The 112,456-nt window shown below is 52.8% G+C and overlaps 6 protein-coding genes across 17 annotated transcripts; 4 read left to right on the forward strand and 2 right to left on the reverse strand.

The window, feature by feature from the left end:
• The first annotated feature begins 212 nt into the window (after positions 1 to 212).
• On the forward strand, positions 213 to 9,577 carry HEXA (hexosaminidase subunit alpha). The gene is made up of 14 exons (XM_054272710.1): positions 213 to 480; positions 3,274 to 3,372; positions 3,667 to 3,732; positions 3,886 to 3,932; positions 4,244 to 4,354; positions 4,836 to 4,937; positions 5,019 to 5,151; positions 5,784 to 5,964; positions 6,280 to 6,366; positions 6,700 to 6,772; positions 7,161 to 7,341; positions 7,432 to 7,522; positions 7,984 to 8,088; positions 8,564 to 9,577. Exons 1-14 carry the CDS (start codon positions 213 to 215, stop codon positions 8,625 to 8,627), a joined length of 1,608 nt encoding a protein of 535 aa, XP_054128685.1. The 3' UTR covers positions 8,628 to 9,577.
• Positions 9,578 to 12,695: 3,118 nt separating this feature from the next.
• On the forward strand, positions 12,696 to 30,774 carry CELF6 (CUGBP Elav-like family member 6). 7 transcript variants are annotated; one of them, XM_054272414.1, is made up of 13 exons: positions 12,696 to 12,939; positions 16,857 to 16,939; positions 23,573 to 23,621; positions 25,075 to 25,203; positions 25,288 to 25,367; positions 25,827 to 25,970; positions 26,310 to 26,454; positions 26,536 to 26,685; positions 26,971 to 27,033; positions 27,827 to 27,907; positions 28,013 to 28,156; positions 29,223 to 29,372; positions 29,563 to 30,774. In XM_054272414.1, exons 1-12 carry the CDS (start codon positions 12,696 to 12,698, stop codon positions 29,348 to 29,350), a joined length of 1,440 nt encoding a protein of 479 aa, XP_054128389.1. In that variant the 3' UTR covers positions 29,351 to 29,372; positions 29,563 to 30,774. The 7 variants fall into 7 exon arrangements, with proteins under 7 accessions (XP_054128389.1, XP_054128390.1, XP_054128391.1 ...); XM_054272415.1 differs by having other exon boundaries at positions 12,720 to 12,939; positions 27,830 to 27,907; XM_054272416.1 differs by having other exon boundaries at positions 12,720 to 12,939; positions 25,078 to 25,203.
• A 1,412-nt stretch (positions 30,775 to 32,186) lies between these two features.
• PARP6 (poly(ADP-ribose) polymerase family member 6) lies at positions 32,187 to 39,945 on the reverse strand. Of its 3 annotated transcripts, none has more exons than XM_054272578.1 (22): positions 39,869 to 39,945; positions 39,021 to 39,098; positions 38,822 to 38,916; positions 37,795 to 37,855; positions 37,575 to 37,665; positions 37,415 to 37,481; positions 37,035 to 37,184; positions 36,632 to 36,812; positions 36,034 to 36,087; positions 35,582 to 35,677; positions 35,404 to 35,496; positions 35,201 to 35,326; positions 35,039 to 35,104; positions 34,828 to 34,895; positions 34,560 to 34,608; positions 34,046 to 34,155; positions 33,879 to 33,951; positions 33,648 to 33,717; positions 33,198 to 33,277; positions 33,037 to 33,100; positions 32,825 to 32,909; positions 32,187 to 32,747 (listed from the first exon to the last, which is right to left on the reverse strand). In XM_054272578.1, exons 1-22 carry the CDS (start codon positions 39,869 to 39,871, stop codon positions 32,645 to 32,647), a joined length of 1,863 nt encoding a protein of 620 aa, XP_054128553.1. In that variant the 5' UTR covers positions 39,872 to 39,945; the 3' UTR covers positions 32,187 to 32,644. The 3 variants fall into 3 exon arrangements, with proteins under 3 accessions (XP_054128553.1, XP_054128552.1, XP_054128551.1); XM_054272577.1 differs by having other exon boundaries at positions 34,046 to 34,158; XM_054272576.1 differs by lacking the exon at positions 39,869 to 39,945 and having other exon boundaries at positions 34,046 to 34,158; positions 39,021 to 39,182.
• Positions 39,946 to 41,760: 1,815 nt separating this feature from the next.
• Positions 41,761 to 61,480, forward strand: PKM (pyruvate kinase M1/2). 3 transcript variants are annotated; one of them, XM_054272469.1, is made up of 11 exons: positions 41,761 to 41,847; positions 47,223 to 47,386; positions 47,755 to 47,846; positions 50,687 to 50,818; positions 50,999 to 51,185; positions 51,965 to 52,235; positions 52,496 to 52,646; positions 53,935 to 54,087; positions 57,183 to 57,349; positions 59,970 to 60,151; positions 60,686 to 61,480. In XM_054272469.1, exons 2-11 carry the CDS (start codon positions 47,242 to 47,244, stop codon positions 60,790 to 60,792), a joined length of 1,587 nt encoding a protein of 528 aa, XP_054128444.1. In that variant the 5' UTR covers positions 41,761 to 41,847; positions 47,223 to 47,241; the 3' UTR covers positions 60,793 to 61,480. The 3 variants fall into 3 exon arrangements, with proteins under 3 accessions (XP_054128444.1, XP_054128442.1, XP_054128443.1); XM_054272467.1 differs by lacking the exon at positions 41,761 to 41,847 and adding an exon at positions 46,954 to 47,009; XM_054272468.1 differs by lacking the exons at positions 41,761 to 41,847; positions 57,183 to 57,349 and adding exons at positions 46,954 to 47,009; positions 57,785 to 57,951.
• A 1,547-nt stretch (positions 61,481 to 63,027) lies between these two features.
• On the forward strand, positions 63,028 to 72,364 carry GRAMD2A (GRAM domain containing 2A). Its single transcript, XM_054272802.1, has 11 exons — positions 63,028 to 63,259; positions 65,601 to 65,714; positions 66,434 to 66,491; positions 67,770 to 67,842; positions 67,924 to 68,027; positions 68,599 to 68,697; positions 69,620 to 69,691; positions 70,527 to 70,589; positions 71,679 to 71,835; positions 72,061 to 72,160; positions 72,253 to 72,364. Exons 2-11 carry the CDS (start codon positions 65,611 to 65,613, stop codon positions 72,362 to 72,364), a joined length of 942 nt encoding a protein of 313 aa, XP_054128777.1. The 5' UTR covers positions 63,028 to 63,259; positions 65,601 to 65,610.
• Positions 72,365 to 75,861: 3,497 nt separating this feature from the next.
• Positions 75,862 to 82,446, reverse strand: SENP8 (SUMO peptidase family member, NEDD8 specific). 2 transcript variants are annotated; one of them, XM_054272800.1, is made up of 3 exons: positions 82,273 to 82,446; positions 81,313 to 81,390; positions 75,862 to 77,429 (listed from the first exon to the last, which is right to left on the reverse strand). In XM_054272800.1, exon 3 carries the CDS (start codon positions 77,399 to 77,401, stop codon positions 76,763 to 76,765), a length of 639 nt encoding a protein of 212 aa, XP_054128775.1. In that variant the 5' UTR covers positions 77,402 to 77,429; positions 81,313 to 81,390; positions 82,273 to 82,446; the 3' UTR covers positions 75,862 to 76,762. The 2 variants fall into 2 exon arrangements, with proteins under 2 accessions (XP_054128775.1, XP_054128776.1); XM_054272801.1 differs by lacking the exon at positions 82,273 to 82,446 and adding an exon at positions 81,926 to 81,950.
• Positions 82,447 to 112,456: the final 30,010 nt, after the last annotated feature.

Genomic DNA, 112,456 nt, shown 5'->3' on the forward strand with positions numbered 1-112,456 from the left:
AAGGCTGGGACAGAAATTATTTTCAGTGGGGAGCTGCAGGGGTTTCCGAACTTTATTACAAGAGAACGAGGGAAGGGTGGACTGATGGGGGAGACTGTGGGGCTGAGGGGACAGAGGAGGGGAGGCCGTGAGGGCGGGCCCGAGCTGCCATTTCGCGGCCGCCCGGCCCCCCGCTGTCGGGCGGTGCCGCCTCCCTCAGGCTCGGGCGCGACATGGCGGCGGCGCGGGCGCTGCAGCTGTCGCTGCTCCGGCTGCTGCTGCTCCTGCCGCTGCTGCTGCTGCCGCTGCTGCCGGGCCCGGCGGGGGCCGTGTGGCCGCAGCCCCAGGCCCAGAGCTTCCCGCCCGGAGGCGGCCGCTGCCCGGTGCCGGCCCGCCGGTTCCGCTTCGCCGTGGCGGACGGCTCGGCCGTGGGGCCAGGCTGCGCCGTGCTGGACGCCGCCTTCCAGCGGTACTGGCCGCTGCTCTTCGGCCGTGCCACCGGTGAGGGCCGCGGCGGGCGCTGACCCTTTTTCTCCGTGGCTTTGAGCTTAAACTACCCCGCACACCCTCGCTAATTTTGGGATCAGACCGCGGGGTTTGGTGGCCGTGTGCCTCCCCCTCAGTTCTACGGCGGCAGGTGGGGTGGGAGTTGTGGTTTGGATGGAGTCTGGTGGCAAGGGCAGCGATGGGTTGAGATTTGGAGAGCAATGCCTATGGCACGTGTGGGAGGAATCTAATCGAGTTTGGCACGGCACTAGTTGTCCTTCTGCCAGGATTTCAGCTCTCGCTATCAAGAGTTTTCTCTATTTCATTTTTTGCTTCCTCCAGGTAGTGTTAATCTCTCATTTCACTTCCTTCTCTTGTGGCTGCAGGGAGAGCTGCTCCCAGTCTTGCAGCCATTCCTGCTTCAGGGTTACTGCTCAGTCTTGGCTGTTCTCATTTGTAGCAGCTCTCGGTGGCCTGTGTGAGGTCTCACCTTGAGGAAAGACTTGCTGCTTTGTGTGTGTTCTTCCAAGTACATACTTGTGCCGCGGGACACCTTTGCCAAAGTGGAGCTGTTGAAAGTCCTGAGGCAGCATGGCTTTTCTGCCAGGGAGGAATTAGCTCCTGGATTCATCCTGAAATTGTAGGGTAAGATGAGGAAAGGCTAAAGATTTGAGACTCTGGATTTGCTATGGGACAGGCTCTGAAGGTTTCTTGAACTCAGACTTCTTCATGACAGCACCCATTGCTTGCCTGGGATGGGCTGCAGGAAATCTCTTGGCTGTGGAGCCGACGTGCAGGGACGCTCAGTAGCTGCGTGGGTCTGCTGCAGCCTGAAGTGCTATATGCAGGGAGTATGAAGCACTTCATTCATCAAAAAGAGCTAGTAACTCTGCTCCTGAGTGTTTTAAATGTCAGTGTGAACTCTGTCGCCGCTGATCAAAGCAGAGAAGGGTGGCAGTGTTGGAAGCCACTTGGCTTTGTCTTGAGTACATCATACTTTGAAAAAAGCAGGTTTGAAACAGAGAACCCTTTGGCTTATTTTATTTCTTCAACTCTTGTGAGTAGAAGTAGAAATAAATTTTGATTTGAGAGCCAGAAAGACTCCTCTTGGTTCTCTTTTGCTGCTAGGAACTAAAAACAGCTGATCTAATTATTCACGCTCTCCTGTTCCACTCAGAGGGGAAATGTGACCATCAAATCACTTGGAGCAACACTGCGATCACAAGATCCAGCTCACACTCATCACTTTCCATATGCCCTGCTTTCTGATGTTCAAGCTACACAAATTATTTTAAGGCCTTTTTTCCCCTCTTTTCCTTCAGGTTTTTTTTTTTTTGGTCGTTTTTTTCCGCATGGGTGGTTAGTAAGAACAGGCAGTGGAAACCTTGGATGAAAGGAAATAATTTGTATTAATAGAGGAAATAAATGGCAGAAAGCATTTTCTGGCTGTGCTGCGTTGCAGGTGTGGTTGGTGGTGGTTCCTGTCTGCACCTTGGCTTTGGGGGCCGTGTTTGGGTTGGGAAGCACCTCACCAGCAGGTTCAAACACAGTGTGTGATGGTGGGACCAATTCTGTGGAAGCTCCTCAGCAGAATGAATGCTGCCAGGCCTGAGAGCGGCTGTTCCCGGTGAGCTGCTGCCTTCCCGAGCGGAGGGAGCAGGTCTTGCTGTGCTGCTTGCACATCTGTGAGGTTGCCTTGGCTACCAGCTTGTCTGCAGCCAAGAGGAAAGCTCAAAACAGGGCTGGCTTCAAGCTGTTTTCCTTCTCTCCGCAGAGGTTTCGTCATCCCTTCATGGAGAAATGGGGATTTCTGTGAGCTCCTGTGAGCTGTGGAGCAGGGGCTCTCTGCATTTCTCTGAAATGCTGGCAGTGCCACAGTCTCTCTGGAAACTTCTTGGTGCTCTTGGCTCGTTCAAAGCCAAGCTCCTTATTTTCAGTGACCACATTGAGCTTTGGCTGTTTTGGGAATGCTGTGGGGTGTAGGTACAGACCTTGGCTGGGATGAGCAGGGTCCCACCCTGCCACCCCATGTTCCTTCTGGCAACTGACTGCTCTAAGTCCATTGTATCCCAATGAAGGTTGAGTATCCCTTTGGAATGGGGGAGTGACTCAAGTGGGAATTCAGGCTTGTGCATCCTTGGAAGTGCTCTTCAGTTAGGGAAGTGTGCCCAGAGCTCCTGCCTGAGGTCTAAATGTGACTGGGTTCGTTTCTCTGGCTGCTACACCTGGGACCTGCTCTGCAGAAGGTGAAGTCAGTTGGGAGCTTTCTGAGCTGGGTGAGACCTTTTGATTGCCTCTAACTCAGCCCAGTTTAGCAGCTTCATTTTCCACCCTTTTTAAAAGGAAGGTGGAAACATTCACGTTTTCTTTGCCCTTTTCCAAGAAGTTTGAGTGGAGCAGAGCTCTTGGGCTTGTAGTTTTTTGCAGTGCTGGGAGATCTTGGAAACAAGAAGCTCTTCACCCTCCTAGAGGAGCTTTCACTAGCCATGGCTGTAGTGTAAGAGCCAGGGCTGGTGTCCAGGAAACTTCAGGGGCTGCTGCTAGTCTGTATTCTGATGTTTCTCCTCTCTTGTGTGCTCCTTTAAGCTTCCTTGTGGGCTTCCTCATAGGTTGGGATCAGCTCATGTTCTCCTGGTTGGCTGTGTTGAAATTAACCCCTGCTGAGCACCGTGGTGTCTGTTTTGGGGTGCAGGAAGGGGTGCCTGTGTCTGCCTCCATCCCTAGCTGGGCTGGGAGGATGGCGGTGGGCTTGGAAGCAGGGAAAAGAGCTGGGATGGGGTTGATGTGCATGGTCTGTGTCCTTTGCAGAGAACGAGCCGTCCTGGGAAACACCCTGCGACAATCTTCTGGTCTATGTTTCCACTCCAGGCTGCGATGGGTTTCCCAGCCTGGACTCCAGCGAGAGCTGTAAGTGACAGGGTTGGGAGTGAGAGGGAATGTGGCTGTTTCTGTGCCTGTCACTGGGAAGTAGCACTGTGCAGTTACCCTTGGATTTGGGGAGGGCACCAATTCCCTGCTGTTGAGACACTGGGGTAGGGCAGGAGGGACCTGAGGGTGCTGATAAAGCAGTGGAGAGAGGATTAAAACAGCAAGAGAGGGCCAAAATTCAGTTCTTTCGGGTCTGGGGGTGCAGTTCTGTACCTGAGCCCTGCCCAGTGCTGTTGTGGCAGCGTGGGACATCCCCCTGATGCTGTTTTTCAGATAAGCTGTCTGTCTCCAAAGGCTCCATGCTGCTTGCAGCAGAGACCATCTGGGGAGCTCTCCGAGGTGAGCTGTGCTTCCCACAGGGCATTCCCACTCTCCCTGCCTCGGGCCTGTGGGGATGTCTCCAGTGCCTCTCTCTTCCATAGACTTTGTTAATTGAGCTCTGCTCCTTTGGGGGTGTCTGTGCTGACAAAGGGGCTGTGTGTTTTCCTGCAGGCCTGGAAACATTCAGCCAGCTTGTTGGGAGAGATGAAAATGGCATGGTGAGTCCTGGCCTTGTCTCCTGGGGGCAGGCAGCTCCCCATAGTGCCCCAGCCCCCATGGGGACAGGCTGAGGTTGCTGGGATGCTTGGGATGAGTGGGCACAGCCTTGCCAAGGGCCAAGTGGAAATTCATGGATCCAGCCTTCTGAGTGGTAAAGAAGTGCTGCAGCTTTTTCTGGACACTGCACTCTGGGCAGCGAGGACACCTCTGTCCTGCCAGCCCTGGGGACAATGGTGACCCTCAGTGTCTCTTGCTAATGGCCATTTGTCCAACATCCTGCTCACATCTTCCTCGTGTCTTCTGTGTGCAGTACTACATCAATGAGACAGAAATCGTGGACTTTCCCCGCTTCCCTCACCGGGGACTGTTGCTGGACACCTCTCGACACTACCTGCCTCTGAAAGCTATCCTGGAAACTCTGGTAGGACATCCATGCTGGGAGATGAGATGGCTTAATTGGGTGTCCCTTCCCCTGTGACAACTGAGCTCCGTTGTTTGGGTGATTTCTCAGCTGCCTTTGTTAAAAAGAACACCCTGAGGTGTTTTGGATCCCTGCAGCCCAGGTTACTCTTCAGGGCTGAGTTGTTTCTAGGGCAAGGGAAAACACTGGCAAAGGTGGGTGGTGGTTCTATGCTCATCCCAAGAAGAATTAAACTTCCAGATCTCCACCAGTGGCTCAGTTACAGGGAGAACTGGGATTTTACTAAGCAGAAGTATTCCTGGCCCTGTGCAGCTTTTGTGTTTAGAGGGAGGTGTCTGAATCCCTCCTGGATGCTGGGGAGCATTTAGGGACTCTGCCTTGCCCTTCTGGAGCTGGAGGACCTTGTTGTCTATCTGTGCCAAGCTGGGTGACCTTTCAGAAGGGATGGGGCATGTTTCATCTTTGTCCTGTTCCTTCCCAGGACGTCATGGCTTACAACAAGTTCAATGTGTTTCACTGGCACATTGTGGATGACCCATCTTTCCCCTATGAGAGTTCCACATTCCCAGAGCTCAGCAAGCAGGTAATGATCACCATGTAAAGCCCAGTTCAGATGAGCAGATCCCTGCTCCTGAGCAAGGCACTGAGCTTTCCTGTGTCCCAGGGAGCCTTCAATGCCATGACCCACGTGTACACAGCCAGCGACGTGCGCAGTGTCATCGAGTACGCGCGGCTGCGCGGCATCCGGGTCATCGCCGAGTTCGACACCCCCGGCCACACGCTCTCCTGGGGGCCAGGTGAGGAGCACACCCTGCCTGCTGCTGCCCTGAGGAGACTTGGAGCTGTCCCAGGGGCAGGGATGGGTGCTGGACCCTAAAAGCTGGGTGTGGGCAGCAGTGTCCCACAGGCTGCTTTGATGAGGAGCAAACCGTTATTTGGGGGATGTGGGACCCAGTGGTCCGACATCAAGAGCAGAATTCAAAGGGAAACATTTCCACATTTCCATCTTTTCTTGGGTCCAGACTGAGTGATTTTTTTGTGGGAGCATCTGCTCTGTCAAAACTAAGATCATGGCTTATTGCAAGGATCTTGTGTTTAACTGAGGGTACAGCTGGCCAAGCTTCCTTGCTCTGCTCAGCTGTGTCCCAGTCCTGACACACTGCTATCTACTCCAGGGACTGTGTCTCCTATGTGTAGAAGTGCAAGAAGCTTCAGGAAAACATTCCATTGTCTTTTTCTCTCCTTTTTCTGCCTCCAACTGCCAAGGCCCATGTTAAAATTCTCTGTGTGTGTGGTCACAGCTGGAACTGTGGCTGTCCCTCCATTCCTGTCCCCTGACAGGCCCTAAGTTGTGCATTGAGGGGCATTGTAGAGGATGATATGGCCACACTTTGCCCCTTCCTCACCATCCTGCATTTGTTACCATCAGGTGCTCCAGGCCTCCTGACTCCCTGCTATGTGAGCCAGGGTCCTTCTGGAGTCTACGGGCCCATCAACCCCATTGTTAACAGCACCTACCAGTTTGTGACCAGTTTGTTCCAAGAGGTCAGCGCTGTGTTCCCAGACTTCTATCTCCACCTTGGTGGTGATGAGGTAGATTTCACGTGCTGGTGAGTTTGAGATCAGTCTGGATGGGGGCTGGGGGTAAGTATTTGGGATTGGAGTCCCAGCCCGTGGCTTCTTGGTCATGAGCTTTGGTGTCCTGCTCTCCCAGGCCAGGGGTAGTGGTGGTGCTTGGGATTTTGGGGATTTCTGTGCTCATGGTGATGCTGAATGTAGGGAGCTGCTGGTTCTGGTGCTGGTCCAGCCACAGCTCTGGAGTACCTGGGCAAGCCTTGGGCTGTTGTGGGAGGGACTTGACTGTGCCTTGACCTTACTGCAGAGCTAAGGTTGCAATGGTTTTATTTCTTCTCTTTGGTGCACAGGAAATCCAATCCAGAAATCCGTGCTTTCATGGTTCAGATGGGCCTTGGTCAAGATTACAAAAAATTAGAGTCTTTCTACATCCAGAGGTAAGGACAGGACATCCAGGGCCTGCTGCTGCACTGTGTGACCAGCTCAAATGTCTCCTGTCCTGGGGACACCAGATGTCCTTTCCAGGAGCTTCCCTGTTGGTCATGTCTCCCTGACCCCAAAAGGGAACATTTTAGTGGGAGATTGACCACAAAAAACCCTGGGGCTGAGGAGAAAGAAGCCCCATAAGGGGCTGTGGTCTTTCTCTTCTCCTTCAGAAGCACCTCCACATCCTGCTGAGGGTGTTGGGAATATCTGTGCTGCTCCTTAGGCTGTATGTAACCACCAAAGAGGGAAATCTGTGAGATCACCCAAAACTTTTCCCACTCCAGGCTTCTGGACATCGTCTCTTCCCTTGGCAAAGGTTATATTGTGTGGCAGGAGGTGTTTGACAACGACGTGAAGGTGAGAGCTGCCTGTGCTGGGTGAGCAGTGCCAGCACCCCCCTGATACACTGTGTGCTCTGGGGGGGCTGTGCTGGGGCTGGTGGGTGTTACTCTGTAATGGGACTGTGGTCGATCTCAAGAGGGTGCTGCCAGTGAGCTGCCCTCATCTTAGCTTTGTCACACTGCTGCCAATGCTCTGCTTGCTCTAGGATGCAGGTTTTAACCCTTCCCAAGACACACTGCAAATGTTCCTGCAAACCAGATGGGAAGTGGCCCAAAAATGAAGCCCAAGTCTGCCTCAGCTTCCTTTTGGGGATGTGGAGGGGTCAGGGCACTCTGCTCAGGGGAGCAGGTGATGTTTCTGTCACTGCACTGATCCCTGCCCTGTGTTCACCTGTGCTCCTCAGCTGAGGCCTGACACCATCATCCACGTGTGGAAGGAGAACGACCTGCAGTACCTGAACGAGATCGCCAATGTCACCAGGTCTGGCTACAGGGCTCTGCTCTCTGCTCCCTGGTACCTCAACCGCATCTCCTACGGGCAGGACTGGATAAAAGCCTATAAGGTGGAGCCCTTGATGTTTGAAGGTGTGTTCCCTGTGTCCCCTTTCTGCATGGCAGCTGCCTTGGCACTCAGGTGTAGTGCCAGGAGTGGCTGCTTTGCTGTCCCCTCCACAGGCAGCCCTGAGCAGAAGGCCCTGGTGATCGGTGGTGAGGCCTGCATGTGGGGTGAATATGTGGATGTCACCAACCTGACCCCCAGGCTCTGGTAAGAGGGACCACAGGGAGGTCACTTGGGTTGTGTGGGGCTGGGCTTTCATCCCTTTTCTTTGCCATGGAGTGTCATGTGCTGAACTCATGGGTTTGGTCTGCACATGGTGCCTGTCCCTGTCCTCCCTGTGCTGGTAACAGCTTCACTGGGCCGAAATGGGAGTTTGCAAAGCTGTAACAACCTGCTGGTGCTGTGCTGGTAACAGCTTCACTGGGCCGAAATGGGAGTTTGCAAAGCTGTAACAACCTGCTGCTGCAGCCAGGTTGTGTTTAACACCCCTCTGTGCTGTCACCCTGGTCTGCTTCTGATGGGCCCATGTCCAGGAACGGATCTTGGGATACTCGGAAGCCTTTGTGCATGGAAGGATGCTGGTTAGAAAAGTGCTTGGGAGTTCAGGGCTTCAGGTAAGAATCTTCTGAGCTCCCCCCTGTCCTGACTGCCTGTCCCTTGTCTTCAAGGCCAAGAGCTGGAGCCGTAGCTGAGAGACTCTGGAGCAATGAGACTGTTGGGAATGTGCAGGACGCGTACGCCCGGCTGGCGGAGTTCCGCTGCACGCTGCTCGGGTAACCATCCTGGGGCAGCACCCTTGCCCTGCTGCTCTGGGCTCAACCCTGGGAGGGCAGGAGGGAGAGGGGCTTGCCCTGCTGCAAAATGACCCTTGTTCCTCTGGAAAGCCCTGGGTTTTGTGCTGCCTGTGCGTGGGCAGAGCTTGCTTTGTGCAGCGCTGGAGGAGCGCTCCTGCTGCTGGCGTGGGCTGGTGGCTCTGGCGAGGAGAGGGCTTTGTGCTCAGGAAGGAGGGGACTTGTCAGCTCTTGCCACTCCTCCTGCAGCACCAGCTTCCCCAGGAAACCTGTCCTCACCCTGTGCTCCCACACATGAGCAAAAAACTGTTTATAAGCACAGGATGAAAACCACTCCCTGCTTGTCACACCTGAAACGGGACACCCACAGCCATCCTGTGCCACTGGGCACCCTCAGACCTGGTGGTGTCTCTGCCTGTGCCCTCTCCCTGATGCCATCCTTCTGTTCTCTTCCCAGGCGTGGTGTCCAGGCACAGCCTCTCTACGTTGGATACTGTGAGCATGAATTTGGCGAGGTTTGAAGGAGAGCCCCACTGCCCTGTCTCTGTGCATGCAGCAGGCATGTTCCCCCCTCAGAAGGGCAGAGGGACCCCTCCCACCCCACCCTCTGCTCTGGCTTCATTAAAATGAACATTTCTTTTGCCTCGGCATGCACTTTTTACCTCTTTTTCTATTTTTATTTCTTTAAATCTATAAATAAATGACCCCAAAGAGGAAAAAGGTGCCTATTCCTGCTCATCTGGGGCTTGGGACACTGTGCAAGGGTTAGCAGGAGATGGGTAGGGCTTGCTCCAGAGATGCTATTGGAAAAGCATCATCCTGGCAGCTCTGGAGTTTGCAGGGTGCCTGCTCAGCTGGATGAACTGTGCTTAGTCTCTGCTGTTGTCCCAGGGTTTGCTTCTGCAGTCACATTGTGCTGTGGGGTCCTGTCCTTGTCCCTTCTGTCTCCTCTGATGGCCAGGCCTGCAAGCCACCACCTCTGCTGCCCTAAACCCTGGTTGCTGCCACCTCCTGTGACTTTTCCTCAGCAGATGACACCCTGGAGCCTCTCTGAGGAGCCCTTGCAAATCTGCTGAGTGGTGCATGGACACTACAAAATCTCTGCTCAGCTCTTCAGGCTGTCACCTCTGCCTGGGATTTGGCCAACTGACCCATCCTCCTCCTGCTCTGTTACTCTCAGGGTGGGGAGCTCAGCTCCAGATCTCCTCCATCCAGAGGGGTTGGTTTCAATGGTGTTTTTCTTGGAGAAGAAACCAGTGTTGCTGCTGTCCCACAGATCTGGGACAGGTGTGATTGTTGTCCTTCCATGGCTGGGATTGCCGTGCTGGAAACGGCATTCAGCTGAAAGCAGGGAATCTGTCAGGGAGAAATCCTGGCTGGCTGGGACTGTTGTATGTGTGTCTTGGTCTTAAGTGAGTGAGATGCGCTGTTATGGCTGGAAACCTTTCATGACTGAACTTGAAATTAAAAATAGTGAATTAACAGTTATTACTGCCTCCTATTTTTACAAGTCAGATTTTTTTTCCTTTTTTTTTTCCCCAGTGTGCTGTAACGTGGTACCTTGGCTGGGTGCTTTTGTCAGTGCAAGGAGCTGCTGCCAGCAGGGCTGGGGGAAGCAGGACCCTGGCTTTGGGATGGGTGCTCTGTTCAAAAGAATGTTGCTCTATTCCCACAGATGATGCTATCCCATTCCCTGCCCTCATTCCACCCTCCCTTCTGCCTTGCTGGGCTCCCTTTCCCCCATAACCAGGTGTGAGAGCCCCCAGGGCTTGGGATACCCACGGGAGACCCCCCAGTACTGAAGCCTGGTGTGATCCAGGTTAAACATCCCTCATGATCCCATTTCCCAGGGTGTCTGCACCAGCATTTTCCCAAACCCGCCCTCACTGAGGTAGCTCAGTGACGTTTCCAGCCCCGGACGGGCCGGGATCCCGGGAGCGCCCCGCTCTCCCTGCCGCGGCTTTGCCGGGTGGCCCGTTCCTTCCAGAACATCTATTTTGGTCGTGTAAAACTTGCCGGGGAGCAGGGAACAGGGAACAGGCAGCGTGTGAATCACTCGGGGCCAACGGGTTTAAAAATAAACCCAAGCGGCGGCGAGGAGCAGCCGCCAAGCCCCCGGATTCCGGCAGGATTGTGCTCCACTCGTCCCAAACCCACCCGTGGGCACCGGCACCAGCCAGGGGAGTTTATTGGGACACGCTTACAGCGGCGGCCACCTGTGTGCATGGCGTGTGTGAGTGCTTGTAAACACGTGTGTGCATCGGGTGTGTGCCTGCAAGCATGTGTGCAACTGTAAATACTTGGGGTGTGTTTTCTGTGTGCTTGTAAATACTTGGGGGGTGTTATGTGTGTGCTTGTAAACACGTGTGTGTGTCAGGTGTGTGCCTGCAAGCGTGTGTGCAATGTGTAAATACTCGGGGTGTGTTATATGTGCGCTTGTAAACACGGGTGCGGTGTGAGTATCCTGTGTGTGTGCTTGTAAACACATGTGTGTTGTGGGCATTGTGTCTGTTTGCCTATAAACATGTGTGTGCATCGGGTGTGTGCCTGCAAGCGTGTGTGCAGTGTGTAAATACTCGACGTGTGTTATGTCTGTGCTTGTAAACATGTGTGCACTGAGGGCATTGTGTGTGTGCTTGTAAACACGTGTGTGTGTCAGGTGTGTGCCTGCAAGCATGTGTGCAATGTGTAAATACTCGGGGTGTGTTATGTGTGTGCTTGTAAACACGTGTATGCTTATGAGGACACACTTGCACACACGTGGTTGTGGGTCCTCACATCCACTCATGCACACACATGCATTAAGGGCCCTTGCACGTGTGCATTCACACACATGCACAAATGCACTCGCTCACACGTGGGTCCTTGCACACATGCACTCGTGCACAAACTTGCACACACATGCATATAGGAGCTTGCCTGCATACACTTGTGTACATGCCTGCACACCTGTCCATATGGATCCTTGCACACTTGCACACACGTGCATGTGTATTCCTCATGCACATACTTGCACTCACGTCTACACACACACTTGCACTCATGAGCAAGGGAGTCCTTGCACATACATGTATATAGGCCATTGCACACATGTGTATGAGTCCTTGCAAGCCCATACATTCCTGTACACACTTGCACACACATGCATACCTGCACACACATGCAACTACCCCCACACATCATCGCCCAGACTCACACCTGCTGTGCATGCCCTTGCACGCACTTACACACTCGTGTGCACTCTTGCAGCACCTGTATGTTCTTGCACATGCTTGAACATGCATGCACATGTTTGTGCAGACTTGCACGTGCTTGCACACATGCTCACACACGCATGTACACAGTGGCACATGCTCACAGCCCTTCCCACACTCACAAGCCCCTGCACGCACGAGGCAGCGCGCTGGGGAAGCCAGGCTTCCCCCCACCTGGCTGCTGCTTTGGGACTAATTAATTAATTAACGACAACACCAGGTATTAAAGCTGCTCAGTCTAATTACAGATCTTTCGGGGTGACATGGGATGCAGGAGGGAAGTGCTCTCCTCCTCTCCCTTCTGGGGCAGCCCCAGGGGGGCAACAGAGGCAGGGTGGGGTCCATGGAGGCGAAAAACTCAACGAAGTGTTCAAATTTACCCTTTTTGAGCCTCTTGTGTGTGTTTAAACCCTGCTCTGAGGTGGGGAGCAGAGAGGGATAAGTCTGGATGCTACTAAAGGGCTGCAGGGGGGAAGGTGGGAGGCTGCTCTGCTCCTTGGACAACCCTGGCTGGGGGGATGATGGGGCAAAAGGGGGATGGAGGGGGGTGAGGAATGATGGGGGTGATGGGGAGATGGGGGAAAGGGAGGGACATAGGTGGTCATGGGGATGATGGGGGATGAGGGGAAAGGGGGTACATGGGGGGATATGAGGGGCATGGTGGGTGGCGGGACATTACAGGGGGTGATGGGGGTCAGAGGAAGTGATGGGAGGGATGGGGAGAGAGACCGGGGGGGTGATGGAGATGATGGGGGGTGATGAGAAGTGATGGGCATGATGGGGATGATGGGGGAGGGTGATGGGAGTGATGGGGGTAATGGGGATGCCGGGAGGTGATGGGGGATGATAAGGATTCTGGTGGGGGGGGTGCGGGGGGGTGTGTGATGGTAATGACGAGGGCTGATGGAGGATGACGAGGGCTGATGGAGGATGACGGGGGTGATGGGGGTGACGAGAGTGATAGGGGTGACGGGGGCCGAATGGGGAGACACGGGGGGCCATGGACGGGAGGGTGACGAGCGGGGGGGTCCGGCGTGAGCCCGGCAGGGCGCAGCAGTGGGCGGAGCCGGGGCGCGCCCCGCCCCTCTTTCCGCCTCGCTGTTCTGATTGGCCACCGCCCCCTCATTATGCTAATACAGCACCCCTGGGCGGGACCGTCCGGCTGACGTCACGGGCCCGCTGGCGGGCGCGGGCCGAGCCGAGCCGAGCCGAGAGGTGCCGAGCGGGGCGGTGCCGAGCGGTGCCGAGGCGAGCCGAGCGGTGCCGAGTGGTGCCGAGCGGTGCCGGGCGGTGCCGAGCGGTGCCGGTCGGGCGGGGCGGGGCGCGGAACGGGCCATGGCGGCGGCGGCGGCGGGCGAGGCGGCGGGGGCGGCGTTCAGCACCGCGAACAGCGGCCGGGTGAACGGGCTGAGCCGCCCGCCCGGCGCCATCGCCATGAAGGACCACGACGCCATCAAGCTGTTCGTGGGGCAGATTCCGCGCAACCTGGAGGAGAGCGACCTCAAGCCGCTCTTCGAGGAGTTCGGCCGCATCTACGAGCTCACCGTGCTCAAGGATCGCTTCACCGGCATGCACAAAGGTGCGGGGGCGGCAGGCCGGGGCACCCCCCGGGTGGGATGCCCTGATGTGGGACACCCTGAGGTGGGGGCTGTCCTGAGGCGAGGTGGGACAAGCTGGGGTGGGGGGAGCCCTCAGTGAGGCACCGCTCTGGTGGGATGTCGTGAGGTGGGGGGATGCTCAGTGAGATACTGCTGTGGTGGGACACCCTCAGTGAGGTACTGCTGTGGTGGGACACTCTGAGGTGGGGGGGATCCTCAGTGAGGTACTGTTCTAGTGGGATACCCTGAGGTGGGGGGGGATCCTCAGTGAGGTACTGCTGTAGTGGGACACTCTGAGGTGGGGAGCACCCTCAGTGAGGTACTGCTGTAATAGGACATCCTGAGTTGGGGGGGCACCCTCACTGAGGTACTGCTCTGGCGGGACACCCTGAGGTTGGGGGGACCCTCAGTGAGGTATCGTGCTCGTGGGATACCCTGAGGTGGGGGGGACCCTCAGTGAATTACCGCTCTGGCGGGACACCCTGAGGTGTGGGTGACACCCTCTGTGAGGTGCTGCTGTAATGGGACACCCTGAGATGGGGGGGCACCCTCAGTGAGGTACCGTGCTCATGGGACACCCTGAGGTGGAGTGTCCTGGGATGGGGGACCCCTCAGGTGGGACGTCACTGAAATGTGGCACCGAAATATGGGCCACCTGTGAGGCAGGACAAACTGAGGGGGAACATTTCAGGTGAGGGGTCCTGTCCCTCAGGTGGGATACCCCTGAGGTGAGGTACCCCTCAAGTGGGACAGCCGGAGATGGATCATCCTGGCAAAGGGATACCCCTCAGGTGGGATGCCCTGAGGTGGGATGCTCTGAGGGTGGGGACCCCTCAGTTGTGGTGCCCCTGTGGTGGGATAAACTGAGATGGAGCACCCTGGCATATAGGGGGACCCCTGGGGTGAAGACACCCCTGAAGTGGGACACCCTGAGGCAAAGGCACCCAATGTGAGGCACCCCTGATGTGGCACAGCCTGAGGTAGGATATCCCTAAGGCAAAGGCACCCCTGAAATGTGGTTTCCCCATCAGATGGGACAACCTGAGGTTTGGTACCTAAGTGTGGACCACCCCTGAGGTGGGATGCCCTGAGATGAGGGTACCCCTCATGTGGGACATCCTGAGATGGTGCATCCCAAGACAGGGATACCTCTAAAGTGGGACATGCCCGAGGTGGAGGCACCCATGAGGTGGGATAACCTGAGGTGGAGCACCCTGAGGTACAGCTGGGATGCTTTGAGAGGGGGCACCATGATCTGGAAGTATGCCTGAGGTCAGGGACACTGCTATGGGGCTCTTCTGAGATGGGGGTACCTGTGAGGTGATGTAGCCCTGAAATGGAGATGTCCCTAAGGTGGGGTACCCAAATATGGGGCACCCCTCAGCTGAGTTACACCTGAGGTGGAGATATCCTTCATGTGGAGGCTACACCCGTAAGTATGGAGCACCCTAAGGAGTGGAAACCTTTGGGGTGAAGGTGTTCCTAAGTTGGAGGAAACCTTGAGGTGGGAACGCCGCAGTATGGGATGTTTGGATATATGGCTCCTCCTAAGATTGGGGTACCCCTGAGGAAGATGGGAGCACCCACCAGGGGTCAGGGTGCTGCTGTCTGGCTTGGGGGCACCCCTGGGACCCGAGCATCACAGGGCAGGGAGCACTGCGACGGATTTTAGAACATCTGCCTGCCTTGGGGGCACCTGTCTGGCATCAGCACAGCCACGAGTTTGTGCACCCTGGAGCTGGAGCACCCCTGGGGTACAGGCACCCCTCTGTGGATGGGGACGTGCCATGTCTGCAGTGTGTCCCGGGTGCTGTGGCACTGTGGCACGGCATGAGGAGCAGTGACACACCCAGGGGGTGGCACAGGATGGGGACACAGTGCCATCTCTGCAGTGTGTCCCGGGTGCTGTGGCACTGTGGCACGGCATGAGGAGCAGTGACACACCCAAGGGGACGCACAGGCACCACTGAGGTCTCCACGGAACCCCCCACCCAAGAGCTGTGCTGTGCAGTGCCAGAGCAGGGTCAGCACACCCCAGGTGTCCCCAGACAGGAGCCACAAGCTGTCACCAAACCCCTGTGCCACAGCCAGCACCTGCTTGGCTGGGGCTGTCCTGGGAAGGCAAAACTTGGCGTTTGTCGTTGCCTTGTCGATGCCCTTCGACTGTGGGGCAGCCACTGGACTCTGTCACTTTTGGCACTTTTGGCCTCCAGCATTTCTCCAGGTGTCTCTGAAGCCGCTTCTATGCCTGGATCAATGGGATTTGCACCTTCCAGGCTCCCCCTGCGCTTCCTCCAGCGCGGGCTTCAACGCCTGCGGCCCAGCCGCATGATTTAATTGCGGACGCTCCTCTATTTTGAACGGCGAGCCTCCCGAGCAGAACCGCTCCTGCGCCAGCCCTCCCAACTTCTCCAGAATGCCCGGGCACCGTCTACATTGTCGCCTGCAGGAAAAACAAGGGGAAAAAAAAAAGAGAGAAAGAAGAGCGGAGAGCAGGAAGCCAACATGATTACAGATGGTAAACACTGGAAATGGCACCGGGACTGAGGCGAGCTGCTGTGCTGATCTCCCAGAGTGTTGATCCAGGGGGATCTCTCCTTGCTCTCTGTTGAGGGCAGATGTCCCCAGCACCCCAAGGCGGGCGAGGGACCCCATCCCGCAGCGTCCCCCGCCCTGCCGCCATGCTCCCTCTCCTCCCAGGCACGCTGATTGTACTTATTAAGAGTTATTAATACTTAATCAGCTGGCGGATTTAATTGTGCCAATATTAAAAATGCATCAATGTCAATTTTATTCATTAAATATTTACTTTGTTGAAGGGAAACTGTTTTGCTGCTGTTTTAATATCACTTTCAGATGCTTTTGGATGTGACCCCAGCAAATTGGGGGGGAGCCCTCAGGGAGGGAGCGGTGCAGCAGTGGCACAGGCACCAGGAATGCTCCAGGAAAGACGGAGCGGAGAGGACCGGACCCTGTCCCCAGGGCTCGCTCGTTGCTGCCAGCTCTGCGAGCGAGTGGCTCGGCAGCGTGAGTCAGCGTGGGAAAACCTCACCCCAGGCATATTCCCGATTTCCAAAGCGCCATGATGTCGAAGGAGCCCGAGTGCCTTCTCCGCACGAATCTCATCCCAAGGAAGATGCTTAGGCTGGGAGAACTGTGGTGGCAAGAGAGGGTGCACAGCCTCGATACCTGGAGATCTGCTTCCTGGAGGACTTGGGCTGTGGCTTTCCCCAGGGCTGGGGCCAGAGTGCCACTGCCCATGTGCTGCCTGCTCCTCCCTGGCTCCTTTCTTCATCCTGCTGTTCCACCTCCTACCCTGCTCTGGGGGTGAACTGTGACCTGTGACCCAGGATGCTGGATGCTGGATGCCATGGGGCCAGGGTGTCAGTGCAACGGGATGGTGGATGCCATGGTGCTGAGCTGCTGGATGCCATAGTGCCAGGGTGCTGGATGCCGTGGTGCCAGATCGTCAGGGTGCTTGTTGCTGGATGCCATGGTGCTGAGGTACCAACAATGCCAGGGTGCCAGATCCCAGGTTATAGACTGCCAGGGTGCCAGAATGTCAGGGTGCTGGGATGCTGGATGCCATGGTGCTGAGGTGCTGAATGCCACCATGCCAGGTTGCTGTGGTTCTGGATGCTGCTGTGCCAGGGTGCCAGAGTGCTGGGATGCTGGATGCCGCAGGGCCAGGATTCTGGATGCCAGGGTATCAAGTGCCATGGTGCTGGGATGCTGGATGTCACAGTCCCAGGGTGCTGGTGTGCTGGGTATCACTGTGCTGATGCCAGCATGCTGAGATACCACAGTGCCATATCAGCTGTGCCACCAGCTCCCTGTGTGCACAGGGCACTGTGGCAATACCAGGCCGGACACTGATGCTGTCTCTCTCTCTCCACAGGCTGTGCCTTTCTCACCTACTGCGCCCGCGACTCCGCGCTGAAGGCACAGAGTGCCCTGCACGAGCAGAAGACACTGCCAGGGGTAAGTGACACCGGGGTGGCGGGGTCAGCTGGGGTAGGGCCTGGTGACACCTCCAGGGGTAGGGCCTGGTGACACCTCCCTGGAGCACGGGAGAATTGAGTGACACTGAGGTGGTCCAGTTGAGCTGGAGCAGCACCTGGGGACACCTTCCCATGTCATGGAAGCCTTAAGTGACACCGAGGGATCGGGGTGAGCCAGGGCGGGGGCTGGTGACACCTCCCCGAGGCGCGGGAGCCACTTCCAGCAGCCGCAAACCGAGGCATCGATTTTCCAGCCGCCCGCGTGCTGTTGCGCTTTCTGTGGGCTCCGACCTCCCGAGCTTAACAAAGTGAAAATAAATATTTAATTATTCGCCTAAATAAAAATCAATAGGCCCGCGGGTTGGCTGGGGAAAGAGCCGGGGCCCATGAATATCAATCCCTGCTGTGAGTGTGTGGAGCGGACAGAGGAGGATGAGGTTTGCGGGGATGTGGCTTCCTGAGCCGTGCTCTCACCGGCGGGGCCACGCTTCAGTAGGTTCGAGAGTTACCAGCCCACCTTGGCAGCCTAAAGGAGGCCGGGGTCAGGCCCTGCCGGGGGATTCTCATCAGGCACATGCATGCGTGTATTGCTACTGCCATGGCCCCTCGCTCGGGGATTGGGGGTGAGTGTGTGAGCACGTGTGTGCACATGGATGTGCTGGTGCATGCCCCATAGGGGCTCACTGCTGTGCCTACCTCTCCGTGTGTGTGTGTGCACACAGCGGTGCAGGGGACTGTGTGCTTGTGCTCACACCCTGTGCCCATGTAAGTGCTCATGCCTGTGTGTGCTCACACCTGTGTGTGCTCACATGTCTGTGCCTGAGCATCCCTCCTGTTCTTGCACACACCCATGTGTATGCAGTGATGTACACTTGAGTACACACCTATGAGTGCCGGTGAACACACATCTCTGTCTGTGCACACCTCTCTGCTTGTGCACACAAGCACACCCATGTGCATTTATGTGCAACCCCTCTACCTGTGCTCACCCCCTGTACCTGCTCATACCCCTTGTACCTGTACTCACACACCTATACCGGTGCTCACATACCCTGTACCTGCTCATACCACCTGTACCTGTGCTCACTCCCTGTATCTACGCATCCCCTGTACGTGTATTCACACATCTATACCTGTGCTCACCCCCTGTACCTGTACTCACACACCTATCCCTGTGCTTACACCTGTCCCATGCTCAGACCCCTGTACCTGCTGACCCCATGTACCTGCACACCCTCTGTATCTGTGCTCACACCTGTACCTGCTGACCGCCTGTACCTGTTACTCCCTGTACCTGCACACCCCCTGTACCTGTGCTCACACTCCTGTACCTGTGCTCACACCTGTCCCTGCTCATACCCTGTACCTGCACATCCCCTGTACCTGTGCCCACACCCCTGTACCTGCACAGCCCCTGTACCTGTGCTCACACCCCTGTACCTGCTCACACACCTATACCTGTGCTCACACCTGTCCCTGCTCACACCCCTGTACCTGCACACCCCCTGTACCTGTGCTCTCACCTGTACCTGCTGACCCCTTGTACCTGCACACCCCCCGTGTTCCCACCCTCGCCCCCCGACCCCAGCCAGGCCCCGCCCCCGGCGTGTCGGGGGACCAGGGGCGTGTCCAGACGGCGGTGGGCGTGTCCCCGTGAGGCCCCGCCCCCCGGCTGGCCCGGCTCGGCGGGGCTGCGGCCGCCCCGCCCTGTGCCCCGCCCCCCGCGCGCCGCTGCGCGAGCCCAGCCGAATCGGGCCGAGCCGAACCGAACCCAGCCGAGCCCAGCCGAACCCAGCCCAGACGAGACCGGCGTTGCCGAGCCGAGCCGAGCTAAGCCGAACCCGGCCGAACCGTCTCGGGTGGAGCCGAGCGCAGCCGAGCTCAGCCGAACCGCCTCGGTGGAGCCGGCGGTCCGGCCGGTCCGGCCATGCAGCTGCCGCAGGTGCCGGCGCCGGGGCCGCGGCCGCCCGTGCTGTGGGTGCCCGCCGGGTCCAAGATCCTCTGCATCGAGGTAGGGCCCCGCCTTTGTCTGCCGCCGCCTCCGCCCGGCCCGGCACGGCCCGGCACCGCCCGGCAGCCTCCGCTCGAGCCGGGGTGGGGGGGCTGCACCGGAGGGGCTCTAGGAGGGATGTGGGTGATGGCGAGGGGGTGTATCTGCTCCCGGGGATGCTGTGCGGGAGCGGGGGTGATGGCGAGGGTGTGGATCCTTGCTCCTGGGGATGGGCACGGAGGGCTGTTCATGGTGAGCAGGGCGTATCTGCACACAGGGCTGGGGATGGAGGGGTGTTGGTGACGGGGTGCTCCCAGGGATGGGCTGGGGATGCAGCCGTGTTTGTGATCGGGGTGTAATTGCACACAGGGATGGTGGGTGTGAGAGGGGGTGAGGGTGATGGAGTGTATCTGAGCCCAGGGATGGGAATGAGGATGGAGCAGTGTTGGTGAGGGGGTGTATCTGCTCCCAGGCATAGGATGGGGATGGAGCAGTGCTGGTGATCAGGGTGTATTTGCACACAGAGATGGGGATGGAGGGGTGTTGATGAGCAGGGTGAATGTGCACATGGGGTTGGGGGCTGTGAGTGGGCGTGTTGCAGGGTGTATCTGCACACAGGGATGAGGCTAGAGGGGTGTTGGTGGGGAGGTGTATCTGCTCCCAGGGATGGGGTGGGCGCCTGTGGGTGTTGCAGGGTGTATGTGCACGCAGGGATGAGGATTGGGGGTGTTGGTGACAGGGTGTATCTGCTCCCAGGGATGGGTGTTGGGGATGGAGGAGTGTTGGTGAGGGGGGGTGTATTTGCACAGAAGAATGGGGTTGGAGGGGTGTTGGTGAGGGGCTGTATCTGCACCCACGGTGTGTGGGTGTGAGTGTTGCTGTGCAGGGTGTATCTGCACCCAGGGATGGGGTGCGTGTGTTGGTGATGAGGGTGTATTTGCACTCAGGGGTGGGGGCTCTGTGTGTGTGTGTGTCTGGGAGGGTGTATCTGCCCCCAGGGAAAGGGAGGGTGTCGGCAGAGGGGTGTTGGTGATGTCTCCGGACCCAGGGAGGCTGTGTGTGGTGAGGCTGTCGGTGAGGAGGGTGTTCTGGCACCCAGCAATGCTGGGGGGATGGTGTTTGCAGGCAGGGATGGAGGATGGTGGTGAGGAGGTGTATGTGCCCCCAGGGATGGGTTTGGTGTGTGTGCTGCCTGGAGGGTGTATTTTTCCACCGCAGCTCTGTGTGTGTGTGTGTGTGTGTGTGTGTGTGTGGTGCAGGTGTGCAAGGGGCAGTGCTCGGGGCTGTTGCAGGCGGTGCAGGGAGGGGTGTGTGCATTGGCAGGGGTGCAGCTCTGACCCCCGGGTGTGTGCAGGTGGGTGTGCAAGCACGTGGGTGTCTGTGTGTGTGGGAAGAGGAGCTTGGGGTGTCTTTGCCCCCAGTGATGGTGACAGGGTGTGGGTGCACATGGGCTGGGGGAGTGGCAGCAGCGGGGGTGTGTGGGCACACCGGGTGTGACAGAGAGTGCAGGTCTGTGCAGGTGGGCTCAGGTGTGCATGGTGGCCATGGGGATGGGATGTGGGTGTTGCTGGGGGTGCCGTGAGCCGACCCAAGCTGTCTGTGTGCCCACAGAGGGCTCCCAAGGGTCCCACTATGGGACCTGCTGCTACAATGGGGAAACTGAGGCAAGGGGCATTGTATCCCCGGTGCTGGCTGTGCATCCCAGGGTGTGTGCCCGTGGCTGTGTGTGGTCCATGGCAGCAGGCAGGGCTCTGTGGGATGCATGGCATGCAGCCTGGGGTTGTGCAGGTGCCCGTGGGGCTGTGTGCAGTGGGCACACGTGGGTGCTGGGACAGACGTGCGGTGTGCGCAGCGCTGCGTGGGCACACGTGTGCGGCTTCCGGGTGTGCGACTGTGCCAGGGGAATGGGGGTGGCTGTGCCAGGGGGTGCTGGGGTCTGTGGTTGTGTTCAGAGGTGTGTGGGTGTGTGCAGGGTATGTCAGGGTGGTCATACACGTGCAGGGTTGTGCAGTGCTGTGGCTGTCCCCAGGCTGGCTGCGTGGCCTGGCTGTGGGTTACCCTCAAGGCTCTGTCAAGGTATTCCAGTGACAAGTGACTGCCAGACCTCGGTTCCTGTCTCCCTGGGATGGCATGGACACCAGGCTCCCACAGGCACTCGCTGCTCCAGTGTCACCTGCCACCTCCATCTCATTTGGGTGCATGGTGGCCTGCTGGATCCTCTGGCTGTTGGTTCTGAGGACAAGGAGGAGGAGTGTGATGCCAAGGAAGGAACAAAGGCCAGAAGTGATCCACTGAGCACATCCCCTGGCGGTGATTCTATGGGCTGGCTCTCCCTGGTATCCAGGTTCTTGAGGGGCTCCAAATCTGGGTGGGTGACAGTGCCTGAGCAGTCAGGAGGTGGTTTGGCACCCACTGGTGATCCCCTGTGCGGTGGAACAGCAGTGGTTTGGCCATGGGGTAGCTGGGGCTTTGTGAACTGCTGATGATTGGTCCTGGAACACCCCAGTCAGGGTGTCACTATGTCCTTGGGGTGTGGGATGGATGGATGGATGGATGGATGGATGGATGGATGGATGGATGCTGTGGGAGTGGAAAGGTGGGTAGTGGCAAGATGGAAGACGGATGGGCAGATGGAAGGGTCGTACAGGGATGGATGGGTGTTGGGAATATGGATGGGTGTTGTGAGGATGGATGGGTGTTGGGGGATGGATGGAGGATGTTGGCAATATAAATAGATGCTATGGGAATGGATGGGTGTATGGGGATGGATGTTGGGGATGTGGATGGCTGCAGTGGGGATGGACAGGTATTCGGGGGTGGATGGATGGGTGTTGGTGATATAGATGGATGCTGTGGGAACAAATGGGTGTTATGAGGATGGGTGTTGGGGATATGGATGGGTTCTATGGGGAGGGATGGATGGATGCTATGGGAATGGGTGTTGGAGTATGGCTGGATGAATCCAGGGGGAAGATGGGTGTGTGGGTGATTGTGTGGGTGTCCCAGATGGATGGGTGTTGCAGGTGGGTGTCAGGAGCAGGGGGAAATGCCTGGGTGGCTGTTTAGTGTGGGAGCATGGATAGAGGGCTGTGTGGACATGGTGCAGGGGTGCTGTGGGGACAATCAGGAGCTCTGGGTGCCACATGGGGTCGTCCAGCACCCTGTGGTGGGCACATCATGATGTCTGGGGGTGTCTAGAGGCCAGGGCAATTTCTCCTTGGTGTGGTGTGGCAGCCCTGGGGTAGGTTAGCTGTTCCCTGAGGCCTGACATTTATAAACATCAGCCGCTCCCGGGGAATCAATACAGTTTAATAACTGGCGAGCGGAGACGGGAGACACATCAAAATGACACTCTGCGGCTCCGTAAATGTTATTCTAAATCATCCTCACTGCCTTTATTACATTAAGCATACAGCAGTGGGCATGGGAAATTTATTCCATCAAAGGCCATCACGCTGGTAAATGGGGCTGGCGGGTCAGTGGAGGGGGGCAGCCCCCCCAAAATGGGGTTCCCTCCTCCCAGCTGTGACAGGGATGTGAGGGACAGCGGGGTTCTGGGTTTAGGGTCTCGGTGCTGTCACAGCCTCTAGAGTTTGGCGTGAGCCAAATCCTGCCCCTACACAAGGTGGATGTTTGGGGGACTGGTGACATAATGGGTGACACTGTGAGGTGCCCCTCAATGCCACTCTGTGCCATCCCATGACTCCTGGGGACTCAATCCCTTCCCTGGACCATCCCCAGCTCTGCGCTGACATTTCTCTCCACGTTTCCCTGGAGACGAGGCGGTTGCTGTGGAAACCTCCCTCCTCTTCTCTCTTACCCATCCTCTTCCTCACCCTGATGTGGGGGGGACTGTCTCTGCCCCCACCCATCCCCAAAATTTAGGGACCCTACCAGGGGTGCAGCGGGGGGCACCTGGGATGGGGGTGCACACACACATGGGGGCGGCTGTGCCCGTGTGCGCTCGGGGCGTGTTCGTGTGCGCGCCCCCGCGCCGTCATGTGTGACATCTCGCTGTTGCCGTGGCGACCCCATCGAGCACATGGCTCGGGCTCCGCAGCATCGCGGGGGAAGCACGCTTGTTGCCATGGAAACGGCCATAATTGTAGCGTTTTTCGGCTAAAGGAGGGGAAAAAGGAGGGGGAGAGAGGAGGAGGAATGGCTCCATGGGGCAGCAGGCCAGGGATGTGCCTGCCAGCCCAGCGTGTCCTGCTGCACACGGGTGTCACGCTCGTGGGTGCACATGGCGGTGACGAGGAGGAGGCCAAATTTGGGTGAGGTTTGGGAAAAGGAGGGCAATGGTGCCAGAGGGGCTGGGGCTGGCGGGGTGCTACTGCTGCCTCTGCAGTCCTTTGCAGTCGAGGAAAGCAGGCAGGCGGCCAAGCCTGGCACTGGCAGCCCCGCGGGTGCCTGCAGCACTGGGTGCCCATAGCCAGGGCCGGAGCATTGCCCTTTGCACGTGGCATCCCCGGGTCTCTGTGGCCACAAGCCGCAGATCTGTTCATGCAGGTCCCTCCCCTTTTCCCCAGATCGCAGTGCCAGTCATTGGCCAAATCCTGCTGTTCCCCATGGAGAGGGTTCAGGGGCCCCCACACTGACCTCCCACTCTCGCTTGTGTTGCAGATGAACCGCCCCATCCAGGTGAAGCCGGCCGACAGCGAGGGCCGAGGAGGTAGGTCCTCAATTCTCCAGATGCCTGGCTTGGGCAGGGGGGCACAGGGTCGATTAGGGGGTGATGGGGGACATGGTGGCATCACGAGGGCTGTTGTGTGAAGGTTGGTTTGCAGAGAAATCCGGGAAAGGATCTGCCTTTGCTGGTGGCATCCAAACCTGGATGCAGAGCAAATGCCATCTTCTCTCTCCTTGTCTGGTCAGCTGGGGGGAGCATCCTGATATCATCCTGGGAACGTCCTGACATCATACCATGAGCATTCCAACATCCTGGGGGCAGAGCACCAGCCAGCCACTCTCCCTCACCATCTTAATTTACCAAAAAATACAATTCCCTCTCCCGAGCTGCCTGTGAGGACTCCAGGGCAGGAGTTGGCTGCATATGGCCTAAACCCCTCTCAAACTACCACCCCCCCAAATTCTTTGTGAGCATTTGCCACTCATTGGGCTGTGGCATTGCCAGGCTGAGGTGATTATTTGGGCAAAATGGCAGGAATTGGATCAAAATCCCACATCTGTTGTGTTGCTGGGCAGGTAGGTGCTATCAGACCTGCAGGATGCTCTCATGGGGCCGCCTGCACTTGGCAGGATGGCTGGGGTAGCTCCCCCCCATCCAAACCCTGTTATTAAACACACTGGGAGCTGGTCCCAGCATGTCCCAGAGGGACCTGGCAAATAAATTACCCACTTACCGAGCGTAATTGGTGAAGGATTAAAAATCGATGGGTGAGCTGGGGCTCCCGTCTGCAGCCCCCTCACCCAGGAGGAACACTGGGCTGCCCAGCCCACTCCCCCTGGGAGGTGCTTTATGTTTAACTAGACAACACATGAGCCCTATTCCCTTAACTAATTTTCTTGGTACCTTAACAGACTAAGCATTCATCGTCTCCTGCCATTATTTATTTATTTCCCCAGCAACGCTCTTGACAGGGCACCTTATTTCCTTTGTCAAATGCCATTAGCGTGCGGCGGGAGCGCGCGGCCGCACAAGACAGATGCTGGTAATAATCATGAAATTCTCATTATTTACTATCCCTTCTCTTGTGTTTGGGTTATTGATGTCCCCCGGGCACGGCTGGAGGCTGTGGGTTGTTCTGCGAGTCGATCACACGAGGGTGATCATCTCCAGTTTGTGGATTCTCTTTGTTCTACTGCATCCCACCCCAGTGCTGGGGGAGCCAGCCCCCCCATCTCTAGAAAAAGCCTCAGCTCCTCTCCCTAAAGCAATGGCTCTTCCAGGACTCGCCCCTCAGCAATTTCCCCACAGGAGAGGTTTTCCCATCCTGAGTGTTCTGTAGGATGGAGACGATAAGCCCAGCACCTTCTCCATGGGATCGGTGTTGCTCCCTCCCTCTGATGTCACTTGGCTCCTTCCCCTCCATACACCATTTTTGGTGAGGGGTTGGGATGGTGAGTGACCTCCTGCTCTCTGATGGGTTTGGTTTTGTTTTTAGAAGACAGGAAGCTCTTTGTGGGCATGCTGGGGAAGCAGCAGAGCGAGGACGACGTCCGCCGCCTCTTTGAGCCCTTCGGCCAGATTGAGGAATGCACCATCCTCCGAGGGCCTGATGGAGCCAGCAAAGGTGGGCTTTGGGGCACTGGGTGGGCACCCTATGGACCCACAGTGGCCAAATCCAACCTATCCCATGTTCCCTCTGTTCCCTTAGGTTGTGCCTTTGTGAAATACGGCAGCCACGCCGAGGCACAGGCTGCCATCAACAGCCTGCATGGCAGCCAAACTATGCCGGTAAGTGCCAGGCTCACACCCTGCCCTGGCTGACCCCACGCTGCCTGCTTAATCCAATCACCCACTAATTTGATCCTCAGTCTAATTGCATCAAAATCCTACAGACTAGCAATTTGTTGGCCACATAACCCCAGGTTCCTCCTTGCCAAGGTGCTGAGCCCTGGAGGTGGGAGCGTGTGGCTAATTCTCTCCATGCCAGAGAAAGGAGCAGTTTAATTAACGCTGAAGGTCAGAATTGTGGACAAGGAAAGGGAAAGGAAGCAGAGGTCAGGGAGCTGCCACTGGGGAGAAAAACTGGCTATAATTAAACCTCACATTGATCACTGGTTGCTGCTGCCGAGCTGGGCAGCGTCCCCAGGGCTGAGGCTGCTGCGGACGCTGCGAGCCACGCCCACGGCAGGTACACGGTTTGGGGCATTGCTGTGCTCCCACCATCAGCCCCATCTTCCCCCACCTCAGGGCGCCTCGTCCAGCCTGGTGGTGAAGTTTGCAGACACGGATAAGGAGAGGACCCTGCGGCGGATGCATCAGATGGCGGGGCAGCTGGGCATCTTCAACCCCATGACCATCCAGTTCGGTGCCTACGGGGCCTACACGCAAGCGGTAGGAGCTGGAGCAGCCCGGGGGCTTTGGGGGACCCCCGTGGGTAGGGGGGCTGGTTTGGCCCTGAAAGCACCAGTGCCAGGGCGTGTGGATGCCTGGGAGGGCTGGTGTATCCCTGTTTAGGGGCAGATGCAGGGCTTCCTGCCCACAGCTGAGGGCGGTTGTAGGGTTCAGTGGTCCCATATTTAGCATCACCAAGACTCCTGTCCCCGGGTCTGGCAGTGGGTGGCATTTATCCCTCTGAGCCCATCCAAAGCAGAGATGCTGATTTGCCCTCCCCTCTCTCTCTTTCTCTGTGCCTCTCGCTCTCTGTCCCCTTTCCCCCCTTGTTTCCCGAAGATCATGCAGCAGCAGGCAGCCCTGATGGCGGCCGCGCAGGGCACCTGCCTCAACCCCATGGCTGCCATCGCTGCCGCCCAGATGCAACAAATGGCCGCCTTCAATGTCAGCGGGCTGGTGGCTGCTCCCCTCACTCCCTCTTCAGGTAGGACCCTCGCATTTGCCACTTGACATCCTCGGGAGGCGCTCTCGGGGTGGTGCCGGCCCTGACGCCACGCTCCTGCAGGTACAAGCACCCCTCCGGGGATCAGCACGGCGCCGGTGCCCAGCATTGCCACGCCCATTGGGGTGAACGGCTTCAGCCCGCTGCCGCCCCAGACCAACGGGCAGCCCGCCTCCGAGACCATCTACACCAATGGCATCCACCCCTACCCAGGTACAGCTCTCCTGGGGCTCCGCCACGCCCCCGGGGCTGGGGGAGTGTGCTTGGCTCGTGTGGGGTGTTCACGGGGTGCTCCTCATCCCGGGAACATGCTGGATGAACCCGCGGTGTGCTCCCGTGGCATCACTGCAGGGAGGAGGGAATTCAGGCAGGGAGCAGCTCTGCCCCTCCATGGCGGCACTTGGTCAGGAGCCCTTTCCCGTGGGAGCTGTGCATGCATCCATCCCTGGCTTTCTCTGGCTTATTCTGTCTTCCTTCTCCTTTCTCTTCTCTTCCCAGCTCAAAGCCCCACGGTGGCAGACCCCCTCCAGCAGGCCTACGCCGGCATGCAGCACTATGCAGGTCTCAAACTTCGCTCCCCACTCCTTCCCTCTCTCCCCTCTTTGCTCCTCACTGTTATTTTTGGGAGGTGAACATCACCCTGGGGTTGAACATTGGACTGGGGCAGTGTATTTGGGCATGGATTCATGAGGGGAGCAGCAGGTGCTGAGCCCAGGCAAGAGCTCCATGGTGGCAATGCCGATGAAAGCATCATCCCCTCATCCCACTGGCTCCTGTTATGGCCCCCCGTGCAAATTTGGATAGTGCAAAGTGAATTTTAATACCCATGGGGCGGAGAGAACTCCATGGGCGAGCCCTGGCAGTGGTATTGAGAAGAGGGGGCAAGATTTGGGAGGTGACAGAGGGCTGCCTCCACACCAAGACACCAAGAGTCTGGATGTTCATCACGTGGCCAAGTCTGATGGCCAAGGACATGGGCTGTGGAGGGAAAAGAGTCAGGGCCTCCCATGGAAATATGTCAAGCCCAGCAGCCATTTTATTAGGAGCATTGACAGCAATGTCCAGATTTGCAACAGAAAATCAAGTTTTGGGCCCCAAATCTTTGGGGTTTTTCAGCCAAAAGTACCATCTTTCCTCAGCCTTGAGGCTATATTACTGCTGTCACCAGCGTTTCTCCTGGGAGAGCTGTTCCCACATCCCTGGTGTGTCGGGAGGGATGGGAAGGGCAGAGCCAGCAGCTGTGGGGCAGGAGAGGCCCCTCAATGGCAGGTGGCAGCAGGGGACCTGCCTGTCCCAGCCCTCTCTGTGGCTGGGGCAGGTGCCATGGCCTCAGCTTCTTGTTTCTCTCTTCCAGCAGCATATCCCACTGCCTACGCTCCCATCAGCCAAGCCTTTCCCCAGCAAGCGCCCCTCATCCCGCAGCAGCAGAGAGAAGGTGAGGGGTGGGGGTCACCCCACGTGGGGCCAGTGGCTCCTCGGTGTCCCCCAGGGGTGACCCCACCTCGTAGCTGACGAGTCCTGTCCTTTGTGTGTCACCCAGGTCCCGAGGGCTGTAACCTGTTTATTTATCACCTGCCCCAGGAGTTCGGGGACGCGGAGCTCACGCAGATGTTTTTGCCTTTCGGCAACGTCATCTCTGCCAAAGTCTTTGTGGACCGTGCCACCAACCAGAGTAAATGCTTTGGTAAGTCCCAGGGTGTGGCTCTCCCCGGTGTCCCAGCTCAGGGCTCCAGCTCTTCCCAGTCCCCAGCTCAAGGTTCCAGCTACCCTTAACATCACAGCTTGGAGCTCTGGCTCTTCCACAACACCTCAACTCAAGGGTTTGGCTCTCTTCAGCATCCCATTTTAAATATCTGATGCTCCTTGACATGCCAGCTCTTACCAGTCTCCAGCTCTAGAGTCCTATTCTTTGTGGTCTCCAACCTGGAGGTCCAGCTCTCCTAATATCCCAGCTCAGGGAATCTGTCTGTCCCAAAATCCCAGCTCAAGGGTTTGGCACTCCCCAGTCTTCCCAGCTTGAGAGTCTGGCTCTTCTGGACAACTCAGCGCCGAGCATCTCCATCTCAGGCGTCCAACTCTCCCTGAAGTCCCTGAGAGTCTGTCTCTCCAACATCTCATCTTGGGGACCTCTCTTTCCCTAGTCTCTCAGATGTCCATGTCTCCCTGTTGTCCCTTGCTTGGGGTCCAACTCTCCTTATGTCCCCAGCTCAGGGATTTGTATCTCCCTCTCACAGACCTCAGTGTCCCCATAGACTCTTTCACTTGGTGTCTTTGGAGGTCCTATCACTTCAGGGTTGCTGCAGACCTGGCCTACAGATGTCCCCTGAGCCCACACATTCCATCCTGGTGTCCCCACAGACCCCATCACCCTGGTATCTCCACATACCTGCAGACCTTGGTGTCCCCACAGACCCCATCACCTCAGTGTCCCTGCAGCCCCTGTCTCTTTAACAGACCCTGTCACCCCAGTGACCCCACAAATCCCATCCCATAGTATCCCTGCAGATGACTCCAGTGTCCTGTGGACCCTCTTATGCTGCTGTCCTCACAGCCTTGTCAGCTCAGTGTCCCTGCAGACGCCATCACCTGTCACCCAGTCCCTGCAATCTGGGGCTGTGATGTTACCCAAGTACCCCCTCTCCCAGCACTCCCAAATCAGGAGCATCCCACAGGATTTCAGTGCCTGGGTTCAGGCAAGGCAGTGCCTGTGATGTGTGTGGTGACAAGCCACCGTGTCCCCTCCCCGCCAGGTTTCGTCAGTTTTGACAATCCGACGAGTGCTCAGGCGGCCATTCAGGCCATGAATGGCTTCCAGATCGGCATGAAGAGGCTAAAAGTGCAGCTAAAGCGGCCGAAAGACGCCAACAGACCCTACTGACCCCAGCTCAGCCTGCGGAGAGGTGAGGGGCCTGGCCCTGGGGGTGTGGTGGGCATGGAGCATCCCCCTGTCCCTGTGTTACATCCCGAGTGTGTGCAGGGATCTCTGCCTGGCACCACCCACCCAATGGATGGAGGGATGTGTCCCTCCCTTCATCCTTCCTTCCCTCCATCCTCCAGAAGCAGGCTGACAACCTTTTCCTTCTGTTCCAGGTCGGACGTCCCGCAGTGTCTGACGACTTTCCCCTTCCCCAAGTGCAGTATCCAAACCCGTAACTCTCTTTCTTTGCAACACACCCCGGAGGAGGAAAAGGAGGAGGAGGAGGAGGAGGTGAAGGAGAAAACGGCAAAGAAGAGAGCGTTTTGGTCGTAGCTTTTCCTTTTTGAATTTTTTCCCAAACTGGTCTTGTTTGTTGTTTAACGGGAATGAGAGGAAGACAAGGAAGGAGGGGAGCGATGCGGTGCCGGGGCTGCGATTCGCCGCCGGCCGCTCGCCGGGACTCACCGGATCCCTCACTGGGAGCAAGGCTGATGGCTCCGGGCAGCCGGGCCACGATCTACCTTTGTTTTTTGGGTTTTTTTTAAAGCACTCATTTGCTGCTACCGATTTCCCAGGAGAAACGAGGAAAAGAGGCTCCAAATGGATTCTTAAACCAAAGCCGGTGGGACGGGACCAGCCTCGGGCGCTTCACCTGGAGGATGTTTGTTTGGATGATAAAGAAAAATGGCAAGATTTTCCTTTTTCCCTGCATTGGGGGGGAAAAAAAAAAGAAGGATCAAAGTATGTTGGACTTATAGAAGATATATATAAATAAGTATATATATATATATATCCCATGGAGCAGGGTGGCGGGACACGCGCTTCCCCTGCTTGTCACTGGCACAGGGACATAGGATTACTTGTTTCAGAGTCATATCATTCCTTAGAGTTTAGGGACCAAAGGACTATTGCTTTTTTTAAATATATCTATAAATAAATTAATTTAAAAAAAAACAAAACAAAACACACAAAAAAACTTCGGGAAAGGAGGAGAAAATCCAACAAAAATTAAGAAGGTTGAGTAAAAACCCTCGGGCATTCAGAGCCACGAGCGTTTCCTACAGGGCTCGGATTTGGGGGGTTCAAGGGCTCGGTTTTGGGGGCCAGTTCGTGGCTGGGGACTGGGGGGATGCAGTGGGGATTTGTGGGGGGGACTGCAGTGGCTCCCCCAGCTCCATGGTCCAGGGGGGAATTGGAGCCCCTCGGTCGCCTCTGGCAGAGGGTGGAGTGATGTGGTTCTTTGCATTTTGGGTTGGTTTGGGGGGATTTTTGGGTTGGGTTTTTTTTTTTCAGCCAAAAAAACTTAAGAAAAAAAAAAAAGAAAAATGTGAGGTTTCGGCCGCAATGAAGTGAAGCGAAATAAACTTATTTTGTCAAAATCGTCACCTTCGTTGGTTCTTTGGAGCAATCGCTGCCGCGTCCACCCCAAACACAACACCTGGGCCCCCTTTATGGCCAGCTCAGCTCCTGCTGGGCTGGAGCATCCACCAGCATTTGGTGAAGCTGAGAGAGCACCATAGGCATCTGTTTTATTTGCTTTTTCACAGGAATTGCTATTTTTTGGAGGAATTCATCCTGGCTGCAGAGGGAATCAGGACAGGATACAGCCCTGTGGTTTCCCTGATCTTTCCAAGGGACAGAGAGAGGAGCTTCAGAGAGATGTGGCCACGTCCCATGAGATAGCCCTTCGCATTGTGGGTACAGCTGAGTGACTGCCATGATCCCAGGAAAGTGACTTATTTTTTATTTGAGGAAAAATCCCCAAACCCCACAAATTTAAGCAACTCCCCCACCAAGGGGTAGGTGGCAGGGCCAGGCGTGAGGGAATGGCCACCAGCCCAGGTTTGGGTGGCCCTTGGATACTTGGAGCAGCCAGTGTGGGACAAGTGGGGATAGCCAGATGTTGGGATCCAGGGAGGACAGAGGACAGGGACATGCCAGAAGTGACACTGAGTGAACCCATTGGTGTAATGAGCCTGTCAGGACTCAGGTGGTGCCTCTACCAAAACCAGGATAATTCTTAGATCAGTTCTTAAATTCCATCATAAATCTTGGCTGAAGTCATGGCCTTGTGCTGCTGTGACTGACCTGGAGAGCCCCTGGACTGTGGGGACAGCAGTGCCCAGCCCCCTCTGCCCACCCTGAGCCCTGGCAGCCTCTGGGCTATCTCTACTGGGTTTCCATGCAGGTTTGGGTGTAGCAGGATGCAGCTGTGCTGGCACTGCCTCCGTGTCCATGGAATTACTGGGATGGGCTTAGGCTGAAACAAAATGCTGTCCCTGGGAGGTTCCTTCCCATTAGAATCTCTGCTGCAGCACCAGTGCCTGGGGGGCTGCTCTGTGCAGTCCCATGTTCCCATCCCTGAGGCACAATCCCTTCTCCATCATGTTCTGCCTCCACAGCACCATCCCTTTGTGTGATGGGGGAGCAGCTCCCTCCCAGCCCTATCCCAAAGCTGCATCAATTCTCTATGGCACTTCCCCAGCATCCCATCCCTTCCCTTCAATTCTATCCCTTCCCTGTGAAGGGATTCCTTTCCTTTCTGCATGATCACCCTTCCCCAAGATACCATTCCCTTGTTTCCCACCTCTTCTCCACAATCCTATCCTTTTCTCATGATCCCATCCCTTACCTGTGCCCACATCCCTCCCCCAGGTTCCAATCCCTTGCCTGTGCCCCTATTCCTCCCTCACATTTCCACCCCCTCCCTTAAATCCCACTCCTTCCCCATGACCCCATCCCATCCCTTTTCTGTGATCCCATCCCTTTCCTTTCCTCACAATCCCATTCCCTCCCTGTGCCCCCATCCCTTCCCCAGCATCCCCTTCCCACACCCCACACTTTAATTTCCAGTTAAATCCACAAACACTGATTCCTTTTCTCTTTTTTTTTTTTCCTATGTTTTTGGGTTTGTTTTGGTTGTTTGTTATTTTTTTTTTGCTTCAGTTTCTCATCGTTGATAAAAACGCCGTCGCTGCCAACGCCAGGAGGGGCCGTCCTCAGGCACGCTGGACCCACGGCTCCTTCTCCAGGCTGCCACAGAGTTGGGGACAGTGGGAAGGGGACAGGGAGGGGATAAGGGACCGCTGAACCTGCCTGGTGCTCACAGGTGCCCAACGCCTATGTACAGGTGGAGCCGCCGGTGCTGCCCCGGCTCTGCCCTGCCCGGGGGGCTCAAAACCCGCTCGGCCCCTGCCCAGCCTTGCCCGGGGGCTCACTCGGTGCCCGGGGGGTCCCAGGGTGCCACCGCCACCATCAGTTTGTGTACACCTGAGTCCCAATCACACGCATGATCTCCTTCTGGATTTTGGGGTCCTGAGTATTGATATTGGCATCTCCCACTTGGCCATCTTCGTACCTGCACGGGGAGAAGGGGGTCAGGGGGGTTCTGGAGGGGTCCCACAGGGGCGGCAGGGTGGGCACAGCCGGACTCACACAAAGAAGAAGCGTGTGCAGACGTGGTCCGAGACAGGGCAGACCCAGATGTTGCCGTGTTTCTGCAGGTCCTTGGAGGTGATCACTGCTGGGGCAAGGGGCTGTTGGAGGTGGGATGGGGGACAGAGGGCCTGTCCCTCCATCCCTCCACCCACCTGGTGACCCCAAGGGTGCTGCCTGTCCCCCCCCATTATCCCCCCACATCCCCACACCTTCGCAAAGCGCGATGCAGTTCAGGTTGCGGCTCTGGAGGAAGCGGGACTGGATGGAGCGGGTCTGTGGGAAGAGCAGCCCGTGTTACCACCCAGTCCCAAACACCCATGGGTGCCATGTCCCCATTCCCATCCTGCCCCGGTGTCCCCTGGCCCATCACCTGGGGGATCGTGTTCATCCGGTTGTAGCGCTGCACCAGCTCATCCTTTGACGGCATCCGGTGCTGCCCTTTCCCCATTCCTGTGGAAGAAACATGGCAGGGGCTGTCAGTCTCTCAGGAAACACCCTGGAGTGATGTGGGGACACATGCCACAGACAAGGATTGCCACCCTCAGTGCTCCTGAGCCCTGGGAACCCCCCAAAAGTGTGTGCAGCACCTTCTGAAGCCTAGAAAATGCTGAGGGTTTGATTCTTTGGAGTGTGGGAAAGCCCCATCCTGGCTGGGAAGAGGCTGGTGTGTTGGGAAGGATATGGGATGCAGCCACTCCAGAGCAGCCTCTCCAGCCAGCATGATGCCAAACCTCCCCAGGCCCATGCAGGGAGTGGGAATGGGAGCACAGGCAGGACTGGGCAGCACAGGCAGGACTGGACAGTGCAGGCAGCCTCTTACCTGAGTATCCAAAGGAAATACTGGAGATGGGGCTCAGATAGATGCCCTTGCCATAGGCTGCTCCATGCAGCTTGCAGGAAAATACCAGGGTGAGCGTGGTGGGATCACCCCGACAGTTGAAGCACGGCGGTAGTGGAGGAAGCCTGGCACTTGCCAATGTCTGCTCCCTCCCTGCCCCTCCCTGCCCCCCTGCTGCCCGGGGTGTGCTGGGTGCAGGGAGCAGCCCGGTACCTGAAGTTTGGTGTAGGAGGCGTTGACCAGCCCGTTGCGGAGGATGGAGTGCCAGTTCTCAATGTGAGAGCCACTGCAAAGAGCCAGCCCCACATCAGCCATCATCATCCTCAGCCCCAGGGCACCCACCCGGGGGGCTCCCACCATCCCCTGCCCGGGGAACTCACTGGAAAGCGAAGGTGCTGCCGTAGAGTTTCTTGGCCGTGCGGAACCGAGCTTCCTTGGCCGGGGGGCTGCTGAGCAGGAGGAACTGGTGGGAGGTGTGCATGAACTTCAGCTGCTACCAGGGCAACGGGAAGAGCAGCGGCGGTGCCGGCAGGAGAGAGGACAGACACAGACAGACAGACAGAGATCATGCACGGCCGCTGGGCCCGGGATCCAGCCCAGCCTGGCTTTGGTGACTCCAGGTTTGCCAGAAGGGTCCTTTGCATCCCTGTCTTGCCCCCATCCCACAGCCTGTGTCAAACATCCCCCTTCCTATATCCCTGTCCTGACTCCCATATCTCCCAGGCTAGAACCCCACCCAGAGGGATCCATCCCACATCCCAGACCCTTCCATTGCCCATCCCATATCCTTACATGCCTCATCCTGTATCCCATCTCCTGTATCCCTCCATTCCACCTCCCATATTCCATACCCTTTATCCCACACCCCACCTGGAGCCTAGCCTGGCCCCTTACCCTGCTGAGAGGCAGCTTGACAATGTGGGATCTGTTGCTGGAGATTATCCTTGGGAAGAGGAGGAGGAAGAGGAGGAGAGTCAGAAAAGGTGGTCCCAATCTGCCCTGAGATCGTTAGATGCTCGTGACCCCCCCCAAAAGAAAGGTGATGAGAGGGTTGTGCCCCAGATACCTGGCTGCCCCCCCCTCCATCCCATGTCCTGGGGAATGTGGGGCAGTGGGAGGGACAAGGGGCAGCAGGAGAGGGCCACAGCACCCTCAGCCTTACCACTGCAGGAGGGGATGTGCCAGGGGGTCCAGCTTGTCCATCTGCTTCTTGATCTCCAGGTAGGACCCCTGGCAGAGGCAAGACAGGCTGCAGGCGGGTCCCCCAGCACCCAGCCAGCCATGGGCAGATGGAGATCAGCACCTAAATGCCACTCCCAGCTTGGGTCCCACACCGGGGAGGTCACATGGGGCTGTGGGACCACGCCACGTACCTGGGTCATCTCCCGGATGGACATCACACTGTCCAGGGCCTTCTGCAGCCGCTCGTAGTTCTTCTTCTGCACATGGGCCAGGAGAGGAGTGGCCATCAGAGGGGTCCTTGGGGCTCCCCATCACTCCCTGGTGTGGGGGAGCATTGTCCCCCCAGCGCTTACCTTGGGGTTGAAGGCCAGAGTTTTGGGGTCGTTGGGGTCCACCACGGAGGGGTAAGGCTCGAAGATGATGCTCTTGCGAGGGGACTCGAGGGCAGCGCGGCACATGGCCACCAGCAGGTCCACCACCTTGGGGCAGAGCTGGGACTGAAGGGGCAGCCCAGCGCCCAGGGCACTGGGGGAGGTGACACCGTGCCCAGCCCTACCTCGGCACCCGTGGCCACCTCCTCGGCCGCGCCGGACATGACGCCCAGCGTGTAGAAGGAGAAGACGCAGAGCTCCCGGGTGCACACGGCCGGCTGTGGAGGGGACAGGAGGGTGCTGAATGTCAGGGATGGTGACACAGGGACACAGCCCGCACCTGGCCTGGCCCTGCCACCCCACCTTCAGCATGGAGCCGTTCTGGAAGACGTGCTGCTCGTCACACACCACGCAGTACTCGTTGAGCGTTGGGATCCGCTGCTCCGCGTACTTCATGATCTGAGGGCAGGATGGAGGGAGTCAGGCCCTGCTGCAGGCACGGGGCTTGGGGGATGCTCCAGGCAGTGGGATGGGGATGAGGGGGACTCTGGTCAGTGGGGAGGATGATATGGGCAGTGGAGTGGGGATAAGTGGCATGTGGGGCACTGGGGAAGATATTCTGGGCAATGGGACGGGGCTGAGTGGGATGTGGGACAGGGAGAAGGACGGTCTGGGCATCAGGAGAAGGATGAGCAGGACATGGGGTGGTGAGGAGAATGCTCCAGATAGCAGGACATGGATAAGTGGGAAGTGGGACAGTGGGGAAGGATGCTGAGGGCAGCAGGCTGAGGATGAGCAGGATGCAGGACTCTCACCTGCACGAGGAAGCCGTACTCCAGCGTGGGGATGTTCTTGCAGTGGCCACCAACCTGCGATGGAACCAGAGTGGGGCCAGCTGCGTTATCCCCCTTCCCACACACAGCCCCAGCTCTGCATGGCACGGGCAGCCCCAGCCCCCCCAGCACAGCAGGACGCCCAACATACCAAAACCCTGGCACAGGAGAACTTCTGACATTCCAGTGTGCCCTGGCACAGTGAGACCCCCAACATGGCAACTCCCTCCCAACACAGCTGGACCCCCAACATCCCAACACCCCCAACACAGTGGGACCCTTGACATGCCAACACCCCCTGGCACAGCAAGACCCCCAACATGCCAACATTCCCCGTCACAGCAGGACCCCCAACATGCTAACATTCTCTGGCACAGCAGGGATGCAGCACCAGGAGTGGGGTAAAATCCCACTGGACCCCACAGCCAGGCCCCAGCTCCCCAAGATCAACCAAGACTGGAGACAAGAAACCCTGCATGGGCTTCCCCCATCCCCCCCAAAATAAACAATCAGACCCCAGAGGAGCCCCTGGGAAGGGGAAAGAAGAGAAAAGCAAACCCCAAGGCGGGGTGGCACCCACCAGGATGTTGAAGGGGGCAACACCTGCCTGGGTGCTGGCGGGTGGGTACCCAAAAACCTCCACCTTGGGGTTCTTCACCATGCAGGACACGGAGCGGTTCATCAGGCGGTTCACGCGAGGCTCGGGGATGCCCAGTTTGCCCTTCAGCACTGAATCTTGGATAACAGGGAAGCTGGGAGACCTGCAGGCACAGAATCCCCCTGAGCACCTGCCTGTCACCGTTCCCTGCTCCTCCATCACCCAGTGCTGGATCCACCCATCAGCTATTCATTGGGAGCAACCTCCACCTGCTTGGGATCTGGTAGGGAGCAGCAGCATCCAAGTGGGGAAACTGAGGCACGGTGCCAGGCCTCACCCAGGATGAGGGGATGGAGGGCTGGTGGGGACAGCATTGGGACCTTACTTGGGGATGGGTGAGAAGATGCTGAGCCCAGCACGGAACTTCTTGATGGTGCCGCTTGTCTTGAACCAGCTGTGCCGCTTCTCCTGCTGAGTCTTCAGGAAATCGTTGCTGAGATGTTTCCATTGCTGGGATGTGAACATGCCCAGGATCCTGGCAAACAGGGAGGACAGCACCCATGGGTGCTTGGTGGTCCATGACACCCCCAGCCCCTCGTCTTCCCCACGCACAGATGGTGGTGAGCCATCAGAGGACTGTGTGGTGTATAAAAGGTGGTGGCAAGGGGACATGGGGCACATGACCAGTTTTGGGGCAGAACAGTGACTCTGTGACCCACTCCACCCACCCACCACGCTTGGTGCCCACCATGTTTCAGCTCTTACTTCTTCAGCTGCAGACCCAGCCCGAAGCCCTCCTTGTTGGACGGCTGGAAAACCTCGATGGATGGTTCTGTGGGCAGAGAGGAGGATGAGGAGCCATGGGCGCTGCACTGTGCCTGTCCTGAGGGCACAGGGACCCCACACCCCGCCCGTGCCCACTCACCGGGGCCATCGAGGTACTGGGACAGGGAGAAGCGCAGGCGGAGGACGATGGGCTCCGTCCGCAGCACCTTCCACGCCGTCGCCACCTCCTCCTGCCAGGGCACAGACACTTTGGCACAGCCACGGGAGCTCCACCCAGGCAGGGGCATCTGGAGCCCCCCTGGGTGCCTGTGCCTGTACCCCCCCATGCCAGCAGTGCTGGGGAAACCCCAGGGACTCACATCGAGGAAGCTGATGTTCACATGGAGGTCGATGTCCACGTCATCGATGGTGCCATACTCCCTGTGAGGACAGGCATGGCTGTGGCACGGGGGGTGGCACAGTGCTGGAACAGTGGCCTGGTGCCCACTGTGCCAGGGTGGGCAGGCTCATGGGACAGGGAATGGCACATGTGGCTCCCCATGTATCAAGTGTGTGCACAGGGGGAGTGCCCAGAATGTGGATGTGAACCTGGGAGTGTGACAGCACAGCCATTGCTCAGGGGGTGGCATGGCCAGCTGTGCTAGGGGTGCCATGGCTGAGTGCCTTGGGAATGGCACTGCTGGATGGCACAGCTGGTTATGCAAGGGTGCCACTACTGGGTGCTCCAAGATGGCATGGTCAGGTGCCTGGGAATGGCCTGCCCAGGTGTGCTGGGGATGGCACTGCTGGGTGCTCCAAGATGGCATGGTCAGGTGCCTGGGAATGGCCTGTCCAGGTGTGCTGGGGATGGCACTGCTGGATGCCTGAGGATGGCACAGCCAGGTAACCCATGGATGGTACTGCTGGGTGTCTGGCAATGCCATGGCCAGGTGACCCAGTGCTGCCACAGCTGAGTGCCCTGGATGCAGCACAGCTGGGTGCCCAGGGATGGCACAGCTGGGTGTCTGAAGATGGCACAGATGAGTGCCTGGGGCTGCCACAGCTGGATGCTCCAAGAATGCCATGTCTGGGTGCCAAGGACAGCACAGCCAAGTGCCCAGGGGGTGCTGTGGCCAGTGAGCTGGGGAGGGTATGTCTGAGCAATGGCTCAGCCAGGTGCCCTGGGGATGCCATGGTCAGGTGCCCCAGAGATGGCACAGCAGGATGCCTGGTGATGCTGTGGCCAAATGTTCTGGTAATACCATGGCCAGGTGTCCCAGAGATGGCACGGCAGGATGCCTGGGCATGGCACAGCTGGGGTACCCAGGGATGGCACAGCTATCCTGGCACAGCCCAGCTATGCCCCTGTGCCTGGCAGTGCCCGGGGCAGGGCAGCAGGGCACCCACCTGACGGCCACGGCATTCTCGCTGTAGATCTCCTTCACCGCCTCAATGTCGGCGTCCAGCTGCGGGTGCCGGTACAGGTCGGCGGCGCAGGTCCCCTGTGGCACAGCACTGTCACACCCAGAGCCTCCCCAGGCCTGGCAGGGGGGGCGGGCTGGGGGTCCCTGAGCCCCCCGTGGCACCACGGGGACCCAGCACCCACCTGCACGCCATAGAGGAACTCCTCGGACTCATTGTCCCCGTCAGAGTCATCGTCCGTCCAGTACTGGCCCTTGAGGTCCTGGGGACACAGGGGTGGCAGGCAGCAGGGACGGGGGACAGGGGTGGGGAGGGGATTGGGGGAGCACATTAAGAGGAGGGAATGAGGGGGGAGCAAACTGGGGGAGCTGGTTCTGGGGAGAGGGTTAGGAGCAGTGGATTTGGGGAAGCAGTTATGGGGAGCAGAAGGATAAGGAGAATGATAGGGGTTGGGGGGAGTGTTTGGGGGCAGCAGGATGGGGATGTGGGCAGTGGGATGGGGGGAGCAGGATGGGAGGAATAATTTGGGGGGCAGTGGGATGGAGGAGCAGGTTGGGAGAGGGAGGATGGGGGGAGCAGATTAGAGGGGAGCAAGATGGAGACAGCAGGAAGGACCTGCAGGACGGGGACACTGGAATGGGGGAACAGGGAGAGAACAGGATGGGAGAGCAGGATGGGAACACAGGGACGGAGGACCAATGTGGGGGAACAGGACGGGACAGCAGGATTAGGAAGCAGGATGGAGGAGCAGGATGGGAACAGCGGGATGGAGGAGCAGGATGGAGGAGCAGGACGGGCACTGCGCACGGAGCTGCCGGGGATGCCCGGCCGATGGCGACGCGGGGGTCCCTCCTCCTGCTCCGGCCCCATCCCCGCCCCGAGCCGGGGGACCCCGGGACACGGGGGGACACCGAGGGCCGCTGCCCCTCCCCCGCCCCGGGCCGCCGCGGGCCCGTCCCGCCCCCTCGGCGGGCGCGCTCCCCCCGCGGCCGCGGCCGTGTCCCCGCGTCCCCTCCGCGCCCCGGCCCTCACCATGTCAGCGCGGGCCGGCCGGCGCGGGCACGGCCGCCATGCTGCCGGGGGGCCGCGCCTGACGTCAGGGCCGCCGCACCGCGTCACCCCGCGGCGCCGCCATGACGTCACCGCCGGGGACCCCCCCCGACACCCCCCGAGCCGTGAGGGGCGGGGCAGCGCCGTGAGGGGACGCGGGGCTGGGCCCGGGGCCGGGTGTGGCTGTCCCAGCACAGGGGTGCCCATGCGGGGTGTCCCTCACTGTGACCCTTCCATCTGGCGCGGGTCCCGTGTCCCCAGCACGGGGTGACCATTGTGGGGCCCCTCCCTGTCTGGCCCAGCCCTCCCGCAGCCCAGCCCGGTGTCCCCAGCGTCCTCAGTGCAGGGTCCACAGTGTTCCCAGCACAGTAACAGTATCCCCAGTGTCCCCAGTGCAGAGTCCACAGTGTCCCCAGTGCAGCTCCCAGCCCCCCAGCACGGGGTGACCATTTTTGGTCCCCTCCATGGACCACAGGGTCCCCAGTGCGCCCAGTGCAGGAGCCCTCTGTGGTCCCAGCACACAGTGACCATTTTGGATCCCCAGATGGCTGTCACGGTGTCCCTACAGCCTGGCACAGGGGCTGAGTGCCAGGACCCTGTGTTAATGGCATGTCCCCAGTGTCACCTCGGTGCCAGTGTGGAGGCACTGTCATGGGTCACAGGCAAAAGGTCCCCATGGTTCTGGGATCATGTTCCCAATACCTCCAGCATGGGGTCCCCAGTGTTACCAGCCAAAGGCCTTCGTGGATCTGGCATACAGTGTCCATGTTGGGTCCCTCACAGCTGGGACAGTGTCCCCTGTGGCCCCAGCACAGTGTCCCCTGTGGCCTCAGCATCTCCAGCCTGGTCTCTCCTTGACCCCAGCACAGTGTCCTCAGCACCCCCAGCACTAATTCCTTAGGTTTTAATTTTTCTGTTCTGTTTTGGTGGGCAGCTTTAGCTTTATATTAAGTGTTCCTATGATCTTTTCTCAGGGTGGTGGAGACAAAACAATCCTGTTCTAGCTGGACACTCAAGGACAATCTCTTCAAACTTCAGGCCCGAAGCATGAACAAGGTGAGAAGAGGAGGGTGGGCAAGCAACCAAGGAGGATGAGACTTCATAATTTGAAGCTCTTAACTAGACATTTAATTCCTGTATGCAAAAGGACTAAAACTTATAAAAATGTGAGATCTCATGACTGAACCCTCCTTTGCTTCCATCTTGGAGCTGTCCGGGCAGAGCTACGACTGTGGTTCAGGTATTGCCAGGGTGTGGCCTTTGAAGGCACTTCAATAAATCTCCACTTTATTCCTCTTAACTCTGTCTAGCCTCTGTTCCAGCTCCTTGGGGCATCAGCACCATGCCACCAACATCTCCAGCCTCGTGTCCCCAGTGTCCCCAGTACTGTGTCCTTGTAGCCCCACCACAGAGATTCCACACTGGTCCCCAGTGTTCCCATTGGGAGGTCTCAGGAGCTTCCGAAGCACCCCAAAATACACAGAGCCGCTGGGCCTGCAGAGCGAGGGACCCCTGAGGTGTGAGCTGGAGGCTTGGTATGAGTAGGGGGTGTCAGTGTGAGCTGAGGGTGTCAGTGTGAGTTGGGGGGGCTCGGTGTTAATCGGAGGGCTCGGTGTGAGTTGGGGGTGTCGGTGTGAGTTGGGGGCCGCGGCCCCTTTAAGGCGGCGAGCACTCTCCGGCCTCGCGCGCGGCGGCTGCGCCGCCTCCTCATTGGCCGGCCGAGCGCGTGCGGTGACTCAGGGCCTCCCCCTGCTGGTTTGTGCGTCCGCACCCGAAAGTAGCTCCGGCGCCCCGCCCTTGCCGAGGGGGCTCCGGCCCCGGCAGGGCGGGCGGCGGAGGGATATGAGGGGGGCGGTGCTTCGACCAGCCGGGATTACTTTGACGGAGCGTGTGGGGGCGGCGCTCAGAGCGGCGGCGGCGCTCAGAGCGAAAGGACGCGCTAGCGGCGTGACCCAGCGGCGGTAGGTAACGGCGCCCTGCGGGGCTGCGAGCGGTGGGCCGGCCGCACCGGTACCGCCGTTATGCCCATGTTTCCGCTGCCGGGTGAGGGTCCCACCGGGCGGCGGTTGAGGGGAGGGGGCGCGCGCCCTGCGGGACGGTTGAGGAGGGGGCGCGCGGGGGGTCGCGGCGCCGCGCACGTGGCTGCCGGCGGCCCCGGCCCCGCGTCCCCATCTCTGCCCCCTCGAGCATCCCCCGAGATCCCGCACGGGGAAACGCCCTTCCCGAGCATCCCCCCGTGACCCGGCACTGAGCAGCGCCCGCCCCGAGCATCCCTTCCGATCCCGCGCCGGGGAACGCCCGCTCCGAGCATCTCCCCACGGCCCACACCGGGGACGCTCCGCGCACGGGGAGGGGTCGGCGGGGGGTTCGGTCTGGGCTGCGAGGGCCCAGGTGAATGAAGTGGGGGGCACGCAGGAGCGGGAAGCCCCGCGTGTGCCCGGCCCCGTGCCGTTAAACGGAGCGCACGGCGCCGCTGCGGTGCCGGCCGGGCCGGGCGGTGCGGGAGGAGCCGCTGGGAGGCTGAGTCAGAGGCAGACGGAGTGAGCGCTGGGCCGCCTCCCCCCCCGTGCCCGCACTCACGTAAGAGCCGGCAGTTCCCCAAAGGGCATCAGCTTAAATCAGCGCCCGGCTCACTGCACCCACCGCTGATGCTGCAGCCTCTTCCCGGCCCCCCCTCCACGGGAAGACGAGGCCCCTTCTGAATTTATCTTCTGTAATTGTGCCGCCTTAAACACATCCAATTGATTTAGATCGTTTTCTTGAACTGTGAAAACCTTTCAAACGTGTTTAAACCCCCTTTGCAGAGCTACCAAGGCATGAATAGCGCTTTTGTCGGCGGACAATGGCAACCTCCCGACTGTCTCCTCAGAGTACTAAAAGTAGACGGCAATCTCTGAAAACCTGCTTTTGTTCTGATAAGGCAGTTGGGTATCAGAGAGGCCCAGGTTAACAAAAAAAAAAAAAAAAAATCAGTGTTTTGTGAAGGTTTTTGTCACGTTAATTTTCCTGCTGCTCATCGCGACTTGCCTTGGCTCAAAGGTGCAATGACAAATTTTCGATTACTCAGACAAGTCCAGAAACTTGTGCAATTACAAGTGCTTAATTAAAAAAAAAAACAACCCCGAAACAAAAAAAAAAACCACTAAAGAGTGTAATTTTATGCCTGCTTATAGAGCAGAATTCTGGCCAGTACAAGGCGTTCGATGGGTTAATGGTCTGTACTGGTGCCAGCAGGTTTCCAGCCCATCACCCGATTAAGCAGAAGGTTTTTGTGCTAGGCAGGAAGCGCTGCTGTGAGCCACGTGCTTGAGCTGGGGACTTCTGCCTTTGAAACCCTTCTGAGAAACTTCACTTGCACTAGATAAAGAGCTTGGAGAGTCTGCAGCAGCCTGCGGTTTTTTTGTTTTTTGTTTTTTTTTTTAAATATTACGTACTGTTTTATCTATGTAAAGCTGTTATTAAAACCTTTATTTATTGCTGTTAGCCGTAGTGATCCACCGCCGGCCTTAATTCCCTTTCCACCCAACAAGTTGATAATTTAATTTGAAGGGAATAAGAGGTTTGCCAGGCCGGCTGGAGCACGTGCTCGGTCCTTTATCTGCCGCCTGGCCCTTGTTCTCCCGGGGGAAGATGGAGCCGCAGCGGGCGGTGATGGATGGCACGTAGGGAATGGGGCTGCAGTACCGGGGCGCTGCCACGTGCCGCAATCGCCATCCTGGACTGGGGATGCAGCAGCAGTGGTCTACACTTCTGCCTGGTTAAATGTGAAAAGAAAACCCCCAAGCTTTCTTTTATCCTGTAAAGCAGGTTTTTGCAGCTTGCCTGAAGGCAGCCAGGTGCTTTTTGCCAAGCTGAAGGGCTCCTTGTCCTCTGCAAGGTTAAGCCTGTAGGTGTGTCCTACAAATACCCTCGAGATGAGATTAGTCTTCCTCATCACCAAACATCCGATGCTTGCCACCTCCTCTTATTTTTTTACTTAAGCTTTCCAGGGAGGGCAGCTCAGCAAAGGCTGAGCCAGCAGCACACGGGGAAGGTGCCAGAGCCAGCCTGATCTTCCTGTTCCTCTTTGCCAAAAAGCTGGAGAGGCATCTCCGTTGTGGGTCTCTCCTCCCGTGGATCCGCAGCTCAGTGCTGGGGGGAGCATCGGCCAGCCAGGAGTAGGTGGTGGCTCCTGGGTTCCATCCAGCCTTGCAGAAAAGGGGAGGAATTTTGGGGTGGCCATTTTGTCCTTATGTAACGGCGAGACACCTCTGGCACCAGCTGCCTGGCAGGAATGTGCTGTCTGTCCTCCCTCCCTGGGAGAGGGGATGCCAGGCCAGGGTAAAAACCTGCTGCTCTGCAGAGCTGCATTTCTCTGTTGTTGAGTGCCTTCAGCGTCTGGAATGAGCAAAGCTGATGTTTTTCTAGGCTTCTTTTGGGAATCTGAAGGCCTGCCTGGTTTCATAACCCTGTCCTGAGCACTAACTCAAACCATTTCTGCCTCTGGGCTGGGTCACTGGGCATGAGCAGCCTTGTTCTGCAGCATCCGTGTGTTGTGTAAGTGAGGCTGACTAGTAAATCCCGAATCATGGCCCCCTGGGAGCCTCCTGGCTGGAGTCCCTGCAGGCAGTGACACAGCTCTGCCTGGGGACAGCCCCTGCTGCAGTTTGTACTTCCCTTTGTCACCGGTAACAGCAGAGGCTTGGCCCTGGGTGGGGATTGCCTGGGTGGGGATTGCTGCTCCCTCTCCTTTCTCCATCCCCAAGGGGCAAATCCAGAGAGACCGTGATTTGAGGCTTTCTCTCTCTGACCCATGGGGTGAGCTGGCTGGAGTTACTCACCTGGCTACAGTAAAAACCGGTCCCGACCACGGATGGCTCAGTCTGGAATATTCAGGAGCTGGGGAGATACCAGACATCATTGGGACACTGCCTGAAGCATGGGCAGGCCAAGTAATAAATTTGGGGATTTAATCGTTACTCCTTTAGGAATGAATTCAGGTTTATTCAGTGCTGGAGACATTCAGGCATTGTAGGGTATTGCTCACCCCCCCTTCCTCAATCTGCCCAGACTGAGTGCTCCGTGTTTTCTGGTGTCCTTAAAGTCCTTGCTCCTGTGTTTGATGTTAAAAAAAGCGGAATGGTGGGAAATGCCAGACATTCCTGTTATAAATATGAGACCAGTCATTCCAGTAAAATTCAGTTGGTGCTTTGTAAATGCACGGTGGTGGAAGGCAGGAGGGAGTATTGAAAAGGCTCTTGGTGGTCGTGGGCATGGTGCTGTGGACAGATGGGTGTTGGGGATATTTTCTGGCTCCTGCGTCTCTGCTCTCGCCCCTGGACAAGGTCACTGTGTCTGCTGTCAACTTTTCTGAGCCCTGTGAACTGCTGGAAAATCCTGTGAAGGGGATACTGGCTGGGAAGTGAACTTTTCCTTTCTCTTTATAAAGATTTCAAGGGTGTTAAAATTATATTTGCAAATGACGCGAGTGGGTGGGGGATTTCCATGAGGAAGGGAGTATTCACATGACTATTTTTTATAAACTTCCAAATTGTGCTCTGGCTTCAGTTTCCGTGTTGGGATACCTTGTTCAGTATTCCTCTTGTTCCTAGAAGCCATGCAAACCCGATTGCCTGTGCGTGGAGGTGATTTCCCAGCAAAAGCTTGTTTTTCTTGGCATCTAAGGAAAGTGACACTGGAGGGTGAAGCAGCAAGTGTTAGAGGGCTGAAACACAATGTTTTAGAACTGACCAGAGGGTTTTCCTATAATAATAAGACTTTGTTGGGCTTTTTATGTGGGCAGACCTTCTTGTAGTGACTCCAGTGAATCAGCAGCTTTTGGCAGGGCTGAGGGTGAAGAAGCTTTGCCAGGTCAAATTATGGTTTTTGCTGGCCTGGCTGCCGTGTGGCGCATGGCAGCGCGGCGAGGGTGAGTCAGGGCTGCCTGCGAGAGGATCTGCACGTACGTGAGGAAGGGCTGCAGGGGAGGAGCATCGGGAGCAGGCTGGCAGGGCTCACTCTGCCCCTCGCTGTGCTCAGTGCTGCCGGCTCTGCCACAGGTTTTGGGCTTGTTGGTGCCTCTGTGTCAAAGCTGGATATGCTGAGCTGGCTGGTGTGTGTCCCTCACACCGTTCTGTGGTTTATTGGTGGGCAGAACAAAAGCCCAGCTCTATTCCTGCTCTGTCCCAGCTTTTAGCTGGGCCCCAGCCCCTGTTTCTGTAAGCACATCCTGGAGATGAAGGCTGCTCATGCCCGTCTCACCTGCGTGCCCAGGGCACAGCGTTTGAAGCTAAACCAATCTTTAAAGACCAAAAAAAAAAGAGTGATCTGCCCATGCCAGTAGCCATCACCTTGCATCACTCTTTTACCAGAGGCTTTTGTAGTGCTGAGGTTTTAGCCTGGGCAGGTCCAAGAGACAAAGCTTTGAGCTGCCATTATTACTTGAGAACAAAATTATTGCAATTAGGAATGCCTGGGGCACCAGCACTGCTGTGAAATGAATGTCCTCCCATCCCAGTGGACTGTTAAGCTTCAGCTCAGCTTCCTCTGTAAAGGATAGGTTGGTTCCCAAAGAATAGGCTGGTCCTGCTGTTGTGGAAGCTCTCTAGTCCAGAGGGGGCAAACAGCCTGAGTTCAGAGAGGTTTTTTTAATCCAAATGTTGAAAAATAAGAGCGATTTTAAACTTGATGATAAATTTTGGTGCTGTAGGTGAAGGGGAGTGCAGGAGGTGGGGGAGACCTGCAGCATCTTCAGTCAAAGAGGGGCCTTGAGTGTCTTAAATCTTCAGTCCTTTATGTGTTCTCTGCCGAAGTGTTGTGTCCAATCAACTCAAGTCTGCTTGCTTGTCCAGGCTTAGAGGATGGGTTTAGGCTTATGTGGACTTTGCTGCGATTAGGTGCTCCTGGGCAGGAGGCTGCCCCTGTCTGGGCGTGCTGCAGTCACGCCAGCGCCGGGCTGCCCCGGTCCCGTGTGGGATGGGACGTGCACTTGAGGCCTGTCAGAGGAATGAGTAGAGAGCTGGGAGGGAGGAGGCAGAACCTCTGCCTGTGCACTCAAGTGCTTGAATTTTGTTGCGTTGTGTAGCTCCAAGGGAAGACTGGCAATGAAGAGAAGCTATGAAGGGAACATCTGCATAGAAGGCAGGTGAGCTTTGGGCGGTCCATGTGGGGGATGACATGGAAATAGAAATGTGCCTTGCCTGTTAGGATTCTCAAATAGGAACATAAAGATAGTTTGACCCAGTAGCAGCTTTCTTGTTACCTCCATATTCATCACATTGTTGTCTTGGTGTCTCTGCTTGATGGGCAGTTTGGGGTGGGTGATTCCCAAACCTGGCACCGCTTTCTTCCCTTCCAGACACAGGAGTCTAGCAACCATGTCGAAGCACCACAATGCAGGGCCCATCCAGACCCAGCAGCTGCACGCTGCCATGGCAGACACCTTCCTGGAGCACATGTGCCGCCTGGACATCGACTCGGAGCCGACCATCGCCAGGAACACCGGCATCATCTGCACCATTGGTAAGCTGTTCCTAGACAGGAGGGAATTGCAGCTAGGAGCCCACACCCTGGTGAAACTTAGGAGGGAAATTGTGAGAAGGATCTGACTTTCATCCCTTGCCAGGGCTGATCTTGTGTGGTGAAGGAAAATGACTTTCCCATGTTTGCCTAACCTGTGTTACTGCTGGGAGTGAATCCAGTATCCAGGGAAATGGGAGTCGCTTGGGTTCTGCTGCACTCCGTGGGCAAGTTAAAACAATATTTGCTGCTGCAGCGCTGAGCAATGCTGTATCCATTTACCTTTTCTCTTCCACATGAAACAGCCTGCTCTGTGTGGGTTACCTCATTATTTTTCTAAAGTTAATGTTCAAACTGTTTCTTCCTCCTAGGCCCGGCCTCCCGCTCTGTGGACAAGCTGAAGGAAATGATTAAAGCTGGAATGAACGTTGCCCGCCTCAACTTCTCTCATGGCACCCATGAGGTGAGGGTGTGGTCTGAGGTGCTACAGCCCCTGTGTGTGTGCTGAGCCTGTCCTAAGGGAGGAGGGAAATCCAGCTTCATCCAGACCATCCCTGCTGTGGGAAGGTCAAATAGCTGCTTATGGGAAGGCATGCTGGTTGTACATACCGAGCCTGCGTCACTGTTGATAACATTGAAGTGTATTTTGTGAGCCATTTTGAAAGCAATTCAATTCCACACCCTGCCCTGTAGCAGCAAGCCAGGTAACTGATATTTGACACAGTGTGCCAACTGCTTGCCATGAAATCCTTGAGTTCTTCCTCATACCCTGCTGCTCCCCAAGCTGCTGCTTCCCGGTGAGCAGCAGAAGCTGAGAAGACGTGTCCCTGTTTTCACCTCTGCAGGAGGTCACACTATCAGTTAATCTCACTTTTTGTTGCATTGCTGGGGATTTTGCAAGCAGGTGATCCGTGAATAACCCTGATCAAAAGGCATCTGTTATTGGTGATTTGATGTAATTACTGTGCTCAGTGGGAAGACTGGGCCCCTGGGTTTTCTGGCTCACCAGCTGCTCCAGATGCATTCCTGGCACTCTGGAAGGTCCCACCGTGGAGCTTGGGACATGGTGTGGTGAGCTCAGAAAAATAAGGTCAGAAGAAATCAACACTCCATGGCAGTCAAGCCCTTATTGCTATAAATAGCTGACACCTTCAGTGATACTGGAGGAGCTGAGGATCCCATTCTGCTGAGGTTTTTTGGGTTTTTTTTTGACCCTGGCTGCTTTCCAACTTTCAAAATGTCACCCAGTAGCAGCTGTAGGTGGCTTTACTTAGTGACCCATGAGCCTTGTGGTATGCAACAGCTTGGCCTCTCACCCTGGTAGCCTTTAATGAGCACAGGGCAGTGTCAGGATCAAAAGGGCTGATACTTAACTGGGGGCAACCATCAGACCTTGACTAACCACCCTGGGATAGTGTCAGTGCATGTCTTGCAGTTGGGAAATCAGCCTGGAGAAAGAGTAGTGTGGAGTAACTGCATCCCAGGAGGCAAATCCTGCAGCTGGGTGGCTCTTGGGCCAGGTGACACAGCAGGGACTTGGTGGCCAGGCTGAAACTGGGAATTCTGACACAGTTATTGCCCAGTTGCTGCAGTCTGTGAGCTGGCTGAGGTCTTTATTCTTCCTGCTTTGTGTGAGGTCTAATCACACATTGCACACCAGCAAAGCTGACTGCAGGCTCTGGGGTGGCTGTCACCTGCCGAGTGTGACTGTCAGCCATAGTCCTGAACTTGTGTCCCATCCTGGCTCCTCCAAAATGCCCTCATTTCCAGTGAAGGCCCAAAGACCTTCCGTCTGTCACAGGTGCTTCAGTTCTTGTGTCCACCCCAAAGCATTTACCAGGGCTTGAGCTTTACAAGAGGTGCTTTGGCACCCACTTGACTCCCTTTTACATGGCCTAAAAATGGCTTTACCTCCAGTTCTGCTTGCATTCCTATTCTGCATGTGTAACTCTTCAGAAAGTCAGGCTCCCTAGGAGCCAGTTAGTCCATGGTATCAAACTAAAATGGAAATCTCAGATGGTTGTGTTCAGATAAGTGTTGTGGCACTGTCAGGGCATGCTTTCTGTGCTGCATCCACCCCAGCTGCTGTCCCTGAAGGGTCAAGGCCGACTCAATCCCACATTGCACACTGTCAATAAACTGACTCATTTTCCTGCTGTAAAGAGTTATCAGCTGTTAGGTATTTCTGGGTAACACATGTGAACTTCAGCATGGCTTTTTCCAGTCCATCCTTCCTGGTGCTGGCTTATCATCCCTGAGATATTGGAGTCAGTGTGGAGGGCTCGTGTTGGGGTGAGTGGGTGACACGAGGGAACAGAGTGTTCGGCGTGAGTCAGGTCAAACTCCATCAGTTCATGTGGCACAGAGAGGAAAGGGTATTTGTTATCTGCTAGAGCCTGTCAAGTGTTACACAACTCTTACTAGTTGTAAGTAGTTGAGGTTATCTCTTAATGTTGTTTAAACAAGGAAAGTAAATTGATCTCTTGGCCATCTGTAGCATATTTGAGGGAGTTGGCATGGGTTTTGTCACAAAACTATCTTAAAACTGGCAGCATTTATCAAAATGCTCTCCCAAACAAGGTTTGGAAGCCATGTGTGTGGTGCTGGACTATTTTGGCTGTCTGTGTTTGCTTTGACTCTGGGAATAAACTGTAAATATTTACATGGATAACCTTCTTTTAGCAAGTCCTTTATCTGTGGGAATTCAGACCAAAGAGTGAAAAGCCTGTCCACCTGCAGGGCTGATAGTGGGTCAGGCTGGAAGTGTGTGTGGGAGCTAGCAGTGTGGAGAGACATCTTCCCTTGCTCTGATGGAAGAAGGAGCACAGCCATGTGTGGCACTGTGACATTCTTCTGCCACCAGGTCTCTTTGAATGCACACAATTATCCAGCTGCTGGTGCTGTGAATATTCTGCTGTGTTGAATAGGCAGGTGTTCAGGTAAGCTTTTGGAAAAGTTACTCCTAAAGGCCTCTTGGTTGGTGAGCCACCTTCAATTGGCAGGTGTGTGTCCTCATGAAAAAGCACTTCAGCCAGACCTTGGGACTGTCTCCTTGGGCTGTCCTTCTGGAGTTAGAGCTGAGGGCACACCAGATAACTTCCAGACTCCACCTTCATGGCAGGAAGGCCCTTGTATCCTTGCACTATTACAGGAAGCTTTGTCTGGGTTCAATTTTGAAGGTAGAACTGAGACTTGGAGCAGAACAGTCTGCTTGAGCAGCCTCTGGGATGCACTGGGATCTTTTCTGTAAGCAGCCAAGTAGACCCAGCTTTAACATTTCCATCTTTTTTCTTTTCTTGCCAGTATCACGAGGGCACAATCAAGAATGTGCGAGAAGCCGCAGAGAGCTTTGCCTCTGATCCCATCGCCTACAGACCTGTGGCCATTGCACTGGACACCAAGGGACCTGAAATCAGAACTGGACTCATTAAGGGAGTAAGCTGCTTTTTTTTATCACACTTTTCTCACCACACAGACTCAATACCATGTTAAACCTGTGGCCATTTCCAAACAAAAAAATATTATAGGAAATGAGTAACAAACCACCTCCCAAAAGTTTGCTATGGGCTGCGAGGTGGTGGTGTACTGGTTTTTACTGGTTTTATTGTCACACAGAGTGGCACAGCAGAAGTGGAGCTGAAAAAGGGTGCACAGCTCAAAGTGACCCTGGACGATGCCTTCATGGAGAACTGTGATGAGAACACGCTCTGGGTGGACTACAAGAATCTCATCAAAGTTGTAGAAGTTGGCAGCAAAGTCTATGTGGATGATGGTCTGATTTCTTTGGTGGTTAAGGAGAAAGGTGGGTAACAGCCATTTTAGCTCTGCCTATTTGTGTGTTCCTCAGGACATACTTGTGGTTTCCCTCTAGTAACTGTTTCGTAGTTTGCAGTTGTAGAAAGGAGAACATGGTTCTTGATGGTTTAGTGAGACTTTGCTAAATTTCTCTATCTCAAGTGTAGGAACGTTCCAAAATTTAACTTCAGCTGAGTTTCACTGGGCTGGCATCTAAACCCCATCTTCAAAGGGGAATGTGTGCTAGGGCCACACCACTATTCATGATCAGCCAGGCTAATTCATGCTCTTAATGAAGGCTTTATCTGGTTTTACAGCACAGGCCCTGGGTTTTGTAGTTAAGAGACAGAACTAGTTTTAACTGGTAATGTAGAGGCAAGGTTGCTTCCATAATACTCCCTTTATAGTGCTGCCTAAACTGCTGTAGCCTCAAGCCTCTCAATCTGTGAGCATGTAGGAACTGGGAGGCAAGGCTTTGGTGTTGCAGGGCTCTGTGTACAAAATTGCAGCCTGCCAGCTTTTCTTGGGGGAGGCAATCCCAACCTCCTGCAGTAAACAACTGCCATCTTATCCAGGAACAGCCTGGAAGTTGTTTTAGACCAATCTATTGTGTTCCCAAGGATAAGCTGCGAGCTTGTGTGATACAGGAATGCTCTGAAGAGATGGGATGTGCTCTTTATCGCGTGTGCCGCTGTTGACACCGCAGTTCCCAGGCAGGGAGGTGTGTGGGAGTTGGTAGCAGGGGAGCTGTCCTGCAAACACTGACCATGGGAACCTGTGTTCCAGGGAAGGACTATGTCATGACAGAGGTTGAGAATGGCGGCATGCTCGGCAGCAAGAAGGGCGTGAACCTGCCCGGCGCTGCCGTCGACCTGCCCGCCGTCTCTGAAAAGGACATTCAGGACCTGAAATTCGGTGTGGAGCAGAACGTGGATATGGTGTTTGCTTCCTTCATCCGCAAGGCTGCTGATGTCCACGCTGTCAGGAAGGTGCTGGGGGAAAAGGGAAAGAACATCAAGATCATCAGCAAGATCGAGAACCACGAGGGTGTGCGCAGGTGAGCTTTGTGCAGGGGATGCTTTGGGTTTGTCACACTGAAATAAAGCAACTCACACTCCCTTTCTGTAGCTTCAGGCAACTTTGTGTAGCACTGAATGTGTGCTGTGCCTTGCTTCTGGTTTTCTTCCTCCTTCCTTGGCATTGCAAGAACTCAAACAGCCCATGAAAAGCGTGAGTGCTCCTTTCAGAGGAGGACAGACAGATGGGAAGGTGCTTTGCAGAACAAATGGGATAACACAGCTCTTCTCTCGCTGTCAGGTTTGATGAGATCATGGAGGCCAGCGATGGCATTATGGTGGCCCGCGGTGATCTGGGAATTGAGATCCCAGCTGAAAAAGTCTTCCTCGCCCAGAAGATGATGATTGGACGCTGCAACAGGGCTGGCAAGCCCATTATCTGTGCCACTCAGGTACTGGAAACACCACCTTTGGCTCCTCACTGCCAGAGTCTGCCCAGGAGGGAATGTTGGGGCGCCCATGGGTTGATGGTGTTGGTTAAAGAGTGAGATGTAGAGAAGTTTTGTTCGTAGCTGAAAAGCTCATATTTAGGCATTTCTGTGTTTGGGATCTTCTCCCAGTTAGATTATGGGACCGCTTGCCAAAGGTTATATGCCTCAAAACATCACATGGTAATGAGCCTTTGGGGCTGACCTTGCAAATTCCTGGGAAGAATGGCACATGCTTTTCCTTGGCATTTTGTGGTAACTCATCCCTGCCTGACAGGGAAGGTTTGCTGGGGTTCCCAGATATCCACACTGCAGCTTCAGAAGGAACTGGATAAAGAATCCTCTCCTTTTTCTGGGAGTGAATAGAGATCACTTGCGCAGTCCTGGAGCACTGGGAGGACTGGTTTCCTGACTGTCCTTTCTCTGCACACAGGCTGTGGAAGTGAAGACTTCTTTAGGCAGTAATCATTAAAGAAGGTTCTGGATTTACAATGGCATGTGCTCCTTTTTCCTGTATTGCTACAGAAATGCAGCTGAAACACAGCCTCAGGCAATGTCCTATGGGTGAAGCAAATAGTGTTTAAAGAAGTGGTGAATCCCAGGTGGGGGGAAGCTGAGCACCCAAGGAAGACAGGAGAGCTGGCCAGAACTGGGGTGTGGAAGGGATTAGGAAGTGCTCACTTCATGGAAAGCTGTCCTGTTTTCCACTCTTAAGTGGGGATGCTTAGGAAGCTGATGGAGTTAACTGTTCAGATTTTACTACCCTGTATGTATTGTCTAAAGCATTTGAAATCTTGTTGGGGAAAGGTGACTTCATTGGTGCAGACCCTGCTCTTTATGATTTCTGGATGATATAATCCCCAAACTTGAGAATGTATGACTGGATTTGAGCTTTCCCTAAATGCATCTAATGCCACACTGCTCTAAAGAGCTCTGAGTTCCTTGGGCCAAGCTTTGTGCTGAGAAGTTGAAGTAGGAGGTTGGGAGTATTTTGTCTGGGATGTTGTGTGGCTTAAATCTGCCTGGAAAAGGACTAAATGTGGAATGGGTATAAAATGGAGTGGGTTATTTTCCTTACTGATGGAGATCAAAGCTGATTTAGGGACCAGACTCTTTCTGTTCCATACCCCTGGAGAACTCCTGGATTCCTGAGGTTGCATCCCACTCTGTGCCCAAGCCATAAGGAGTATTGAAGTGCAGCCCCTTCCTGTGGCAGAGTGTTGATCATCCCCGTGGGTTTGTTCTCTCCCAGATGCTGGAGAGCATGATCAAGAAGCCTCGCCCGACCCGCGCTGAGGGCAGCGACGTGGCCAACGCCGTGCTGGACGGCGCCGACTGCATCATGCTGTCCGGGGAAACAGCCAAGGGAGACTATCCCCTGGAGGCTGTGCGCATGCAGCACGCTGTGAGTACTGCCTGCCTGTCCCCCTGTGGGGACAGGGACACACCACCTTGCTCTTGGCCACCCCAGCTGGCCACTCAAAGGCTGAAATGGCTGCCTAAAATAGCCATTTTTTGTCTCACGCTCTGCTATGAGTGATTTTTTTTTTGAACAAACTGAGGGCTTGGAATCTCACTTTGTGTGCTCCAAACTTGCCAAGCAGAGCTGAGAGCTGCTCTGTAATGCTGAGATATAAAACTTTAATTTTTTTTTTGCCTTTACCTCAATAGAAATTTCATCCAATGTCCTATTGCAGTGGCATATTAAGTGCTTTAAAGTGCTGCATGGTCAAGGAGCTGCTTTAAGCAGTTTATCTATAGATAATGAAAGGTTTTGGCTGAGTCCTGCATGGGAGGGGGTGGGGAGGCTCCTGAGGGTGATTTACAGCACGGCTGCATTCAGCACCTGCTGTGTGCTGGGGGTTGGGGGGGTTTGTTGCATGAGTACTGACAGCACCATATTTTTACATGCCTGAACTGCCAGAAACCTCTGCTCTGCTTCAAGTTCGTGTTTCAGCTGATAAAAGCCTCATGCCAAGTACCTGTGGGCATTGCTGCTCCCCAGTTAGCAGTGCTGTGAATCACAACACAATGTGAATCACATCACAAGCTCTAACTCTCACCAGTTTTATTTGCAATTCAGCTTCTATAGGTTATTCAACTCAGCCAGTGTTGGTTTGCAGTGTGTTACCTAAACATCTTTTACCTCAATATGGAGTGGTGTTTTTCTGCATGAGGCAAATGCAAAATACAACTTACAATCAGTGGGCAGTGGTGCTCCTTTGCAGGCCAAATACTAACTAACTTCACTAACCAATACTAGTGCACCTTACAGCTTCTCCCTCTTTTTCCAACCCCTAAATCACAAGGATCAACTGCCTACCAAGACTTGGGAACTTGCTGCAGCAAGCCTTATACCTGAGTTTCCATCCTGGCATTAATTCTTTGGGCTGGGCAGGTTGTATTGTACCTGTAGCCTGATTTGAGGATCTGTTGCATGTGCTTCCCTCCTCCTACAGACCTGGGCATGGTGTTCATTCCACCAGGGCTCCTGCAGAAGCACTGAAGGCTTTAACGCTGTGCAGAAATTGAAATACAGATTGACTAAGTGTGAGATGTTCCAGGCAGCAAGGTGCCAACTCTTATGGTAGGAGCACATGCAGTACAGTGAGGATCTTTCCTCTGAGCTAATTCAATTCTTGTTAGTCAAGCCCAGCACCAATGTCCTGAGTAACCATGGTCTGGGGATCTGCAGCATGGCTGGAGCAGGTGGATGTTACCATCTGAAGTGGGCAGTAGCAAACTTCTAAATACTGGCCAGGCTGATTGCTGTAGGTGGGAGTGGGCATCCATCCCATTCCACTCCAGGATCCACACTTCAAAGCCCAGCCTGGCCATGCTATGCTGCCTGATGGGTCCAAGGTTTAAACAGCCTCTCCATTTTCCTTTCTCCCACCTCCCTGGTATCCCCATCTGTGCACCACCTGGAAACCCTCTATAGCTATTCCTGTCTGAGCAGATCCAGCTGTGGGGTGAAGTTAAGGATTGCTGTGCCCCTCTGCAGCTGCTGTCAAAGCAGACACCTGTATTCCCACGTTCCATAACTGTGGGGAGTGCAGACTTCCCCTTAAAAATCAGATCTGCTCTCTGTGTTACATGGACCTGCTGCCTTTGTCCAGGAGCTGAAAATAAACTGCCAGGCTTCAAGCTCCTGCATTTGGAGTAAGTGTTGTGATGCAAATACTCCCCTTTTATCTAAATCCAGCAGTAACAATATGCTTTAGGACAAGTTGGCACTGGCCTGCTTTTCCGGCCTGCTGCCTGTGTCCTGTTATTTTTAGAGCTAAGATACTTAACTACTTTGGCTTAAACTGATAACTGTGGAGGGGATAATTCCCAGCATCACATAAAATAATTCATTAACACTAGAGTAGCAAAATTCTGATTTTTCTAACTGCAAAGCTTTCACTGTGATGGCACATCAGTCTCTAATTCAACACGAACTTGTCATGCTTTGTGTAGCAGCTGTTCACTTTGTGGAGTAACTGGGTGAAATTGTCCTTGAGAAGATCATGAACCTTTGCATGCTTTTCTAGTCTCTGCAAGCCTTCTTTATCAGGTTGTCAGGCTTTCTGAGATGATTAGACATGATGATTCCCAGGATTCTGGGATGAACAGGTTGCTGAACCTGTTGCCAATGTTCAGCCAGAACAGAAAGCCTTTAGTTGTGCCTCTGTCCCTCTCATCTGTCCATATCTGGCACTGTACAAACACCCAACATCTGTGACAGCCCTATAAGGAAGACTTGTTCCTGTTTATTTCCCTATTACCTAAAGGAAATCAGTATCCCATTTGGATGTGAAGCTTTATTGACTCTCAAGTTAAAATAAATCTTTGTTGCCTCTCAAACTAAATCTTTATCTGCTCTCAAGGGAAGCCAAATTTTCATAGACTCTGAAGTTAAACTAAATCTTCATTGACCCTGAAGTTAATCTAAATGTAACAAGACTGAGAGAACAGTCTCCCACCTTCAGGGGTGACATTTAAAATGTGTTACTTGTATGTTGGCTCCATGAAAACTGTTCCAGCAGCACTCTGTGCTGTTGGGAGCCTAGGAAAGGAAGCCAAATATTCCCTCTTGCAGAATTGCAAGCAGCACCATGGGCAGGCAGGTAGGTGGCATAAGAGTCTCTCAGGGAAGTCATAAGCAGCCATGACAAAGCAAGGTCTGGCTCTGAGCTGGCTTGTTCTGCTCCTTGAAAAGCAATTTACGTTTGCCTGCTCTGCTGGAGCTCCCAAATACAACAAAAATACCGTGTTTGGAAAGCCTGCCCAGTGACTGGGACCTGCCAGTCCCATGGTACAGTGAATTTTAGCCTGGTTGCATTTAGCAAAATGAAAACCCGAGAGACAAAAAGCTTCACTGCTTCACCCTTAATACCTTCTTGCATGCACTACTATGACAATTAAGCAAGTTAATATGATCTCATGTTCCTGTGGTATATCTTTCCTTCTTTTCTTTCCTCTGTTCTCCTCCTTCCCTCCCACTCGGGCCTGCAGATCGCCCGCGAGGCTGAGGCCGCAATGTTCCATCGCCAGCTGTTTGAAGAAATTTTACGGCTCAATGCTAACACCAGCGACCCTGCCGATGCCATGGCGGTGGGCGCCGTGGAGGCCTCTTTTAAGGGCTTAGCTGCAGCCGTGCTAGTCCTGACTGAGTCCGGCAGGTAGGGCTCAGAGAGGGGGCTTGGGCCAGCCCTTGCTGTGGCTAAACAAGCTGCACTCTAACACTGCAGTCTTTGGCCAGCTGCTCACTGCCCATGCCGACCTTGTGTAACCGCTGCCGTGTGAGCTGACCCTGTGCCAGGGAGGGATCCCAGCAGGCAGGAGCAGAGCGAGAGTGCCTGGCAGTTGGCATGAGTGTCACCTGAGTGTGGGCTTGACAGGGCGAGGTGCCACCGTTGGAAAAACAAGCCTTGGGAATCGAGCGGTTCCTCTGCAGGGCCGTGCTGTTGGGGCGAGCTTAGCCTGAGCTCGCTGGTTAATGGCGGTGCCACAGGCTGGCAGCGCAGATGTGGCACTCTGTGCTGGAGCACCTCGCCCTGCCCCGTGCCCGAGCGCCTGCCGTGAGTGTTGTCTCCGAACGCGTGTTGCTCTTGTAGATTGCCCGGGAGGCCGAAGCCGCCATCTTTCACAGGCAGTTGTTTGAGGAACTGCGTCGTCTGACCCCCCTCAACTGCGACCCCACCGAGGCCGCTGCAGTTGGCGCTGTGGAAGCGTCCTTCAAGTGCTGCAGCGGGGCCATTATTGTCCTCACCAAGTCTGGAAGGTAGGAGGGATCAGGTGCCCCCAGGTCGAGCCTGCTGTGTGACAGGGTGGGGGAAGGAGAATCCCGTGGCTTTGAGAGACCAGTGGAGTCAGGTTCTGGCAGTGCTGCGGTGGTGGTTCCTCGGGAGATGGACACATCCCTACGCTGAGTCCTCGGCCTGCCTCTGCCAGCGTGGCACCAGCTCCGAGCCCAGCCTCCCTCACTGCTGCAAGGGGCAGCGGCGCCAGCTGGAAGAGCCAAGGGAAAATAAGTGTTGCAGCTTCAATTCAAACTTCTTGGCAAGAAATCATCAATCTAACAGTGAGGCAGAAGTTCAGTGGATGCAGAATCTATTTATTTTCTTTTAAATCAAGGCTTTGGCCTTTTCTAGTAGCATCCAAGTTATTGGTCTCTTGCTGGACTTTGCAGTCATCAGCCCCTGCTCGCCTGAGCCTAAGGGGCGAAGAGGGACTGCGCAGCCTGTGATTGGTAGGCAGGGAAATGGAGAGAGTTGGAAATATCCTCTTCCAGGATTCCTTGCCCCTGCCTGCAGGTAATCTCTGCACAGACAGGCATCTGGCAAGCACCAGATGAGCTCAGTGGCTGCAGGTGAAGAGTGCTGGAACAATGTAGTTTGGGATTTCTGTCCAGCAACAGTGACAGCTGCCAAGCAGAGACCCTTTCTTCCAATTGTGGAATGGGAGCTGGAGCCTCATGGATCAGCTCTTCCATCTAGAGGACCTGGGCTGCCTGCTCCCAAAGCACGTCCGACCATAAGTCTCAGACTGCTTTCTGGAAGGAAATCAGGATTTCTCACACTGGATTCACACTAAAACAGTAGTGCAGCAAACGTACCTGAAGATGTGGACCATCGGTGAAATCTTCACCAAAATGTACAGCTTAAATGATATTAAGCAGAAAATTATTTTCTGCAGAGATGAGGAGGGAACTATAAGCACGGAGTTCTGGATGTCCTCATGCTTCTAATGTTTCTTGGTCAAATGTTCCAGCCTTACACTTGACCTTCTTAAAGAGATTTGAACTCTGATATTTGAATATTTTTAGCTGTGGATTAGGTTAACTCTTGTGAGTACCTGAATCTCCCGGATCTCACGGGAGGCGGCTCAGATAGTGTGGGCAGGATTGTCTGAGAGCTGGCACGTGTGGTTGGGTGCTTGGAGCAGTCTGCTGGCCCCTGCTTTCAGCAGCAAACTTTGCATCTGAGTGTCGCTGAGCTTGGCTTCTCTAAACGAGGCTGCAAAAGCAAGTGGAGACACCAGCATGTCTGTTGGAAAGATAGAGCTGCAGATGCCATAGCCTTGCAGTTTAAATCCCTTTGCAGATTCTCTCCCTCAGCAGTGCTCAGAGAAAGAAAACCTGTAGTCTAGTCCCTGCCCAGGCTGTGCTGCTGCTGTTTTAAGGTGTTTTAAAGACTTTGTGCCCAACTTCCCAGTATAAATTTTGACCTCTGTTGCATTTGCTTCCCATGGGGTGCAGGAGCAGAGCTCTGTGTGGAGGAACTGGCCGTTTGCTGGCTTCAGTGGGTGGCTGGGAGGCAGATGGCTTCCTCCTTGGCATGCTGTGGGCAGTGCTGCTGGCACCGGCTCTTTCCACCCTGAAAACCAGGAGCTCCTCAAAACAGGGAACTTTCAGGGACCCCTGTTGAGATGCCAAGGCCTGCTTGCAGAGGCCAGAATAAATGGCACCTCGCCACCCTAACATAGCAACAGAGACAAGTAAAGGCTTGTTCAGGGACCAAAACACCCTGATGGCACTTGCTAAACTTGGAGGTGAGGAGATTGTCACCACCAGTGGGGGCAGCCAGTGGTGGTCTGCCCCATTGCCTAGTCCAGCAGAGCATTAAGCTGGTTGGTGAGTGGCTTTTGTGCAGTCTGGTCACATCCCCCCAGAGGTTTTGGGGAGCCCTGGTTGCTGACAGACAGACCTTGGGCTGCTGTGCTCCCGCAGGCCGTTGCCAGGTGTCTCTCTGGAGGCAGTGGTGGCCGTGTGGAGCCCTAGCGTGGCTGTTGTCCCTGCAGGTCGGCACACCTGGTGTCACGGTACCGCCCGCGCGCCCCCATCATCGCCATCACGCGCAATGAGCAGACGGCGCGCCAGGCCCACCTGTACCGCGGCATCTTCCCCGTGCTCTGCAAAGACCCCGCCCTGGATGCCTGGGCCGAGGACGTGGACCTGCGCGTGGCCCTGGGCATGAATGTTGGTGAGTGGCACCCTCCCCCTGCCCTGGGACACGGCTCTGGTGGTGGCCCTGAGCACCTGGGTGCTGCTCTGGGGTCACTGGTGATGGGAAGAGAGGAACCGGCTGCCTGTGTGGTAACTGGATCCGGATGGGAAATGGGCGGTGGTTGCATGAGCAGAACCACATCCGATTGGGAAATGGGGTGGTGGGTTTGGCACAGCTGCCTTTAAGGAATTTCCAGCACAAGACCAGGTTGGGTTTATGGTGGTGAGTGATAGGCCTGTGACACTCAGCACTCCTGAGGGACACGTGGAGTGGGGCTGACTCTGTCCTACACCCCTCCAAATCATGTGCTGTGGAATTTCAAGCTCTGTTGCAGATGGCCCCAGAGCAGAGGCGAAGGGTTGTCAGATGGGTGGGCAGCAGGAAGGTGGGGGTTTGATACCCTCCTGGAGCCCCAGCTGCTGTGGCACAGGCAGCCTCAGTGGCTCGGGGAGTGGGTGATGAAGGAGCCAGGGTGGGACTGGGCTCTGACGCCTCCCTTTTCTCTCCTAGGCAAAGCTCGAGGGTTCTTCAAGAGCGGCGACCTGGTGATCGTGCTGACGGGCTGGCGCCCCGGCTCTGGCTACACCAACACCATGCGTGCGGTGCCCGTACCCTGAGCGCCCACCGGGCCTTCTCCCCCTGCCCCTCCCCTCCCAGGCACCCCACTGCCCCGTCTCCCCTTGCAGTAGACCAGCCATTGCTTGCGCTGTCGTCCTTGTCCCTAGAGTGGATGTAGGTTGCTAAACACCACCCAGTGCAGCAGCAGCAGGGGCAAGAGACCTTAAATCACTAAAAAAAAAAAATTATACTTGAAGTGTTTAGTTTTTTAAAAATCTCTCCCTGTAGTTAAAGTCCTGCCTTGATGTGTGTTGGAGTCAGCGTAGGAGGTTCCTGCGTGCTGTTGGGACTCCTCTTTCCTGGTGACTGTGCTCAGAGTGTGAAATGTCCCTTTTCCTGGCCCTGGTGTGGGGTTTTGGGGAAAGGGAGAGGCAATGTTTAGTCAACGGTTCTGCTGGACCCCTCCTTGCTCGAGGCAAGCTGCTACTCCCCCCTCCTGTAATGGCTACGTGCCTCTCCAGACCCAATCCAAGGCAGATCCAGCCTTTCTGAGCTGGCTGCTTGGGGAATGGGGGCAGGGGAAGGGTGTTGGCTCCATGCACAGAGCTTCCCGTGCTCCCCTTGCAGCGTTGTCTCCTGTGTTAGTCATGTTTCCCCACCACCCCAGAGCCCCCACCCTCACCCAGCACTCTGATGGGCCCTGGGGTGGAGAGCACAACTGTTCATCAATAAAGAAAAGCTGAAGCACCTGCTGGGCTGAGCTGCTCCTTTGGGGGTTGGTGAGGGGTCTGCAGGGGAACGGGGAGATCTGGTGGAGGGCTGCAGGAGCTGGGGAGGGCTGCAAGGGTGGGGAAGTGCTGAGGGTTCTGGGTGGGGAGCTGGTGCAGGAGTCTGCAGGGCTTGGCACGTCTGGTCTGGGATCTGTAGGCGTTAGGAGGGTCTGGTGTGGGGTCTGCAGGGACTGGGGGAATCTGCTGCAGTTTGAGGGGGTGCCCGAGGAGTATGCTAGGGTTGGGGCTGCTTGCAGGTGTGGAGGGGCTCTACAGGCATTAGGTGTTCAAGGGCGGCAACGACAGGGCTGGAGGCTTCTCTTTGGGTGGGGAGTGGGCCCAAGGAGGAGTCAGTAGGGTTGGGGGCTCTACCAGCGTTTTTGGGGGAAACTGGGGGAGGTAGGGTTTCTGTGCTGGGAGGAGACACCCAGACTGGTTTCCCTCGGGAGCTGAGGGGGCCCTCCCGCGTGGCCTGAGCCCCGCCCGGAGCGGAGGAAGCCCGGAGCTTGCGCGCCGCGGCCCCTTTAAGAGGCTGTACCGCCGTCGCTTTAAGGGCCGGGACCCCGCCAGGCTCCGGCCCTCACGGCGGTGGGCGGGGCCTGCGGGGGCGGGACGCGGTGCTCAGTGTGGCGGAGGCGGGACTGGGCGGTGGGAGCCAATGGGCGGAAGGAAGAGGGCGGGGCTCGGCAGTGAGCGGCCAATAGGCGGGGTGGAAGGCGACTGGCGGCCAATGGGCGGGCGCCGTGGCGGCGCGAGGAGGCCGGGGCGCGCGGGGCATGACGGCGGCGCGCGGGGCCGCGCGCAGGTAGCGGGGGGGCTCGGGGGGCTCTGGGGCTGGGGGGGACCCGGCACTGAGGGGGGCTGGGGCCGGGAAGGGCCTCGGGGCCGGAGGGTGCCGGGGCCGCGTCCCTCCCGCCTCCGCCGCCGAGCCGGTGCTGGCCCTCGGCCTGTCCCGGCCGGCGGCGCCGCGCCGAGGGGAGCGCGGAAACACCGATACCTTCTCGCCCATTCCCTGAGGAGACGGACCGGGCCGGACCGGGCCGGGCCGGGGAGAAGTCCCGCCGCTGCCCGCCGGCGACTCCGCCGGCGACTCCGCCGGCTTCGCCTGAGGGGCTCTGAGCGCCGGCGGGGATGGGATCTGCGCCGGGGCTGCCCCGGGCGCGGCCCCGGTGCTGGCCGAGACCCACGGTCCCACCGTGCCCCGCACAGCCCCGCAGGCCGGGGGTCGCCTCCCTCCGTGCCGCGGGGCGCTCGGAGCGGCTCCCGGCGAGATGAGACCCTCTGACCTGCGGGCATCCCGGGACCCGGGTCTCGGCTCTGTCCCCGCCGTGACCCCCCGGTTCCCGGGGCGGGGAGCACCGGGGACATCGCGGGAGAGACGCGCGGGGCTCCCTCCGGCCTTGACGTCGCGCCTCATTCTCTCCTGCCAGCGCCGCTCGGCTCCGGCCGTTCCTCTCCAGCATCCCGGGGTGGCTCCGCTCCAGCTCCGACACGCGGGACTGAAATGACCTTGGACGCCGGGATCAAGGGCAGCTCGCCGAATCCCGCCCGGGCTCGCTCGGGCCGCGGCCGCCCGCCCGCCGGTGCCTCCCTCCGCCTCTGAGCCTCCTGGGGTTTACGGGAGGCGGGATCGCTGCCCGGCTCGCTCCGGCCTCCGCCGCGCGTTTCTCCGGCAGCGGGGAAGGGATCCAGCGGAAAGCGCTCGCCGACGGAGGGGCTCGCGCCGGACCTTTTCCAGGCTGGATCCCAGCGCCGCGTAAGGGAAGGGAGATGCCGATCCCGTGGGAGGGAGAAGCACCGCGTTTCGTCTGGCAAAACCGGGGGTTCGGGGAGCCGGTGTGGGCGGGGAGGGGGTGTTAGGAATGGGCAAAGGGGCATCAGTTCGCTGGATTGTTTTCAATTTGCTGGGAACTTCTACACCAACCCTCTCTGCCTCCTCTCCGGAGTGCTGAACTCTGGTTTTGTTCCACTTGTATTTTGGGACACTTGGGATGGTGAGTTTACCTCAGGAGCAGTTTGGTGCTGAACAAATTCTTTGAGGAAAGTTACAGTATGAGCTACTAGAAAGTGTTTTCCTCACTGTGCTGGCACTGGAAGTGCCTCTTGGAAGGGAAACCTCGCTGTGCCTGGAGCCCAGCCTTACCCTGCGCTCCCAAACTCTGGATGGGTACTATCCCTGATGCATCTAGGACCTAGATCTGGACAGAGCAGACAAAGCAGCTCCTGCCATGTCCCTGCTGGGGCTGAGGATGCTCCTCACAGCCCCCAGACTCCCCCAGAGTCAGCACTGTGTCCAGGAGTTGTCCCTGATGGTGGCCACGAGAGGGAGAGAAAACAAGGATGCAGCACTTCCAAGTGCTTTCCAGCCTGTGTTTTTTCTCATTTTAGGGGATTTCTGTGTGTTTGGTGACCTCGGAGGTCCCCGATCCCTGTGTGGTGCCCCTTGGTGTCAGCACCGGCTGGGGATAAATCCGCTCACCCGGATTAAGCAGTGCAGGCGCTCGTGGATTTAAGGGATGACGTGAGGGAAGCCAGAGAGTGCTGAGCTCTGGACAAGGAGGCTCCAGATCGGGTCAGAGCCCCTTTTCAGCATGGGAGAAGGGCACATGAAGGCTTTGGTGCCTCCATGATAGGAGTTTCAGCCTCAGGGCAGGTTGGCATCCCCTGGCAGAGGATGCCTGAGGAGTCAGGTTGGGAAAACACCTTTTGGTGCTATGCCAGGGGATGTTGTTTTGATACTTCTTGTTATTTGGTGCTTCTTGTCAGTAAGGTCTCCTTTTCCTTCCTGACACATCCTTTGATCTGAGCTCCTAAGAACCCCCAGCGTCAGTGTGTCCATCACATCCCCGCAGTGCTTGGACTCCAGGACTGTGCAGGCAGGTCTTTGCCAACAGTGGCTGTGGGAATCCAGGAGCTATTTCCCAGCCTGTTTCCAACCACACGGCACCAGTGACTTCTGTTTGGTTCTCCTATGCCCCCATGGATGTGTTAGCTGTTGTGGGAGCATTCCCTGTGCCTCCAGCTGGGAGTCAGATGGGCTCCATTGCACCTGGACAGTGTTTTGGTCAGGGCTCTGAGGCTGTGGGGATGTGGGAGCTCACACAGCTTCAGCTCTCAGCCCATTGGGCTGGGATCCTGCTGCTGGGATCCAGCACCCCTATCCTGGCTTTTCCCGAGTTGAGGGGATTATTTCCATGGGTTTTTCTCAGATGAGCCCCTCGGAGAAGGAGCAGGCTGTGTCTAGGTGGGGAAGGAGCTGCTCTCAGAGCAGAGGGAGTTTGGTTGGCTCCTCGGCCTGGGCTCTGCCGCACTGCCACGGCATCACCCCGTGGGCCCCGGGCTGTGCTCCAGCCCTGCGCCTGTCCCGCCTGCTGCCGCTCATCCTGTCCTGCCGCCGCCCCACCTGCTCTGCCATCGCCCCCTGCCTGGGGAGCTGAGCGCTTTCCCTGCAATCATTTCCTCTCCATGGCTCTGGGGCTGTTTGCTGGCTCTGCCTTGCCACCGGTCCCCTGGGATCGTGCCCTGCCTGGCTGCCAGCGCCGCAGCAATATCCGGCAGTGGTTTGCCGAGGGTGGAAGTGTCACCTTTGTGGCCTGCTAGGTGATAACCTGCCTGTGGCGCTGGGCCCGTGTTTACTTTACCTGCTGTGGCTGATAAGCACCTCTGATAACGTTCCCGATGGTAAATAACTGGCTCTGAGGTGCCTGGTGATGGCTCTGCCCTGGGAAGATGGTGTTTGCTGACCAAGAGGAGCAGACCCTGGCTGAAATCCATCCCCCCTAGGAGTTTTGTAGACCTGTGGTTTCTCCCATCCCAACCTCCAGCCCTTAAGGAGCAGAGTCTCTGCTTTGGAGGGTGTTATCTCAGGGAGCCACAGCAATTTGGCTGCTCTGTTCTGAGCACTGGGGAGTCCCTGGCAGAAAAATGACTTTTTTTTTTTTTATCTCCACGTGACTCGAGAAATAGCAGAAATATTCTTGCCGTCCTTGAGCGGCAGATTCTGCCGTCTGTGTGCAGGCTGGGATTGAAGGGAACAGATTTACAGCTCCAGACCCCTTTTCCCCTTTCCCTGGGGGGCTGACAGTGTCTCCTTGCAGTGCCACGCCCATGCATGAGAAGGCCGCTCCCCTGAAGAGCCCCGAGCCCAGGCACGGTCGTGAGAAGCTGGAGGTGACCCACAAGCAGAAGAGTTTGGATTCCCTCGACGGCAGGTGAGGAGCAGCATCCCAGGGTCTGTCTGTGGTTGAGTGTTCTTTCTTTTCTCTCCTGCTGTGGCTTTCCTGCTGTCTTCAAACCCTGAATGCTGCCTTCCCGCTAGGGCAGGGCACAGGGAGGGGGCAGCTTCGTTTTCTCCCTGAAATATTGTGGATATAAAAGCAGGGAAGTGACAGGGGTTTGGGGGAGGGGATGGTATTCCTGCTGCTGAGGGTGTTGGTAGGATATTGCTCTCTCCATGGTTTGGAGAGAGCAATCCCCAATCCATGGGATGGACGTGGATGGATATCCCTGTGCACGACCAAAGCTGAGTCCACCCTCCTGCTCAGGCACATTCCCAAATTCCTGCCTCTGCTTTCCCTCAGGAATCCTTGCCCCAGCCGCCAAAGCTGCACATTTCCACTCCCAACCTGTCCTAAGCTGCTGCCAGGTCAGCTCTGGGCTCCTTCCCCCAGAGCTGGGGTGTGTGTGAGTTACCTTGTCCTAGTGCCTTCACTGGTTTTCACCAGAGATCAGCCCTCAACAGCCAGTACTGACCCTAGCAATGCCCAGTGCCATGGTAAATCATGGAGACACCCAAAGTGTGGCTTCCTGGGGGTCTCTCTTCAGCCCTGTACAATTTTCTGTGTCTCATATTGCAGCACACATGTTTTAGGGAGCAAGTGAGAGACCTGTGGCTCTCTGCTTACCTGGTGATTGTTGTTTTTCCTTCCAGCCTCCGCCTGAACGAAGCCCTCAAGGATGAGGACATCAAGAAATGCCACAGGGAAGTGGTAAGCCTTTGGCTGTGGGAATGACCAGGCTGGAGTGCTGAAGCCTGTTGCACCAGGAGGAGCCTACCTGTGGGGCAGAGCATTTAATTTCAGGAGACCTGGTGATGGTTTTGTGTGGCCTGTGCTCTGCCTTGCAAACGCTTCCGGTATTTTCCATCCAGAGCAAAGGAGAAAGTGGAAATGTTAACTGCGAGCAGTTAAACTTCTGTCCATTTGAACCTTTTTGCTTGTTCAAATTATGCCCAAACTAGATGGTTTTGGTCCATCTACCGATAAGAGATGCTCTGGAAGAGGAAGGAGTGACAGGAAGTGACATTTTGCCTTTTCCCATGAAGAAAATGAAGGAGAAAAACATTTTTCAGTTTCCTCAGAGGCATCTGGGAGGGTGACAGGGCCAGCAGTGGATTTGTGCTAGGACCAGGGGGTAATGCCCTCTGCGTTCTCCTGGAATGCTCCCACTGGCACCCCCACCATCCCAGCATCCCTCTGGGAGGTGTCTGAGCCAACTGCAGGTGCTGCTGCGCCTTGATCCTCTTAGGGCCAGCTCATCCTGTGACAAGGTGCTCAGAGCAGAGGTGACCTTGTACCTGTGGGCAGGAGGACTCTGCCTGCGTGGCTGCCACCAACCAGCCTTGCTGTGCCAGCCTTCTCTGCCCCCTGGCAAGGCAGCTCCTCCCTTGGTGGAGGGAGCTGTGGGACAGCCATGTCCCAGGGGAGCATCCCGAGGGCAGGGGGCACAAAGCTGCCTTACAGGACCAGTTGAGCAGAGAGCTGAGCAGATTTATGGAAGGCATTGAAGCGCTGTGGAGCTTTACCTTGGCCACAGGAGCGTTCCAGGGCCGAGCTGCCGAGCCTCCCGCGGCGGCTGCCGGCAGGCTTTGAAGCGGCGCCGGGAATATAAATAGCTGGATGGCGCGGCGCGATGGGCGCAAAGCAAGTGCTGTCACCGTGTCCCGGATAAGGGAGAGGAGGAGGAGGAGGAGAGAAACTGCTGGGCAAAACAAACTGCCTGCAGATGAGCCTGGCAGAGAACAGGCTCCTCAGCAGCCCCCTGTAGCTATTCAGGGAAATGTTAATCCGGGAGGATGGCACAGCCTTCGCCGGGTGCTGGATCATCCAGCCTTCCTCTGATCCGTCGGGGCTCCTGCTCCCAGCCCGGTGGGACCCCCGTGCGCCGGTCCCGGGTGCGGGCAGAGGGAGGTTTTCTTGCAGGATGGGGATTTTTGGGTCTCCTTATCGGCAAGGTCACCGGATAACTTTGCTCTGCTTTGCTTTCAGGCCGCTAGCAAGTACAACTCCCAGTATCACAAGCTGTTCAAGGACATCCCGACGGAGGAGAGCGTGCTGAAAGGTGGGTGCCAGGGTGAGGGATGGGCACGGAGGCGGCAGGATCTGGCACAGGCATTGCCACGGTTCTCTCCTTGCCTTGCAGTTTGCTCCTGCGCGCTCCAGAGAGACATCCTCATCCAGGGAAGGCTTTACATCTCCCCCAACTGGCTCTGCTTCTACGCAAACCTTTTTGGGAAGGACATTAAGGTAACGTGGGCACCAGCCCACCCTGGTCCCTCAGGGCTTGTAACCACAGCTCATCCCCTGCTTCACCCAAACACCACCAAAATCCCAACAAAAACCTCCAATAGGAAGGGGAGCATGGCCGTGCCTCCCACTCTGATGATCTGTGGCATCAGCCTAGGGATACCAAATACTGGTTTGATTTAAAATTCTCTGATGCAAAACCTCCTTCCAGCCGCAATGGCGCTTGAAGGAAGATCAAAGGTGTTAGGGGGGGTGAGATTTGAATCCCTCTTGGCTTTTCTTCTTGATTTACAATCTGATGTTTCCCCATTAGTCTTGTGGCTGACGGGGATCTTGGGCAGAGACGACTTCCTTTAAAACTGGGCTGAAGGACTGAATTATTTATATGTGATGCTTTAAACAAATACCTGAAGGAAGTTCGAGCTTTCGGCAAAGTTACCCTGCCAAAAATAACATCCTGCCTTGCTCTTCACCCTCCCTGGGCTTGCATGGGGGGCTCTCCTGGTGGGTGTTAGGGAGGCTGGCTGGATGATGCTTGTGCTGTGTCCATCCTGGTGTTCCTGCCCTGCAGGTGGTGATCCCAGTGGTGTCTGTGCAGCTGATCAAGAAGCACAAGACGGCTCGGCTGCTGCCCAACGGCCTGGCCATCACCACCACTGCCAGCAGAAAGGTAACACCAACACACAGCAGATGCCCTGCTCCAAACTGGATGTGGTTAGAGAGCAGTGAACGAAGCTGTTCCCATCCCTGGTTAGGAAGTGAGAGTTGCTCTCTGTGCTGGTTGCCAGCCAGGGCAAACACCACAGCTTTGCTTTTGTTCCTGAATTTCACTTTGTTCCTGGACGAAGCAAAGCCCAAGTGAAACTCGGTCGAGCCTGACAAATCCCTGCCAGGCTCACGTAAAACCTTTAAACTCCTTAAACACAAGCAGGGAAAGGGTTTGGGCTGGAGTTCAGCCAGAGCTGGTGGAAAACTTGGATACAGGGCTGCGTTTCCAGCTTTTAATTCCCGTTGGATGTTGTTGGCTGCAGTGAGCTGATGCAGTGTGTCCAAGTCCTTGCCTGCCCAGGTGCTGCTGCCAGCACTGAGTGTTGCCTGTCCCTGCCAGGGAGGGGGTTGTTCCTGCAGAATGCTGGGAGGCAGTTATTCCTGTGGAATTTGGGAGGTGGGTTTTAGCAGGGAGTGGCACGGGGCAGGATTTGGGCATCCAAAGCCACATGTGGCTGCACTGCACGTCACCCAGGGGCTCTGTGTCAGGCATGGTGAGTGTGGCCCTGTGTCCCTTCTACCCCTGGGGATGTTTTCTGTAGGTCCTGGCCCCATTTGCTGCCGTGTCCCTCTGGGTTGAGCATGGGAAAGCTGTAGGAACAGCAGCTGAGCAAGACTGGCCCCAAAAAAATCTGGTCCAGGTTTTAGCAGGCTGCAAAAATAAGAGCAGGGAAGCTCCGCAGGGAAATGCCTGTGGGGGAGACACAGTGGCTCCTGAAAACGGGGAGATTCAAGGGCATGATGTCTCTGCCTGTCCCTGCCTGGGGAGAATGGACTCAGGATGGGGAGAATCTCTCCCTACAGCTCACCTCTTTCTCTTGCAGTACATCTTTGTATCCCTCATCTCTCGTGACAGTGTCTATGATGTCCTGAGGAGAGTCTGCACCCACCTGCAGGTAGGTACCCACCCACTCTGTGTCCCACCATGTGTCCATGGCCTGAGGCTCTGCACCTGCTCTTCATCACTGCCTCCAAGGCTTTGGACTGCTCCCAAAGCCCTCTCCAGTTCCCAGCATCCTCACTCCTCAGAAGGGATGGGAAGAGGGGCAGGAGCCATGCCTTGGGCACATCCTGACCCCGTGGGCTTTTCTGGGTCATGGATGAGGCAGAGCTCCGAGTTTCTGCTCTCTCTCAGGGCGTGGGTATGAATTATTTATAATCTGGTGGTAATACTTGTTCTGCCACTCTGCACATTGATGCCTTTTGCCGAGATCTAAAGTTTTAAGGGGTGGAAGAATGGTACAAAGTTAAAAAAGAATTTAACTTAAGTGGGGGAAGATGTCCATCAGCCCTTGAGCTGGAGAGGATGACTGTGGAGACCTCTTCTCCCTGACTTTGAAGCACATGGGGAGCTGTGCAGGAGCCCTGCCCTGCCCAGGAGGGTGTGTGCCAGCTGTGCCAGGGCAATGATTTGGATGATTCAGCCTTGTTGCCAAACTGGGGGACTTAATCTTTGAAATGTGCTGGGCTCTGCCCAGATGTACCCTTCTTTTTTTTACCCCCTGATGCTTTATCTTGTCCATGGAAGCCCTTGGCTCAACCATGGCCCCACCAGGTTTTTGTGGTGGGAGGCAGTGATGCAGTGCCCTTTCCTCATGCCCCAGAACAGATTATAAGTTCTAGCAGCTGCTCTTCATAGTCTCAGCAGAAAAGCCCAAATTCCACTTTGTGGGTGAGGCTGAGGCAGGGAGGGCTGGCACTGTAATGCCCCATCCTTTCCTCCCCATCCAGGTTTCCAGTAAGAAGAGCTTGAGCCTGAAGGAGCTGTCGGAGGAGCCGGACTCTGTGTCACTGGTGAGGGTCAGGGCAGCTCTGGGGGAGGAGAAGAGAGACCCCCTGACCTCATGTGGGTGGAGAGGGCCCACCTGGTGCCTTTGGTGGGTTTGACACTGTCTGGTGGCTGCTCAGAGAGGTGGGAGAGAGCTGGTTCTGGTGTTGGTGCCATCAAAGGGTGCAGGGATGTGCCTGTTGCTATCACAGCTTATCCTCTGGGACCCTCAGCCCAGACTTGGCAGGAGCAGATGGGGCAAGAGGACTGGCTGAGCACAGCCAGTGACTCTGTTTATAGACAGAAAAACTTCAGAGTGATGTGGAAAATGCCACCACTCTGCTCCCTGATGGCTGCTGCTGTTCACAGCTGGGATTGTTGGATAACAGGCTGGGAATGTGGCTGAGTTACCCAAAAGTCTGCAGGATGAGTAGGATGGGAGAAGAGGGAAACACCTGCTGAGCCATGGCATGATCCAGGAGCATGGGGGCCATATCCTGCACCTTTGGAGCAGGGGCTCTTCCATGGCTGCTGGCCCTGAGCCTCATGCTGGGTACAGGAGGTGACAATTGGGGTGCACCAGAGGGTGACAGGTGGGATGTCACCCATGGTCTGGTGACATCCCAGAGGTTAAAGGCTCATTTCAAGGGAGTGAATGGTCTGAATCAGGAGTGACCCAGGCTGATCTGGCAGCATCTCCTGGTGCTTTGGTGGGATGCAGCCCTTTGGCAGCTCCAGCCCTGGCAACTCTCCATTGGGGGAGCCCCTCTCTGTGCCAGCTGCCATGCCATTTGATTTGTTGTCTTTTTTGGGGCACTTTTTTTCCCTATTTGGGGTATGCTGGAGAATTCCAGGTGACTGCCCTGAGCTTCAAGGGTGGAGGAGGCAGCAGCTGGTATTTGGGGCAGGTGTGGGGTGCATGGGCAGGTCCTTCTTTGGTAGTAGGAACCTGCATTCCCATGGAGCCATCATGGAAGACCAGCTCTCCCTCTGGAGGATGTTTTGAAAGTGCTGGTGCTCCATGGAGACACTGTAAGGTTTGAGTTTGAATCTGGCCCCACCATGTCTGTGGCACTGCTGGTTTCATTCATGGCTCACCAGGACTGTTCCCACAGGAGGTGATCGTCCCCGAGGGCAAGTGGAGGAAGGTGTCACCTACCTCACTGTCCCTGTCACTGCCAGATGCCAACTACCAGTGCATCCACCGGACCTCTGTCAGCAGCCTGAGCACCAAGGAGAGCTCCTTCACCTCTGAGGAGCCACTGGTTTCAGGTGAGGGGTGATAACCTCCATAAAAGTGTGTTCATCCATCAGCTGCTCTCCTGCAGGGGAATTCTGCCTTACAGATTAGGCTGGGAGTCACCAATGGAGTCCTGGGGTCTCCTGGCTGCAGGGTCTGAGCCCATGAGGGAGGAATATTTGATGTTTCCTGGTTGCTGGAGGAGCAGGAGCATCAGCCAAGTGTGTCTGTGTCGCTGACTCTGGGTTTGCTTTCAGAAAGTGCAATAAACACCGAGGAGGAGCTGGAGGTGGAGCAGAGCTGCGTGGCAGAGCTCAGACCCTCTGACTACCAGCTCCTGAAGATCTTCATCGTGCTGTAAGTGTGCTGAGGGCACAGGGAAGCTGGGGGGACACTGGGAATGTCAGTCTCAGTCTCAACGGGGTGTTTGGTTGTTCCTCTGCTCCCAGCATCTGTCTCCTGGTGGTGTCCTCCTCATACCTGGCATTCCGCATCTTCCGTCTGGAGCAGCAACTCTGCTCCCTGAACCGGGATTACCTCTCCCGCGGGCACAGGAGGTGAGGCACCCTCAGGGACATGTTGGGACACACAGTGGAGGGACATGAGTGGAGGACTTGAAGGAATGTGGGTGCAAAGAGGAATGGATCCACTCTGTGATGTGTCTAAGGAATGCTTTGTCCTTTATCCTGGGCCTGCTGTTGGGCTGGCCAGTGACAGAACCCACAGTGCCATGTCCAGACCAGAGGTGATCCCATCAACCATCAATTTGAGTGATTGAGAAACTCTGCTGTCCCAGAGACTCTGGAGCTTGGGAAGAGGTTTCCTCATAGGTTTGGGGCTGGTTCTCCAGTTGTAGGAAGCACCAGGACATTTCTTTGGAGCTGGGCTGTTCCTGGGGACTCAGGCCGTGGGCATCAACATGGGATGGACAGGAGGGGAATCTCCTTGGGCTGAGGACATCAAGAGGCACTGGGATGGGATACAAAGCCTCTGCAGTTACTCATCCCATCTTCCCCCACTCCCTGCTTGCAGGTGACTGTTCCCAGGTGCTGGCTGAGGTTGGACACTGAGCTGGTGGCACCCTGCACATGGATCCCGGTGCTGTGTCCTCCCAACCGTGGCTGTTACATTTGGTCCGGCTTTCCCTCGGCTGGTAAAATGGGACCAAATATTTTCTCTCTTCCTTTGGGCACTTGCTCCTGGTGGGACTTTCCAGCCAGGTTCTGGCCACCAGTGCCAACTCCCCATCCCACTGGAAACCTGTTTTCTCCCTGGGACACTGCTGTGCTGTAGCACTGGACAATGGCTCGGGGCTGCCGAGCACTTGGACCTTCCCTTAGAACTTGCTGCTAAGATGGATGCTGGTTTTTATTTCAGGCTTGTTTTTTTCTTGTTAAAAGATGACCTTGGGCTCACCAGGAACCCCCAGAAATGTGGATGAGTTGCCACTGCTGCTCTGGGAGAACCCACCTGTTTGTCCCTGTCTCAGTATCCCTGGGAATGTTCCTGGAGGAATGGCCCTGAGCACAGGGATCTGTGGGGATGGGGAGGAAGGTCCCACCAGCCCTGTGGGGTGTCATTTATCCCACACACAAGGGTGGGGTTCAAGCCAGGGCTGCCCAGCCCTTCTCTCCTGGAGCACTGAGCTCAGAGAGGGGGATGTGTGTGTGTGTGTGTGTGCATCCCTTGCAAAGCACTTTAAGGTCCCCCAGACCGGGTGTCCTCGCTGGGGTTCACACCTGGCCCAGGTGAACTTTGTTAGTCCTGCTCACTCCATGGGGACGCTGGAGAGGAGCCCATGGCTGGCACTGGGGAATGTCCCAGAGTGCAGTGTCTGTGCCCTGGCTCTGCCAACCTTGTCACCGCATGGAGCTGAGTGCTGCAGGATCTGTCTCACAGGATTTGTCCCTCAGCCCCCTGGGAGCACCCTGGGGTGGCAGGTGGTACCAGTGTGATTCCTTTCTTTCCTGTTTTTTTGGGAACTACAAGTGCTGACGGGGCCAAATCCCAGCGCCCTGGGGAAGAGCTCACTGCTCGCTCCAGGCTTGGAACGGCTTTTAAATGGAATTACAATAAACCCAGGATTTTCTAGCACATCACTCTCTTACCAGCGTCCTCCACAGCGGTGCTAGGCTGTGAGTGACATGGGCACAGCCCGTCCTCTCATGGGGACAAGGGGACAGGGATGCTCCGGACGGAGGGGCCACGGCGGTTCCTGCACTAGATGGCAGCAGAGACCGCGGGATGTGACGCGCTGGTGGCAGGGCCACCCTGGGGACAGCGGGGGAGGGAGCTGAGTTACAGCCCCGCCCAGCTGGGGTGGGCAGGGATAGCCTTCCTCTTTCTCCTCCTCCTCACTGCACATCCACAACCCAATTCCACTCTTTTCCCAGGTCTGGATCATGCAGCAAAATGCATGAAAATGGCCCCACTGAAAACCACGGTGCCCCTGGTTAAGTGGGGACAGGGGTGGTGTCACCTGTTTTGGGCGGGATTTGGCACCCCAGGTCTGGTTTATTCAAAGCCCCGGCATTATGGGGCTGTCGGAGCCTTTGATTCCGTGGGTGACCTGGAGAATGAAAGGCACCATCCTGTCCCTGCCAGGGACTCACCCAGCTCATTTACATGGTGGAAATGGGTTTAGGATTGTTTTTCCAACAAACAAGTTGGTGTTTAATGAGTCCAACCTCAAAGTGGGCTCCTAGCCACAAAAAGAGGTATAGAGGTTGAGGACTGGGGGGAGTTTGGGCTGATGTGCCCAGCCTGGTGTTTGTAGGGTCCTCCAACAGCAGGTGCTGAGCCCGAGCCAGGGATGTGATCTCCTCTCAAGACCCCTTGGTTAAAGCCAGTGGTGGGACAAGCCATGGGTGCAGTGACATGCAGGAGGTTTGGAGGAGCACTGGGATGAAGCCACAGTGTGCTGTGGGAGGGCTCTGCTGCCAGGATGTGGCTGCAAGGCTCTGGTTTTGTTTCCCATCTGCCTGGTTTGGTGCATGTTGGCTGTCCCAGTGACATCCTGCTGGAGCCTATTTGCTTTTCTTTGTGTAAAGAAATGCCATGTAAAAGCTTTGGGTGCAGGGAACATCCCTGGACACTCACCTTGCTGGCCTGGAAACAGCACTGAGGAGCACAGGGGGGTGCTGGGTGAGCACAGGGGGGTGCTGGGTGAGCACAGCCCCTGCCCTCACATCCCCCTGTTGTTGCCCATGTCACACCCACCGTCCCATCTTCTCTGTCTTCCTCCCTCCCCAGCCCAAGCCAATCTAAAAATAGGATTGGGAGATTAAATCAGCCAAGGCAGCTCTGTCAGACAGATGAGTCAGAGCCACCATGCTGTTACACTGCACCACAGCACGAGCAGGGACACCAAGGACTGGATTACGCCAGGAAACACAGTTTGGTCTGAGTTTTATTTGGGATTTGGGAGTGGCAGTGATGTTGCTCTGGCAAAGCCCCTCAGAGTCCAAAGGGAATCCCTTCAGCCAGCAGCTGGATCCTGTTCTGGCTCCAGCTGAGTGGGTTTTCCAGAGGGCTGGTGCTGGAGGCTGCTCTCCTGTCCAGGCAGTGCTAGGAGGGAGGGGAACGGCCCCAACCCTTGTCAGGCCCCATGAGGGTGTTTTGGGGCTGATTTCTTGACATTCCCTTGGAGCAGGGGAAGGTGAAGCCCTCCATCCCCTCTGTGCTGTGCTGCTGCACACACTGGTGGGGAAGAGCTCCAGGTTAAAAGCAATCCTTCCTCAAGGGCTGTATTTAACCCGGATTTCCCTCCTCAGGTAGGGGTGTGGTTGCTCTGCTAGACACCACCTGAGCAACCTGCTCTTTGCTTCTCACCAGGTGAGAGATTATTCCTTATCCTGCCATGACATCTCAGTTTAATTTTTATTTTCCACACTGCTAAGCATGTCTTTAAGGAGAGGATGCACTCCAGGATCCCAGCCATCATCCAGCACAGAAGAGAAGTGTTTCAATTTTCTGAAGTGCATTAAGGACTTCAAGGAGCCCGCAGTTATCTTTGGCTTTTATACCTCAAACTCTGTCCTTTTGTTCTCCCTAGTGTGTTGTTTTTTTTTTCCTCTCAAGTAACAGAACTGGTTTTGTGTTATGAGCAGCGACCGCTAACAAGGGTTGGGGAGCACTGACAAACCCTCCCCGCACAGAGACGACCTAAAATCCTAATGAAAAACACCAAACTTCAAAGAGTGAGTGTTGCTTTTCATCTCAATTAAGTTTCTTTTCCTAGGATTGGTTTTCTCAGCTTCTTATTAATCTTGCAGCAGTTCAGAGTCAGGTTTTAATTTGCAATAAGAACAAGCAGGGGCGGGGGACCAAAAAAAGCCATGGCTGTGTGGCTGAGGAGCACCTGGCTGATGAAAAATGACTTTGATTTTGCCCTGTTCTTAAGTTAATTGTAGCATTTCCTTTGCAGTCTCATCTTTTTGCAGTGACATCTCAATGTCACATTTTCAGGGGTACAAAATCCTGGCTTCTGAATCCTACATTTCTCCAATACCACTAGCAGGAGGCACAAATTAGAACTGTCCACGATAAAGCACTCGGGGGCTTGGGTTTAAAGAGCATTTGCTTAACCTGGCTTGGAAGGACAATGCCTGGAGCCAACTAAAGCCACCTAATGAGGGTGTGCTGCCTGCTGGGCACAGGTGGAGAAGTCTCTTTAGCAACCTGTTTTGCCACAGCAATTACTGTAAAAATTTACCATGGAGAGGGTTTCTTTGAAAGCAAAGTGACTCTTGTCATTAGAAGCTGAAAGGCCGGTGATTTCAAGAGGAGAATAAGGCTTTTCCTGGAGGGAACGGGGTGTTTGGGGGGTGTAGCCATGCTAGAGGGGTTACATTCTTTTTCTTTGGGACAATCCTGTGCATGGGCATCTCCCTCAGGCACTGGGGGTGCTGCCTCTTGGACTGGGAAGGCAGTTTTTGGGGGGCTGGAGGTGCATCCCCATCACTTCTGTGCCAGTTTTGTGATGAGAGCTTTCCACTCTGACCTTTTCTGCGTGATGTAGGAGGGGGTGAGGAGCTGCAGCAGAGGCTCCATCCTGCCCTGGAAGTAGCCTTGGCACAGAGCCTCGGCGTTGCAGATCACGTACATCCCACAGTCGTAGCTGTTCTGCTGTGCCGGCGCCTTCTCCTCCACAAAGGTGCATTTGCCCCCTCTTTTTCCCAGAAAGGCCTCCAGTTTCCCTGCCACCTGCTTGGCATGGGCAGAGTTGCATTTACTGTGGGAATCGTAATGGGCAAAGCACTTCTTGTCCCTGAAATAAACCAGCAAGCTCCAGTGGGTGCCCCCAGCGGCCTGGCTGGAGTTGTCATTGATGGGCAGGAACAGCAGCTCCTTGCAGAGGAGGTCCAGGGGCTGGAGGAATATGGCTATTTCTTCCTGACTAAGGGCACACTTGATGAACTGGGCCACCTCGGGGCTGATGAAGCACACGCGCTGGCCGAACTCCTGGAACTGCTGGGTGCTGAAGTACTCGAAGGCGAAGCCGATGATGCGGTCGTTGAGCCAGTTCGGGGGCTCCAGCAGCGCCACGTCCGACTGCCTCAGCAGGCTGTCCACATAGCTGAGAACCACGGGATCCATCCTGGGCTGCCAGAGGGCTCCGCCACAGCTGCAACAGACAGGGGAACACGGGGTGGGGATTGGATCACAGTCAGGATACAGCCCACACCTGCAGACAGCCCAGCGAACACCTGAGTTCCTGCTCAGCAGCAGTCAGTGAGCCCAGGATTCCCAGATGGGTATCTGCAGGACCATGAGCAGATGGAGAACACACAGTGCTGGGTTAAGCAGCAACCTGCTGTGGCCCCAATGAGATCAACCTTCCGTCCTGAGGATCTGAACCCCACAACTGTGACCGTGTCCAAGGATGAGGGAAGAGACAAGGATCTGACTCCATGTTTCAGAAGGCCTGATTTGTTATTTTATGATATATATGATATTAAAACTATACTAAAAGAAGAAAGGATTTCATCAGAAGGCTGGCTAAGAATAGAAAAAGAAGGAATGAATAACAAAGGTTTGTGTCTGGGACACAGAGTCTGAGCCAGCTGACTGTGATTGGCCATTAATTAGAAACAAGCACATGAGACCAATCACAGATGCACCTGTTGCATTCCACAGCAGCAGATAATCAATGTTTACATTTTGTTCCTGAGGCCTTTCAGCTTCTCAGGAGGAAAAATCCTAAGGAAAGGATTTTTCAGAAAATATGTCTGTGACACACAACAAAGGATTTTCAGAGCAGTTCCTGCACAGAAACCAGGAGTGATCCAGACGTCAGGAGGTGTTTGGGTGTCTCAGTGTTTTACCTGAGCAGTGACAAGCACTGGAGCTCTTTGCTTCACTGTATTCCCCTAAATAAAAACCTTTTTGGGCTGTCTGACAGACATATGGTCCCCTTCTCCAAGCACAGAGTGCCCCAGCTCTGTGCCAGAGGCACGACCTGTTCCAGGAGAACCTGCTGGGCCGCCAGCACAGGAGGCACAGCTGTGAGTAAGGAGTAACAAAGCAGGACGAGATCACAAACAAACCAGTTCCCGACCGTGGGAATCTTTGTGGCAACTCTCTACAGAGCCAGAGTAGGATTTAGGAGATTTTCCATAGGGAAATTTGATTTAGAGCCCCTATATCTACCCTGGTTTTCCTTTAGCTCTCACACCCTGCAGCCCTTCCAGGCTCCTCAGTGCTGTGATGCATCCTCAGCCTCCAGATCCTTTCCTGGCCAGGACAGGGCTGGAAATGCCACAACTTGGGACACGGATTACATGGAGCTGGTTTTGGCCTCATCCTTCCCTCCTCTGTCCCAAAGACAGCAGGAAAACATCTTCAGATTTCTGAAAGCCTTGTGTGAAAGCTCAGAATGGTAAGATCACTTTCATATGATTCACTATAAATAAGTCACCAATATTCCATCATGATAAAGAAGAATGAAGCAAATGGAGAGCTCTGTTAGGAAGAAGTAGATTCACACTTCTTATTGTGGCATGAATCATGAGGAAGAACCCTTCCTGGCCCGGGATGCATAAATTAAGGGATTTATCACTCAAAAATGTTGGCAAGGTCCCCCTGGCACGTGAGAGGCAAGGAGCAGAATGGATGAGGCATGGTCCATGTGTAAGAGGTCGGAAGGAAGGGCTGAGGTGAGTGCTTGGGCCATGAACAGCCCGTGAGAGTTTGTGTGAGGCTGGTGGATCCCAGAGATGCCGAGAGCAGGAGTCAGCAGAGGAAGGGAGCAGCCCTTGTATGTGTGAGCCACACACAATGGTATTTGGACACGCTTCCGACCTTAATGAGCTCCAGCTATTGCCAAGCTCGTGGTGCAAACCCTTGTAGTGTAAAAACAAGAAATCCCAGTGGAATCCCAGCAACTCCTCAGCCTGCCCGAAGATAGCCTGGTTTAAAGATCTGGACTTCCTCCAAATATCCTGTTTGGGGGGTTTAACATGGTGAAATACTACTGAAATACTTCTTGTAGGTGCCCATGAAATGCCCCAGATTTTCCTTTACATTGTGTTCTTTCTGCTTCATCTTCTCCTGGACACGTAGAAGTCCAGCCAATAGCTTTCCACTCCATCCAAATGGGATTAAGGGCGAGGGAAGCGTGTGTCCCGTGCTCTGTTAATTTTCCACTCTGCAGAAACACAGTTGTCTTTTTTTTTTTTTTTTTTCCCCTGTCATGACATTTGGCAGGTTCCTCCAGTCAGGAAGGAGAGTGCAAGTGCTTAATTGCCACTAGCTACTACTTTTAATTTTATTGCCATCTGGTATTTGTGAAACTGCCTGTGAGTTCTGTGGCATGACTCACCACATGCAGCTCCAAGGAAAACCCTTGGGAGGCTCCCTCAGAGCCAGGTCAGGTAAGCAGAGAGCACCAAAACAAAGTGGTGGGGCTGTGAAAAGCCACTGGTGAGGTGGCTTTCTTTGGGAGAACCTCCCATGAGAGCTAAAGGTGGATCTGCAGAGGAGCCAGGACTTGGATCTGAGCCTCTGAGGAGTGTTGAAATCCTGATGTGGACTGGGAGCAGCTCTGCTCAGCCACAGCCAGGACTCTCTTCCTGAAGGCTCAGGCACGTTCTGTTCAGTTTCCATAAAAATAAGAATAAATACTGGCACAGGCCTGGAACATTTGCTGGAGGTTGCCAACAAGTGTCTTGCTGGTTCATTTTATTTGCATATTAGTAGTTGGAATTTGTGCAAACTCCCTGGGATCCTCAGCTCCTCCAAGGGATTTCAGCTGCCCCATTTCCAATGCTGAGACGAGGAAACCGGGGAGAGAGAAAGGAGCATTTCCATACAAACACCATCATTTTATTTACAGGTTTGAAAATGGTGCTGTGCTGCATCAATAGGGCAAGAGGTCAAGCTTCCCTCACTGAAGTTATAATAATTTAACAAATTAGCTGCTGGCATCAGTGTGAGTTCAATCCATAAATGGATGGAGCTCCTTCGTGTCCGGACACAATGCAAAGCCTGTGTTTTCCAGTACTTGACCAAAAACCACCCCAAACCTGTCATTTTCACACCACTAGAGACAACAACCCTCTGCAGGTAATTGCTGAAGGCACTTGAGAGCCAAGGAATGAGACTCCTCAGTAACTGAGCATAAAAAGGCCGTGACAGAGCAAAAGGAGCGTGAACTGAGGATGAATCAGAATCCTGAAGTCTATTTTAATAAATTAAAGGTGCTAAGAAGCTCCAGAGTGAATAGTTTGGGGTGACACGTCACTAGAGTCCTGTTCCTAAATTTAAGAACATGGAGGTAAATAGGAAAATAGTCACCTGGAACACAAAAAATCCAGACTTTATCATGGAGCAGGAGGAAGGACAGAGAAGGTTTTTAAGATCAAAAGACCTTATGGTTTAACTTTCTATTCATTTTTCCTGGAAATATGAGGTGTAGATACCATGTCTGGATAGTTGTTAATGGAGCAAGACCAGACAAGGAACATTAATTTCTATTTACCAGCAGGAGCCAGGCTGGATGACACCTGAATCTCTGGACTTACGCGTTTCCTGACAGAGCCAGAGGAAAAACTCACAGAAAATTAAACAATTCAACCAGAACGGAAGCGTAGTTGTCTCCTTTTTTGTCAAATATAAATAATCTTTCTGCAGCTGTAGGTTATAATTTTTGTATGATACAAGAACATCCCATTTCTGAAGGTTCAACAGGCCATGAGTGCTGAATTCAGAGGAAAATACTCCAAGCTCTGTGCTCACTATGCCCAAACTTCTGTGTTCTGGATAAATTCCCCAAACCAGACTCTGTAACCGAACTCAGAACCTCTCTTGGTGTCACAGCATGAAACCAAGAGCCACAGGAACAACACCCGACGGTTTTTGCTCTCCAGGATGGGGTTGACCAAAACCTGGAGTTTAACAGGAAAAACCCCCCTCAGCGAGCAGAACGCCTGAGGATGTGCGAGGGCACCGGGAATGTCCCGGAGGTACCGATGGGATCCCAGCTCCCATCCCGAACCAGCTGCACTCACCTCTCACCTCCCGCAGACAGGGGCTGATCCAGGGAGCAGCGGGAAGCACGGGCAGGGAATGGAACTCGCCTGGAAGACCTGCAGGTGACAGGACTTCGGTCAGCAGTGGGAATTCGCTCAGGGGAGGCGATGCGGGTGTCCCACGCCCCACGGAGGAGGAGCAGTCACCTGCTGCCCCCGGTGCTGCCCCCGGTGCTGACCCCGAGCGTGTTCCGGCGCTCCGGGGCCGGGATCGGAGCACGCCGCAGCCCCGGGAAGATCCCGCTCACCGCATCGCTGCTTTTGTGGGAATAAACGGGAATCACGGGCCAGGAGAGGGTGCACCCGGGCCAGGCGCAGGGTCAGGGCCTGGCTGCGGTGGGAGCAGGGACCACCCACAGCACCGTAACTCACCTCTGCTCCCTCACCCATTTTACCCATTTTACCCTTTTTTCCCCTCAAAACGCGGGCTTGAAGCTTCCGGGCCCGAGGCCGGCCAGCACCGACCCCGACGGCTGCGGCCGGCGCGACCCCCGGGCATGGCGCCCAGCGCCGGGTCCTTGCCAGGTCCTTAATGGCGCCGTGTCCCGCCGTGTCCCCTCCCGTGTCCCTCCCGTGTCCCCCCGGCTCTCACCCGCCGCCTCATCGCCCGTCGCCGCCGCCGCCGCTCGGTTACCGTGCACTGCCGTAAAGCGGTCGCGTCGTAACGACAGGGGGCGTATCCACGGAGCGTGCCCGTGGGCGTTCCCACAGCGGGGCGGGCCGGGGCGCGCGCCTCCCTCGCGGACTGCCTCCGCCGGGCGGGCGCGTGAGAGCGGCGCGCGCGCGCGGGCAGTCGGGCAGCGCCCGGGCGGCGGCGGCTGAGGGAGCGCCCGTCTGTCCGTCCGCACCCCCTCCTACCCGGCACCCATCTCGACACCCGTCCTCGGGACCCCCGGACCTCCCTCCGCACCGAGCCCCGGGACCCTCCTCAGCACCCACCCTTGGGACGCTCCTCAGCACCAACCGTCCTCAGCGCAGACCCCCGGGACATCTGTTCGGAACCGACCTCCTTCAGCCAACGACCCTCGGGACCCACCTCAACGGCGGCGGAGGCTGCGGCTGCGGGCGAGGGATGCGCCGCGCCCCGACACCCAGGTAAGCGGCAGCGGGGAGCGGAGCGGGGCGGGGGCCTCCGGTGCGCGCGTGAGGTGGGAGCGGCGGGGCGGGGGTCGTAAGGCTGAACCCCGCCGGAGCATCGCGGGGCCGGCGGAGCCTTTGTTCGGCGGAGCAGGGCGAGTCTCCCCGGCGTCGTGGGGTCTGCCCGGTGTCGCGGAGTCCTCCCGGTGGTGTGGGATCCTCCCTGCCTGAGCCGTCCCCGGCGGGTGCGCGGTGCGGGGCGGCCCCGCGTAACCCCCCCCCTCCGCCCCGTGCACGGCGTTTCACCGCCCGGTGCCGCTCACCCCCATCGCGGGTGCGTTGGACACTCAGAACATGGAAAAACCAGCCTGGGGGGGAGGAGATTCACCTCAGAGGCGTCCCCAGTGTCAGCAGTGGGGCCGTGGGCTGGAGCCCTGAGTGTGCCATAGCCCTGAGGCCACGGCTGTGGGCAGCGCCACGGGAGCCGGTCGCGGACGCCTGCGGTCGCCCCGCGGCTCCGCCAGCCCGGTCCGCCCCGCAGAGCCGTTCCCGGGCACCCATCAGCCGTTCCCGGGCACCCATCAGCCATTCCCACCCGCCGGAACGAGCTGTACCTGCGTGTGCTTAGCACAGTGTTGGACTTCACGGCAGTTCCCACCCTGGCACGCCGGACTCCTGCGGGAGCACTGCTCCTCCGCAGGTTACAAGAGTCGATATTTCTTTCTGGAATTTTCCTAAACGTAGCCAAAACGGCCTTTGCTTTATCCCCCCCCCCAAAAATAAACCCCTCCGACGTGACCTGCGCTAGGACCTGCCGTGAGTTCGGAGCCGGGTTTTTGGCCGCCCTCCTGCTTCTCGATCGGCTTCCTCCTCCTCCATTTAGGTTTTCCCATCCCCAAAGCAAGGCGAGGGTGATGAAGTGGGCAGCGTGAGCTCAGCAGAAATCATGGCTTTCCCATCCCGCGCTGCAGCGCGGTCCCTGCCCATCGGCGGATCAAAAAAATAATCACGTAGCGGCAGAGGAAGGAGATTTGCTGCTACGGGAGGAAAACCGGCGCGGTGTCTCGCTCAGTCGATAACCAGGAGCTGTAATAAATCGCTCTGTAAATAGATTGCTAGGTGAAGAATTGGGTTTCTGGCCGGCTCAAATGCTTTCCTGACTCTTGTCCCATGGGACTGCTAGGAAATGACAGGGGAGCGGTGTGTTCCCATGGAGAGGTGCATGGATGCTGCGGTGATGGGTTGGGAATCCTTAAGCACGACCTTACAAATCTGACCTCATCCATAAACTCTGGCTGGGTCAGAGCCTGTGTTATCCCTGAACAACATCTTTTCAGCCCTTCGCCATACAGTCACACAATTTCCCCTATGTCCTTGAGTAAACTCACCCAGTTCAATGGCTTTTCTCATTTTTACGTTTTATTTAATTAAAATAAGAGGGGTTTCCATGCCTCTTTCCCCCATTAAGGCTCTACCAGCCTTTGCCTTCCCTTCTGGCTGTAATTTTTGATCCCCAATACCATTTTGGAAGCTGTCAGTCAGGTTGCTGATGGCAGAGAAGGTAATTCAGCAGCCTCAGCACACAACTATTAAGCTTTTGTTTCCTGGGCTATCAATGATGATGCAACTTCATATTTTTATTTAATTTTTTATTTATTTATGTATTTATTGTGATCAATGCATAAATCAGGGTGGCTTTAGAGATTTTTCCTCTGTGTTGAAAGGCCTGGTGTCCATCAGCAGCACTTGGAAAAAGCTCTATTGGAATTTATCGTGTATTTAAAATGTAGATCTGTTTTGTCAAGTTATTTGTCCTCTGCATCCACTGCTCCTGTTATGATTTATCAACTCCACATTTTAAGCTTTTTTTTCCTCCTTATTTTGGGTGGGGAAGCTGCATTTTCAGATCCAAGGTATCAAATGCCTGATACGACTACTGCTGTTACAGCATCTTTCACAAACACCACTACTAAACCACTCAGACAATCAAACCTTTGGAATCCTTTGCTAGGAAAATCTGAATGCTTTATGCCTAAATTATTTGTATCTGGGATCTTTATGGTGCATTTTGTGAGCATTGATCAGTTTTGCTGAGAATGTCAAGCACCTGAGTTCGGGCACTTGGGAAATGTGAAGCTCGAGTTACCTGTGCAGCCTTAATTTAGCTTAATTTAATTTAGCTCATGTCAAAGTATGGCTGGACTTGAAATCTTCATCCTCTGCTTGGTTTCTGGCAGAGCAGTATTCTGCTCTGGATGGAAGAACAGATTGTTCCTTCCCATGCCTGCAAGTCAACAGGGGGAGTACTGGGAGCACAGGCACAGTGCTGGTCCCTCCACTGGTTTTGCACCAAACTGGCAAGGAACCCAGGGCTCACCATGACAGCCTTGAGACCACAAGTGTCCTGTGGTCCTGAAGCTTAACTGCTTCAAGTCTGGGGAAACCAGGAGCAAACTTCCAGTGTGTGAAAGGGGTGTACAGCTTCATCAGGAACTGTAGTTCCAGGACCAGGAGGAAAGGCTTCCCTCTGCCAGGGAGTGGGGTTAGGTGGGATATTGGGAAGGAGTGGTTGGCTGAGAGGGTGCTGAGGCCCTGGCACGGGCTGCCCAGAGCAGCTGTGGCTGCCCCATCTCTGGAAGTGTTCCAGGCCGGGCTGGACAGGGCTTGGAGCAAGCTGGGATAGTGGCAGGTGTCCCTGCCCATGGCAGAGGACGGAACAAGACCAGCTTTTAAGGTCCCAGTCTGGGATTCTGTCATTGGAGTGTGACCAGAGAGTTTCTGAAGTCATTTGGGGTGATTGATTGGTTTTGGTGAGTGTAGCGCGGCCATTTTCTGCCCAATTCTAGTTCTTGCTCTAAACCGTGCAACTTTTGAACTCAATCCCTTTAAAAATACATTTATGAGAGAGCAAACAAGGTCGTTGAACCACTGGAAGCATCTTAGCCGGTCAAACTTGATTTCAGAAATTCCTGTGTCCCCTCAGTTTGTAAATAAAAGGGAATTCGTGTTCCCGCTAGCACGCGAAACGCCGGGGTTGAACCCCCGTTTGTTGTGTCCTTGATGACTCCCCCAGCTTGGGCCTGGACTCTGAGATGGGCTGGGTGCAGGTTTCAGCTTTGGAACATGGTGGTTTTTGTGCGTTGAGGTTGAAAAGAGCATTCTGAATTTCTCGGGCTTTGTCCTGCGTGCCGACGTTTGCTCCACTTCCTCTCGAGCGAACGGGATTTCTCCCCTCTCGACAAAGTAAACATGAGCATAAATATTTAAAGGATCACGGTTCAAGTTTGCAAATTGGAGACTTTCTCTAGCATTCCTTTGGACAAAAGCAGTAGCATTGGAGATTTGGGAGGTATCTGAGTGATTCCCTGCTCTGGGGAGAAGCTTGATAATTCTTTGGGCTTCACGCTACAAAAATACTCTGCTGTCTTTTCAGGTTAGATAGCTGGCATTATCACAAAGCTTGGGCTTCTTATGAAATTTTAAGGACAAAGTGCTGCTGATGGGATATCTATGGATCATTGGAATTGAGATTGTTTTTGTGGAATTTTATTTTTCTTTTACACAGGCCAAATTTTTCCATAGGTTTTGGGTATACGTGTGAAGGCACAGGTGTTCAGAGTTGAGACTATAGAAACCAAACATGTGAAACTCTCTCCAGATAATGGATAAAAACAGGAAAAAAAGGAAATGGAATAGAAGGAAATGGAATAGTCTTTGTTTTTTTTTTGTGACTCTTTAATATTAAATCTTGTGCCGTGTTTGACAGGTTGAACCTCATGGTGACATGTATGTCTCACTCCTGTGATTGTGTCAATGTCTTAACCTCGGTGTCTTGGAATTAAACTTTTAAAAGTGGAACTCAAACCACTTGACCTCAGAAAATAGGAAAATTCAGGAGGGAAAGCTATTGAACATGGATTTTTAGAGTTGAATTAATTTTTGTGTCTGTTTTTAAAATATTATCAGGAGTTGTGGTTTTGTTAGATCTTGTGGTAGTGTTTTTCTGTCTGTGGGGAGGAATCTGTGGATCCCTTTTTCTCAGGTACCTGTGGGAAAATCTTACAGGTGAGGTAGGAGTTCCACATCTTTGCTGCAATGGCTTTTTATTCCTAACAAACAAGCTGCAATGGCTTTTTATTCCATGATCTTAATGCTACCTCTGATGGAGGAACGTAGGCTCACCTGGGTCAGAAGGGAGCTCAAGAAGTCACTTGGTCCAAAATCCTGCTCCCAGCAGGATCATCTTCAAAGTCAGATTGGGTTTTTCATGGCTTCAGGGTCTCCTGTCAGTTGTGTTCCACCTGTGGTTTGTGGGCTGCAGGAGGAGCAGGGAAATGAGGTGGTTTGAGCTGTGTTGGGTGGGAAGTGTCCAAGCAGAATGAGATCATCCCTGAGCCACTGCTTGCAGAGTGCAGCATTCCACTTGCAGCCTATGGAACTGCTGCTTCCCACTGCCCTTCCATGAGTTCATCAAGCTGGAATAGTCACAGGCTCCAGTTGTGGGGGGATCTGGCCTGGCTGAAGTTAATTTTGGGAGAACAGGGATAGTCCAAGTCCATTTGCATGAAGCTGGCAAGTGGCTCCACAGTGTTTTGGTGGAAACTCCTCAGAGATTTTTCTAGGGAAAAATGAAATAATGAAATGAATACCTGTGCTTTAAGGATTATTGTTGTTGTTCTGATTACTTTCTGCTGTTCAAGTCTTGCATTGCAGTTTCTCATTAGGCATGGATGGGCATCCCTTTGGAGAGGGGGGAGATGTCTCTCTTTGCAGGGTTCTCATGTGCCTTTGGCTGTTCACACCGTGCCAAACCATGGTTAGACAAAGCCACAGGTCGTAGTTTTGGGCTCTGTTGGTGTTTTTGGTCAGCCTTTTTTAGAGTTTTGCTGAGAGCCTCATGAAGAGACGGAGCATGGCCTTCAGCCAGGTGAGTGTTTTGCCAAGGGAGATGGGGCTCAGGGGTGCAAAGGCCGAGGTGCACTGAGGGTGCTGGGGTGGGATGGCAGTGAGGCTGGGTCGTGTTGGTGCCATCATGGAAAGCAAAGGAGACAGGAGCTGCAGGAGCGCATGAGGCAGCCAGGTATCCTGGGCAGATTCACACTGTGTCCAGGTGTGGGTATAGATTCCTGTCCTATCTCTGCATCAAGCACCCAGATACAAGCTTGAAGTTTGCTTGGACCCTTTGAGATCAGCCTCTATATCCTCCCAAGGAATATTGATATTCCTTAGCTGGATCCTTTGTCTGTTATGTGAGATCATACATGGGGAACTCAGCCAGCTGTGTCTCATCCAAGCTCTCATTTCACTCACCTACAGTGATATGTTGCTTTTTTTGCACTTAAAACAAGATGCTGGCATAGCTCTGCTGTGGTCTCCTGTCATCTCTGTTGGGTTGTGGTGTGCTTTTAAAGATCTCTGCCAGGTCATGGGGGAAGTTTATGAAATCCCTGTTGGTGTTACAGCCCCTAGGGATAGGCTGGCTCTGTGTATAGGGGGTCCCCTTTGAGGTGAGGGCTGGACTGGACCCTTTCCACCCTGCTGGTTTTGGTGGTTCCAGCTGTCTGCTCAGCTTCTCTAGGAAAAATCATCTTGGTGTCCATCCCTGTGACTTGCAGGAATTATTGCAAATCCCTCTTAGGAGCAGTGGGGAGCAGAGCAGAGGGCTGTCCTGCTTGGATGCTGCATGAAGTAGCAAAGGAAAAATGTAGCTTAAAATAAATAGCCAAAATATGTGGGTTTCAGTATAATTTTTGGGTCTTATTTGCTGGTCTCTTCACCTTGAATCACTTCTGGCATCACCCAGATGACCTTGAATCCTAGAGTTACTCTTGGGATGCCTGTTCCAGAGCTTGGCTTTTATCCATCATGCACAGATAATCTGAAAACCTCTGTGCTGTTTTTTAATCAAAATTCTTTGAACTGTCTTCTATTTCTTGCAAAGCATAACCTTTAAAAAGGTAGAGGATCCTGGATATACTGTATCATGGCTGAGCATTGATGGAAGGAGGAGTGTTTTATCCACATAGATCCATCTTTGGAAAACCTGAGCTTTAAAACCAGCTCAGACTCTTGAACGCTTTTGAGAGACCGCCAAGAATTCTTTTATTGTATTCAGCATCTACATGGTTGGTTTGGAGGGATGAACTTAAAACAAGTTAACTGAAAATATTTACTTTAGTGGACTTCCTTAACTCTGCTGTCTTTTCATACTTCACGTAAATACGGAGACCAAAATAAAAATTCTCCTAAATGTTGCCATTTAAACTTTTATGGCACTTGTCTATAAACTGTTAGGTTGGTTTGTGCTTGTTGGGTGCACAGGACAGCCTCCCTGGGGAGGAATTAGTAAATGATTTAATTGTTGAGGAATGTGGTCCCATTAGGCAAAAAAAAAAAAAAAAGGACGGCAGTGGATCGTTGGAAATGTTGCACTTGATTAAAACAATGCTGAGCAATTTGTAATGATTTTCTGAAATAAATGAATTTTTTGGAAGAGGGAGATGATGTGGGTAAATAACCCTTCTGGAGGTTTCTTTGAGTGCAGAAGAGCCGGTCTCTGCTCCCTAATTCACCAATTGCCTCATAAATGAGGCATCATTATGTGGAATTTGTTGCTGCTGGTGGTGGCAAGGATGGCTGAACCACTCCAGCTCAACAAAGGCACTTGGAGAGATGTTTAAAAGCAGAGCCACTGTTTCTTTTGCTTCTTTTCATCCGAAAATAAAGACCCAGCCCTGCTGCCAAGGGATGCGGCGGGTCCAGGCGCCTCCCTTGGGACTGGGGCCCTGTGTTTGTGAAACGTGTGGCTGAGCAAGGAGGGCACCCTGTGTTTGTGTGCAGTGTGGCTGGGCAGGGAGGGCACCCCGTGTTTGTGTGCATTGTGGCTGGGCAGGGAGGGCACCCCAGGTTTGTGTGGAGTGTGGCTGAGCAAGGAGGGCACCTTAGGTTTGTGTGGAGTGTGGCTGAGCAAGGAGGGCACCCCAGGTTTGTGAAACGTGTGGCTGGGCAAGGAGGGCACCCCGTGTTTGTGTGCAGTGTGGCTGGGCAGGGAGGGCACCCCGTGTTTGTGTGCAGTGTGGCTGAGCAGGGAGGGCACCCCGTGTTTGTGTGCAGTGTGGCTGAGCAGGGAGGGCACCTTAGGTTTGTGTGGAGTGTGGCTGAGCAAGGAGGGCACCCCAGGTTTGTGTGGAGTGTGGCTGGGCAAGGAGGGCACCGTGTGTTTGTGTGCAGTGTGGCTGGGCAGGGAAGGCACCCTGGGCTCCCTCCCTGCCCGGCAGCCCTGGCACAGACGCCCCGCACAGGCAGGCGCCCACCTTCCCTGTCAGGAGAGCCGGGGATAATCTTATCCAGAGGCACTTGACCAGGTAGGCAAGGAAAGGAGATAGCAGGACAATGCAGAGCAGAGGTCAGCTCTGAGGTGCCTGCAGCACATTATGAGGAATCTTGAGTTCCCCTCAGCTATGAAGAGAATGAACTTTACCAAAAGCGATGGAGAAGTCTGGCTGAATCCACAAATCCTTTGCTGCTCGCTGTTTAACCTCATTTGACTCCAGGGATTGCCAAGTGCACCATGACTTGTCAGAGCACTCATTCCAAAATGCAGTTCCCTGACCCTGATCCAAATGCATCTCTGGTCTCACTGCAATCCACAGGGATTTGATTAAGGAGTTTATTAGCATTGATAAACATTAGCAGCAGTATTTCTTCTTCTGTCTTTAAGAAATAACTTGCCAAGAAAGATGACTTGGCAGCTGTTGCCTGTTCCCTGTCCCACGAGTTTTGTGGAAAAGACGTGGACTTGTGCATTGTTCCTGGCTCCATTCTCTTTGTAATTCCAGGTGGGAGCTGCTGCCTTCCAGTGTTTTCTTTCTGACTTCAGCTCTCCTATTCTGTGTTTCTTCATTTTTGTGGTTGAAATACTTCTCTATAGCCATTGCTGTTTACCTGGGGTGAACAATACAATAAATATGAGGAGAAAAATATGTTTTAAAAACCAAAGAGCACTTCCAGCAAATGGGGCAAGGAGGAAAAATGAGCACAAAGGTTCATTTCTGAGGGAGTGAGGATTCATTCTCCTGCCTAAAAGTCTTTGCTGAAACAAGGGAAAAAAAATCCCTGCTTGAGTATTTTCCTGTTCCCACAGAGGGAAGGTGTGAATCTCACCCAGGGTTTGCTGGCTTGGTTTTAGCAACATTAGGGGTTTCCTCCTGTGTTTTTTTCTCTTCAGCTCAGCTGCTGGAAGGCTGCTTTCATTTTTGTTTTGTAGGGGAAGATGTGAAACCTGAGGAGCAAAATCTAAATGAGATGTTTAATGCAGTTGTTGCAGTCTAAGGAGTGGCCCTGCATGAAACTTTTTCAATTGTAGAAAAAAACTCATTTGAAAACTCAGTGTGAAAGTAGCTCAGTCTGATATTCAGAGTTCAGACTGTGTGGTGGGGACATTGTGATCTTCTGTCTCGTGTTGAGTCTATTTTTAATAATAGTGGAATCCTTGAGAGAATATATCAGAAAAATAATTGGAAATTAAAACCTGGAGACATGGATGTACAATGGTGTGAGTGCAGTTTTTCTGTGTATTTTGAAGGTTTTTCCCCTGAGCACAGACTGTCTTCTACACTGAGAAAGGCATTGGGATTTTTTTTTTTCTCTTCTTGTAGGACTGGGTCAACTTTCTTTTCTGTTTTGGGAGCATTAATCTACATACTTTCTTTTCAGGTATGCTCTTCAGGGGCTGCGAGGGGGCAGGTATTCCAAAAACTTGAACAATTTTCCTTAGGTGAAGGATCATTACAGGTTCAGGTGCTGCTGTTATTAGCAAGACTCCTGCCAGCTGCAGTTTAATTTTCTAAATGTCTAAATGTTGAAATTCCAGATTGTTACACAGGTATGTGTGTTGGAGTGCTTTGAGAGGCTGGAACTCTGGACTCTGGAATAATTCTTAACTGATGGAGTTGATGGATTTGAAGAGAATGTCAGTCTGGGAAGTTAATCACCAAAATCATAAAAAAATTCAACCTGTTTGGTTTCTAATGTAATGTGGGTGCAAAATGATTGTAAAGCTGCAAAGTCAAGTGGGAGAATTGAGCAGAAAATGGTGACTTAGAGAGCCTGGTGCACACCAGGAGACCTAGAGATGCTTGTCCTGGTGGGCATCACCTTCAGGAGCAACCTTGGAACCTTGGGATGGGGGATGCAACATGGAGGAAAACAAAGCTCAAAACTAACCAGAAAATTCCTCTGGTTTGGTTTTGGATTGTGCTAGATGGAATATCATCCTTTAGGGCAGGCTGAGACAGAAGGTGCTGTGGTGGCACTGAGGACCTGGGTTAGGCCATATTAGACCTGAGATTATCCCATGTGTGTCACTGGGATCTTCTGCTTCATCCTGCTCTTTCTGGTGCTCAGCAGCTCCGAAATCTGGGTTTTGAACTGGGTTTTGGGGGGTTGTTTTGCCTTTAGGGGTTTTTTGTTTGCTTTCTTTTTCCCTTAATACCTAAAAATACACCCAGCTCCGGTCACCTGGTGGGAATCACCTATTGTAGAGGCAAGTAGGGAAGCAAAATCTCTATGGTGGCATTTGCTTGCTGATAAGAGTATTTTTTTAATGCATTTCCTTTCCTCATTCTCAACGTGCCTTTTAATTCCTCAAGAAAAAAGGTGTGGGGCCTTCTAGTGCCTTAGCAGAGATTGGAATCTTCTGTGTTTGGTGCATGTGCAGAGATCCACAGGGGAAGTCTCAGGTGTGTGAATTTTGGGTGGGCAGCTGTGCAACTGTGTGTTACTTTGAGGAAAACAAGTATTTTGCTCATGTTACAAAGTACTGCTGAGGGATTAGTGTTGCAGGTGAAATTTTGGATTACCTGCTTTGCTCACTATAATTTGCTGAAAAATTATCAATACACATTTGCTCTTGCTTTTTTTTTTCTTTTATTTTCAATTCTTAAACCTTTTGTTGTCCTGAAGCTGTTGATTTTCAGGCAAAAACAATACGAGGCAGTGGCTGTGGTCTGCAGGGTGGGGCTCAGCAAGGTCTTGTTGCTGATTCCCTTTGCTGGGAAGGGCTAATTATAGAGACAAACTGGGGAAGGAAGAGAACGGGGTCAATTAGAGCATCCAGCACAGTTTCCTTTAAATTAGAGGTTGGGCTAGAGAGATAAAAAAAACCAAACCCCAACGTTAAAGAGGCACAGAGTGTGACTTGAAATGCTCTGGCACACAGCGAGCTCAGCAGCTACAGCAGATGTCCTGCAGTTTCAATTTTAAGTAAAGAACATGTTGGATTAAGAGTTTTATTGCCAGAATTGCCAAATTGAGCTGAAAAGACAGAGGAGATGTTGCTACTGCTTTTATTCTTTAACATGCTTTTGGCTTGCAGTAGGTTGTGACTGAATGAAGCAAAGAAATAGCTTGCCCCACTGTTGATTAAAATGGATTTTGTGGGGAAAAAGGAATTAATTTTAAGTCTTTAATGCTCATAATGTTATATTTTCATAAAAAGACTACCTGCATCTTTGTACATGTCACATGGATCAGTTTTGTATGTGTTTTATCCCTTGTTGGAGAGGCCACCGGGGCTCAACTTTTTCTTGGAGCTGTCTTATGGGTTTAAAAGTTTTTTTTCCCCCTGGATTTATGCATAAGCTAACTCAGATTAGAGGATACAGTATTACAGATATGGTGCAGACCCAGTACAAGCTCTGGGCTCAGAGCTCTGCAGGTGTGGAAAGCAATAAACCCCAGTGCCAAGTCAGTGAAAAACCAAACTGGAATTTGTGCAAGTCGGTGAAAAACCAGAAAAGCTTTTATGGTGCTCTTCCCAAATGATCCCTCAGTCCCTTAACACCCTCTTGCCTCAGTTTTTAGGGCAAAGCAGACCCTCCCCATGTCTGCTGGGTATATTTGCTTCCTCTTTGCCATATTGCTGTGCAATTACTGGGATTGCTGTGCACAAAGGGGGGTGGCAGAGCAGGAAGAAAATCCCCATGGCTTCATCTGAATGCTTCAATCCAGATTGGCAAGTTCTTTCTGCTAGTGCTGTGACTCATCCTGGGCTTCCTCACTGCAGGCCACCACTGGCAGGGCATCAAAGGAGCAGCCCGCGCTTCCAGGCTGGAGCCCAACCAGGATCTTCCTGGAGCAAGGGCTGTTCTCTGGTCCTGGGATCTCTCCATGTGCAAAGGTGGTGAGCTGATCCCAAATCTCAAGGGAGTTGGTGATAAATGTGATGAATTGGTGCTGAGGGTAAGAAGGTTTCTCCTTGCTGCTTTGAGCAAGGCATGTGCCTGAGCAGAGGGTCCTGCCCAGCCAGGGGTGGGCTGGGAAAGGCCCTTTGAGGTCAGTGACACAGCCAGCAGAACTGTTTGTTCACTTCTGGTTCCTTGGGTACAGCTGATAGGCAGGGGTTTAGTGTGGCAGTTAGGAAATTCTTCAGCAAGGAAGGAAATTTTTATTTTTCCTGAGGCATAGGTAGAGGTACTCTTTGCTCAGGGCTGTGGTGCAGCAGAGACTCCTGCCCTCCTCTCCTTCATTCTCCTGGTAAAACTGACTCTATATATGCTTCTCCCTTGGTTTTGGTTCAACCAACTTAGCTCTAAATCTTTGCAAGAATAACTTATTTTTTTCATTTGGAGCAAAAACTGAGCAGCTCCACCAAGTTTAGGATTGTGCCACCAGGACCTAGGAGAGCCTGTAGGATGTTACTGGTGGTTTGATGTGAGAACACCCTCATGAGTTCTGCTCTTATTTTTAGGGATTTTTTTTTCCAATTGAAGGGCTTTAACATTTCTAAATGTTTTGTAGGATTTCTAATATTATTTTATAAATTATTTACAGTGTTAATAGCATTTTTAGGCTTTTTCTACCTTTTTATTATATCATCTATGTGCCCACATTACAGTCCCAGGTCTCTTGTGAAGTTGTGAACACTTTTACTGTTTGAGATGGATCTGTAGGGTCTACCAAGGACATGTAAGTCTTGGAACAGATATTCTTCATTTGTAGGTGTAGAGAAAAGCTGCAGCGAATATGAAAGGGATGTGTAAATTTTTAGAGGATGTTTCTTTCAAATGTCTGGCAGGAGACTCTTGGAATATCATGAAAAGTGCTGGTTTTCCTTTTTTTTCTTTCATTCCTGAATAGGCTGGAACTGGAGATCAGCATCCTGAGCTGGCAGAGGAGTCAACCTCTTGATAGTGATCTGGAGTTGTATGTGAGGAAGAGCCTCAGAGTACAGATTAAAAATGCAAAGTTAATGCAGTGAGGATCTATTAAGGTGCAAGAGAAGAGCAACAAAATCATACAAAGCAATGACTTTTGCTGCAATGTCCTGGCAGGTCAAAATTTCTCAGATCAGAGGGAAGCTGCTCTGCTGGCTGGGATAAGTGCCTGGAATATTTTTTTTTAAGGAAGGATTTGCCCCCCTCAATTTTTAATTTATACAGTGACATTCTAAAATACCAGATTGTTCTGATTCGTCTTTTGCTTCCTCTTCACGTACACGTTCCTGTCCTTGTGATTATTCCATGTGTGTGACAGCATCTGCAGCACAGGGATGGGGGTTATGGTTTTCATATCACCTCCTTGTCCTGTGTCTGTCTCCTGCCACCCCTGGGGTTTTGGAGAGCTGCTACAACACTTACATTTCAGCAGTTTTTCTAATTTTTTTCACCTGCTGTCTGCGTGTCAGTCTGTGCTTTCCTTCCTTTTTGTTGTGCAACATTTTGTCACAGTTTTGGACATTTGAAAACCAAGCTCCCTACTTTTTTTGGTAAAGTCATCAAATTGACATTTTTATTTCAGATTGTTTCCTGCAGAGCCCTGAGTTGATTTTTTGCCTGTGTCTGATGAGTCAGCACAACTGTTGAGCTTGTGAAGCTTCACTGATTGCAGAGTTCTGTTTTGCTGCTCAGTTTTTCAGTTAGCCCTTTAGCTGAGAGCACTTAAATGCAAAGTATTGCAACTTGTGATGCACTCAATGCTGAGTTGGGTTTATTTCTAATTAAGATTTTAGATGGTTGCCTGTAGGTTCTTGTATGTGAAAAGTGCCTAGAGAAAGCCACTGCCCTGGGTATGATGTGCTGAAGGAGGTAATTCTTTGTTAGATCTGTGATTTTTAAGAGTCTTATTTAATTTTGCATGGATCCAAGTGTCTGAACATGCTCAGTGCTGCTGCTGCTGTATTTTTTTCCCTCCTCAGCCTACTCAAGATGTTAAACCCAGCTTTAATTTTCTCCATTTCCTATGATTCTCAGTTAACCCTCTTTTCAGGAAATCGGTGGCTTCCTGCAGGCTATTTCTAGGCTTTGCTGCTGGCCAACTGGAGTGAGGTGATGTCTATGCACTGAACTATGATGAAACCCTCAGAAAGATTTGTTTGGCTCTTCCAGGATGAGGGTTTTTTTTTGAGGCATTGTCGAGGTGAAAGCCCATGGCAGCAGCACTTCATTAATCTTATTTACTGATGTTTGAAGAATATCTGATGTTATTGTCCGTTCCTTCATAGGGGAAATCTAATCTCCACTAGAATTAGCCTTTGTAATAAGGCTCCTGCTTGATAAACGAGTAGACAAATATTGGGGCCTTGCCACCAAGGGCTTTATCCATCCCTGAGATAAAGCAGCTAGGCTCCAACGTGGGTTATTCATGCATGGAAAACACACTTATCAGCATTCCTGAATTGCCCCTGTTGCAGGGACTGGGCACTCCTGCCCCTAAACAAAGCCTCATTTAGCTCAGTGCCTTCTTCCCTAGCCCAGGAATGAAATATTTTCCTGTTTCCCTGAGTGGCCGGTATTTCTGGCGCTGCCCGTGGCGTGCAGGCAGAAAACGCGTCAAGAATCCGCTGGCTGTGGGCAGATCCCACATCAGGCCAGGCCTTGCAGGGCTGAAATAAGCGCAGCCTGTTCCCTCGGCGCCTACACGGCCTGGAGAGGAGGAGGAGGAGGATGGCAAGGGTCAGGAGCAGATTGTCGACCTTGCAAATAAAACCTCTCATCCATCCTGCAATCCTGGAGGGGGTCCTGGAGGTCCAGCACACGGAACCAGTGAGTTGAGCTGCCTCAAAACTTCATAAGGGTTGGTGTCAGAAGGTGGCTGGTGTTGGAAGGAGGGAGAATAAAAATGATCTTAAGCTGAATTCTTCTGAAGTGGCTTTGTGACTTTCCTGAGTGTTGGTCATTGTGATGTGGTTTTTTTTTGCTTTTTGGGTGAAAACAGCAGAGGGAAGATTGCTTCCAGAGGTGGTCTTGCATCTGATGGCAGGAAGCACTAGAATAGAGATGGCAGTGGAGTTAATAGGTGGAGGAGGTTTTTTCCTGTCCTTTTACAAAATTCCTATTGAAGCATGGTGTTATGGGGGAATTCTTTGCAAAATAACACCAGGACACCCCTTGGAGAACTCCCCTTTAGCCTCTTGCAAAGTCAGCCCATGACATGGCTACATTCAAGATGAATCTGAGAAAAACATTTGAAGTTTTTAATCATATTACTGAGATGAAGTATCTCTTCTCACTTCATCCTATTTCTATATAAACTCATTAACTGACTTTCTCTGCTTGTATTTTTGCTAATTCATATTTTCAATGCCCTAATGGACAGTTTGGTGTCTTCAATGCTCATCTGATTGAATCATTCTTTGTGTTGGGTTATAACGGTGCTTCCATTTGCTCTGGTTGTGGTGTGGAGTGAGGGGAAACCTCAGAGATTTAATGGGATGTTGGGAGAGAGGGGAAGGGGATGTAGGAGGCTCTAGTTGGACAAAATCAGTCCAGATCATCATCTGCAGTCAAGTGGGACATACAACATAGTCATCAACTTGTGTAATTTTGGTGGAGACCATTCAAAATTCAATTTGAACACATCATAAAGTATCCACATGTTAATTTTGAAAGCTTCTGTGTGTCTAGGTCTTGCTTGGTTTTTCCTCTCATTCGTGCTCCTGTGACTGTTTGCCAGCAGAATTCATGGGACTAAAACTTCCTAACATCTGGTTGGCCTTGCTCCAGTAATCATCTGCCTGTGTTTTTCACCTTAAACCTGAACTGGTGAGCACAGTGCTTAGGTGTGGGGAACATGAATGAGAGGAAGAACATGAATGCCCTCCTTTGGAAATTTCCCTAAATCTTGATGTCAGATGCTTTGTAGGTGTCCCAGCCTGTCAGGATTTCTGGTGGTTGGTGTGATGGGCATCCACTTGACTCATTTGGACAAGTTAACCCCTTTTCTGCCAGCCTGATCCAAAGTCAGAGTTCCACCATGGACATGTTCAAGCAGAGTTTTGGCCAGCTGCTCGTGCTGGTGGCACATGAAGTGTAAAAATTACTTGCCATCCCTATAAATGTTTTGAGTTGTCTCCATGATAAGCCCACCTGAGCTTTGGGTTTCCTCATTCCCAAACACAGAAAGCAGTGACCAGATGATCACAGGGAAGGAGTGTTGGAGGATGTGACCTCCTCTGCAGGAACGTGCTGTCCCTGTTAATTTTTTTGGCTGAATCCAGTGCTTCTCATTTTCTTCTGAAAAAGCAGCTGGTTTAACTTCCCCTAGTGACACCACCCAAAAAAACCCCCAAACCAGCAGTAAAGGACACCCTGAAAGGAGATGTCATGGGGGGCTGTGGCAAGGACCTGCTGGGATGCAGTTAATTTTTTTATAAAATCAAATTAAAAGCATGTTTGCCACAGCTGCTTGCTGGAGGAGCTGTTTTGATTTATGTTCTTGCATCTTTTGCTTCTGAGATGAGACCCAGCATGGCAGAACGATGAGGTTCGGGGGAATATGAGCCAAACAGATGCACTTGAGAAAATGAAACTTCAATCTTGGATTTACTTAGCTCATTTCCTGGTGTCATTACCTTATCCTGATGATGAATGTGCCTAGTTGTGGGATCCTGCACTGAATACATTTTGAAATGTTGTTTTCACGCTCCCTTCTGTGGATCTCATCACGCAGCCGAGTTAATCCATTTCAGGCACTTTCATTTCCATACCATATGTTCTTCAAGGCGTTCTGCAGGGATAATTATGTGGATATCATTGACTTCCCTTTGTCCTGCCAAGATGTGCTCTGCTTTTCAGGTACAGGGGGAGGCACAAGCATCTTATTCAAGTCTTGATGACTTTCTGAAGGTTCCATCTCCTGGTGTCTTTTAGAGGAGTCAGGAAGGACAAGCATGAGGACAAGGAGATCATGTACTCACTCCAGAGTGTTTATTAGACTGACTTAACACCCCATGCTGCTAGTGGGATGTTTTCCTTAAAGATCAGCCATCATTTCCATAACATTAATTATTGGGGAAGGTAAGAATGTAAATATTGTGGTGAATTTAAGGGCTCGAGGATCTTTCCTGCTCAAATCCCCCTAGCTAAGTGTTAATGTAAATTATAAAAGTGAACTATGTGCTCAGAGAAAGCTCAGTCTCTTTTGGGATTTTTCCTATCTAACAAACAGTGAGGAACAAACTCAGCTGAAATTTCAAGTGCCTGCCAAGGCTTCACTGGTTTACCCAAATTACTGAAGCAGACAAATTTAGCAGCATCTGGATGGTACTAAAAAAGCAGAAACCTTCATTCTTTAAACAAATCTGTTTTACCACTGTCTTTGAGCAAAGTTTGTTTCAGTTGATTTGTGTTAGAGGTGAACAAGTTGTCCTTGGACTACAGAGGTGACTGAAGTTTGGAGGAAAAAATATTCTCAGTTGGATTATTTGGTAATTTAGGCTAGGAAATCTCTTCCTTGTACACGCTTCCATAGGGTTTGGAGTTTTTTTAACTAAAATTTGATTTTTTTAAATGATGAATAAAGCCAGATTGAATGCAAACCAGAATGTCAGTATATTTTTTAACTTGACAAAACAGTGCAGCAAGAACACTTGTTTACCACACATGACTTATTTTTACTGCTTTTGTAGAAATTATGTCCTTTAATATAAATTACAAATTCGTGGCTGTAGTAGAGAAGAAATGTTTTGTAAATATGTGTGCTGATAAATGGCATTATAAAAGAGACTGAACAATTAAAAAGGGATGGTGTGTAGGGAATGGTGTCCCTGCCCATGGTGGGGTTGGAACAAGATCATCTTGAAGGTCCTTTCCAACCCAAGCAACTCTGGGATTCTTTAATCACTGGGAGCAGCTTTATTCCATCAAATCTATTGCTGTATTTTAGGCTATTGAGGCTGAAACCTCTGCACAGTTGATTTCGAGACTGTGGCTGGGATCTTAGTGACACAGGGATAAAGGTGAGAAGGGAGACCTGCAAGGAGGGATGTCAGTGGTTAGATGATAAATCAGGGAATCCTTTTAGTGGGAAGCATTTTGGAAGAGGGAGATGCAGAATTTCCTCATGGCAATATCAGAGCCTGGGGTGACTTTGGTGGGGGGAACCCCAAACCAGCAGGCTGTGGAATGTGAGGACAAGGAACTTGATCTTATCTTTCACTCTTCATTAAAATAAATAAAATTTTAGAACTACCCAGACCTCTATTTCTCTATTTCAGAGAAACATGTTTTAAAAAGGACAACAACCAAAAGCCCTCATCCATTAAAAAATCACCCTTCAAACCTGATCATCCTTTAAAGGTCAGGGGTTAAGGATGTTTAAGGCAAATTGCTGATGAGTTTTACCACAGATTTCTTTGGAAAGGCTCAAGGAAAGTGGAAAATCCCTGAGGCTCAGGTGTCAAGTCAGCAAGGACAAGCAGGAGCAGAAGGAATGGGTTTCTCTGTGTTTGTCAGACCCAAACACTGACAGCACAAACACATTTATGGACTTAAATGTCTGGGAAATGTTGGTTTGCTTTCTGCCTGCAGCCAGGGTATAGACAAGGATAACAATCCTGCAGAAAACAGTTTTTCTGCAGAAAGGGACTTTTGACTGAGGATCAAAGATAGCACAGGGTAGAACACCAGTTTCCTGTCATGAAAAGTCAGCTGAATCTCAGGTTTCTGCTCTGAACTGTGGTCTGTGACTCCTGTGCTCACCATATAGTAGGTGGACTTGGTATATTGGGGCCAGAATTTTATAGTGTGGTACATGAGCATGGGCCTATTGTGAACAGAAAGAATGTTTCATATAATTTTATGTCTCAAAAAACCCCCAAACTAATACAGCCACTGTGAGAATAATCAGGGATGGTAAAGAAATCAGGTCTGTTTGTCCCGTCTGAACAACCTGGCCTTTATCTGACAAACCAAGACAAGTCCTCCAAACCTTTCTGCTGAGATCCCTGTGGCATAAATTCCTTTTTAGGGCACTTTGAACTTTTCCTCAGTGTATTTTGAAATGTACAGGGGCGACACACCTGCACATTCCTCCTTCCCCCCGTGCTCATGGCAGCAGCTGTCCCCGGGGGCTGTGGACATGTCGGACCCATGCTGTGTCTTCCCGTGGCTGATGAGAGCTGAGAGGTGGCATCTGCTGCAGACATGCTGCCTGCATCCAGGGATGCATTGCTGGGTGTCATGGCCCCAGGCACCTGCCTGTTGTGGCAGCCTGCTGTCCTAATGTTTCTAATTCTGCCGCTGAAATGGAGTGGAAGTAATTCCAAAACCCAATAGGTTGAATATTCTGTTTTTTTTTTTTTTATTATTATTTTACTGCTGAATCTCTTTTCACCCCCATCCCTCCCTGTTCTGTAATGACCTTGCTTTGCCTCCAGCGAGAAAATTGAACTAATTTTGTTGACTTGTCTTTTTAAATACTCGTTATTGGATTTGCCCGACCTCTTTTTCTGCTGTGGAGAGTTGTGCTGGCTTTGTGCCAGCGGAATAATTTGTCCTAATCTGAAAGTGTTCTGTTAAAAGGATTTACCAGCCCCCTCCCCAAACTTCTGCTTTGCATAAAATGCTTCCTGGGGAACTTTGAGGTGTGTTGGTAGCTGGGAAGATGAATGTTTTGAAAGAAATCCTTTTGAGTATGAAAAAGATAAGACACATGCACAGGACTGGAAATATTTCACCTGGAATATTTGCAGTGCGGTGAATATGCATTAAAGATTTAATAGGTTGAGAAAAGTAAATGGAGTATTATTTTTAGGCAGGATTTTGGAAGGTGCTTGTGAACTTCGAAGAGAGGTTTGTGATGTAACATTGTATTTTAGTGTGGCAGAAAGTATAGGTTCTCTTTTGTGATCAATGTTAGATTCTCCTAAACATTCTGGAGAAATCCATATATTTCCTAAGTGAAGATGTGCTTGTGGAAAACCACTGAGATCAGGATATCTGGAGAGCCTGTCATTCCTATCTTGGTTGTCCTTCATATAAATAAAAGGTGGAACTGGAGCCAGTTGTGTCACCTGAGCTGTTCCACCAGGATCAGCATCGCGTTTCAGTTTCTCCTGATAACGCACGGCTGACCTTGGCTGTGTCCTGTCCCCTCCCAGGGCTGGGGATGCCAGGTTGAGGAATGGATAGCATTAGGTTTAGGAATTCATAATTCCACAGTAGCTTGTGGAAGCTATTTGGCTGCTCATAATCATTCCTAAAGAGCTTCAAGAAATGTAACTATTATGTTTATAATCAATTCTTCACTGTGACTTTGCTCACTGCAGAACTGTCTTTTTCTGTACTGATGGCACAGAAAGAATTGAAAATGCACTTAATATTTTTTTATTAAGGAAGAGGCTTAAAACCCAAGTGTGCTGCAGTTTTTGGAGGGATCTCACCTCCTGTGTCAGGTGTAATCAATGGCTTTCTGCACTAAGGTAGGGAGCTCTCTGTTCTGTGGGAAGAAGGTGCCTCTGCTTTCACTTGAACATGGAAGAGAAAAATTGGGATGGACAGGTTGGCACGTGGTGGAAAGTAAAAGGTGAGAGGCCCCAATGACTTTCTCTGGGAATAACCCAGCAACCAAAGCTTATATTCCTTCAACAATTATGGAATCACCTCAGACATGTTCAAAGCCAAGGTATCCCACGGGATGCTTTCTATTTAGAGCAGGTTTTGTAGGAAATGAGCATAGGAGCTGGGAAGGAGATGTTTTCCCATTGCACTGGGCACCCTGGTTCAGGATAAGGGGTGATTATCCTGCAATTAGGGAAAATCCATCACCGCGGCCGGCGGAAAATGCAGGAACAGATGTCAGAGCAGCAGCCTGGCAGCCCTGGCTTAGAGGAGCTTCTCTTTCTCCCTGAGATGCTTCTGCTTGGGATGGGGAATTATCTCAGAGATGTTTAATACTGGGCTGCTGCAATCTGTCATCCAATTTCTTCAGCCATCTGAGGATGCCTGACCTCTCTCTGTGCTCTGGGGCCGTTTGTTTTCCCTTTGTTTTAATCTTCCCTTTTCCAGGACGGACCAGATCAGAATTTCTTTTTTGCTCTATCCTAATGAAAAACCATGCTTGTCAAAGGAAAAAAATTGGAAAGCTCACCCCCCACATCATACTCTGGATGGGAAAATGGTCCCAAAGACAAGGGAGGACACATGAAAGTGCTGATAAAAAGCAAATTCATTGTGCTAGTTTGAATATGCTCAGGTTTAACTTGTGCTCACTGAAGCATTGAAATCATTCCATTGCTAGTCCAGTGAATATTTCCATTTTTGCTGCTTGGTCTCTCAAGAAACCAGACCTTCAGCTTCCAGATGAGATGGGTTTGTATTTTTTTTTCCCAGAGAATATAATGAGATACAGACTGTTATCTCAATTGACTTAATTGCTACCTTATTGGATATATACAGTGATTTATAGAATAATTTTATTTTCCAGAATGTGCTTTTGAATTTTATTTTCTCTACAGTCACATTTGTCTGCTCCCCAAGTTTGTGTGGAGCTGTAGCTCGTGGCTGGGAGAGGTGGAAGCTCCTAACCAAGTGCAGGATCAAGTCCTGATCCCAGCTGTGATGTTGTTCCAGCTTTTGCCCCAAAAAGGGAAGGTTCAAGTGAAATGCAAAGTCTGTGTATGTCTTTGTTCCCCAGTGTCATCTTAATCTTTGTTTGTAGGTTCTGTCTGTCCTTCTTTGTGTTGGGTGACTGTAGGGGTGTACCTGTTTGTGAGGTTTGGAAATCAGGGATGCTTTCCTCCTAATCCTATAGCACAATGTGTGGGAACCCCCAGAAACAGCTTTAAGTAACCCATAAACCCCATGTTTATTAGTGAGAGCATCTGATGTAGATCCTTGATAATTTACAGCTTGTTTCATTTTAAAAAGGTGAATTATTGCATTCCTAATGGATGTATTGGTTCCCTGATGCTGATCATCAAACATCTCTGAATTTCTACAGCCTCCAGCCAGTGTGCCTGATCCATCAGGAAAAGCAATAATGTGAGGAGCTGAATTTTGCTTGTCCAGGGCCTCAGGTTCTGCTCATTTGAGGCCCCACCTGCAGAGCTGCCTCCAGCAGCAGCAGGAGGATGTGGAGGTGCTGGAGCCCCCCCAGAGGAGGCCATGGAGCCCTGGGCTCTGCTGGGAGAGCTGGGGGTGTCACCTGGACCAGAGGAGCTCCAGGGACACCTCAGAGCCCTGCCAGGGCCTGAAGGGGCTCCAGGAGAGCTGGAGAATGACTGGGGACAAAGGAAGTACTTCAATTAAATACTTGATTAACTCCTGCTTTTGTAAATTTTTTTTTTCTTCTCTGTCTGATATCAATGTTTTCAAAGAACTACAAAGCCAGTGTTTCAGGTAGCTGCCAAGAACTATTTTTAGTGGAGCTGTCAGCTCTTAATTCAAGAGATTTTTTTGGTACTTCTCACATTGTGAGGCAGCTTTTGTTTTTGGTTTCAAGTCCTGATGCTTTCAGAACACTCTTTCTCAAGTTTAAAAGCCACTCTTGTGTTGTGGCATTTGCCTGACAGTTTAATTTTCAGATAGAATATATTGGTTTGTGGTTCATTTAAATCCAGCATCCTATTCCTGCTCTTGCTTGTAAATTATCATCATCTGTGGGCTGAATATTTTTTATAAACATGGCCTTTAGAGGAAAAAGGCTATTTTTTTTCTGTGAACTAGTTGCTGAAAGTCTTGTTTAAAGTATGACTCATCCTGTTTGGTGTTTGTTTTGGTTTTGGGGTTTTTTTGGTTTTTTTCTTCCTTTGTAAGGTAACTAAGCCAGATCTGGCAGTACAGTTTTAATATTATTTTCCCTTTGATCTTTGACAGCACAATTCTTAGTGCTCTGAGATCTATTCCTTGTGCTGCATGTGCTGTGCAGAGAATCTGTAGGTTACCATGAGCCTTCAATCAGTCTCTGGATAATAGAATCTTGCTCCTGCATGGACCAGGATGCTTTCATGTTGGTGCTACAGGATTTTCAGTAGTTGTGCATTGAAAAGGAACTAATTTTGGGGGATTTTGAGCTGCTTGGTTTAAAGGAGTGGAAGGTACCTGCACAGTCTGGCTACAGAGATCAAATTCCTAAAATATATCAATTATTTATGAATTATTTCTATTATTCTGATAAAGTCTTTAGATTATTAAATATCACTAAGCTGTTTGAGACACTGAACAAGGAGAGCAGACAGATAACTAAATGGCATCACCTCTTACTTAATATGAAACTGAATCCAGGCAGGAGCAGCCTCTGATTTCCTGACACCACTGCAGCTCCTGCTGCTGAGGGCTGACCTTCACTGACTGCACAGAAGATGATTCTCTGTGGGGAAATGATTTCATCTCCCATGGAAAAAGGGAAGGAGGTGCAAGGACGAGAGGCAGCTGAAGGGTGAAGTTGGTTGAGGATTGCTTTTGTTTAAGGAGGATTTAAAAGAATGAGGATGGGCTGGAGTGGAAGTTTTGGTTATTTTGTTGGGAAAATTCAGCAGCTGCAGGGGCACATGGCACTGTAAGATTATGGACCCCCAAAAATAACTTTATTCCTGTTCACATGCTTGAGAAAAGCTGGATTGTAGTGTCACTTAAGAGGTAGGAGACCGAGCTGAAAAATTGGAGAATTGTCCTTGTAAACTCTCATTCATTACCAGGTATCTTCTACCTAAAATGGGAAAAATGGGATTTGTCTGCTGCCCAGCCAGAGTTAATTTCTATAGCTCATTTTGATCTTGAACAGTAAATGTTGTATCAGGAGGAAGGTTGGAATCGTCTTGGCAGAAGAGAAAGCTCTTCTGGGTTTGTGCTGGTGGATCACAGGTAATAATTCTTGTGAAATGCAATAAAATTGTGTAGGGAACACTGGAAAATTTAATTTGAAATGGACTGTTTGCCAAAAAGAGTTTTCTGTGAGAAGGCTTTAAAACCATCCCTGCCTTGCTATCGGTCATGGTCCATAATCCTCCATAAAATGAGGCAAGGGAGAACATCAGTACCCACATTATTACATCTCCTCCTGGTGCTATTGCACTTAAATTTGACTTTGCTCCTAAGCTGAATGATCTTCATAATAACTTCAAAGCTCCTAAGACTACAAGAAAAACATCTGAAATTATAATTATTTGACCAAATATTCAAAAATAGTGGCACTCAATTATGTAAATTGTCCCTAATTTGATAATTTTAGGGAAATACAGCGTAGGTATCGTCACTTCCATAGTGATTTAATGTTTATTTTCCTGTATCTGTGGACTCCACAATAAGCAAGGCTGAGAGGTGTCCATGTTTGTCTTGGCTTGTGCTGGAAGTGGGTTGAGTTTCCAAAGGATGGAGAATGTTGAGGAAGGATCCATGCTGAGGATCTGTGGGTGGACATGATTCTTTAACCCAACAAAATCCTTTGGCATGGATTTATATACTGATATTTATCAGTCTATCAACATGCAGTTGATATAGATCAATATATATTTAATGGCAATATTCAAAATACTCTACCATTTCATCATAAAGGTGAGAAATAACTTCTTGGTGATAAGATATAATTTTTTAATTTTTTTTTTAATGAGCTGCCTTTTATTTCTGTTATCTTTGAAAATTGCTAATGCAGCAATTCGGTGCATTTAGGTGCCAGCACAATGTGTTTGTGCAATTCTTGGTGTTTCTGTAAATCCTTCTGCCTTTTTCTCAGCTGTTATCTCAAGTGTGGTGCTTGTTGGAGCTGGAAGTGGTCCTGGAGTGCCTCCACATCCTTCAGCAAACTTCCATTTCAGCCTGCTCCACCACCTTCAGCAGTGCATCAGGAGGAGAAGGATCCCTTCATTTCCCTATCCAGGTTTTGTTCTCTGAAGCTCTTGAGCTCCCCTAGGATAGAAGCACCTTGTCCTTAACACTGTATAATTCTGTGTAATTCCTCCAAAAGGTATTGAGCTCTCAAAGGGTATTTTCTGCAGCTGTTTTGGGGCTGGGAGATGCTCCTCGATGTGAATTTGTTTAGTCCTTGGCAACGTGGCTTACACTTCATATCTATCATTTTTATCAGCTTCAAAAATGGTTTTATTGTAAGGGCTGCTGGTTTTCAGGCTCTATATGTGAAATTTTAGCTGCAAACTAAAATATAAATAGCTGGGCACATGATTGTAGAGCTAAAAGGGAGATCCTGAGTCCATTTCCAGTTTCTGCAGCCGTGTCTGTGCTCAGTGGCTCTGCTCTGTGCCTGCAGCAGTGTGGGATTTAACAGTGAGCTGTGGTTTTGGGATATCAACTCCATCACTTTGTTTCCAGTCAGATTTCCAGAGACAGAACTGCTCTGTGTCCACCTGTGGAGAGCAAATCCAGCCAGTCAAGTTGAAAATCTGATCTTTTGGCTGTTCATGTGAACAGAATTGCTGTGTTGGTGGGGGATGCTCTGTCTGAAGATGATGCTGGAGCCTGGAGTTAATCCAGGAAAACCTGAAGGGGCTGTAAATGGAATTCTGTCAGTTTATAAAGGACACATTTTTCTTGGTGTTTGGAACAGGGTTGTCCCACCACAGAGTACTTCATTAGAAGCAGCAAAACAAAATGTAGCAAGGATTTGTTCCCCTGCAGGACTCAAAACACTCAGGATACACCAGGCTCTTCCTTAGTCTCTCCTTTTTGTTAATCCTTGCCATTCTCTGACAGTTCTCATTAGCTATATAGGGAATTTGGGAGCAGCAAAGCAAGTTAGAGGTGCTACCATTGCAGCCTGAGAGAGGATCCAGCAATTCCTTTTGTTTCTTTAAATTTTATTTTTATATTACTATTTTGTTGGTTTCTGGCAAAAAAAGCAAAGGAAGTGGCTGGAAGGTCCCATTCTCTGTGTAGGGGCATGTTTTGGGAGAACAGAAGTGCTTCCAGAAGTCAAGATTCAGTGACTCAAATCTGAAGCTCAAGAAAGAGGAACAATCCAGGGCAGGATTTTCTTGCACCACTTATTGGGGTTTCCCAGCATCAAGCAGAGATGCTGTGGCAGAAGTGAAGATGGGAGTCACTTCTCCCATGCAGCTGTCCTCACCAAGCCTTTTTGTAGTTTCTTTATTTCATTTTCATTTCTTTGGCCCCACAGATGATGGATCTGTGCCTTTGGTGGCATCTGCAGCCAGTGAGGCAGGAGTCATGCAGGCAGGAGGTTCATTCACTGCATGGCCAGGTTAATTCTTGGATGCTGACTCATTCCCTGCACAGAAAGTGCTGTGACCTCAAGGGAAAGAATAAGTGATTGTGCTCTTATTCACATCCTAATTCAGTTCCTCCTTCACCAGAAATGTTGTAACATATTAGGAGTAGCTCGTTTCTCAACAGCTTTTCTTGTAATTTATTTTAGGTTTTTTGTTTGTTTGTTTTGGGGTTTTTGAGGTTTTTGTTTGGTTTTGTTTGTTTCTTCTTGTGGTTTGTTTGTTTGTTTGTTAGGTTTTTGGGGTTTTTTTTCTTTCCATTTCGTCTCAGCTGAAAGGTCAGATAGAAGCTGAGAGATTTCCACAGGAGATGCATCAGCAAGAATGTAATGGAGAGCAACATCCTCACCACCTCCAGTTTCTACAAGAGGAACCACTGAGTGGTTGTCATACCATAGGGAAATGCCAAAACCTCAGGACAAAGTGATTCCAGGCTCTGGAAGGGATTATTGTGCACTGAGGTGCTTTATGTATTCATGGACTTCTTAATATCAGTGTCTAATAAAAGTATGGGAAAACCAAGTCCATCTCTGAAAGAAAAGGAGGAAACACCTCTGGTGCCAGCAAGGAGCTCCAGGTGCCAAACTGAAATTCAAGTGTTATCCTGCACTATAGAAAGGAACAGACAAGGAGGTGACAGATTACTTAAAATGCTGAGTAAAACTGAAAGACACAGGGAAAACCAGTGTGATAAGACTTGTCTCAGATTTTTCAGGTCATGGAAGAAGCTGTGGATCTCAGAAACAACTTACAGAATACTATTTGAGCCTATTTTAGTTGCAGTGTGGGCAACTTTAGGAATGATTTACATAGGGTGAGCTGTGCCACTGCTTCTTTTGCATTCTGGGAATCCCCTTGGAGGCTGAGTAGGCATCTCTGGCTGTACAGGCATCTTTACTTCCACAAAAATTCCCTTCTGCTTGAGGCAGCATGGTTGGCACTGTCCAAGGGTTGACACTCCTTTCATTATGGCTCTTGATAATAACAGCCAAACCCCAGTTTGTAAATCTCACTTGGACTGGGGACAGTTTTGAGTTAACTCAAAACTGAGGGTTTTGGGTTAAACCATCAAGGAGGTTTAACTCAAAATCACTCAGGTTTGCAGAAAGTGAAAGAACACCAAATTTTTATGTTCACTCACATTTGCCTTGAACTCTGAGCAATACAAAGCAGGTTTAGCAAATGGCAAGAATTTCTTTCTCTCAAAGGAATTGTGACCAAATGGAGAATTTTAAGGGGAGAGGAAAGAAGCCCCTGAAACAGTCATATGTGTCTTTGGGATGTTGCTGCCATTGCCTCTGTATCTTCACTGTTGGTGCCTGTGGGGTTTTGTTTTGGTTCAGTGCCAGGTCCAGCAGGCTCCTGTGTTGCTGCAGAGCCTCTGAGAATGTGTCTCCACTTCTGCTTTCATTTTCTGTTCTAATTTAATTTTTCTCACTGCTTTGGCATCTTGCTTAGGTACCTCAGTCCAAATAAACTGCTGTGAAATTCAGCCAAAAGTCCTTCTGCATGTGGACAATCCTGGAGTGCTAATGGGTGTATTTTTCTCCATCCAAGCTTATCATCCTTTAAGAAATAAATTTGAATTGTGATTACAAATAGAGTTGAAGACATCTCTGCTCATTGCAGGAGGGTTGGACTAGATGACCTTTAAAGGTCTCTTCCAAAACAAACCATTCCAAGATCTCTGTAATGCTTCCAAATGTCAGTGATAGAGATAGAACTCTCTGTGACAGAACTTTCATTCTTTTGGATGAAAATAATTTGCATAAATCTGTGTTTTGGGTACCACCACTCCTGCACACAAGGTTCTTTGAGAGGGACCCACGTAGGTGATTAAGTGACAATAATTCCATTTCTCTCACATCAGCAAACAGTGGGAAGAGAAAAACATGGGGAGCATGGAAAAGGAAGATGATAAAAGAAGAGGGAAGGAAAAGGTGAATGTGAAAAGGTGCAATGATAACCAAGATGTTGAGCTTTCACCTTGGTGTTCCTCCTGTGTGCAGCTGGCCCAGATGTGTGGCTCTGGTGTCAGTTTTGATGTCACCAAGGTGTTATTTTGGGTGCCAGCAGCACGAGGCTGTGGGCTGCTAAAGGACAAACATCTTGGGCCCACAAATTCAGATTAAGCACTGAAGTGTGTTTGGATTGGCAACCAGGAATTGCTGCCCTGCACAGTGTGTTGGGAGGTGCTGGTGGATGGATAAGCAACAAACCAGACCCTGAGGATTGGGAATGGGGAGAAAGTTTCCCTGTTTCTGTATCCCTTGCCAGGTTAGGGGATGTTATAATAAACTCAGTGAACTTTGCTTCCAGAATTGCCCCTTTAGCAGCCTCAATGCTGACACTGATCCCTGTTTTTTCCAAATCATTCGGTATTTGGCAAACCCTGCACATGATTTCAGGCTTTAGCTGTCACAGATTATTTATGCTGGGTTTGGATGCTTCCAGTGGACAGTTTGTTTTGGATTTTTGCCACGTGCTGCTAACACTATCCCTGAAAATGAATGTATTGAGGCTGCTCTTTCTGAATGTGTGTTAAACTGTGATCATATAGCAAAAGATCACGTAGAATGTAAAAATCAACAAGTATTTACATGTTTAATGTCTGTACAAAGCTTAATTGGCAAAGTTTTAGCATTTTTTTTATCAACCTGCTAATAATCAAAAGATTATTGTCAGTTTTATCAGGACCCTCTGAGCCTTCCCCTTGCAAACAGTAATTGATTTTATTATGTAGGAGAACCCAGGTAATATAATGAATTTGTAACCGTATTTAGAGATTGTGCTTTTTTATGTTGGAAATAAAATTATGTTAGTGTAGTAAAATTGAGCAAAGTCAGCATTCAGGATTAATTTGAGAAGAATCTTCATTCTAACATAGAAAATAGAAAAGGAAAATAGAAAATATTCAGCTGAAACTATATATGGTCAGAGGGCTGGAGCCAGGCTGGGAGAGCTGGGGGTGCTCACCTGGACCAGAGAAGGCTCCAGGGAAACCTCAGAGCCCCTGGCAGGGCCTGAAGGGGCTCCAGGAGAGCTGGAGAGGGACTGGGGACAAGGCATGGAGGGACAGCACACAGGGAATGGCTCCCACTGCCAGAGGGCAGGGATGGATGGGATATTGGAAAGGAATTCTTGGCTGGGAGGGTGGTGAGGTCCTGCCCAGAGCAGCTGTGGCTGCCCCTGCATCCCTGGAAGTGTTCCAGACCAGTTTGGATGGAGCTTGGAGCACCCTGCTCTGGTGGAAGGTTCCCCAGCCCATGGCAGGGCTGGAATGAGATGAGCTCTAAAACCTCTTCCAGCTCACACCATTCCATGATTCTGTGTTGACTTAAAATGCCTTAAATGTTTCCTTTCATAGGTGTGCAGAGTCCATGAATTTTTGGCCAGAGCGATCCCAGAAGTTTGCAATAGGCAAAAATGTATAAATGACTGAAGTGTAGCATCATTTTAATATGTTCACCTGTAAATGTAAGCATGTAGCAACTCAAAAGGCCTTTAATTAAAATAGTGCACAGAGCAAGTATTATTGGGTGACACAATATAAACTTTGTATAATTTTTTTCATGATCCCATTTAATTTTTTATGTCTAAATGCAAAAATATTAATTTTTCAAGTCCTATAATATCTAATACATAGAATACTTGTCACTGGAATAGTTGGTAGGAGAACCTTTCTCCCTGACATATGTTAATTACCTTAGGATGGACATTTCATTGCATTATTTCTCCAAAATGCTTTGGAAAGCTGACTGCATGCACAAGGTGTGCTGGACTCTGAGCCAGGGCCAGGCTCATGTGCAGCAGGGCACGGGAGACCACAACCAATTAACTTCATTAACATTGCTTTGACCTCTCTCAGCACTCTGAGCCATGTTTGAGGTCGTTACCAGTAAACCCCGTGGCACCCCTGGGATTTACAAGGCTTGAATTAACACCCCTTTGCTTTCTAATCTTTGAGGGGTTTTGTGGGGGAACTTGGCTCTTCCATATCCCCAGAGCTGCTGAGGCTTTTAGCATCTCCATGGGGTTCATGCTTGGCTTGCAGCCCTGCTGGATTCGAGTTGTTTGGATTCAGAAGGCACCAGGTGTTTGTTGTTACCAATTCCATGCAGAATAAACATCTCAAGAGATGTTTTGGTGGGTGGGGTGGAGTGGCCTGGTGCTTTATTGAGTGTGCAGGAGGGAGGAAGCAAGGTCAGTTTGCTCAAGGTAAGCAACTTAAAGTCCTGTTTGCACTTCTCACGTGAGTCAGCAGTCTTGGATACGCTCTGATAACATCAATAAAAATAGCCAGAACTCTTGGCCTCAGCTTTGAAGTAAAATCTGGGTGAGGAATTACCCAGCTTAAGTACAGTGGGGGGGGTTTGCTCACCCCTTGTTGATGAAAAGCTGATGCTGGAGCTGCAGAGCCACACAAAGCAAGCCCAGCCCAGCACTTCCCTGACATCATCCCTGCTGCATCTGTGCCTGTAGTAAAGCCATAGGAAAGCAGCTGGAACACTTCCCAGTGCATAATGTATGTCCTGCTACCAAGCAATGCACCGTGAATCTCTGCCAGATGTATTTCACTGGGACAAATTC

The sequence above is a fragment of the Melozone crissalis genome, unplaced genomic scaffold, assembly GCF_028551555.1.
Source record: "Melozone crissalis strain CALT ecotype California unplaced genomic scaffold, PUWL_Pcris_2 ptg000014l_1, whole genome shotgun sequence".
Lineage (NCBI taxonomy): Eukaryota > Metazoa > Chordata > Aves > Passeriformes > Passerellidae > Melozone > Melozone crissalis.

Bases quoted from the DNA above. Each gene is read 5' to 3' on its own strand.
- HEXA (XM_054272710.1), top strand. From the start codon at position 213: ATGGCGGCGGCGCGGGCGCTGCAGCTGTCGCTGCTCCGGCTGCTGCTG. The intron at 5,965-6,279 runs GTGAGTTTGAGA...TTTGGTGCACAG, and splicing joins GAGGTAGATTTCACGTGCTG to GAAATCCAATCCAGAAATCC. The intron at 6,773-7,160 runs GTGAGAGCTGCC...TGTGCTCCTCAG, and splicing joins TGTTTGACAACGACGTGAAG to CTGAGGCCTGACACCATCAT.
- CELF6 (XM_054272414.1), top strand. From the start codon at position 12,696: ATGGCGGCGGCGGCGGCGGGCGAGGCGGCGGGGGCGGCGTTCAGCACC. The intron at 25,204-25,287 runs GTGGGCTTTGGG...CTGTTCCCTTAG, and splicing joins GCCTGATGGAGCCAGCAAAG to GTTGTGCCTTTGTGAAATAC. The intron at 27,908-28,012 runs GTGAGGGGTGGG...TGTGTCACCCAG, and splicing joins CCCGCAGCAGCAGAGAGAAG to GTCCCGAGGGCTGTAACCTG.
- PARP6 (XM_054272576.1), bottom strand. From the start codon at position 39,167: ATGTGCTCCCCCAATCCCCTCCCCACCCCTGTCCCCCGTCCCTGCTGC. The intron at 35,105-35,200 runs GTAAGCGCTGGG...GCCCATGTGCAG, and splicing joins CTCTGGCCTTCAACCCCAAG to AAGAAGAACTACGAGCGGCT. The intron at 34,609-34,827 runs GTAAGGCTGAGG...CCTCTTCCCAAG, and splicing joins GCACATCCCCTCCTGCAGTG to GATAATCTCCAGCAACAGAT.
- PKM (XM_054272467.1), top strand. From the start codon at position 46,969: ATGAAGAGAAGCTATGAAGGGAACATCTGCATAGAAGGCAG. The intron at 52,647-53,934 runs GTACTGGAAACA...GTTCTCTCCCAG, and splicing joins CCATTATCTGTGCCACTCAG to ATGCTGGAGAGCATGATCAA. The intron at 54,088-57,182 runs GTGAGTACTGCC...TCGGGCCTGCAG, and splicing joins CTGTGCGCATGCAGCACGCT to ATCGCCCGCGAGGCTGAGGC.
- GRAMD2A (XM_054272802.1), top strand. From the start codon at position 65,611: ATGCATGAGAAGGCCGCTCCCCTGAAGAGCCCCGAGCCCAGGCACGGT. The intron at 69,692-70,526 runs GTAGGTACCCAC...CTCCCCATCCAG, and splicing joins GAGTCTGCACCCACCTGCAG to GTTTCCAGTAAGAAGAGCTT. The intron at 70,590-71,678 runs GTGAGGGTCAGG...CTGTTCCCACAG, and splicing joins AGCCGGACTCTGTGTCACTG to GAGGTGATCGTCCCCGAGGG.
- SENP8 (XM_054272800.1), bottom strand. From the start codon at position 77,401: ATGGATCCCGTGGTTCTCAGCTATGTGGACAGCCTGCTGAGGCAGTCG.